At 39.4% G+C, this 144,179-nt stretch overlaps 1 protein-coding gene and 1 long non-coding RNA gene across 2 annotated transcripts; one reads left to right on the top strand and one right to left on the bottom strand.

The window, feature by feature from the left end:
• Nucleotides 1–24,018: 24,018 nt before the first annotated feature.
• Nucleotides 24,019–90,171, top strand: LOC128311111 (uncharacterized). Its single transcript, XR_008289083.1, has 3 exons — nt 24,019–24,491; nt 25,412–25,551; nt 89,897–90,171. It is a non-coding gene; the product is annotated as an uncharacterized LOC128311111 (long non-coding RNA).
• On the bottom strand, nt 34,491–49,359 carry NMUR2 (neuromedin U receptor 2). Its single transcript, XM_015063961.3, has 4 exons — nt 48,521–49,359; nt 42,336–42,420; nt 39,789–39,914; nt 34,491–36,728 (listed from the first exon to the last, which is right to left on the bottom strand). Exons 1-4 carry the CDS (start codon nt 49,235–49,237, stop codon nt 36,457–36,459), a joined length of 1,200 nt encoding a protein of 399 aa, XP_014919447.1. The 5' UTR covers nt 49,238–49,359; the 3' UTR covers nt 34,491–36,456.
• Nucleotides 90,172–144,179: the final 54,008 nt, after the last annotated feature.

Genomic DNA, 144,179 nt, shown 5'->3' with positions numbered 1-144,179 from the left:
AAAAGATTAATAGGCACAGTTATGGGTGTGTTAATTAGCTGGATGGCGTGACTCCTTTAATAATGTTTACTTATAGCAAATCATCACATTGTATACTTTAAATATGTTACAATTTTATTTGTCAATCGTACTTCAGTAAAGCTGGGGGGAAAAAGAGAAATATTTGCATAATTAAGATTGATTCAGATGGGAGTAATGTTGGGGCTTTAGTGGCCCCGGCTGGTAGGAAAGGATGTCCTAAGTCCTGTAGTAGTCTACTTTGTTACACCCAAAAGGAAGCTCCAGGCTGGAATAAGACCAGGGTTCGCCACTTAAGGGAATTCAACATAAGAATTTTTTTTTATTTGCAAAGAACTAAACTCATTCTTGCTAGTTCAAGTAAAGGAGAGTTTTGAAAATTTACAGGGACACTTCACAAAAATGAAAGACAACTGTGTACTTTGCTTCAGAAAGGCATAGGCTTTGTTGTAAAGGTCCTAAGGATGGAGTTTTCTCTTGTGTCTGTTTTTTACTCTCTAGCTGCATTAAAAAATGTTGATTGGTTTCTCTGAGTAATACCACTTTCTAAGATAATTGGTAAGTGTGTGGCTAAAAATGACCATCCTGTTCACGACTCTACATGACCTTTCAGTTTAAACATACATGTGCCTGATTATACATTTCCCCCCCTTTGTTAAAACTCTCAAGAGAGAGCACTGATTATTTCCTAGTCAATTAGTAGATTGACTTTTCTTGTGTTGCCTTTTTGTGTGTGTTAGGTGTGCAGTTGACTAGGTCACATGCTAAAATGCCCCTTAACAGGTGTTGGGAGCAAAGTTCTCTGAGAAGGGAATGTGGGCTTATTGGTATCCCACTGTATCCCAAATGTGAGTCCCAGAAGGGCCTCTTTTTTAAACAGTGATTATGCCCTGAATCACAGAGGTATCAAGTATCTGTCCCCTGTCATCTCTGTTAAGCAGAACTCAAACCAGTGGCCGCGAGTTTGGCTGACAGGATTCAGTTACCAGAACAGGGGGATTGGCATGCATGTGGCCAAGGCTCCAGCCTGGTATGCTTATGTTCAGAACAGAATCCCAATCCTAGAATGGGAGTAGGTATGAAAATCAGAAACCAAGGTACAGGCACTATCAAATGGATGGGACAACATGACGTGTTATGAGGAGGCTTATGGCTTCAAACAATGACTGCATAAGCTGCATGATGCGTTAGAATCAGCTGAGGAGCTTAATTTCAGGGCATCTGCCCAGATCTAGTGATCTGCTAAGAGAATTCTTTTGACAGTATCAGGTGCTGAATCTAGTAGACGGTTAGGTTTGGAAACCTGTGATGTGCTAGGCTTTCAGATGCCTGCACGTACCTGATTCTGAGCCAACCTGCAACAGCCTCAAGGGCCTAATTCCTCTTACTTCCAGACTAGGGCTCTTTCCTTTGTATTCTGCTGCTGCCTTTATAGTTGAAAGACATCACAACACTCTTCTGTACCTGAGAAACAGGGTTTGTCTTGCTGTGACTATTAGATTTTATGCCATATGATCAGGGTAGGTGTCAGATGGATATCATGAGAGAGAGAATTTTGAATATATGCGCCCACAACAATTGGGCTATATCAGAAAAAGTTAGATTTTAATAAATATTTTTTCAATGGCATACGATAACATATAAGATGTTACATATCTATGCTGGATCTTCCGGGGGTTCTCCTATGAGCTTTTCTAACTCCAGGAACTAGGCTAGTTGCTGAGGCAGATGGAAGGAGAACATGGCAAAGTATACCTTGACTTTTAAGCTTCTACCGCAAAGTGATATATAATAGTACAGTTCACATTTCATTGGCCAAATCACTCCCGTCACATAGGCAGGGAAGTGTAATCCTACTATAGCCCTGGAAGAAGAGACCTATTCATGATGTCTAGCACAGGGACTTTTGACTTGTCTACTACTACATGCTTAGCATTTAGAACAGTGTCTGGTATATGGTAGGTACTTAAAATATGCTTTGAATAAATATATGAAAGTAAAATAACAGTTCATATCACCTAGGATTAACCTTGGTTCCTGGACACAGTTCTGAAATTATCTTTGTTAGAACCTTTAAGGAAATAATGACAGAAAAAAAAACTATGTTTGGGAAATTGTCTTCAATGTAGATCATTCATGGCTGGGAAGCCTTGAGCTTGAGAAGCATCTAGGCTGCATGAGTCCCTAGTTGCATTTTATATTGGTATAGGAGTCATTTTTTCATGTTTTTTCAAAGGGTATTTGGCAGGTCAGTTTGAATAGTTGTCTGATTTTTAGGATATTAAAGTGTGGGATGTGGAATTGGAGTGTCATTCAGGGATTTCACTACAGAGCTGAGAGTGGAGCCACCATATTGACTTTGCAGAGGATGTCATGGGGGATCCCCTTTTCTCCAAAATTATGGTTCCTCTTGGGGTTAACATTGGCTCTTACATGAAATGGCTAGAAGACTGCACTTAAATGGCTATCCCGGGAGGCCTGGCTCCCAGATCTGCAGGCACATTAAGATTAATGGCCACTTCCATTTTCCTGCTTTGTCCTCAGCAAGCATGGGCTCTTAGAGCCACTTTATGCCAGAAGAACAAATGTTTGAAAATGCCCCTTCTGTTTCTGGGAAATCTAAAACCTGCCCATAATTTGGCTAATTTGTAGTTGATCATGGGGAAGATAATGAGTAGCGAAAATTGAGGGAGCAGGGGACAGAGTTGCTAGGAAACAGATTTACTTCTAACATCTAGACAAATAAACTAAAAAAAAAAAAAATGGTGTTAATGAGTCCGGTTACTGACAATCTCAGTTCCCAAGAAGCACAAATACGGAAATAGCGTTGCCATGAAAAAGCACCAGTCAGAGGCAGAGGCTCTGGGGAAGGGAGCAGACCATGGATATTCAGCATCTAATAGTACTTTCTCAGAGTCTTCATCTCATTTCACCTCCTCTTCATTGACTGCTGGAAGGGTCAATGAGGGAAGGTGTGTGTGAGCAATTTATAAACTTCAGGGAATTTTGTGTCTGCACAAATCCCAGTCATTTGAGCAGTTGTGAACTCTGATCTCTGTTTCCCCAACCCAGCAAAACTGCTGCTGTCTGCTTGATTCTAGTTTTCTGCATTGTGATTTGGAAAAAATGCCCTCACAAAGAAAGCTGGTGTGTAAATGGGAGGGTTTTACCTCATATGCTTCCCTTCTCTTGAGGCTCAAAGCTTTACCTTGGTTATTGTTCAATACCGCAAAACAATTGTTTTATATATTTCGTTCAGCTTTTCCAGCACAGGTTAAATCTGATAGCAGCTACTCTATAAAGGCTAGAACTAGAAATTATTGTAGCTTTCTTACAGCTTTTACTTTATTTTGCTGGGTCAGAAAACAAACAAAAATCCTTCAAGTAGATAAATTAATAAAATAATTATAAATTCTGTTAGAGTCTCTGAAGAAAAACAAATAAAGGCACTGAAATAGAAGTGAGAAATGGGCAGGATTTTGGATATGATGGTCAGTGGAGGCTGGTTTGAGGAGTCTGAAGTTGAGATAAAAAGGATGATTAGGACCTTACTTATGTGAAGCAGAGGTAGGAGGGGAGAACAAAAGAGAATTACAAATAAAAGTGTGGATTCTGAATAAGTGATGCTTGCTGGAATTTATGCCTCACAAACAAGATCTCGAGTATTGCATTTAACCTGAGTGCCATGTTTTGAAATAGATAATTTGTTGTAAGTGTTGCTAAGCTGGAGGGCTCCAGAGACCCTGAAAGGGGAAAAATAAAGAAGCCAAGGCTGTATCTAGGGATTGGATATGGGGCAGTGTTTGGGAGTATGGTACCATGAGCACTATCTTCAAATGCCCAAATTGCTGTCTTAAAGAGGATAAGTAACGCTCCAGTGCATAGGCTGGCAAACCACAGCCCAAGGGCCAAATCCAGCCACACAGCCTGCATACTAAGAATGGATTTTTACATTTTTAAATGATTACATTTTGGGGGTGCCTGGTTGGCTCAGTTAACTTTAGCTCTGGTCATGATCTCACGGTTTGTGAGTTCGGGCCCTGTATCAGGCTCTGTGCTGATAGCTCCGAGCCCAGAGCCTGCTTCATATTCTGTGTCTCCCTCTCCCTCTGCCCTTCGCCTGCTCAAGCCTCTGTCTCTGTCTCTCAAACATAAATAAACATTAAAACAATTAAAACAAATTAAGTGCTTACGTTTTAAATAGTCCTCTCAGTACCTATATACTTGCTTCCATTTTGTTGCTTGGCCCAACAAAACTTAAACTGTTTATCTGGCCCTTTAAGAAAAAGTTTGCTGACCCTTGCTCTAAAACAATTGCAGGAATTTAATTTGCTGTAGCAAAAGAAATGGGCAGCAGATTTGGAATACAAATCCTCTAAGGGAAAAGTATTTTTCTAGATGGGGTACTGGAGAGGTCTCCCTCATAGGCTTTCTCCTTACCCCTCATTTCACACTGGCTAGTTTTCCACATACTCAGCCCATGCATGAGAGGACATTACTTGGCTTCCTGAGAAGAGTGTGGAGGCGCTGGACCAAGTGGCTACGGATTTGATTCTGCGAAATTGGACGGTTTTCTATTTAGCTAAGACGATAGTTTGAGTTGAAAACACCCAATTAGTGACTGTAACTAATACATTCTTTCACTCACTTAAATTATTTTATCATCCAACTGGATATAAAGCATAAAGTCCTTCACAAGGATCAATGGGACAGAATAGAAAACCCAAAAAAGGACCCACAACTATTTCGTCCACTCATCTTTGACAACACAGGAAAGAGTATTCAATGGAAAAAAGACAGACTCTTCAACGAATGGTGCTGGGAGAACTGGAAGGCAAGATGCAGAAGAATGAAACTGGACCACTCTCTCACACCATACACAAAAATAAATTCAAAGTAGTTGAAAGACCTAAGTATGAGACAGGAAACCATCAAAATCCTAAAGGAGAACACAGGCAGTAACCTCTTTGACCTCGGCTGGAGCAACTTCTTACTAAACAGGTTGCCAGAGTCCAGGGAAACAAAAGCAAAAGTGAACTATTGGGACCTCATCAGGATAAAAAGCTCTGCACAGTGAAGGAAACAATCAACAAAACTAAAAGGAAGCCTATGGAATGGGAGACGATATTTGCAAGTGACATATCTGATAAAGGGTTAGTATCCAAATTTGACAAACTGAACACTCAAAATACAAATAATCCAGTAAAGAAATGGGCAGAGCACATGAATAAACATTTTTCCAAAGACAAGACAAATCAAAACCACCATGAGACACTACCTCACACCTGTCAGAATGGTTAAAATTAACAACACAAGAAACAATAGATATTGATGAGGATGTGGAGAAATGGGAACCCTCTTGCACTGCTGGTGGAAGGGCAAACTGGTGCAGCCACTCTGGAAAACAGTGTGGAGGTTCCTCAAAAAGTTAAAAACAGGACTACCCTGTGATCCAGCAATTTCACTACTAGGTGTTTACCCTACAAAATACTGATTTGAAGGGACACATGCACCCTGAGGTTTATAGCAGCATTATCAACAGCCAAATTATGGAAAGAACCCAGATGTCCATCGATGGATGAATGGATGAAGAAGATGTGGTATATATATACACAATGGAATATTACCCAGCTATCAAAAAGAATGAAATCTTGCCATTTGCAACAATGTGGATGGAGCTAAAATGTATTATGCTAAGTGAAATAAGTCAGAGAAAGACAAATACCAAATGATTACACTCATATGTGGAATTTAAGAAACAAAACAGATGAATGTACGGGAAGGGGAGAAAGAAAAAGAAAAAAAAAGAGAGAAAGAAACAAACCATAAAAGACTCTTAAAGGTAGAGAACAAACTGAGGGTTGGTGAAGGGAGGTGGGTGGGAGATGGGCTAGATGGGTGATAGGTACTAAGGAGGGTACTTTTTGTGATGGGCACTGGGTGTTGCATGTAAGTTATGAATCACTGAATTCTACTCCTGAAATCAGCATTGCACTGTGTGTTAACCAGAATCTAAATAAAAATTTGAAAAGAAAAAAAAAGAAAGACAGCTCATTAAAAAAAAAATAATAAATATAGCATAAAGTCCGTGAGTAACAGATTAATGTCTGAAATTAATCTGTCATAAATCACCAACAACCAAGGGAAGACTAGTTCATAGTATAGTAAACTAGGTGAATTCTCTGGAAACTAGGCTCTGGGCCCAGGTACTTCAAAAGGAAAATACTAATTTCAGAGCAGTCTTTCCTAGCAAAAACCAAACAGGTGATGGAAAACCCTGGAATATGGTGTACCTATTATTCCTTTACCTAAGGAGAACAGTCTGATGGGGAATAATAAATAATCAGATGTGTATAGGATATTCACTTAGTTTTTGTAGGTGTAGTGTAATACACAGTGCTATAAAATGTAGATCAGAAATGTATTTTGTCTTTGAAGGAGGTTAAAGACAGTTTTCTAGAGAAGATGACACCTAGATGAAAAATTTTCCCACAGTTTTATTGAGAAATAATTGACATACATCACTGTATAAGTTTAAGGAATATAGTATGATGGCTTGATTTGTGAAATGAATTATGTGAAATGAATACCACAATAAGTTCAGCTAACATCCATCTTCTCATATGGATAAAATAAAGAGAAGAGAAAAAAGAGTAAAGGGAAAAAAAATTCTCCTTGTGATGAGAACTCATGATTTACTCTCTTAACAACTTCCCTATATGTCATAGAGCAGTGTGACTAGAGTCACCACATTGTACATTATATCCTCAGTACTTACTTATCTGATGACTGAAGTTTGTATCCTTTGATGACTTTCCTCCAAGTCCCCCTCTCCCCACCTCATGCCAGTGGTAACCACAAGTCTGATTTCTTTTTCTATGAATTTTTTTTAGATTCCATATATAAGTGAGATCATATAGTGTTTGTCTTTCTCTGACTTATTTCACTTAGCATAATGCCTTCAAGAATCATATATAATGTAACCAATATTAGAATTTCCTCATTTTTTTAAATGGCTGAATAATAGTCCACTGGATATGTATACCACAGCTTCTTCATCCATTCATCCATCGATTGACATTTAAGTTGTTTCCGTGTCTTGGCTATTATAAATGATACTTCTATGAACATGGTGTGTAGATACCTTTTTGAGTTAGTGTTTTCATACTTTTGGATGTATCCCCAGAAGTGGAATTTCTGGATAATATGGTAGTTCTATTTTTCATTTTTTGAGGATCCTTTATACTGTTTTCCATAGTGGCTGTACAAATTTCATTCCCACCAACAGTGTACAGGATTCCCTGTTCTCCAAATCCATGCCAGCATGTGTTATCTCTTACCTTTTTTTTTTTTTTTTTTTTTTTTACAATGGGCATTCTAACAGGTATGGGAATCTCATTGTGGTTTTAATTTGCATCTCCCCAATGACTAGTGATGTTGAGCATCATTTTATATACCTGTTGGCCTTTTGTATATATTCTTTGGAGAAATATCTATTCCAGTTATTTGCTCATTTTAATTGGATTATTTATTTATATTTTGCTATTGAGTTGTATGAATTCTTTATATGTTTTGGAATAAACCCCTTAATCATATGTATAGTTTGCAAGTATTTTTTTTCCTATTCTGTAGGTTATCTTTTCACTTTGTTTATGGTTTCCTTTGTTGAGCAGACATTTTTAGTTTGACGTAGTCCCACTTCTTTATTTTTGATTTTGTTGGTTTGTGCTTTAGGGTCATATCTGAAAACTCATTACCAAGACCATGTCAAGAGGCTTTGTTCCTGTGTTTCCTTCTATGATTTTCATGGTTTCAGGTCTTATATTTACATCTTTAATCCATTTTAATTAATTTTTGTGAATGGAGTAAAGTAAGGATCCAGTTTCATTCCTTTATATGTGAATATCCAATTATTCCAACAGCATTTATTGTAGAGATTGTCTTTTACCCATTGAATATTCTTGGCATCTTTGTCAAATATTAGTTGATCATATATTCTTGGGTTTATTTCTAGGCTCGAGATTCTGTTTAATTGGTCTATTTGTTTCTGTGGCACTACCATACAATTTTTTTTGACCAAAAAAAAAAAAAAATGGCAGGGCCATTCTATACTGAGGAGTTTGAATTTCATCCTGAGGGCATGGGGAACTACTGAAAGCTATTAACAGTGATATGATTGTATTTAAATTTTAGAAAGATTGTTCTGGTAGCCCAATGGGGGAGTTGAGTGGAACAGAGGTAAGACCAGAGCTTGGGGAGTATGTTAAAATTTCTGTTGCAGTTACCCAAGTGATGAATGATAGTAATGCAAGCAGTAGTAGGGGCAATGGGAAGAGGGGGATGAAATACCAAGGAACTGAAATTATAGTATTAAGTATTTCTTGGATGTGTGTGGGGAGTGAGAGAAAAGAGGTCAAGAATACCATTCAGATATCTCTTGAATGAGATGACCACTACAGGAAAGATGCACGAAAAATTAAATGTGAAGGAAAGAATGATTAGAAGTATACAACAGTACTGAGACTATGAGAGTATTGAATTGAAAACTGGGGAAGTCTTCATGGAAGAAATGGTATTTGAGATGAGCCTTGAAATATGGGTAAGTTTTTATATGGAGTCAGTTGTTCTCCTTATGAGGAGGATGATGGTGTTTAAAAATGCTTGGTCTAGAGTGATGCGTCTAAGGGAGTCATTCTTTGCTTTCATAGATAGGTACGTGTTGGTAGTTCAGTGCTATTGCCATCCATCCCCTTATTTGACTGTGATGATGTTCTCAGGAGAAACACATGATAAGTAAAATGATCTCCTTTTCAGGGGGAAGATGCCAACTCTTGGGTAAAATGATGCTTCCAAGCTCCCCACTTTGTCAGGAGAAGAACCATGGCTTGAACCCACATGGCACTGAGTACAAGGCATCATGAAGCTGGATCCAAATGGAAAGTTAACCAGTTGCTGCTCACCTGTCAGGTAAGGATCTGAATTGAAATAGCTCTCTCAAATAAGAGACATTTTTGCAGTAGAATCAAGTCATGCTTGAACTGTATATCCTAGAGGCACAAACCCTGAAATCAGGATAGCTGAGTGGGAGTTGTAGAAGGATCTTCAAGGACACTGTGAACTAGACATAACTAAGGAAGGGCTTGAGTAACCTTCATTCTTTTGCTCTTGGGAAACAGTAGCTTGCATATGGCCATTTGGAAAGATGTACCATGAATCCAGGTATTAAAATTCTAATAATTGTTATAGTTATAGTGCAATAGAATTTTATTTTATTGCTCAAATTATTCAATCTTTGGCCATTGGGAACTTTTCCGATTCTCTTCTGTGTTCTTTTGACATACCTTCAGTATTGGGGGTATTTATTTATTTTTAGCACTTGCTTGCTTTCTGGCACTGTAAGATGTTTCAGGCTCATCTTAGAGATTTCCTGCCCTGTCCAAGAATCAGTCATTTTTACAAGGAGGTTTGGTTCCTCTTTGTTTGTTTATTTTTTGTTTTTTTTTTTTGGTTGTTTGTTTTTGGTTAATGATATTAGAAACCAAGATCTGGGTGCTAGATGCTAGAAGTGCTTTTTGCAGCTAGGGTGCCATAGCTTCCAGCTGATAGAGCAAGGAAATACATGTGTGCATCCTAATTGGTGTATGTATGTGTATACACACACACACACACACACACACACACACACACACACCTACCTATAAATACCAATATATCTAACCATCTGTGTCTATATTAAACTGAATAAAGGTTATACTGATGTCTCTAACTTGAATCCATTATACACAGGTTATTTTACCCTCCTGCCCTTGATTATCTGTAATTTTTTATTTCAACCAGGAAAAACCAGGATCCCACCATTTGTGACTCAGTTATTTAACTGTTCAATTCCAGTATATGTGCTTAATAGTTTCAGAGCTGACTTCCCATGGAAGAGAAAAAAACTATCGAGTAGAGGACAGTACATATGTATATAGTTCCTTTTGCCTCTGCTCTTACAGACTGCACTAATTGTTAGGTAGGTTTATCTCATCCTCATGACTGATGTTGCTTCATACATTTGTACCACAGTTAGATTCCTTGGCCACATTATGCCTTCCATCCTGAGATTCCCTGATTATCTAAATCATTTTTTAAAATTTGCATATGTTACTTTCAGTCTTTGTCCTATAAAATTTTATAGGTTTTGACAAATACATTATATATCCACCATTACAGTGTAATACAGAATAGTTTCACTGCCCTAAAAAAAAATTCATTGTTTTAACCCTCTACCTCAAACTTCAGGAAAGAAACAACTTATGTGTTTACCAACTCTATAATTTTGCCTTTCCATAATGTCATATATGTTGGGATCTCCTGGGCCATCCCCAAGTTTGATGATTCAGTAGGAGGACTCACAGGGCTTAGCGTATAGTACTTACAGCTAAGATTTATTACATAATACAAAAGAGAGACTACAAAGTAAAATTGGCAAAAGGAAAGGCATATGGGGCAAAGTCAGGATAAAGGCACAAACTCTAAGAGTTCTCTCCTAATGGAGTCACACAGGGTGTGCTTAATTCCCTCAGCAATGAGTATGACAACATGCATAAAATATTGTCTACCAGGGAAGCTCATTAATGACTCAGTGCCCAGGGTTTTTCAAAGAGATTGGTCACATAGGTATACTCTATAGCATGTACCAAAGACCTGGACTCATGCAAGGAAAGATGTCCAGCTTACAACACATTGTTTGCACAACAGTTTCACAGTGATTCACTTTTATGAATTTTTGGAATGGTGGGAAACCCCCTGAAATCCAAGTCCTGAAACACCAGCCAAGCAGCAACCTTGGAAACAGGCCTTTCTAAGGATAGCAATCTTAGGCCTTCTTTGTTAACACTTGTATGTACGTCATACAGATGAAGTCATATAGTATGTAGTCTTTTCAGACTGACTTTTTTCACTTAGCAGTGTGCATTTAAGATCCATTCATGTCTTTACATGATTCAATAGCTCAACCCTTTTTATCACTGCATAGTATTCCATGTTTGGACATATCACAGTTTGTTTATCCACTCGCTTATTAAAGGACATTTTGGTTGCTTCTGGTTTTTAGAGATTATTAACAAAGCTTCTCTAAACATTTGTTTACAAGCTTATATGGACATGATTTTTCTAATCAGTTGTGTACCTAGGAGTGTGATTGCTTGATTGTATGGTAAGATTATGTTTAGTGTTACAAAAAATGACCATACTGTTTTCTGAAGTATTTGTAGCATTTTGCTTTTTTATCAGCAATCAATGAGAGTTCTCATTGCTTTAAATCCTTGTTAGCAATTGGTATTATCTAATTTTTAATTTTCATTTCAGCCATTTTAATAGTGCATGGTAGTAGCTCCTTGTTTTAATTTGGATTTCCTTAATGACAAGTGATGTTAAAAATCTTTTCTTGACATTCTATATCTTCTTTGGTGAAGTGTACATTTACACATTTTGCTCATTTTTAAATTAGGTTGTTTGTTTTTCATATATGGGTTGTAAATTTTTGTATGTGTTTTGAATGCAAATCCTTTACAAATATACTCTCCTAGTCTGTGGCTTCTCTCTTCATTGCCTTAACAATGGCTTTCATGGATCAAAGGTTTTAATTTTAATAAAATCCAACTTATCAATTTTTCTCTTTTCTAGATCATACTCTTTGTATTGTATCTAAAAACTCATCACCAGACTCAAAGTACCTTATTTTTTCTTCTAGAAATTTTATAGTTTTTCTTTTACATTTCTATGATCCATTTTGAGTTAATTCTTGTGGGAGATATAAAGTTGTAAGGGCTCTGTGTTGGTTTATTTTTTTGCATATAGATGTCCAATTGTTCCAGCATCGTTTGTTGAAAAGACTATCCATTCTCCATTGAATTGCCTTTGTGTCTTTGTCATAAATCAGTGGAGAATGTTTGTTTGGGTTTATTTCTAAGAACCCTATTCTGTTGCATGCATCTGTGTTTCTCTTCTTTTACAAATAGCACACCATCTTGATTACTATAGTTTATAATGAGTCTTGAAATAAGGTATTGTGTCTTGAAGCTTTTCTTCTTTGGTATGGTATTATGTTGGTTACTCTAGGTCTATTGCCTGTCCGTGTAAACTTTAGAATTAGTTTCTTGATATCTACAAAATAGCTTAAATAAGTATATTTTTATTACAGGGATTTGCAGAACCATTAGTATATTAAAGTGCATTATGAATATCTAAGGAGAATATACACTTTGCAGCATTTCCCAAACTTATTTGACTTCAGTGTTCTCCCCCTGCCCTCCCACCACCCCCCCCCCGACCTATATTGCATGACCTCAGAGATAATTTCCTTCTTTTGACATAAGCAAAAACTGAAGCTCACAGAGGAGAAAGTATCTTGCTCTAGACTAGGTTAATAATTTTATTAGGATCAAGGCCTGGGCTAGAAACCTGCTTTTTGTTTTGTGGCTATAATTATATTTTGGTCATATACATACATGACATACATCTCTATCTTCAGATAATTTTGTAGTTAGGATAAAAACTCAGAGAAGCATAATATTAGATATTCTCTGTCTCGAAAGATTTCAGTGCTTCATGCTACATGAATGGATTTTCAGTCAACTTATTCTCTCAAATAATAGTGATTACATATATTACATAGAATAATTTTTTCTTATTCTGATTATTTAAAATTGTACAATTTAGTATTGGGGATAATAACATAAATCTTATTATCCCATGCTTTTAAAGTCTATTGGAAAAAAATAAAAAATAAAGTCTGTTGATACTCATTCAATAAACAAGGTGGGATGGGGGACATACTCGTTGAAAACTATGTCAATGTATTGAAAATACTAAAGTAGATCTGAAGCCCACCAACCTCATAGAGCCTTTATTAGCTTTAAAATTCATTCCCTGACTCTTCTCACTCTCCTCAGGCTCACGGGCTACGTTTTGTTCCTCTGTTTACTGAAACAGAGGTGTACTAATAAGTGAATCTGAAAGGCTTTCCCTAAGTGGGTTAAATTATTGGCCCCTCAGTTAAGTATTGATTCTCTTCAAAAGCTCCATCTGAAAGATCACTGACATGATCGTCAAGGTTCATGGGCTAGATGGTTTACAGAAATGACAAAGTGTGTGCCTCTTTAATACCCCAGCTCTCTGCTTGGTTTATGTCTTTTTACATTATGTTTTGGGAGCGACTTGGGGGCAGTACCAATGGTCGGTTCTGTTGGCAGACTTGTAGCTTTATTTATATAACTGGATTAACAGTACCTAATCATATTCTGAGTGAGAGAGTGTTCTATAGCAGTTGAATGGTAGCACTCAAAAAAGGTATGTCCAAATCTAAAGACTTGGTACCTATGAATGTGACATTACTTGGAAAAAGGGTCTTTGCAAATGTAATTAAGTTAAAGAGCTCAAGATGGGATCACCCTGGATTATCCATTGAATTATCCCTAAATTCAATGGGCCGTGTCTTATAAGAGATAGAAAAGGAGAAGGCACTGGGAAAAGAGGAGAAGGCCATGTGAAGATAAAGGCAGAGGTTAGAGTTTTATTGCCACAAGTCAATGAATGTCGGAGCCAACAGAAGCTGTAAGAGGCCAGGAAGGATTCTTTTGTAGAGGCTTAGGAGGGAGCCTGGCTCTGCTGACACCTTGACTTTGAACCCTTGCTTCTACGACTGTGAGAGAATAAATGTCTGTTGGTTTAGACCACCAAATTTGTACCGATTTTTGACAGCAGTCACAGGAAATGCACCTTATCTTCCAAGATTTCCAAGTTAAGTTTTGAAATATTCAGGGCATCTTTCTGGTAGCTTAAGGTTTATCTACCCACAAGGATCATAAGGTGGAAGAGCTCTGTGAGGGCAACAACATCTGCTTTAACTCATCATAGTGTCCACGTGCCTGGATAGCTCTTGGTGTCATCATAGGTGCAATACTGTAATTTTTAAGAAATACATATTTGGCCAGTGAGATGACCAGAATATATTTCTCATATATATTTGGTTTTTGTCCATCGTTCCTGGCTCACAGATCCTAAAACCCTTGGGATTTCCTATGATGAGAGCTGCGAGGTGTCTTTGTTAAGGTAATCAGGTGACTTTTGGAAAGCACTCAACTAACCTAAAAATGGGGGCCTGGCTGATGGGAGAGCCAGCCTCATGATTAGAGGGTTGGAACGTTCAGTCCCTTTGCCCCCCAGCTGTGGGAGGCTGGAAGGTCTGGGGATTGAGTTCATTTGCCAGTGGCCAATGACTTCATCAACCATGCCTATATAATGAAGCCTGCATAAAACCTAAAAAGGACAAGATGCTTTGGGGTTGGTAAATGCATGTAGGTGCTTGGAGAGTGGCATGCCTGGGGACAGCATGGAAGCTCCCTGCCCTTTTCTCACATCTTGCCCTATGAATCTCTTCCATCTTGATTTTTTCTGAGTTATACCCTTTTATAATAAACTGGTAATCTAGTAAGTAAGGTGTTTCTGCTGTAGCAAATTAATTGAACCTGAGAAGGAGGTCTTGGGAAACTGATCTATAGCCAGTCAGTCAGAAGTACAGGTAACAAGCTGGGCTTCTGACTGGCATCAAAAGTGTCTGTAGGAGGACAGTCTTATGGGATTCAACCTATGGGATCTGATAATATTTTTGGGTAAATTGAATTGAATTCTGACTTTGAGAACTGCTTGTTGGTGTGGGGAGACACCCTCTTCCAGAAAGCAGAAGTGACTTACCTATATGTTTTTAATTTATTTATTCATGTTGCCCAATTCTTGGGTTTATTTACTTGTTTTAACTTGATCATCTTGGCAATGGAGAGAAACCCATGGTTGATAAAATATCCATGTCTGTAAGTGGCTGATGACCGGTTTTACTTATAGATATGAAAGGTATATATTATTTTACATATTATTGCCATTTAAACTTCTCACTCTTAGCCCTTTGGAAAGAGACTTAAGAGTACACTGCTGATTTTAAGGCTCTCAGAGACTGTAAACAAACCCTAAAAACATAAAAAAATCTTGTGGTTTTGTAAACATGCCATTGAAATACAAAAATAGCATTAGGTTTTGTTCATTACTTTCTCTTCATTTTATTGTCATGATACAATTTCCTGCACTTTTGGAATAGCTAAGTAACTATCTACCTTTTTCTAGTTTAAACAATCTGTTCTACATATAAATAACTGAATCTTCATACGTCTCAGCTTTGATTATGTATTTCCCCCACTTAAATGCTTTATCTTGTCTACAAATGTCTACAGAGGGAGGCCCAAACCGCTTAACCTGGACCTAGCCAATCTTTTCAGCTTTATTCCTACCTCCTGCTTATTAAAAGTGCAGAGAGATCCTCCTGACCCATAGACAATGCTTTTCAAACTTTAATGCATGTATGGTTCACTTGGGGGATCTTGCTATAATGCAGATTCTGATTCAGTACATCTGGGGTGGGAACCTGGGTTCTTGCCTTTCTAACAAGTTCTCAGATGAAGCTGATAAAGCTAGTCCAAGAATGACACTTTGAGTAGCAAGACTCTGACAATATGCCCTTCTCCTATATGCAATCATCACATTTTATCGTTCTGTGTTTAGTAACTCTCTTTCCCTTACTGGTGATTGTGTCCCGGAGGACCATAGACCATATTGGACCTATTAGTTTCACTGTTAAATCCCTTAGCACCCATCAAAATGAATCTGAGATTCTTAATACTCTGCTTTGAACAGGGCCTAATTTCCCCCTTTTCTTTAAGCTTCAGGCAGTGAATTGAATCCAGAGAAGGAAAGTGACCTCTCCAGGATAACATTACAAATTTAGTGACAAAGCTGGGGCTAGTAACTGGTCTCTGAAATAAATACCTACTGTGGTACAAAACTTCAAGTAAAGTTCTTAGGACAAGTAGCACATTATTCAGAACTTGCCCCCCAGGTATTGGATACTTAACATAGAACTCCCACTGCAAGCCCTTTGGCAAATTGCAAATGTCTGAGAGAAGACAAGAAATACCTCTGAGGCATTTCTCAGAGTCCATGGAGGCTCCACAATTAGACTAACAGCTTATAGGATAACTAGAGTGTAGCCAATTGAGAAGGATTGACCTAATTCTTCCTTTTTAAGTACCTTAATTTTATGCATCAGGTAATTAATTGAATGACTTAGTGATTACAGATGCTTTTTCTATCTCCAGCCTGGAATGAACACAAGTTGCATCAGAAATGTAGGTGGGAGTGGGAGAGATCAGGGCACGGGCCACTTGATCAGAGCCTGCACATTATTATTACATGCTGTAATAATAATAAAAAAAAATTACTGTGGTCTTTATATTTATCTGAGTAATGTATTTATCTGCCTAGTAGGAGGAAAATACAGGTAATGCCCCAAAATAACTTCTAGGACTAGACCATGGTTTCTCAACTTTGGAAGTATGTATTGACAATTGGGGCCAGATGATTCTATATTTTAGAGAGCTATCCTGTCTGTAGGATGTTTAACATTTCTTGACTTCTACTCACTAGATTCCAGTAGCCATTCTTCCTCTCTCCACCCTCCCACCCCAAGTTATGACAATGAAAATGTCTCCAAGCATTGTCAATTGCCTCCTGGACAAAAAAGGGAAAAAAATCTCCCAGTTGAGAACAAGTGGACTAGACCATTGGTCAGACTAAGTATGTCTACAGGGCTGTTGCATACAGCTACACAAATTGTATAGTAACAATTCCACAGAGTGCCATGCTCATAGATTTCAATAATGTTTGGGGCAACTTTTTTCAGATTTTGATAATATCTGCAATCCAAGATTTTGTCATTTAATAAATATTTTTATAAAAAATATTTTAAATATTTATTTATTTTTGAGAGGGAGCACACATGAGTGAGGGAAGGGAAGAGAGAAGGGGGGACAGAGGATTTCAGGTGAGTTCTGTGCCCAATGTGGGGCTCGAACTCATGAACTGTGAGATCATGATCTGAGCCGAAGTCAGACGCTTAACCAACTGAGCCACCCAGGTGCCCCAGTAATGATCTTCATAGAATAAGAGCCTTCCACATTTAAATTCACTGGTATGAATTTGCAGAAGCTGTGTGCCTATCAGAATATCTGATGACTTTAATGTCTAAGAGGATAATCCATTGGTCACCTTGATCTCCACAACTGTTCTTATCTTCCAGCCCACCTCATCCTAGACCTTGTTATCATTAGTAATTGTATCACCTCTGAAATTGTCATTTCAAATATCTTTCTCTCTAATCACAAACCTTTGTGCTTCTGACTTGATTTCTCATCTAGTTCTCCTGACAGTATTTAGACACCACCTATGTCTCTAATACATTTGATGTCACCATTTTGCATCGCTGACAATGTCCCTCTTATGCTAGTTGTCTCTTTACCCACTTCACATTTACTTGTCCATCATGGTGATCATTCCCTTGTAAAAGCCCTCAATAACCTTGCCTTACCAACCTTGTAATGTGTTTGCCTGGCTAAACCCAATGCAGATTGAATCTAATTATTTACCTTATCTGTATCCGTATCTAAACAGATGAGCATCTGCACGTAAGTGGAAAAGACACATACAGTATAGTGATTAATCCACTGCAGTTTAAATTCAAGACCACAAACCTCAAAGGGGCACTCACGTTGCCTAGAATTCACATCCTGGTGACTTTGTTTTCTCCTCTCTGAGACAACTCTCTCAGATGTCTTTCACCCGCTCAGAAGTATTACCACACTTGTACCCTCACTCTTATCTGATAACTTTGCCTCAAAAACAGAAGCAGAAGGAACTCTCATATACACGTTATCAAATCCAGAATACATCTTTCTTTGGACTCCAATTCTCTATCTTGTATCTTTTCGCTCCCTCTATAAAGGGCCAAGTCTCTTGTCTCCCCGCTTCTGTAACTTCCTCAAGGATTTACCTTCGGTAGTTCTCCCATCCCCTGCATTACAATTTCTTCCTTTTAACGAAATCATTCCCATTGCATATAAATATACTCTAGTTTCTCACGTTTTACATTACCCTCTAACTGTGCAGCTTCTATTCTTCTATCATCATATTTCTCTCTTCTTCACCGTAAATTTTGAAAGATTGGTCTACTTTCATTCACTGGATCTGGGTCCTTATCTCCCACTGTGTCTTCATCCACTCCAGTCTGGCTTTTACCGTTGCTGCTTCTCACACCATTCCTGTCTATGGTCATCGTGTTGCCAAAACTAATGGACACTTCTCTGAACTTCTTATTCACCATTAATGGTAGCCAGTCTCTCCTTCATGAAACCCTTCTCCTGGTGTCTAGGATATCACCCTCTCACATTTCTTGAATCTTTATATATTTTTATTTATTTATTTATTTATTTATTTATTTATTTATTTATTTATTTATTTAGTTGTTGTAGTTGTTGTTGCTTTAATTGTTAGCGTTCTCCACTGGTTGGTCCTAGACCATGCTCTGCCTATACATTCTCCTACAATGATCTCATCTACCGCATGGCTTTAAGTATCAAATGGATGAAGGATTTCATCAAATCTTTATCCTGTATTCTTTTCTGTGTTTCAGATTTATATATTCATCTGACTCCTTACTATGTATAATTGAATGTAAGATGCCATTTTCAAAACAGAGTTTTGGGGGGCTCCTGGGTGGCTTAGTCAGTTAAATAAATGCCTGACTCTTGGTTTCAGCTCAGGTCATGATCTCTTATTTCGTGGGTTTGAGTCCTATGTTGGGCTCCCGGCTGATGGTGCAGAGCTTGGTACGGATTCTCTCTTCCTCTCTTTTCCCCTCCTCTGCTTGCTCTCTTTCTCTCTCAAAATGAATAAATAAACTTAAAAAAATTAAAACAGAAAAAAAATATTGAATTTTTCTTTCCTCTCCTTCCATGCCCCTCCAACTTTCTCATATCATTAAATGGCACCTTCACCCACCCCAGTCCGCTCAGAACCCACTCAAGACGAAACCCCAGGAGTCAACCTTGATATGTTCCTTACTTTCATTCCCGACTTAGAATCATGGTGTTTCATTCTGTTTCTGAAAAATATCTTCTTTCTCTGGTCAAAGAGCAACAGTACCAAAAACTTATTAAAGGTGACAAGACAGATTTTATTCAGGCTTTATTCAGCAGGGGATAGAAACTCTAGTATAAACTGAGCTCACCTCCAGTTAAGACAAAGGTAACTGAGATTTTTAAAGTGATTACAGGAAACAAGGAAGGACCATGGGGAAGTGAAAGGAGGGTGATAAAAAGGGACTGGGGGCTGTGGGAAGTGGAAAATTACAGAAAGGAATAAGTGGAGAATTACCAAAAATGATTTGGCAGTGTGAGTTGGAACAATGCACATTTTGTAGTTTGGCAGCATTGTGTTTTCTATGAGTAAAGACTCAGCAATGGAGCTAGGGTCACCTTTAGGGACATGGCCTAGTACAAGTAGAAGCCAGGCTCAAGTTTAGTCAAATCTCTTAGCATAGTGTTTGTGCAAATCCTTTGTGCCACAAAGGAGTCTATAGTTCATACCCTCTTCATTATTACCACCTGATCCCTCACTTATCCTCTGGACTGAGGAAGGAGCCTCTTCAATGGTCTCCTTGTATACATTCTTGCCCAGTGCCAGTTAAATCATGTGTTCATTGGCCATTAAAGACATACAAGTCAAAACCACAATGACATACCATCACATACCCATTCTAGCGTATGAAAAAGACAATAATGAGTGTCAGTGAGGGTGCAAAAAAAAATGTAGCCTTCTCAGTGCTGGTGGGAACATAAAATGGTACAGTCACTTTGGAAAATTTTGGCAGTTTCTTAAAATGTTAAACATTGAGTTACTACATGACTGGGCAATTCCATTTGGAGATACCCACCCAAGAGAAATGAAAACATATGTCTACACTAAAACTATACCTGAATGTTGTTACCTGTCCATTGTGGATCAGCATAGGGGCTCTGCTTCTTGCTGTCCATTTGAGAACATGGAATGATGAAGCAGCTACCATTCCTACCAACAATTGCTAGTTGTTGTTCCAGAGGAAAAACATAACTGTGGCAGATCTTACATCAGCAATTAAGTGATACATATTACTTCTGCTCTGAATTTAGAGGCTAGAATTAGTCACAAGTCCCCATCCAATAGAAGAACAAAGAAGGAAAATCCTTGGAGGTGGAGAACCAGAAATGGGCAGCAAGCGTACCAGTGACTCTGTTGTCTGTGCCCTGGGCTTGGTATGATTTCTCTTCAACTCTGTGCAGAGCTGGCTTCTCACACTTCTCACACTTTAGTTCCCAAGACTTCCCTGAGAGCACTTCTGTAACAAGTTCATCCCAAGCAGTGCCTCTCCCTCTTGTGCAATCCTTTTGAGTTCTATGTCTCCTCCTCCAATGTGTTATGACACTGCTTAATTTGTGTTTTGAAATTGTTTGGTAAATTTGTCTGTTTTACTATGGATTAACTCTTCCCACTACAATGTAAACTTTTTGAGGCTGTAATTTGTATTATCTGTTTTATTCACTACTGAATCCCCAGCTTTAAGAGCAATGCTTAACAAGCTCATAATAGAAAATCAATAAATATTAACTAAATGAAAGAATGGACATTTTTTTTACCTCCATCGCATTTTTTATGCTGTTCCTTCTTCCTCTTCTTTCAAACAAAATACTATACATTGTCTAATGTTCAGCTTAATTTCATCTTCATTATAAAGCCTTTGCCTAATTAGAGGTAATTTCTAACTTAACCATGCTCTCAAAATTTTTTATTTTTTTTAATAGAAAATACCCTTTTATCTTTGTAATTGTATGCATGACTCTCCATTATTTCCTATTCCATACTTTGAATTAGATTTAAGAACCCTATTAAAACTAAATATTAGGTCTCATAAGTATTTTATATCCCAGTGCTCAGCTCATTTAACAAATATTTACTGAACATCTGTGTTCTAGGCAATGTTCCAGGTGCTGAGGATAAAGTAGTAAACACACAGACAGAGTCCCTGCCCTCATGAGACTTATCTTTTACTGGGACAGACCACCCCACAAATAAATACATGAAATTATTAAGATGTGATAAGCATTTTGAAGAAAATTAGAGTAAGGGAGATACATAGCAAAGAGGGAGTGTTGGTCAGGGAAGGCTTTTCTGAAATGTGATATTTGAATAGAGAGCTGCTGAAATGAAGATGTAAGCCGTAAAACATCTGGGAAAAGTATGCTTTGGGCAGAGAGGACAGCAGGCACAAAGGCCATGAGATGGTAATGAACCAGAAGAAGACTATTATGTGGATGGGTGGAATTGGGACATTTCACGCAGGGCCTCTGTAGGCTGCATGGTAGTTTTACATTTTGTTAGTGCGCATTAATAGATTTTGAACAGATCAAGATTCTTTAAATCATCAAATCAGCTCTCACTCCATGTTCTGTGTAGAGAATAGCCTGTGGGGAAGGAATGTGGAACCAAAAAAAAACAGTTAAGAAGCTGTTTGATAGATCAGACAAGGGAGGATTAGCGTGATAGTGAAGAGGTGTTTCATAAGTGGCTGCAAGATCAGTGATGAGTGTAGCATCCAGGGAGCCAGGTGAAGAAAGCGTTTCTTTCTTTCTTTTTTCCTTTTTTCAAAAATTTTTATTTATCTTGAGAGAGAGAGGGAGAGAGAGAATCCCAGGTAGGCTCTTCACTGTCAGTGACCTAAGCTGGAATCAAGAGTCAGACGATTAACCAGCTAGGCCATCCAGGCACCTCAAGAAAGTGTTTCAATAAGGAGGAGGACCAAATAAATGAATGCTTTGGAGGAGTTGAGCAAACAGAGACCTGCTAGTCATTGGTGGGCTGAAAAAATATGGTTTCCCTGGAGTAGTACAGACAAAATCCTGACCAGAGAGATTCCAAGAAAAGATGGAAGATGAAAAGTGGGGGCAGAGAATATAGACTGTGATGGAATTTTACTATAAAAAAGGAGCAGATAAGTGGAGAAAGAAAGTATTATTTTGCATAAAAATGATTACTTAATGGATTGAAATTCAAAACCAACACTTCTAAGGAAAGATAGGAGGCAATGGATTTATTGGTAATTATTGGTCACTCACTCTAATCTTAAGTGGAAGCTTGAGGTCTTTCAGTTAAGAAGACCTCCTCTCTCCACTATCTTCTCTTTCTGCTTCTTTAATCTCTCTCTCTCTGCTGGGGGAGGAGAAAGAACTCACTATGGATCAGGGATGAAAGGGACTCTAAGGACCAGCCAGCCCATATTGCTAATAGTAAGTTCTAGAGGAAAGCAATAAAGGGAAAACCTGTAGATTTGTCCTAGGCGAAGTCTCTCTTGTCCCTTTTAGAATTGCTCCTTCTTATTCCCATCCTTTCTTGGCCATGATATTCTTTTTGGGTTTCTGCCCAGTGCTTTTGAATTTCACTTTCCAGAAAGCCGGTTGTCCTGGCCAGAACTCTTAATTAAAGATTGAAAAAAAAAAATAGAGAGAGGTGGGGGAGGGGAGAGGAGAAGAGAGGGGGGCAGTGAGAAGGGAGGAGAGAGAGAAAATTAAAACAATAAAAAACAAGGCAAAAAACCAACTCTAATTGATTCAGTTTAGAATGAGGAATCAATTCTTTTTGTATTTTTCCTTAGCAAAGAAATAAGATCTTAATTTTTTTTAATGTTTATTTATTTTTGAGGGACAGAGAGACAGAGTGAGAGTGGGGGAGGGGCAGAGAGAGAGGGAGACACAGAATCTGAAGCAGGCTCCGGGATCCGGGCTGTCAGCACAGAGGCTGACATGGGGCTTGAACCCACAAACTGTGAGATCGTGACCTGAGCCGAAGTCAGACGCTCAACCGACTGAGCCACCCAGGCACCCCAAAGAAATAAGATCTTAAAAATATATGTATATTATCAGGCTGTGGACAGAAGAAAATGTAAAAAAAAAAAAAGAAAGAAAGAAAAGAAGCAATCCTTTGACTGTTTTTAGTTTTTACTAATGTCCAGCAAACATTAACTTATGGGCCATGGGGCACCTGAGTGGCTCAGTCAGTTAAGCATCTGACTTCAGCTCAGTTTGTGGGTTTGAGCCCCGTGTTGGGCTCCACACTGTCAGTGTGGAGTCTATGTGGGATTCTTTTTCCCGCCCTCTCCCTCTCTCTCTGCCCCTTCCACGCTTGTGCTTTTTTTCTCTTTCTCTCTCAAAATAAACTTTAAAAACAAAGCAAAATAAACAAAAAACCAAGAACTTATGGGCCAAACCTGGCTTACTATCTATTAGTGTAAATAAAGTTTTATTGGACCATAGCCATGCTAATTTGTTTACATATTGTCAGTGGCTGCTTTAATTTTTTTTTTTCAACGTTTATTTATTTTTGGGACAGAGAGAGACAGAGCATGAACGGGGGAGGGGCAGAGAGAGAGGGAGACACAGAATCAGAAACAGGCTCCAGGCTCTGAGCCATCAGCCCAGAGCCTGATGCGGGGCTCGAACTCATGGACTGCGAGATCATGACCTGGCTGAAGTCGGACGCTTAACCAACTGCGCCACCCAGGTGCCCCTATCAGGGGCTGCTTTAATGCTGCAACAACAGTGTTGAGTAGTTGCAAAAAAGAATTAGTTTAAACTGTTTTTTAGTTCAAAATCCTAAAATGTTTAGTATCTGGCCATTTTCAGAAAAGTTTGCTCACCCCCTGGTCTGTACTAACATTTCCCCAAATTGCCTTCAGTGACATTACCTCAGTGGTAATGAACACACAGGCATGGAAACTCCAAATTAAACAAGATTAAGCTTATTTCCTCACTGTAGGACTTTACAGAGCCTTTAATATTTCACTATGGATGTGAGTCTCTAAAAGGGGATAAAATGTACCTTGTAGGTTTCAGAATAAAATCTTAGAGAATTAAGATGGTACAATGGTTTTGATTTCTAAAAATGCCTAAATTCTGGCCTGAAAGACACCTCTTCTTTCCATGAGGTCTCTGGACAAGTAATATCCACACAGAAAAATAGAGGGAGACCAAAATGCCACAGTATTAACAGCTGCTCAAGTGTCTAGTCCCTCACTGCAGAGCTCTCCTGCAAATGGTGACAGTGAAACACACAACTTATAATGTAAGTTACATAAAGTGCTTCCTACCCTCCCCCTGACTTAAATCTTGGGGTATTACCATCTCATGTTAGGCTCATGGATAAAGGGCTTCTAAGGGGATTGTTGGGGAGCAGTATGGCAGCTTTGCAGATCAGGTCCTAGCCTAAATTATGTGCTTGGGAAAGATGAGAGAATGATCAGAGTCATGCCTGCACAAAAGCACCAGTTTGTAAATGGAAGTGTAAGAGAGAGAATAGAATCTTGTTTATGCTTTCAAGGTGCAGTGTTTGTATCTGATACTAACAATGGTCCAGTCAGTATTCCGGAACTCTGAACAATTGGATATGTAATTCCTTCCCACATGCAATTCCTCCTTCTTTGCTGTTGGTGGAGACAATTAAAGAAGTGCCCTGGCATGGTGAGAGGATGCTGTAGTGTGCCTTTCTTTATAATTTGCTGATTTTCCCTAACTTTTCTGACTTCCATATTTTTTTGTTTTTTTATGGAATTCATCATGAGACCACCATGAATCTTCTAGGACACACCCTTAGAGAAAGTTGGCCTAAGCCAGTGGTCCTCAGACTTTAGTAGGTATAGGAATTCTTGGAGATACTTAATAATAATTCATATTCCTGTATTTGTATTCCACCTCAGAGGTTCCATTTAGCAGGTTCAAGAATCTGCCTTGTTTTAACAAACTCCCCAAGTAGTTCCAAATAAGGTAGTCCGTTGGTCATATTTTGAGGATCAACTGTCTTGACACTGGCTGGAGAAGCAAAAGAAGTCTTCTTTTAAACTATCATTTTTAAGTGGTTTTCCTAGAGTTTGCAATATATATTTACAAAAAAGCTAAGTCCACTTTCACTCTTCTTTATCGCTAATAACTTTCCTTACTTTGAAGTCTGTTATGTCTGAAATTAATATAGTTATTTTTGCTTTATTCCGATTGGTGTTATCATGGTATATTTGTTTCTGCCCATTTACTTTTAATTTATGTGTGTGTTTACATTTAGCATGGATTTCTTGTAGACAACCTACAGTTGGGTCATGTTTTTGGATCCACTCTGACAATCTCTGTCTTTTAATTGCATGTAGACCATTGACATTTAATGTGATCATTGGTACAAATGGATTAATATCTATGTGTCATATTCCTACTCTTTTCTGTTTCTTGCCCTTGCTCTTTGTTCCTGTTTTTGTCTTCCATTCTTTTTTTCTTTTGCCTTTTGTGATTTTGATTGAGTATTTTATATGATCCATTATGTGTGTGTGTGTGTGTGTGTGTGTGTGTGTGTGTGTATTAGCATATCAATTATATTTCTTTTCTACTTTATTTAGTGGGTACAAAAGGAGTCTTTAAGCTGACATGCAATCCTACCCAACTCAGCAGAGAGGGTTGGAATAGAACTCCAGGCTGGGGAACTAAGTTTGCATTTTACTCCAAAATCAAATATCTTCTTGGGAAACCTCTGACACAGGTAGGCAGATGTTCTAGACTTTTAGTTTTATATTTGAGCAAACTTAACTCTCAGAGGCATGATTAACAAATTGGACCTAGGCAAATTTGGAAGTCTTAAAGATTATAGGCATTCATTATATGTTATGAACAGTTGAGTCATTTTCATTAAAAAAAAAAAGTATTTGGAGGAGTCTTTTTTTTTTTAAGTTTGTTTGTTTATTTGTTTGTTTAAAGAGAATGAATCAGAGAGAGGCAGAGAGAGAGGGAGAGAGAATCCCAGGCAGGCTCCTCATGGTCAGTATAGAGCCAAAGGCAGGGCTCAAGCTCATGAACTGTGGCTCATATCATGATCTGAGCCAAAATCAAGAGTTGAACCCTCAACTGACTGAGCCACCCAGGTGTCCCAATATTTGGAGGAGCTTTTAGGGTAAGACCTCAGACAGCCTAAGATTCAGTTCTTTGGGTTATCTGAATATGCTTTCTGGGAAGTTATAACATCTCCTTTTCTGGAAATTATTTTTTCCAGAACATTATGAATATTAGATGACATGAGAGAGCTCAATGAGTTTGCAGACTGTTTATAAGAGAGATGAAGATTTACTAGAACAACTAAAATAGAGCTATCTGCAAAGAGAATGAGCTGCCTTGGCAGGCAGCAAACTTACATAACTAAAATTTACAAGTCTAAGATAGGTTGTGGAGGGAATTCAAATATCTCACCAGTTCTAGGGTTTTAAACTTTATTTTTATTTTTAATATAATTTATTGTCAAATTAGCTAACATAACAGTGTGCAAAGTGTGCTCTTAGTTTTGGGGGTAGATTCCCGTGGTTCATCACTTATATACAACACCCAGCGCTCATCCCAACAAGTGTCCTCCTCAGTGTCCATAACCCATTTTCTCCTCTCCCCTACCCCCACCCACCCTCATAAATTTTAAAGTCCTTACCAGTTCTGAAATCCTAAGTCTGATGTATAATCATTGCATGCCATGTTTTTGTTGTTGTTGGAAAACAATGGCAATTTTGTATTTTATTTCTGTAAAAATAACATATGTGTCCACTTGGGGGTAGTAAAGTATTTTTTCAGTATCTCTAGGGAGTCTTCTGTATTTCCTCTGCAAATACATTATATGTATAAGTGAAAACAATACCAACTAGATGTTATTTTATGTCTTTTATTTTGTACGTGACAGTTTGTTCTAGTGTATAAACAAACACAATAGGAATTATGAACAAACACAGATTTTATTTCCCTTTTTTCCCTGTAATACCCAGGAATTAAAAACATACAAATTAAAATTGTTTTATCAGCAACACATATGCCCAGAGGCTGAATGACATTAGTGTTAATTCTTTAATGGTAATTTCATTATGTTCAATGCAATTCAATTCAATTCAATTCAATTCAGTAAGATAGTCCCAAGATGGTTTGAAAATTCCTGTTTTATAAAGATACACTAACACTTGAATCATTCTCCTCTTAAACAATTTCAAGACTTTTACATTTTTATTATAATAACAGTAACATAACAATTTACTGCAAAACTTAGTGGGTTAAAATAATGCATCTTTGGGGCATGTGGGTGGCTCAGTCAGTTAAGCAGCTGACTCTTGGTTTTGGCTCATGGTTTTTAAGTTCAAGCCCTGCATCGGGCTCTGTGCTGACAGTGCAGACCCTGTTTGGGATTCTCTCTCTCTCTCTCTCTCTCTCTTTCTCTCTGCCCTTACCCTGATTATGGTCATACTCTCTTTCTCTCTCTCTCTCTCTCTCTCTCTCTCTCTGCCCTTACCCTGATTATGGTCATACTCTCTTTCTCAAAATAAATAAATAACCTTAAAATAATGCATCTTTCTTCCCTCATAGTTTCTATGGGTCAAGAATCTGGGTACAGCTCAGCTGATAACCCTGGCTCAGAATTTCTCTTGAGGCTGCAATAAGGGTGTCCACAGGCCTGCAGTCCCTTCAAGGCTTGACTGGGTTAGGATCTGCTTCCAAACTCACTGACAGCTAGCTTCTCCAGAGAATGCTATGTAAAGAGGGAGGAAGAGCCTGCTCAGTAGAGAAGGCAGAGTCTTTTCGTAACCTACTCTTGGAAGTGATGTCAGTCATTTCTCTCATATTCTATTTGTTAGAAGCAAGTCATTAAAGTCCAACCCACACTCAAGGGGAGGAGGATGCCTAGGACATGAGTACCAAAATATAGGTATCATTATAGGGGTCCGTTTAATAGGCTGCCTAACACAGATGCAGATTTCACATTTTAACTTATTTCTCTTTTGAAAAATTACTCAACAGCATTCAATAGTTAATGGGATTTTTATTTTATGGATGTGGTGACCAGAATCTGTCTTGTACTGGTGTCAGTAGACATGATTCTAGTCCTTCCTCTGTGTTGACCAGCTGCAACACCTCAGGCATTTAAATCCTGAATTGTAGTTTTCTTGTCAACAAAAAGAGGCAGTTGGATTATACTCTTTACTCTCCCTTGTAGCTTGGACATTCTTTCCCAACAAATGATCAAGTTCTGTGCTAAGGGGGTCCAACTCTTTTTCCTTTAGATAAGAGTTCCTCAGTCTCAGCACTATTGACATTTTGGGTCTGAGGATTCTTTTTGTTGGGTGAATGCTGTCTTGGACATTCGAGGATGTTGAAAATCACCCCCGGCCTCTACTCACTAGATGTCACGAATAGCTCCTCTCTTTGTGACAATAAAAAATGTCTCTGACTTGGAGGACCACAGATCTAAGCAAAGCTAACATACAAAAATTATTTGCTTTTCTGTAATATCTTGATTTTTTCCCTTAAGGAAAAAAAATATATATAAATTAATAAATATACAGATGTTAATAGTTTACAAGAATTTGTAATTTAAAAGAGAGGTGATCTTTTGAGGTAGAAATTTAAGACCTAGAGTTAAGGTGTTTCTGGTGACTATAGAAGGGTGGGTAGGGGGCAGGGGTAGCACCCTATTCATGCTAAGCATGAATCATACTTATCCTACAGAAAAAATTACTAGAGAATAATTTCCAGGAGCCACAGAAGTGATTGTGTGAAAGTACTCATGAGTCCTGTGATGGTTAATTTTACATGTCAACTTGACTGGGTCATGCAGTGCCCAAACATTTGGTCAAACATTATTCTGGGTGTATCCATGAGGGTGTTTCTTGGATGAGATTAACATTTGGATCCATTTGAATGAGCAGACTGAGTAAAGAAGATTGCCCTCTCTGATGTGGGTTGGTCTCATCCAATCAATTGAAGACCCGAATAGACCAAAAAGGTTGAGTAAGAGGGAAGTTTACCTGCTTGATTGCACTGGACCACTGGTCTTCCATCCTTGGACTGGAAATTATGCCATTGGCTTGTCCCTACTGGTTCTCAGGCCTTCAGACTCAGACTGGAACTCCACTGCTAGCTCTCTTGGGTCTCCAGCTTGGTTACCACAGATTCTTAGTCTTCTCAGTTTTCATAATAACATGAGCCAATTTCTTCTGTTAAGTGTGTGTGTGTGTGTGTGTGTGTGTGTGTGTGTCTCCATCTTACTGGCTCTATTTCTCTAGAGAATCCTGACTAATGCAAGCCCTGAGGGAATTTATAAATAAAAGAAAAGATGGTCATGGGAAGACTTCTGGGGAAAATAGTTGAGAAGAAAATAGTTGAAAAGAGGATGGATAGGAGAAGTTAAGAAAAGTCATAACTTTACTAAGAATCGTATTCCAGGCCTCAGCACTATGTAACACTTGGAAAGTCTCTCTCTTTGCCACAGGTTCCTCCTATTGCCATTCTCAACTCCTAGGCACTGTAGACAAGGAATCTCTCCTTGACCAAACTTTAGTCAGGCTCCTTTAAACCTTCTTTTTGATAAAGTTTCTTCTTGGCCCCCATCTTTGGGACTCTAAGTCCAGTTTTAGCAGTGGATCCTGCTAAGCCAGTTTATAGAGCATCCTTCTTCCCATTGACATCCGATCAAGTTCTTTAATTCTACCCTTTATCTAAAGAAGTTCTGCTTCCCCTCCCCCGCCCTTGATACTTAACCAAGTTCCTCTTAGTAATTTTGCATCCACTCCCTCACCCTGACCATTGGCCATAAATCCCCACTGGGTTCTGTTGTGTTTGAGTTGAGTTCAGTCTCTCTCCCCTATTGCAGTAGTCTATCCCTTATTACAGTTTTCTTACATAGAGTCTTCCTCACCATTTTTAACAAGTTCCTAGTGCAATTTTTGTTTTATTTTACACTACACTGCAATGAAAGCTCCAGTAAATAAAAATTACAGGGGGCAGATTAAGACTAGATTCTTAGATATTTCTTCAATTCATGTCAACGTGTGATTTCAATTTTTTTTCTACTCAGCATGAACCATGTAACAGTTACCTAGGCATGTCTTAAAGCTATGCCTTTCTGTCAAAAATCGGTCCATATGTAGGGAGTATAAGGTAATTTTATAGCTAATCAAGTAGATATAAACCTATTGATAAAATCTTCTTTAGTGAGACACAAAGACTAATATTATGTATGTAAGAATTATGCTATTTTTAGATTTTGCTTTGTTTTCTGAATTATCCAGATTATAGATTCTCCTCATTCATTCAAATGTGGTGAGATATGTGAACTGAAATTGGAGTCAGGAGAAATCAGTCCAAATATCAACCCTGCCACTCACTGTTTTATCTTGGACTAGTCATTTGTCTTTTTTTTTTTTTTTTTTTGCTTTAGATTGGTGGTATAGATTTGTAGCTAAGAGTCGGAGGTCTAAATTTAGAACAGAATTAAACCTCATCTTCAACATTTATTAGCTGTGTGACCTTGGGTAAGTTATTTAACTTCTCTGTTTCAGTGTATTTTTCTTCTATGGAATGGGGATTATAATAGTGCCCATTTCTTGTGACGTTCTTGGGAAGGTTAAATAAGATGATAAATGTAAAGCTCTTAGCACAGTAGCTGGAAAAGTCTCAATAAATGTTGATAGTTGAAAGGCACATTGGGCTAGATGATCTTGAAGGCTCCTTCATGTTCTAGTTATCTATAAATTTTCTAAGTTACATAGGCATTCAAAATAGGCTGCACGTCTCCATTTGGTTAGGGCCAGGGTTAAGAATAGATAATGAAAGAATGAATATAAATTTTCTTTTAGTGGGTAAATTTGAATCCCCATAGATTCAACAGATTGAGAATAAGGGTGTACTTGTTATTCATTGTGTTTTTAGGTCTAGATCAATGTCTGCCACTTGGTGTATATTTAGCATTTACTGGAAAGGGAAAGTGGATAAAATATAGCATGTAGAGCAATTAAGAACAGTTCCAGGTCAGACTTCCTGCCTTGACCACTAGTCCTCTCACTTCTTTGTATAAATGGCAACTCAGTTACCTCTTTAAGACTCAATTATCTCATTTGTCCAATGGGGATTGTTACAAGCTTTACTTGATAAAAATGTCAAGCACATGACCCACTGTGTGCTTCGTCTAAGTGATTAGTAAATAGCCATATATGATCCAAATCTGATATTGAGGTTCAGACACATTATACAGCTAAACATTCATTTCTACATGTGTTGGAGATAGTGTAATGGTGAGTACCCCTGAGGCTTATCTTCTTTTCATTCCTCTCTGAGCTTTGTGTCTATGCTAGAATGACCACATTACCTGGATCCTTAGCCTCCTAAGTCTTCTAATTCTGAGAGTCCAAAAGAAGACATTTAATTCCACAGATGAAGACATGCCAAAGGCCTTTTAAGACAATTAATATGCTTGGTCATCCTTAGCAGCCTGGGAGCCTTGTGGTTTTGCTGACTGCTCTATCATAATATTGATTAATCTTTTATGTAACAAAGAAACAATCTTTAATGCATATTTGTGCCTTCATTATTAATGAAATCCTAGCAGTTGGTGATATAATCTTGGGCAGTTTGTTTATCTGTTGGAAATGACTACAAAAAACACCTGACACATTTCCTGATATAGAGCTCATTTAAATCTTACATTTGAATGCTGCCAGTGAGAGTTACATTCTCTAAAAATTGTAAACAAAGTGAAATGGCATCAAAAAATATATCTTCATGAAGCAATAAATGCCTCCATTTCTATGGATCATTTTCTCACAAACACTTATAGCACTTCCTAGGTGTCCAGCACTGTCCTGGAATGTTACAAATCATATGTTGACTTATTTAATCTTCATGTAACCACAGTGATATAGATAGATACTGTCAGCATGTCTATTTTATAGATGGCAAAACTGAACTATGGAGAGATTAGGTAACCTGTCCAAGGTCACGCAGTTAATGATGTTAAAGCCAGGATTTGAACCCAGACATCTGGCTCTAGGGTCCATGTTCTTGACTGCTGTGTTTGCTCTCCAATCTTTGTGAATGATTTAGTGGGAAATAAGTGAAGAGGTAATATTGGGGATGGCATTAAACTGAAAGGCTTTTTTAGTGATGGCAATGAACTAGAGTCCCACGTAGAATCCATGTAGTAAAATGGGGGAAGCTCAGATTTTGAAGTCAGATAGTTGTGGGTTTAAACTCACTGCACCATTCGCTAGATGCATTCTTCAGTCTCAACACTTCACTACTTCTGGTGGTATTATACATCTCATCCTTGGTCAGGCCGTGGTCTCATGGTGAGTGGAGTATACTTCCAGGCCCCCCAACTCTGAGATTGGCCATGTGACTTGCTTAGCATGGGGAGCGCATGCAGTGGGTGGCCATTGTGTTCCTTGTGAATGCCCCAGCTTGGGTGGAGTAGAGTCACCCCAGCTAGGCTGCAGACAGATGAGTAAGATATAAATACTGTTGTGCGACTCACTCAGACTTTGTGCTTGCTTGTCTCTTTTCCCAAGTGTAAGGGAGGACAAGTCTTATTTTGTCAACTGTAAGCAGGGAGATGACAACATCCTCTTAGTGAAGCTGTGGGAACTTAATGAGATAATCGTGTACATGAATGTTATTGAAGTAAAACTAACAGTTTCTAAAACTCACAGTTCTACTTAAAGAATTGGTAATAAAGTTAGGATCAAAATCAAAATTTTTAACGTTTAAAAAAGGAAGCATGGAATTAGAACAAGATATTCCTTCTGTTGGTATAATATTCAAATAAATAATCCTTACCAAAGGCTGGTTAAGACCTATTTTCAAAATATCTATGTAGTCACAAATCATTCTTACCTATGCATTAATGTTGGCTTCTTAACATATGTTTTTTTGTTTTTAAAAATAATGAATTACTTTTCTTTTTAAATAGTATTTTGTTTGCCAGCTCAATCTAACCATCCTGCCTACTAAATGCACAGTATATATTTTTCACCCTGTGTATATTTCACTGGCAATAGCATCATTTAGGTATATGAAACAATTTCTATGTATAGATTAGTTAAAACTCCCAAACATTGACATTACCTAGAAAATGTTTCCAAAGTACAGCATATGCATATGTCTAATGTAGAGTTCAACTGTAATTTAATGATTTAGAAGGGATAAAAAAAGGGAAGAGATAGATTGTTTCGATTTGCTTGGCTTGCATAAGCTAATACAACCTCAAGCTTTCTTACAGTGTTTGTATAGTATACTTCTACATATTCAAAAAACGAGATCTCCAGCCAAGTAGAGAGAATGTGGAATCCTGCATCTTTTTACAATAAATCTTGTGGGATATTTAAAAACAGATGTATAGGGAAGATAACATGTAGAACTGTTACTATTTCCTGCACTGATATTAATGGACAAAATCCAAGGATAATTCTTCCATTCTGGGTTAATTATAAAATGCTGATGAGGCTTTCATGTCATAATTAGCATGCTTTAGCTTATTTTATCTCATACCTCTGGGTCAAAATCTGGTTCATTGACTTTTTTTTTTCAGTGAGTTAACCACAAATTTAAATGGTCTGTAATTATAATGGTGTTTGTTATTGGCCATCTAGTCTATAAACAAACCATGTGTCATACAGCAAGGTGGCAGATTGCCAGCATATCAGTGGTTAGTGATGTGCTGATAAGATGGCTCTCTGGGGGGAAAATAGCTCCAATGTAAAGTGTTTGCCAATGTCTGTGGTGTAAATATTCCCACTGTGGCTGATTTCAGGCTACCAATCATTTAATACCAAGTTCTCAAAATTCCTAAATATATAATAATAAATTTTTGCAAGACAGTCTGAGCCAGTACCAGCCAGTACATCACTGAACAGTTAATACTTACAGACACTGGATTCTTATGTTGGAATAGTGATACTTTTAAATTCTCCTGCGATGCCTTCATTCAACTATAACTCATCCACTAAGTGAGGCCATTAAGGGTGCCTTAATTCTAATAATTTAAGTCATAGACTACTTTGAGGAGCTAACCAGAGCTATAAACCTTCTTCACAAAAAAAAGTACACACTAAGAATTATGAATACAATTTCAGAGGCTTCTGGGACTTCTGACACTTGTTCATGGGTCTTTATGGGCTAGACAATTTGGCAAGCAACGTTCTGAAGGTCATTGCTTTAGTTCACTAAGTTTGTGAATTACTAGAGAGCTCAAAAGTCACTGTTGAATTACAAAAGAGTATAATTACCAGCATTTTATTAATCATGTTTGCTGTGTGGCCTCTTTCATTATTGCAAAATGCAGAGATCACGAGGAATTCACAAGGAGATGATGAAGTCAACTATTGAGTAGCATTGAACAATTTGGCTTTAGTTTTTCCCTTTGTTCTACTAACTGTGTGTGAACCATTATATGAGCTAACTCTAAGACTTGCGACATTTGAATTTTTGTTTTGAAATATAAATTTCCTTTATGTATATGGATGCATGTGTGCATGTATATGTATATAAACAAAATCTCAACACTCCCCCCCCCCTCCCATTTAATGCTAGGCTTAATTAAACCTATTGCTCCTGAAAACAAAAAAGAGATCAAAGCTGTAATCAAGCAACAAAATTACTAGCTTCAATTTTAGTGTTGTTTCTTTTTCTATCCATCTACCTACACCAGCAGCATATTTAGTCCTGGTCACTGGGAGTTGATGTTAAAGATGATGACTTTACTAGATCTTCATTTGAGAAGGTCTCTAAAAGATGAGAAGGAAATTCATTTCTCTTCCATTTCTGGAGTTTTGCTTTGCTGAGTCTTTTCAACTTAATCCCCAAATGACCCAAGGATTCTGCTCACCAACATAAACCATCACTGGAGAATTCTGATTCATTAAAGTTGGCTGTTAATTAGCAAAGAGATTTTTAAAAATATATATTGAATCACTTTGAAGATGATTGTTCAGTTAGGAAATAATGATGTCAGAGACCAATAACAGGATGGTTTATCAGTAGGATGGTTCATTCAATTTAGGGAAAATTCAGAGACTAAAAGCTGGAACTTGTATGTTTCAGCATCAGTAAGAATCTGGGGTTGGGAAGAACCTTCTGGTACTGTGGGCACAGCAAGGCATGGTGTTACAATCACAACTGGTTAAACAGTGAACTGAAAGATATCCCGGTCAGAAACAGAATTTTAGTCTTTGGCTCTTAATGTGGTTTCATCTGGAGCTGTTCTTTGGCTCAGCACACTGGAATGTGAGTTCAACTAACTCACCACATATTTATTGAACCTCTACCATTGTGACAGATATACTACCAGGATCCCAGCAACAGCAAAAATGAACACAAGATACTTCACGCTTTTGAAAAATTTACATTCTGACAAAACAAGGATATAAATCCCTGAAATATGAAGCAGAGTGAGGAAAAAGCTTAAGAGAGAGATTGACAAGTCAGATACCACATCTATTTGAATAAATCAAGCAGGGTTTTATGGAGGTGACACACTGAGATGGGCATTGAAGGATGGGTAGGACAGCAACAGATGGAAACTAGAGACAAAGAGGGAATTTTATAAGCAAATATGTGCAGCCAGAATAACCAGGGCATATTTTCATAAGAAAAGCAAGTATTCTATTTTGAATAGAATATACATTACATGTGATTATATAATAGAAGAGGAGTCTGGAAAGTTGATTTTTATTATATGTGCAAAGAGTGTTATATAGGTAATGAAGGGTTTAGTCAGCGAAAGTCATAGGATTGAGACTAGTAGTTACTATATGATTGTTTTTTTTTCCCTAGATAGTAGACCATACCTCTATGTATGAAGTAAGACTTCAGAAATCCATGTCTAGACAAAACTATGAAAACAACTAAGCCTGTGTTTGGTATAGTTTATATCTCTTTTGACCCTCCACCATGGCCTTCTCCATCTTCCCATTCTTTTCTAAGTAGAACTTATATCTGATCTGATTCCTGGTGAGGAATGACTGAGAATGATGTGCGGATTAGGAAAGTGGGAATAAATAGTTCTAAGGAGCATCCCCATATTATCAGGAGGATTCTTCAAGTAAGAGGCTTCAAAATTCTAATGTATCATATTAAAAAGGCCAAATATGAGGCAGTAGGATAAAAAGTTTGCTGTGGAAGAACACTGGTATGGTTCCTGTGAGTCATATAAAGTAACATACCATCTACATGTCTTCCTTTTATATCTCACAGGGGCCATTGGTTGTGAGAGTTAGAGCCTGACTCAGAGTATGGATGACTCAGGACAAACTGTTTCCAAAAGTGAAAATCACTCAAAGTATAGGTGTCATTCTTTACTGGTCATGATTTTTTTTTTCTTTCCATGAACTAGTGAAGGAGCATGAGGCAGTTAGGATGGTGGAAAGGAAGCTAAAACTCAGAAGGTTCTGGGTTTTAGATACAGATTTGGTAGCAATTTGTTTAAATACACACACACACACACACACACACACACACACATTTAGAAGTGGGTATATAAGTTGTAAGACTCATTTTACCTCCCTACTATCATGTAAGAAGGCATAAATTTTACAGGGTGTCCCTTCCTGTAGTATGGTGGCATAAAGGAATGTCAACTCTTTGAGTGTCCCTTTCATGGTGCCTGTCCACTACAGACGGCTGTAGGGGAGTGCGAGCTGCTGACGGTTAACTGACAAGGGAACTGGGGACCTGCATCTTCAGTCAGCTCCACAAGGTGGCATTCTGTCAGGAAGATGTTCCGCTGGGCAGGTGGCCCCTGTTGGTGGTGCTGAGAGTGCCCCTGTTTGCAGGGAGAGATCACATTCCAGAATGCTGCCCGGAAGCGGCGCGAGAGTAGGTTATAGATAATGGGGTTGACGGCTGAGCTCAGGTAGAAGAAGACACCTGGAACACAGGAGATTAAAAAAGAGACATGTTGAGGAGTGAGAGGCATGGTAGAATGAAGCATAGCTATTTAACAAAGGCCTAGCATACCTGTGATTGCCTCTTTTGGAAGTAATAACACATACAAGACTCTAATTGAGAATACAAAATGTTCTGAACAGATCTACCACCTGTGTGTTTAGGAATCAAACACAGAAAGATTAAAGAGTCTTGGAAAAATTTAGGCCGGCATGGGATCTCTCTGAGATGCTTGGCAAATTCCTTTGATCCCCACTTGTTTAATTAAAGAACATGCTCTGATAGCATTAACGAGAGAGATGCTTAAGTATCAGAGGAAAGAGAGATGTTTTTATCTCATTGGAGCTTTGCTTAAATCTATAATTTGAAACTGCAAGTAATGGAGGAATGGTAAATCAGTTAAGTCGTAGTCCCTGCTGAGATATCTTATAATGCTAACTATCTCTTCAAAGAAATATTCCCCAATGCACTTTTCCTACCTAGTCTTTTCCCTTGATGGCTCCTCCCACCTTACTTTTAACTTTATTAATTGTATTTTTACATTTATTTTTCTCCACCAAATGCCTTGCACACTGACACTTTCCTGTTTGGCACACATGTTTCTTTTATTTCTATGTCTATTTTATTCCCCAAGACCCAAGATGAGCCTAAGGTTGAGAATCAGAGAACTTTGTTTCTGATCTTACTTAGCCTTGCTCATTCTGTGACTTTAGACGGAAGTGGTACTTCTATTCTTTTCTCTGTAAAATGGGAATAGTAATACCACTCTAACCCACCTCCCTGAATTACTGTGAGGATAAAGTTGAGACGCTATCCACAGAGGGATTGAGAATGGCTAAGAATGTAAAAAAAGTGATAGGTACTGTCATTAACATGTTCGTTGTTGTCCTCATTTATATAGTTCAGGACACACAGAGTGCCATACACCCTATGCACAGAACTGGGCAGGGAGGAATATAGAAGGAGAATATTGCTATGGGCTGTTAATTCATTCAATAAGTAAATATGATTGAATCCTTATTCTCTGCCAGAAACTTTGAGGCACATTGGTAGGCAGTGGATTTAGACTTTGGTCTCCAAGGACATGGAATAGTATTATAGAGGCAAGACCTATGCCTAACTTCAACAGTAAACAAAAGAACTCTACCAAACTATATCTGTTTATATCTATATATCTATATATCTATATATCTATATATCTATGAGATATATCTATATCTATATCTATATCTATATATCTATATCTATATCTATATCTATATCTATATCTATATCTATATATATCTCATATATATATGACTGACAGTCATCCTATGGAAATTCACATAATGGCATAAACACAAGGACCATGATGATCATGAAGGATTTAATGGGGTGCTTAAATGTTGCCTACCCTGAAGTGGGCAGGAGATAACTGGGGAAGAGATAAGAGAGTACTTCAGGTAGAAGCTAAATGTGCAGAGGCAGGAATGGTTATATTGTGCAGGAATAATGCAGACATGCACAACCCTCTAATTAACCAGTTTGACAAGTATATGATTTATGAATGGAAATACATAACTTGAGGATCAAAAGGCAAGTTGGGGGCATTGTTTTGTAGCATTTAGAAGGTTTAGACTTCATCTGGTTGGCAATGTGGGGGAAGAGAGATGATTTTTAACTGGAAAATATTAATATAAATGTTGTAATTTGAAAATCTTAAAATGGTTGTCTTGATGCATCTGGAGATGTAGAGTCAACTAGTTGTCTCATGTGATCTTGTAGTGTTTTCCAATGTATTTAATCACTTTCTTTTTTCGCAGCTTAACCACAAAGATAAGCTAAGAGCTATAAATATTTTTGAGATTTCACCCAGAATTAGTAATTAATTAAACATGGAGGAATATACCCATGTCAAGGTATAAACCATAACACAAGGCTTCCTGAGTACAAAAGAAAGGATGATTGAATATAGATAACATACATGGCACTCAATATACCTAGGAACACTGTTGTTTTTGCTTTATGCACACCTGCAACTTAACGTGCACAAGTTGCTTTTATCTGTTTTTTTCTGGTGAGGTCTTTGATGATCTAATGTGCCCATAGAAGCAGCCAGTGACTAGCCAAGGTAGAGGGACAATGTGGTCTGCACGTAAGTCTAACAGTCACCTTTGCTGAGAAAGAGGGATACAGGTGACCATTCTCTGCTCCATTTTGGGAGAAAGAATCTTGAACTTGAAGTTGGACAACTTGGGCTGGAACACTGTTTTTACTATTTGCCAACCAAGTGACTTTGGGCAAGTCATTTCTTTCTTGTGGAACTGTTCTTTCAGCTGTAAAAGGTGATGATAATATCTACTTACTAAGCTTTTGTGATGACTATAGAAAGATATATAGCATTGTGCAGCTTAAAAAGGCTCTTTAATAGCTATTATTTCATTTACTTCTTACCAACGGCCCATGGTTTGTATAGGGCAGGCATTATTGCCATTTTCCAGTTGAGGAAACTATGGCATGAAGGAATCCACATTCTTCAGATCACACAGGATATTAATAATGGAAATGAGGTGCAAATCCAGGTCCTCTGACTTAATGATCTTTCCATTGCTATTTCCACCCTATTCCATGGTATCCTTAACAAGCAACATTAAAGTAGCCTAAAAACAGATCCTGATGCCTCACGAATGCCCTTTGGTTAGTTTTCATGAGGATTTAATACTTGCTGAAGACAATATGAGATTTTAGGGACATCGATATTTAATAAAAACCAATTCAGTTATGTGAGCTTTGGATGCAAAACAAAGGAATCACTTCTTAGACCATTTTCCTGCTGTAATCACCAGGCTTAGAGTTGAGGTCTTCAATAAAGTAGGCTCTACAATAGTGATTTGGTATATTTCTTTTGGATAAGTAACATGCCTAATCAATACATGAATAAAAAATCAAATGTGTTCTTTATTGTATGGTGGGGTCCGCATAATAATTAGTATATATAAATAGAACCTAAGTGAGATTAAAAAGTAGATACTTGTGATATAACCAAACCAGCCAAAATTTTACCTGACACCACATGGATGAGATTGAACACAGCAGCCAGGGATTCAGTCCACTCCTCCACAAAGCTGAAGAAAAGCCGATCAATGTGGAATGGGGCCCAACAGACAGCAAACACTAAGACCAAGACAACTGGAAAAGGATGATGAATGAAAGAGCAAAGGACAGTCAAGGCAAGGATAGGTATATAATGCCCACTCTGAATCCAGCCATTCCTTCTAGCATTTCCCCTCCACCATCTTTTTAATCATTTAATCATTTAATCATCTAGATCCTAAAGAACCTCTACATAGAACATTTACACATGAGAGTGAATTGTATAGGATTTAGGGTCAGTTTCCATATGATTGTATAAGATTTCTTGTACAATATGAGTTTACTTTAGAACGCTTAAAATAGTACTGACTTTGTTCAAAGCTGAAAACATTCTATTGTGGAAAATATGTTGCAAGAAGGTTGCTGGTACCACATAAATGGGTTATATGAATAAAATGATTGGGTTCAAGCAATTGGTGTTCTTTTAAGTCCTAGATTAATAACAAACTATTGATACAGTATATAGTATAAATGTTGTATGAATTTATCTTTTTACTCTAGAAATAATTAGAAACTTATGCAAATTCAGTCATTCTGTAAGGGGTGGGAGGGACATAAAGAAAGAAAAATCATGAGCGTTATATTGCTTTACAAGCATCTTTTGATTGAGGTGGAGATGTGTCTATTATAACTTTTCTATGGTACAGATTGCCTCACAATTTTTTTTTGTTTTTACTTTTTGTTTTTATAAAATTACAGATTCACAGAAATACACTATTGCCCAGGGTTGTTTTTGTTTTTGTTTTTGTTTTTTTAATTTTCAGCTCCTAAAACAGAGATTAGTGCTACCATATTTTCTCTTTGGGGCATTTAATCTTCACCAATATAAATATGTATGTTTTTTTGTCTTCTCTTCTGAAGTTGTAAAATACTTTTATTTCCCAAGACATGATGCTTGAGATTTCCCTCAGGAAAGTCTTGTAGGGACTAGCGGGGAGATAGGAATATAGATTAAACAAGATTAGTTGTGAGTTGGTAATATTTAAAGCTGGGTGATGGGTACACGGGTGATCATTTTACAATTCTCTGAATTTGTGAGTGCATTTGAAGTTGCCATGGTAAACGGTGTGGTATGCCTGTGTGGTGTAGTTTCAAGAATATCTGAATGTTTCTTTTGAGTTTACCAACCCCCCCCCCCACCACCCTTCTACCAGAAAAAGTCCCTAATCTGCTCACTACTGCCTACAAATCCCTTTAGTTAAAAATTTAATTACTGTTAACATGGAACACTCCAACCCCAAAGGCAAATACTTTACTGTATATTTTATCACAGTGACTTTAATGTGCATACACTTCAAATCTTTTTGCGAGAGCAGATTATGATCAAGGAGGAAGGGGAGAGAGAGATTATAAAGACATGAGATTTCTTAATAGGGAAAGTCAGGTGCCAACAGGGGCTAAGCGATTTCTAAGATGATGACTACTAGAATTGAAAAGACAGGCTTCAGTGACTTCACAGGATTTTTGCTCATAAACACCACATAGTTAGAGTAAGTGTTTTATATACCTATTAGCCTGAAGGATATGTTTCTTTCAAATCTTTGGTTTTGTCTTGGGAAGTTTATTATAAATCTCCTTTCCTCCTTTCTCATCAATATTTCTCATACGCTAGTGCAGGACTATATATATATCTTAGTATTTACTTATTTTTGAGAGTGCGGGAGGGGCAGAGAATAAGGGAGACAGATAATCCCAAGCAGGCTCCAGCCGTCAGTACTGAGCCTGAGCCCAACGACAGATCTCACGAACCCTGAGATCATGACCTGAGCAGAAACCAATAGTTGATGCTTAACTGACTGAACTGAGCCACCCAGGCACTCCAGGACCACATATTTTTATAGCACTCTTTTGGGAGAGTGTAGAGCAGTGCCCGGATTTTTAAAAACACCTTATCTATACAAAAGAGTGTATTGTTTTATATAAAATCATATGATGTTATAGGTGGTATGACCGCTTACAGTTACTCTTGGCCACATGTTCTTAATCTGGAATTAAAAGATCCTAGGGAGTCCAAGGATGGGTGTCAACAGGTTCGTGATCCCCTGAAAAGGATTATACAATGTTTGTGTATGTCTATTTGTACATTTTCTAAGGGGAGAGTTCACAGCTTTCATTGTATTTAAAAAAATTAAAAAAGCAACTCATAACACAAAATAGGTTAAAAATAACCTGCTCAGTTTAGAGACGAAAAGAAATGCTCAAAATCTCAGAGAGTGAGATTTGCCAAATACCTCAGAGAGTATTACAATGACACAATTCAGGGCATTGTTTGAGGGTTAAAAAGTGAAATAGAAACAAAACAGAAAGGTCCTAGGAGGCTGAGAAAACCAAGGAAGACCAGACCTCAACATCTTGTTTCAGAATTTTGATTCTGACCCCAGCAACGCTTTCTCAGTACCAAATGCAACTCCTTTGCTTTCACAAACAAACAAACCCCAAACAAAATGAAGGACTCACATAGCATCTTGGTGACTGATTTTCTGGCAGGTCTTTGAATATTTGCAGTCATTTCATCTGCCCCAAGCAGTTGGTCCTTCTTTAGCTGCAAGGAAAGTGGAAAAGTTGCTAAGGGAGGTAAACATTTTTTTCCTCCTGTTAAGATCTGAGAAATGTAGCTCTAACACTCATTTTGCAGACAAAAAACCGGGACACAAAGAAATGTAAGAATTTGTCAAATGTTTAACAATAAGTTGGAGGTGGAGTTGGATCCAAGTCACCTAAATCAACAGGATCGAGGGTTGTGGCCATGTTGCAATGCAACCATTTATCATACGCTATTCTGTAGAACCCTGGTTATATAGTATGTTAACGGGTATTCTATAAAAAATGTGAAATTCTAAAGTAAAAAAAAGTTAGGTAGGCAATTCATTCATTCATTCATTCATTCAATAATAATCAGATATCTTTGAGAATGGAATCCCTCTGCTATAGGGTAGGTAGGCAGTAAAAAACAAAAACAGATATTGTTTCTGCTTCATAAATTTTATAGTCTTTATTGTGAGTCTTCTCAGTGTCTTTAAGGTGCTGATGGACATTATGAACATTTTCCTGGGGGTTCATGTATCACCCTTCCCTCATCCCCACCTTCCACACCCCACATCTCCAACCCCAACCTCAAAGGAGATAGTGCTTCTTTGACTAAACAATTTCCCCCCACCCAACCCTTTTCAGTGGAATACTTACTATATCTTAAGAAGCGCAATCTGGGAAATTCTATGTTAATAATGTTACTGATAAGACTGCACATGTTTCTGAATTTAGATGTGGAATATACTCATCCTGTTGCAAGAGGTGGTGATCCTTGAAGTCTCTAAAAATGTCAAATATTAACACCACTGTACATGCAATTTTTCCCGCCCTGTTCAAGTCCCATCTACTTCTACAAGACTCTGGTGGTCCTGCAGCCCATTATCCTCTCCTTCCTCTCCACTCCCTTAGCACTGAAGATCTGCATCGTTTACCTAGTTGTGGAATTTTCTTCTTTTCAACTTACATATTTTTAGTTGGTGGGGTTATACAACTATAAAGAAACCATAAAGAAAGCTTTAAGGACTCATGACAAACTACTATCAAGTATCTACAAGATAGTACAGTATGTGTTTGTGCTTGACTCTCTAGCACTTATTCTCTTCTTTTCCTACCAATGGTACCATGATTTTCCTTTAGGAAATTAACGCTTTCTCCATTCCTAGGCATTCATTAATTTGGATGGCAATGATCCCATCTCCAGCTCCAGGTTCAGACCCTAAATAATTTAGCTCCTTTCCATCAGTCACAGTGATTAGATGATTGGAATCAATGGGGTTTCAGATTCTTGCTTGTACTTCTAGGAATTGAAGCTTTATTTCTCTCTTATTGGGACCCCTTCTTGTTCTCTGCATGGAATTCTGGAATACAACAGCTATTTTTTTTTTCCACCACAAGGAAAGCACTGGGAGCCACGAATGACCCGTTGTGTGTATTTTGAGGTTGAAATCAACCTTATGGAAAGAAGAGCAAAGAAATAGAAATAAAGCTAGGTCTTTGAGAATATTGTATGTTTTACAGAATTAAGCTTCATCAAAAGCCAGCTCCACCTCTTGATTTATCAGGTCTATACTGCCCTTCATATTTTGCCAGATTGAGTTGGGGTTCCCTCATTAGCAATGTAGAAAGTTCTGACACACTTATCAGGGCCATCAGGTGGAAGGAACATTCAACTTATTCTATATAGTCTTGGGTAGGTTAGGATCAGATTGTTGAATTATAAGAAAATGTATTCCAGTTCAAGATAAAAAAGAGTTTGGTGTGGGTATGTGCAACAGTAGAACAGACTGCTCTTAGAATCAGTGACCTTCCTGAGCTGGATGGCATTTTTATAGAACGCTTTAGAGAAGGTATTTAAATTAAATAAGAGTTGGGGGCACCGGGATGGCTCAGTCAGTTAAGCGTCCGACTTTGGCTCAGGTCATGATCTTGCCATCTGTGAGTTCAAGCCCTGAATTGCACTCTGTGATGATAGCTAAGAGCCTGGAGCCTGCTTTGGATTCTATGTCTCCCTCTCTTTGCCCCTGCCCCACTTGCGCGCTCTCTCTCTCTCAAAAAATAAATACACATTAAAAAATAATTTTAAATTAAACAAGACTTGGAAGAGAGGGCCATTAAAAGTTGCCTACAGAGTTAAACAAAGGAGTATCCTGTCTCTCTGACAAACATGTTAGCTCCTAGAAGTCAGGTAGCTCTCAGGACCACACCAGCCCTGAAGCATCACTTGGATAATTAACAAACCTGACCAATCTGTCTCTGAATATACTGGTGCTCTCTACGTACACCCGTGTCTTTACAAAGTAAGGGACTAAGGAGTCTGTGAGATTTAACCCTTCCAAGGTCATCTAGAACTTGGAAACAAGAAAGAAAAATATTATGCAGTTATTAGGAATGGACAGGAGGAAACTGACAATAATGTTATTAATGTAATAGTAAAACAAAATAATGCAGGTGTAGTGCTCATCTCAGTTCCTGGCACATGCTATTCAATAAGTATATATTGTCATTCTGGTTATTGTCCTCAGTTTACTCAAAAGACATAATAAAAACTGAATTTTGGTGAAACAGGGTTATTTATTCATATCTGTGGGGTCACTCATGTGGATTACTGAGTCCCTTCCAGAAATTCTCCCTCTCATGGTAACTGTCACCCACAAGCAGTACTTGTGTTGAGACAAAGAAGCAAACAGATGCACTGAGACAAAAACCTTATTGTTTAAGAGCAATAAATCAAACTGCACATCTTACTAACTCATCACTTAAATCTGCTAAAGGTTCTAATTATTTCCTACTATTTTAATCTTATTTTTAAAGTTTATTTATTTTTGAGAGAAAGAGTGAGAGCTCAAGGGCAGGGGAGGGGCAGAGAGAGAGGGAGAGAGATAGAGTCCCAAGTAGGCTCTGCACTGTCAGCACAGAGCCTGATGTGGGGCTTGAACCCACGAACCATGAGATCATGACCTGAACCAAAAGCAAGAGTCGGATGTCTAACCGACTGAGTCACCCAGGCACCCCCCATACCATTTTTTAAATTTTGTCATTATTACAAGAGAGTCATTCCATAATTTGATTTCAGTCCAAAATTAAGAACAAACAACAACTATTGAGATCTATTAGTCCCTTCTTTGGGTGGGTTTAAAAGTTCTCATTGGTAATTTCTCTACTTAAAGTAATAGTTTCCTTAAATCAAACATAAAGCAAACAGTTCATACAGTTCTTTTATGAACAGGCTTCCTGTACAGTGTAGTTTGCAACGAAAAGAAAATTATATTAATAATTTCTTACTTTTCAGTTTTCATAGGTTTTAGTGATACAACTAACCAACTAGGGGGAAGAGTGAAAACTGAATATTTATGCATCTTATACATTGTTTCAGTGGAATTTGAAGGAGGCGGTATAGTAGAATAGAATGCACACAATTTGTCTGGCCAATATTAACTACTGCTTTATGTTTGAATTATTTTATTTCCCTTCAGATGTTTAGCAAAGTAGCTATTCACCCCTTAAGTATTCTCCCCACCCCTGCACTTCTAAAAGTCAAGATACAAAAAGAGGAGTGAAAAATTGTGGTTACTCTACAGGAAGTTCAGAGGCCTTCCTCTCCACTCACTTTGGCTGTGTGAGATAAAAGGTGAAGGGGAGGGGCATGTGGGGGATTCAGGTTGATCCACCACATTTATATATATATATATATAATAATATATATATGTATAAATATATGTATATATAATATATAAATATATAATATATAATATATAATAATATATATATAATATATATAATTATATATATATATATATAAATTCCACCACGTTTATATAGTTTGTGGAGACTAAGCTCCAGAATACCAAGAGATACTCCTAGCTTTTGTGTAAATATTTCCACAATCTGAACAAGATCTGTTTATTAAAAAAAAAAAATAGTGCAACTCTGTTTGGCATGGCTGGATTCTGCTACAATTCATAATATATCCTCTTCAATTCAAGTGTTAATGTTGCCCGCAGGAGTATAAGTACCAGGTGAGAGACCCAAAAGAGCTTCCCTCCCAGATGGGAAGAAACTTGCCTTGGGGTTGTCTACTTTCCATCTCTAACAGGTTTGAGCCTTGGAGAGCAGCTCAGTGGGTACTTGTATCCTGGAATGATGCAGCAGCACACATATGGCTCCCCTCTTTCTTCCTTGGTCCTGGGATTCCATCAAAGGGAAATCACCAGGAACCATGACCACGTACACAGGGACCAGGTGCAGCTAGAGTCAGGGAGAGTTTTCCTGAGGAAGTGTGGGTGAAGTAGGATTTAAAATATGAGTTAGAATTAGCAAAGCAAAAGGGATTGTGATTGTCAACAGTAGCAACATTTTGGGCAATGATGCAGCAAAGGGTACAGCCTGTGCAAAGGCCCCGAACGCCATAGTCTAGGGCCTATTTCTCCTAACTCCGTCTATAGATCTTTAATTCCTCTAGAAGTGATATTCTAAGTTGAGAGTTTTTCTCTGGTGTCCTCTGGGTAACAGCTCATCCTTCCTGAGAATAGGAATGGTCGAAGTTTCACTATACACACAAAGCAAACTAGATAGTTTCTAAGCTGTCATCTGAACTGTCACTTAGCTCCTGATACAAGGTAGCCTTAAGTTCATTACAGCAAAACAAAATAAAACACAAAGTAATTGGTTGGGGTGAGGGATATGTGTTTCCTACTCAAAGTTAAATACTTCTCCCAAATTAACCCAAGATAAATGATTGGTGTTGGATGAGATGGTATTGATAAGTTTGGGGTAGAGATTTCTCACAGGGCTCATGATATGTGGAATGATACAGAAATCCTTTTCCCCCAGTGATACACACACATTCTAAACCTAGTCTGGGGTGACATGTATCTCTGGGAATAGAGGAGCCATCTATGATGTGAATGTGATGTTTGCTTTGTTTTCCCTTCATTATTAATTCTCGTTGTTCCTGCTCATGGATTTTTCTTTCTCATTTTTTTTTTTAGGTTATTACAGACTGCCAGAGCTATTGGGAGCCTTAGATATGATCTAATGTGACCTTTTCATTTTATAAATGTGAAAACTAACTCCAGGAGAGAGTTGTGTGGCTTGGCTAAAAGCATATTTTATATGAGCTTCAGATCTGGGAATCTAAGTAGTCCTAAGACTGTTTACAAAACACAAGCTGCCTCCTTAAATGGGCATAAAACCGTCACAGTTAGATTTCATCTCTATGAATTTGGATGCAGAATGTACCAGGAGAGGAATTATATAGACTCCCTACTACCCTTACCAAAAGTAGTTTCTCTCAGCTAATTTAGATTAGAAAAAAAAACAAACCCAACTCATGACTATCATATCACCATGAGTATAGGAAAGGAACCTTCTCTAATTATAAGATATGTTGGAAACAAAGTGATAGTGTTTTATTAATTCTGGCTATCACTTATCCCCACTTTCTTCTACTCTATCTTATGTGCTCTGTTCACTTCTTTGTCCCTCAGTTTCCATCTGATCAAGAGAAATCCAAGTTGGTCCCACTCAAGCCATATATATATATATATTGCATTTTAACCTGATATTTCAACCAAAGGGTCAAAGCAACCATAAGGAACAGTCTCACTTTAAAACTGTATATCTGTCCTGGAGTAGAAGATAGAGATAGTTTATGTTATACACAGACCAAATTGGTACAGAGGAAAATTTCAGTGCAGGTGGTAGATGGGGACAGGAGACAACAGGATGTGGAGCAGTTTCTCCTGTGGTAGCCACTTTGTGCTGTTTAAAATGAGGCTCCCCCTCAGGCCTACTGAATCAGGATTTCCCAGGGGGAAGGGCCTGCACTTTGATACCCATAGTAAAATTTCTAGGAACTCCTAGATTTGAAAGCCACAGGCATAGAGGGAAGAATAATGGTAGATGAGTTGAAGGAAATGGTTTATAGTTGTGGTTAGTATTTGCCTGATTTGGGGCCGGTCCTTTAACTTCTGTTTGCCCTCTGAGCTCATTCTGTTTTCCTCTCTGCTTCCTTCCAATTCTGGACTTCTCCAAGTCTAAGTTCTTTTCTCTGAACTTTGAGTCAATGAGAGAAGAAGAGATACCACCCTAAGCCAGCGAGCTCAGATACTCACTTTGAGCCCCATGAGGTAGTAGAGGACACTGATGACAGTCATGGGGAGGATGTAGAAGAGGAAAGAGGTAACCTGGATGACGAAATTGTAGATCCATATGGGCTTGATGACCGCACAGGTGGCGGAGCCCGGGACCAAGGACCCATTGGGGAAGTAGTGCAGCTTGATGCCGTGAACGCTGGTGTTGGGCAGAGAGGAGAGGGCAGAGAAGCCCCAGACGAGGCCAAGGATCCTGAGAGCCCGCCGCCGGGTGCTCCTCAGTTTGGCCCGGAACGGGTAGAGGACGGCCACGTAGCGTTCCACGCTGACCGTGGTGACGCTGAGGACGGAGGCAAAGCACACCGTCTCAAAGAGGGCCGTCTTGAAGTAGCAGCCCACCAGCCCAAACAGGAAGGGGTAGTTGCGCCACATCTCGTAGACTTCCAGGGGCATCCCAAGGAGCAGGACCAGGAGGTCGGAGACGGCCAAGCTGAACAGGTAGTAGTTGGTGGGCGTCTTCATAGCCTGGTGCCGAAGAATCACCAGGCACACCAGGAAATTGCCGACGACTCCCGCGACGAAAATCAGCGCGTACACTGCAGTCACTGGGAAGAAGAAGTGGCTGCGTGGAGGCCCGTAGAGGAAGGCCAGGTAGTCCTCGGTGCTGTTCAGGTATTTCTGGGATGGATCTGCCAGTTCCTGCTGGTGGATCCAGGAAACGTTCTTGTGTTTTTCCATTACTGGTTTTAAACTGCAAGACCTGAGCCTCCTCTGATAGAGGCTTCTGTCCCAGGCTGAGCCAGAAAAGAAAGAGAAAGCAGGCAGGAAAGCACAGACTCAGGGGGGGCGGGAAAGAGTCTGGGGAAGCGTGAGTACTTCAGAAAGGCTGGGCTGCTCAGACCCGGATCCCTTTGGAAGAGATAGAGGCCCCGCCCCTGCACGGGCTGTGGGCCAATGAGTGTGTGTCAGACGCTCAGCCAGAGGACCCCTGGGTTGGAGGGCTGGCTTTGAAGCAGGAGCTGGAGAGGAGCGGGAGACGTTTCTCTGGATTGGAAGGAGCTGGGAAAACAGCTAACACAGAGGGTGATACTCTCACTTAAGTAAGCCGTGGGTACTTTGAGCGTGCATTTTGCAGAGCTGTGGGCGTCTGGATGGAAATACAAAATAAAGTTGCAGGGTCATGGATAGGAGAGTACAAATTTCCATTGATCCTTGTCACCTGCACAGCGTGACAAAAATGGGAGATCAATAGATTTCTCAAGTTATCTTGTTCCGTTGGAAATCCAGGGCTCTCTGGGGAAAGCATGATCAATGTGCCTTTCTGGTTTGTTTGCATCCACAATAGAATCCAAAGCCTGGAAAAACCCTTGTGCGACATCTAGCCCTGCCGGCTGTCTCTCACTTCGGTCTCTTTTGGCAGTGGCTTGCTGTACTAAAAGGCAGTGGGGTTTAAAATGAGGCACACCCGTAGAAATCATGTAAAGGCATTGGGACTGTTGCTCAGACTCTCCCAGCCTCATTTCCTTATCTGTAAATTGAAGATTTATTCACTCTATTTTATTCAACCAATACTTCTTGAGGGTTCCCTGTGTTACCAGGCAATGTTCTAGGCTCTGTGGAAACATCAGCAGACAAGCAAAACAAAGATCTTTATCATGTGGAGCTTTTCTTACTGTAGGGAATTCTGAAAATATGCAAGCAAACAAATAATAATACAATTTCAGATAATAACTTGTGTTGTGAGGGGAAAGAAGGATATAGGACCATACATGCATAAGGCTGGGGGTGTTCTTTTATTAAGGATGGTCAAAGAAAAATTACATCAGGAAATGTCATTTGGGCTGAGGTCTGAATGATGAGAAGTCAGTCATAAAAGAGCAAAGGGTGAGGCGCCTGGTTGGCTCAGTTGGTTGAGCGTCCGACTTCAGCTCAGGTCATGATCTCACAGCTGGTGAGTTTGAGCCCCATGTCGGGCTCTGTGCTGACGGCTCAGAGCCTGGAGCCTGCTTTGGATTCTGTGTCTCCCTCTCTCTCTCTGTCCCTAACCCACTTGCATTCTGTCTCTGTCTCTCTCAAAAATAAATAAACATTAAAAAAATTTTTTAAAGAGCAAAGGGAAGTGCATTCCCAGCAAAAGTAATAGCGAGTGCAAAAGTCCTGAGGCAATAATGAGCTTGATGTGTTTCAGAAACATCAAGAAGACAAATGCAGGTGGGACTTAATGAGTGGACAGGAGAGTAGGAGTGATTAGCTTGAAGTGACTGGTGGGGACCAGATCATGTAAATTTTTCTAGGATTTGATATAGCATTTGGGTCTGATTCAGACTGCAGAGAGAAATCTTTGGAAAGTTTTGAGCAGGAGAATTAAGAAGGGTGAAGTATTAATAGGATGTAGGCAGGAGGCTGGTGCAGTATTCTAAGTAAGAAATAGTAATGGCTGGGTTTACTATGGCAGCAGTAGATTTGAGAGATATCTGAATTCAGAAATATTTTTTCAAGGGATGGTACCTTATGTGGTTGTTGAGAAGATTAAATGAGAGTACTTATCTTAAAGCATCTTATCCTTAAGAGATGCTCACCAAATGTTAATTATTTTTTCCTTTTTATTTGTTAAGTTGAATGATAAAACTGAGACGAAAGAGGTCAAGTGGCTTGTCCAAGAATAATATGTTGGTCACAATGGGGCAGTTTATGCTGCTGTAAGGAATGACATCTCAGTGGTTTAAAACAGGAACAATTTGTTTCTCACTACAAATTTGTCATTGGTCCCTAGGAGGGCCTGTCCCATGCTGTACTCACTCTGGGACCCAGGCTGATGGGATGATCACTATCTGGGACTTTGCTGATCATTGCAATAGAAAATGAGCTCTGGAAGGTCTCAGGTAATCATAAGTTCTAGTCCAGAAGTAAGTAATACATGCCACCTTTGCTCATGGCTCACAGCTCTTTGGCCAAGACTAATCATGTGCATCCACTCAAACACAATAGGGGCAGGAAGTGCTCTCCTACCGTGTGCACAGAAGATGGAGAACCGGGAAAATTTGTGGAACAGCCTTAACAGTGACTTAAATAGCAAGTCATGGCAGAGCCAGAACTTGAGCCCTCTCGTTCATGATGAGCTTTGTCGTTAAGATCACCATTAAGAAACTTTAATATATATTTCTGATAGAGTTTAAGTATCGGGATGCAGTATCTCATTGAGGGGCAGGGTCATTAAAATTATAAGGGTGAACAGGGGCGCGTGGGTGGCTCAGTCGGTTGAGCGGCTGACTTTGGCTCAGGTCATGATCTCCCGGTTTGTGAGTTTGAGCCCTGCAGTGGGCTCTGTGCTGACAGCTCAGAGCCTGGAACCTGCTTCAGATTCTGTGTCTCCCTCTTTCTCTGCCCCTCCCACACTCAAGCTCTGTCTCTGTCTCTCTCTCTCAATAATATAATAAACAAATATTTCAAAAAAATTTAAAAAAAATTGTAAGGATGACCAGTAGCAGATGTGAACTCTAGGCTGGGGAAGATACACACTATACAGGAAAACAAATTAAAGATTCAAAGGCATATCTCTGTTGTGAAAGGTAAATTTAATCAAACAGAATGATGTCTAATAAGGGATGCGATAACAGGCTTGATGCGGGGAGATGATATAGAAGTGATAAAGGCATAGACTCTAGTGTAGGCTTAGGGTTCAAATCCTAGGCATTCCTCTTACTAGCTGTGTGACCATAAGGAACTTCTTTAACCTCTGTGAGTCTCAATTATCCCATCAGCAAAATGAGTAAAATAGCAGTACTGCCTTTTAGGATTGCTGGTAGAGTGAAATAGTTCCTGATGAAATGCTCAATACATATTATTTAAAATAGTACAGCATTTTAAATAAGTATGTAATAATAAGACATGTGATAATAATTTAATAATAAAAATGTATTTATTTGGGGGAGATCAAAAAGACTTAAAGACTGGGAGATGTGGTTGGGAGTGTTACTGTGAAAAGGACTCCTCAGTTTTAATGAACTATCAGTACAGGAGAGCAAGTCAAAGTAGCCACTAAGAAAGTATATGCACATCAATTCCCCAGCTCACCTGAGTCTGGATCTGCACCTTCTAGCCATGTGAAGATGGTGAGATTGATGAGGGGCATAGTATCCTGAAGGCAATGTTTGACGCAGGTTGGGAATGTTTTGCCTGAAGAAGACGGAAGTGGGATATCGGGGTCACCTCCAAATATTTGACAACATATTTGGATGACACTTAAGGAAAGAGGGGAAGCTCATGTATAGAAAACCCAAGGTAGCCACCACTGGGAGTCAATTTCCACTGGAATTTCCTGATAAGTAAATAGAAAACCTCTCAAAATTGTTCACTTCAATGAAAAGGAGCTTAAGTTTTTATCCACCAATTTCTGTCCCCCATTGTTTGAGAGCAGTAAGTCCCTACATCTCTGAGAGGATGCTCATGGGTTGAACAAGCTTCCGTGTTGTCAGAGAAGGTTATGGGATAGAAATAAAGCATGAACTTATGGCACACCTCTATCAGCAGAGGTAAGTCTGAGCATGGACAGGGCTACTTTTTGTAGCTGTGGCTTGCATCAGGTGGGCCAGGGGGATGTGGCATGAAGGTACCGGTAGCATCTACTAAAATCTATAAAATTAAAAGAAAATACTAGCTGATGTTTGTTAAATAATTATTCTTCCCAGGCACTACTTTAAGCATCTTACATGTATTAACATGCGTAATCTTTACAATAATCCTGTGAGACAGGCTCTCTTTTCATCTTTGCATTACAGGTGAGGAAAAGGCCTGTTTTGTTTGGTGTGCACTTTGGAGGATTTATAAAAGAGAAAGGAGAAGAGATCCTTGATTTAGACAAATTTTCACAGATACCTCTCTGGATTCACAATTTCCCAGAAAGTCAGTGGGGATTTCTGTGACAGGAGATGTCACATATCTGGGAAGCAGATCATGGCAGCTGCTGATTTCTTTGGAAGCTCTTTGATAGAAATAAAATCAGTTTCCACTCTAGTCTCAATGACTGATATTGATTGGAAACAGAGAATAGCTAAGGGTGCTTAAACCACCAACAGATGGAGACTTTAGTAATTACATCTGTATGAAGGTAGATACCTGAGCGGCCTCCAGAATAGACAGTTTTCTCTGCAGATCAGAATGTGACTCCGTGAAAGTCAGCACGTGACAATATGGTATGTTTTAAAAGAAGATAAAAGTCCCCATTGGCTGAAAGTCCTGCCCCAATAATGTTGAAAATCTTATTCCTTTAAGCTTCACACCTCTCAAAGGGAAAAATATCATTACTAACAGCAGCAGCAGCAGCAGCAATGGCAATGCCAACCTCCATGATTGAGTGCTGTGTGCCAGGAGCTATGTAAGTGCTTGTCGGTTTGCAAACTGGTTCCCATACATAGAGAGAAAGGAGAGACTGAAGAACAAGACAGATCACTCTAGATTGGTAGGCGTAGGTTTAACAAGCAAGGGAACGTATGTACAAGGCTTGTCCTGGGTGGCCATTAAACAAGCAGATTTCTGCACCTGCCTGCTAGAATCTTAAAAGAGAGGCCTTAACTGGGTTCAATCACATGTACTGTCTGGATGGTCTCAGCAACACCTTACTCTCTCAAGGCTGTGTTCTTGGAATAGCTCTCAGGCAGGTTCTGTGGACAGAACATACATTTCAAGGACAGGAGAGGGTATGAGGAGTCCAGCTTATGGGTCAGCTGGTGGTCACATCCCCTTGATGACCTCCTCCAACAGTATTTTACTTGAATTCTTTAATACAATCCTTAAAAAAAAACCCATTGAGGAGATAGTTTTGTGATTCACATTTTACAGATGAGAAAATCTAGGATTTGTAAAGATTAGATGCCTCACAAATTCACATGGTTAATTATTATCAGTTACAGGATCCAAACAGGATCTGAACCCAAGCAGACTTGACCCTTTGTTATCTGACTGCGAGGCCTTTGCCACGAATCATGACTCAGGATTGCCGTGTAACAAATTCTATTTTATTCTCATATGAATTACTAAGTCTTGCATTTCAGGGATCGCTACCTTTAAGCAGTGTTCCTCTGGATACAACATATTCATCCAAAGGTCAGTTCAGAGCTGACATGTATGCACTCAGTTCTGGGAATCTTATTTTAAGGGACTTCTTATTTAAGTTAAAAAATAAAATTTTATGCACCCAAGTTAATAGAACCTGTCAAAATGCTTTTACACTGAAGCACATCCATATTGTTCTTGTATAAATTAGCCGACAGAATAAAGTAAGTGGCAATTTGCCACATTAGTGCTATTTATATAAAGAGTCCTTGTAGATGACACCATTCAGCGTGCCAGCTGCCGTAGAAGGTATTTTGACTAAATCTAGTCAGCGTTTTTTTGTGGGCCAGTCGGAGAGACAGACTAATTAATAATATAAATAATATAAAATTATAGCAGGGTTACACAAAAGAGGTACTTTATTAATAAAACTATAAGATGTGATCTAATTCTGAGATCTGAGAGGTGAGAAGAAACTACCATGAAGTTTTGGGTTGGAGGCCAGGAGAAGAATATTCCAGGCAAAGCAAAGAACATGTGCAAATGTCCTGTGGTGGTGGGGAGGGGGGGTCTAGTACCCATGAGGAATAGGTGTTGGGGGCATGTTGCAAGATGGGGACCATGGAGAGACCTGTAGGCCACACCAAGGTCTTTGTTTCTTCCTTTTGCTATTAAAAAAGCCAATGAAAATTACATTCTCTCTTTTTTTTTTAAATTTTTTTCTTAACGTTTATTTACTTTCGAGACAGAGAGAGACAGAGCATGAACGGGGGAGGGTCAGAGAGAGAGGGAGACACAGAATCTGAAACAGACTCCAGGTTCTGAGCTGTCAGCACAGAGCCCGATGCACGGCTCAAACTCACGGACCAGACTGCGAGATCATGACCTGAGCCGAAGTCAGACGTTCAACCGACTGAACCATCCAGGCGCCCCTGAAAATTACATTCTAAGCAGGAGAATGACATAATCCTCAGAAAGATCCTTTTTTTTTGCTACAGTGAAGAAATGGATGGAGATGAGGAAGATGAGGGGATATAGGGTATTTCAGTAATCCAAGTAAGAAGTGATGATCATTTGGGCTTAGACGTGGCAGTGGAGATGGTGGGAGGGGTTAGAGATAGGAAGTACAGATAATAGGACTACTGAGTGTCCAGATCTATCATATTCTGACTATGTGAGCTTGAGAAGATACTGGACCTCTCAGAGTCACTATTTCTACCACTGTAAAAATTGAAACAATTTCAGTATTTATTTCAAGGCTCTATGAGTTCATCTGTGTACCTGACATATGGTTAAGTTCTTAATAAGTGATAGTTATTATTAGTATTCCTAGTTGAAGAAGTCCCCATAGTAACAATAGTAGTGTTATCAAATTTAGGGTAAGGGAGAATTGATTGAGATGAAAATATTTCCAATAACTGGATTCATATAAGTAGAATTTCTGTGCCAAAAAATATAGGATTAAGAAGGATTAACCCTAAATATACTTTTTTGTAACTTTTTTGTAAGCCTGTGTTAGAGACTTAAAAAAAGTTAAGTTCAGGGGCGCCTCCGTGGCTCAATCAGTTGAGCATCTGAGTCTTGATTTCAGCTCAGGTCATGATCTCAAGTTGGTGGGATGGAGCCCTGTGTAGGGAGCCTGCTTGGGATTCTCTCTCTGCCCCTCTCTCCCAAAATAAATAAGTAAACATTAAAAAAAAAATGTTATATTCACCTTTCACTCTCTGGTTTTCTAAAAAGACTACTTAAATTTACAGTTCCTCTGTGAATTTGAATTTACATTCACATGCCCCCAAAGCCTTGCCAATACTACTTTTTGGGGTACGGTATTGTTTTCATTGGGTTAAACTTGACTGTTTTTTTTTTCTAAATGTTTAATGATCATTTTCTATTTTTTTCTTTGAAATGCCTTTTCACACAATTTCCCTAACATTAAGTAATAAATAAACGGCAAGCTAGACCTCGGCAAACATCACAGAAAAGGACACTAAAAGATGACATCCCAGTAAATTGTTGGAATTTTGATAAGAGTCAGATGAAGGCAGCCAAGATAGTAATGAGATTAGAAATCAGAAAAGTGATAGCACAGAGCCTGGGGAAAGATTTGGCCTCAGGGAATGAGCACTTCAGTAGGGTACAATGATTGAGCGGTTTGTCAATCTCTAAGAGATTGTCATGTGGAAGATGAATTCAGTATTTTCCATGTAGCTTCTTTGAGCCAAGTAAAGATGATACTAACAAGTGAGTATTGACTTAAATTAAGGATGAGATTTCGAATGATTCTCTGAATTCTCTGAATAAAAATAAAGGAAGCTCTGTGAGAGGCAGGGACCCCTTAGCAGGGAAGATATTTAGAGAGATTAGAGACCTTTCTGCTGGAAAGGATTATAAATCAGACAAAAATGAATAAGCTTCTCACTACTCAGTGTTGTCCACAGACCAACAGCATCAGTATCATGTGGGAGCTTATTAGAAATGCATGATTTGGGGCCCAGCCCAGACCTCCTGAATCAGTGTGCTTTGTAAGAGGACTTCCAGGAGATTTGTTTCTACATTAGAGTATGAAAATCCCTGGACCAGATGTCCTGTCCAGTTCTGTCTTAATCAGTATGATCCTGTGAGTCTAGAAGTGATTGCAAGTGGAAGGAACTGGGCATAGTATGAGGACTAGGTGAGATGCTGGATGAGTGGGCAAGGCTTTTAGGGTTGTTCCAACTCTTCTAGCCATTCTTGCATCAAGTTCACAGCAATACCTGGGGTAATACTGGAAGGAGTAGGCATTGCTTTATACAGAATGAATTTTGAGCTGTTGACTCTCTGAGCTAGAGGAAACCCAGGGATTATCTGATTGCAGTGACTTGTCCTAAGTTAAAATAAAAATTGGTAATCTCTTTATGCTTTAGTTTCTAATCATGTTTGTTCTTTCCCTAGCTGGTTATCTCTTTCCGTCTCTCTCCTCCTCCCCTTCCCACCTCTGATACACACATGCACACACATACACGCATACGCACAGGCATGCACTTCTTAATTTAAACAACCTGCTTTTAAAATTAGTATGGTAGCTGCCCTTAGGGCCAAACACCAAAATCAAGGAGAGAGGGGAAATGTATTATTATGGAAGGAGTCTTTTCCAGGAATAGCAAAGCGGGCTGTGAAGAGAAATATAAACAGCAGTTGAAGTTGAAAGGAATATAAACTAAGAATGCCAACACTCTTCAGAATGATATATGCTCTTCATTAGTTCTTCCTCAGACTCTCCAGCTGAGGTTTGCCATTGGTTATTTCAATGGAAAGGCTAGTGTCATGATGTAGGTCAGTGAAGAAAATGGGGACTAATAGAGTAACAGTGGATGGAATACCCTGTCTCATCAGTCAGAAAATGGGTACACCAGCCCCAGTTCTGGCATCTAAGAGGACTATGTTTGGTCTCATGGGTCCTTGGGCAAGTTATTTTATATGTACACACTTCAGTAGCCTTATGCATAAAAGCATGGATTATTCCCAATTCACTTACAGGTTGTTTTGAGTTCCAATAACACTTTGTAGTTTCCAAGAGATGTTTGTGGTTTCTTGTTTAAATCATCACTCTTAGGGCGTGTGTGTGGCTCATCTGGTTGAGCATCCAACCCTTGATTTCGGCTTAGGTCATGATCTCACTGTTTGTGGGTCTGAGCCTGTGTCAGGTTCTGTGCTGACAGTGCAGAGCCTGCTTGGGATTCTCTCTCTCCCTCTGTCTCTGCCCCTACACTGCTTGTGTTCCCTCTCTCTCACTCTCTTTCTCTCTCTCAAAATAAATAAATAAAATTTAAAAAATAAATCCTCACTCTTCCCAATGAGGATATTAAGATTAATGATGGCAGGGTGCTGTTTTACTTACTCACTGTTCCATTTCCAAGGCTAGCACAGTTCTGCTGCATACAAAGCAGAAGGAGTACTCAATCATGTTTTGCTAAACGGGTGGGTATTTACATGAAGGAAAGAAGAGGGGGGGATAGAAGGCCAGCACATTTGCTGCTTGTGTGACATTTGTCTTATTTGTGGTCATCAGGTTTCCCACAGTCTCTTTCGGGTCACCTCATCTGATGTTTCTCTCATAGGCTTTGCTGTTTCGTGATGGCACTAAACCGGGTTAATGGTGTAGTGGGAAGCACTAAGGCTCTGTGACAGGTAGCTGAAGTTTAGTTTGGCCACTTGAAACTGCATTTGGGCAAATGGCATGGCCTGTCTAAGCAGAGTTTTCTTAGTCAAGTGGGATTAGCAAATTCTAACTCATTGGGACGCCTGTGAGGATCACGTGGCAATATGGATGCAAACAGCACAGTGTTTTGAATACAGTAAGCATTCAATAAATGCTATTTTCTTGTACTAAGAATTCAAGGAGCTTGATCTAATAAAAAGATGTGATCACTGGCCAGTATGTTGGCACATGGTAGGCATTCAATAAATGATTTAAAGTAGGGTGCATAAATGTAATATCGATTTTTGTCTCCAATCACATTTTAGTTGAAAGTGATTTGTAAATCTGGTATTAATTTTTTACATGATTAAATGTAAGGGTTTTTTTAATCTTTCATTTTAAAGTGTTAATTATATAACTTCTGCCTTTTGAAAATTTTGAGATGTTTTTCTTTATTCTGACCTATAATTAAGTTTTATAAATGTTATATGAAAACTCGAAGATATATTTTTGATATGGGATAGAATCTTATCTGTTAATTTAATCTTCTGGACTACATCAGTTAATTTTCTTTGATGAAGAGCATTAATAATACGATAGAAGCAAACAAATAAATAAACACAACTTACTTAGTTGTGGCAAACTGGGTAATTCAAGAAGTTAAAGGATGAGGCAAACAACCTGGCTTCAAGCCAGGAAGGAACAGTGTTAGCTCTTGAAGGGCCAAGTAGGGGATACTCATGAGCAGCACCTTCAGGTCACTGTCATTTGATGCTTAATTCCCATTATTATCCCTCATTTTGGATCTCTGTTTAAGAGCCAGATTCCTCAAAGAAATAACGAGATTGGCTTAGCGTAGATTTCTTGGCTAATGCGAATTACAGAGGAGGTCCATTCCCAACTAGAGGAAGGGAGGAGGAAACCAGACAGATAATAACAGAGGTCCATGAGCTGAACTGTGAAGGCAACATTTTTATATCCTTATTTCACTGGTTCTCTTGGCTTTGCCAGAGTAGGCCATAGGTGTATTTAGGACTCAGAAAAAATGGAAACGTGATTAGCTATGTAAAAGAACATGGCTGGGCTTGGGTTCAAGGTACTCTCTTTCCCTAGATTTATTTGTCTACAGAAAAAGAGTTATGGCTCTATCCTTACTATTAATACCACTACCAGCATTTATTGAATACATTGTTCATTTGTTTATTCATTAATTAGTATTTAAACTGTTTATCGGATACTATGCTAGGTATAATTCTGCCCTCATAGAACTTAGAATCTAGTAGCAGGATAGTCATTTAATCAAATAAACACTTAAGTTGATATATGATTATGAATGGAGTAACTATAATGAAAGAGAAATACAGTGTGCTTAGAAAGTGTGTATGGAGACTTGTCCTTGTCTGCAAGGGCCAAGAAGTCTGAGTTAGTAGTGATATTGGAGGATGCATAGGAGTTAACCAAGTGATGGAGCTCAGGGATAGAGTTTTAGCAATGAGATGAATATGAAAGGAGTCCATGCCTAATGAAAGCATGATTTATCTGGGAAACCAAATGAAGGATGTCATGTGGCTGGAGTGCGGAGAGCAAATGGGCATTAGGTATGAAAAGAGCCTGGAGAGGGCAGTACAGCCACCCTTATGGACCTTATCGGTCATTTTGACTATTCTGGCACTCAGCTAACAGTGATATGAAGCTATTGAATCATAAGCAAGGGAGTATGATATGACTGGGTTTGCATTTTGCGACAGTATTCCAGCTGCTGTATGAACAGATTTGAGGGGTTAACAGTAGAAGTAAAGTATATCAGGAAATAATTGTAGGAGTCTATACGACAAATGAGGATGGTTTACACTGGGGTTATGGAGTAGAGATGAAGAGAACTGAATAGATTGGAGATCTATTTAAAGAAGTAAAACAAACGTGGTGTTTGATTGGATATAGAGAGTGTAGGAGAGGAATATGACAACCACGATTACTACTAAGTTTTAGCTGGTATAATTGAAAGGATTACCCATCCATGGAATCATTTATTGAATGGATGGTGATACATTCAGTTGTGCCAGTTAAAACCTAGGTCCATTCACATTAATTTAAGCATCAGTGTACGTCTGAGCTGGGGGGAAAAGTCATGAGTTTAATTTTAGATATGCTGAATTTGATATGCCTTTGTGATGGCTATGTGTAAAAACCCAGAGGAGGCTGGATATAGGTGTCTAGAACTCACAGGGAGACCTTGACTAGTGATAGAAAATGTGAGATTTTGCCTATAGAAGATAATTATAGCTGCTGGCATGGGTGAGGTTGACTAGGGAAAGAATACAGATGAGAAGGAGATTTAGATTGGAATCTTGAGAAACTCCAACTTTAGTATCAAGATAGAACCTCCCCCAAAGAGCCCAAGAAAAGAGGAGTAAAACCAATACAAGGTCAAGAAGTTGAATTCTTTTTTTTAATTTTTTAAAAAAATGTTTATTGTTGAGGCAGAGAGACAGAGACAGAAGGTGAGCAGGGGAGGGGCAGATAGAGAGGGAGACAGAAGCTGAAGCAGACTCCAGGCTCTGAGCTGTCAGCACAGAGCCTGACACGGGGCTCGAACCCACAAACCATGAGATCATGACCTGAGCTGAAGTTGGACGCTCAACTGACTGAGCCACACAGGTGCCCCAAAAAGTTGAATTCTTTAACAAGTCAAGACAAAATCATGGATGACTTTATGACAGGTATATAAACACAATGATGGGGCATGCAGATTTCACTAATTGGGGAGTTAGAAAGACGAGAGGAAATGAGGATTTATTAATAGGCAGCAATTGTAGACATTATTTTGAGAAGTTTGGCTGAGAAGGGGAAGAAGAGACATGCTGTGCAAGAAGGTAATTTTGAGTTGAGTGAAAAATTGTTTGTTTGTTTGTTTTTTTTTTAATGAAAGAAATTCATTTAAGAGCACAAAGCACCCCTCTGAAAGAGAAACAGGGAAGAAAGATGCTGCGGGAGGGAAAGAAAGGGGGAAGAGAGGAAGGACACGGGAATGAATGAGTACATATGACACAGCCAAGGGACATTTCGAGTGTAAGATTCCTGAGAATGTGGGAAAGGGAGCGTGCATCACAGCTGGTAGAGCTTGCCTTGGGAAAGAGGAAGAGATGTTTCCTTTATTGTGAGAAAAGGGAAGATGGTTTCTAGATTTTGTAGCAGGAAGTTGAGGGACTCTGGCCTTTGTCTGATGGCCTCCAGTTTCTTTGTAAAGTACAAGGCCAGGGTTTCTGCTGAGAGTCATCAAAGACGTGACAGGGAGAGGGAGTTGGGATGGAGGAAAGGTCAGAGTAGGGCTGGCAGTTTGAGGAGAGTAGAGATGACTGAAATAGGCTCATCAGCAAGTAGGAAACTGAATTAATAAAAAATTATAAGGTTACTGGACGTGATAAAGGCCCACTTGAAGCTGGTCAATAAGTCAGTCAACACACCTTTATTAAGCCAGGCATTGTTCTGGCATCCAAGGTGCAGTAGTGAATAAGAGGAGCCTACTTATTAGTGACAGTGGTGATGGATAATGTAAGTTTCCATCCAGGCACCAGTTCCTACCAAATGCAAGACTTTGTGCTTCACGCTGGGGATAGAAAAATGAAGTAAGACCAATGGTTTTCCCCAAGTGATACCATCGCTCCACAACACTGAAAAGTTCCAGCTCTTGGATTCCTTCTTAGTTACTGCAAATGAAGAAAAGATAGCCTTGGAACCTCCAGGAAAATAAATCTCCATGGTCAGAGGTCTGCAACCATCAAATGAGTTCCCACACACTGACACATTTGTCATGAGTGGGAAGTACACATTTGGATGATCAAGATGCAATTTATAGTAGTCACAGAGGCCAGGCCTGATGAGAATGTCACAGATTAGCAGCCAAAATGTCTGAAACATTGAACTCCAAGTCTTGACATAAGAATTGTGTATAATCCATTTCCCTCTCCCAGGGAAACTCTTCTGATAAGGACCAGGATGCAAGCCCTTGTAATCCTTCCCCTCTACCCTTTGGAGGCTCTGTCCTTGCTTAGGCCCAGCTCATTATACAGCAGTTGTCTTCATTACCATGTCATGTTTCACTGATGGGAAAATGTTGCCATGGTAATGCTGGAATATAGGCCTGAACACAGACCAGCATGAACGTTTCCCAAGTTAGAGGCAGTAGAGGAGTGAGGAGTCATAAGCCCATCTCCTTTCCTCCTCATGTATGTGCTTTGTCACTGAAGGGGTATTGGAGTTAATGGAGATGAGCCCTTGGCAGTAAATGGGATGGATGCAGGTCCTCACACAGGTATTTATTTTGTTGTAATTATATTGTTTTTCATAAACATATTCATGAAGGCTCCCAGGTTAGCAAAGACATTTCCCAGTTCCTTGAAGAACTGGCAGTCTTGTTTTTTCTTTGGATAGTCATAAACTGTCCAGTATATACACATGTACACATAGGCACCACTAGTAATAGATAAAACGGAGAACTACTTGGATGTCTTCCTATTAACCCTTTGTTGTCTCTAGAAAAGCTCAGATTCATGACCTGTTGAGAGTAATTTGGCGTTTGTATAAAAAATGATGGATTATTAGAGCTAAGGGGCCCTGAGAAATAATCTAAGCTAACTTTTCCGCTTAGAGATGAGCAAAAAAAAGGCCTAGGTGGGGGAGCCTCTTTAAGGTACCCAATAAGCAAGAGGCAGGTTGATTGAGCTGGAAGATGAAGCATCTTTTTTCCCCATCTCTTTGTCTGATACGTTCTTCCACTAAATTCTGCTTGCAAAGACTTTTAGAGAACAAACTTTATCTTCGTCAGCATGTGAATTGATGGAAATGGAAATAAATCCAGAAGACTCCCCACCCCAAATATTAAACTTTATTTAGTCATTTAAGGCCCCTGACCAGAACCTCCTAATAAAGCCTGGCTCACTTTGGAGGGTATTATGAATGGACCTGAAGCCTTGAGGAGATAAGTGAACAGTATCAGGGCTCAGAGCTGACTTGTTAGCACATGTCCAGTCTAGCTGTCAGCAGGACCTCTTACTCTTTTATCTTTGCTTTCTTGGTCTCCAAACCCATTAGTGTGAGGCATCATTTGATATATTTCTTTCTGTCCTTCCTAGAGCTCAAGTACTATTTACAGTGGGTCTTGGTGACTTCACATCATAGGATGATATCAGAGGATTATTGTGACACTGGGGTTAGTTGTAATTTAAACTAAGCCATGTGGATTCCCTGGAGACATTGGTGAATCTCAGCAGAAATGTATATATATTTTATTAAAAGAAAGGGTGGTTTGGAACTTTGTATTGATTTTTTACCCACTGTCACAGGCTGAAGATCTTAAGAGCTTCTTGTTGGGGAAGGGACTTAATAAAAAGTATAATTAATTAAGATTGGGGCCAGACACCAAGAGTCTTAGATTCTGACTTCCTGTTGATGGAAGAGTCATTTTAACTTCAGCTCATTTCTCTCATATATAAATCAGGCTTGGAATTATATATCCTGTTGGCATTGTTGTGAGGAAGAGAGGAGAAAATGCAAGAGAACTGGGTAAGAGCTGTCACCTTCTCCAGCCTTTACTGAGCACCCTGTGGATGCTGGGGTGCTTTGAAGAAAGAAGGAAGGTGCTTCTTTACTCTTGGGGTTAGTTTGGCTCTGGTTGCTTGGTCAAAGAGATTTTATATCCATCAACTCCCTTGGCATACCCACTGATGATGTGAGGTGACAATGGGAGAGAAAATTGACTTGTTCAAGATTACCATGCACAGAGTTGGGATTTCTGAGTGTTAGTCCTTGTTGGGTTTTAATGTAGCCCATGTGATCTTGACAAAGTGATCTTCATAAAATGCAAGAAGAATCATTTTGAAATCCTCCCAACTTGAAATCCTCCATTAACTTCCTCTTCTATTTGGATGAATTCCAACACCTTCACTATGTTCTGCAAGGTCCCACAGCATTTGGTCGGCTCTTACTTCTACTTCATCCTTTTTCATTCTCAGTCTTACCCCCTGCCTTTCAGGGACAGAAGAATTCTTTCAGTTCCTTGACATACCTTCCTTTCCTGCCTCAGGGTCTTTGCATGCGCTGCTACTTCAGCCTGAAATGTTCCTTCTCCTGGTGCACTGCAAAACTGCCTCTTCCTCATGGTTCAGTTCTCAGCTTCAATGTCACTTGCTCAGAGTCTTTTCCTGAACACCCCACCTAAAGCAAGCATACTCTTATTTTTTATTAGAGTCCGTAGTTTATTACCTTCCTGGCAATCTCAACTTGTAATGTGTTTGATGGTTCACTACTTTATCCTTACTTTATCCTTTTTATGCTTACTTGATTCATCTCGTGGTTTGTCTGCTCTTCTGCAATGTAAACTTCATGCAAGTAGGGACCATATCTATTTCACTTACGGCAGTGTTTCCAGCACTTGACACAATAGCCGGCACCCAGCAAACACTCAGTAGCATTTGCTACATGAGCAAATATATGAATAGATATGTCACTCTCTGAGTCTCCAGCTCATCATAAATGAAAATATGCTGTAACAGTGCCTATTTTACTTATTCTCTAAACTACAGACATGAAAGGATATGTGATTCTTCCCTTCTGTGGTAATCATTTCGTGGTCTCCATTAGACTTGCTTTTTCTCCTGTGTTTATTCTTTTATATATATTTTTTCTCTGCTTGCTTGAATTAGATGCAGAATTTACTAAACCAAAAGTGATAGTGGTGAGAACACTGGACTGAAAGTCAGGAGATCTGGGTTCTAGGTTTAGATGTGATTCTGTTCACAGTATGAACTTGGACAGGTTACATGCCTACATTTGGACTTTAATTTCTCCTTTGTTTATAATGAGGGGGTTGGAACAGATAAGCCAAAGAGATCTTTTCCACCTGGACTATTATCTAACTTACATTGTTTCTCTTTCATCAATTTACCTGGGCAGCTTCATAAGGCAACTGCTTTTAAAATAGCAGTGGTCATCTGGATTCATGGTTGGGTGTATTGGTTAAAAATAGAAGTCCATTAATTAACTTATATTCATACTTTAAAATTTCTAATCCCTGAAGAGAAACCAAGTCTCAAAACATCTTGCCAATAAACAAAATATTCTATGTCCTTGATGCATGCTGGCCACAGTATGCTGGGAGCCAAGAGTGCTGGCAAAATAGAAGAGAACAGTGTGATGTCCTCATGTTGTCCTTCATCTGCCATATTTTGTAGGTCTTCCAGAGTTTTCCCAGCATGAGTCCTCCAAATTCCCCATTTCATCCCAGCTTACACACATCTCAGCCCTGGCAGGGAGGTCCATATTTAGAGCCAGTTTTGGAAATAGTGGGAATGTTTGACATATCTGTGAAGTTTTTAGTATTCTGTAACCTGCATCCAACAGTGAAACAGGAAGATAGTCTTGTGATTTAGAGATTAAACTATGGAACAAGAAACCTGGATTTGAATTCAACATAACTTGCAATGGTGACTTAATCATTCTCAGAGAAGATTCCTTGTTTATAGGAGAAGTATAATAATAGTAACAAATTCATAAGTTGTTGACAGGGTTAAGTGAAATAGTAATGGCAAATGTGCACCACATCCCTGACTCATGGAAAGCACTTAATATACATTACTTGCTGTTTTACTTTCTGTTATTGCTTGACGAAAACTGGAGAATGCCAACCTAGATTGAGAGGTGCTATTTGTTGTACCTGTCCAATATGTTGACCTTTTGTGTCATCATCTGAAAAGGTGATATTTGGATTATGACTTTCAAAAACTTTTTTTAAATGTTTATTTTTGAGAGACAGAAAGAGACAGAGAGGAGGAGGGGCAGAGAGAGAGAGGGAGACACAGAATCTGAAGCAGTCTCCAGACTCAGAGCTGTCAGAACAGAGTCCAATGCAGGGCTCGAACCCACAAACTGTGATATGGTGAACTGAGCCATGAGATTGGCCGCTTAACCAACTGAGCCACCCAGGCATCCCTGGACTATGATTTTTAAGATCCCTTCCTGCTATGAAATACTAAAGTGAATAAATAGAATAAGGCAAATTTGACATTATGGAAGGATACACACTTGACATTTTAGTGTTTCTAAATTATCTAAGAGTTCTTGAGCATCAATCACCACATATTATATAAAAATGACCGTGAGTTTCTCAGTTACAACATAGAAGCCACAAAGTGGGTGCGTGATAAAACTGTACAGTGGGTGACATTTTGGGGAAATCCAAACCTTCCCAGTCTTCATCTTTGCTGAAATGTCTTTCCTGACATCCTAGCCTTTTTCTTATGCTTTTCTTTCCCTAATTTCCAGAATCTCTGAATTATATGTCTTATCTCTGACTGTAAAATGAAATTCCCTTGTTCCCCCCTATTAAGTAATTTCATGCTCTGAGAAGCAGGGAGGAGGCATATTTCAAGCAAGTTCTGTGATTGGACCATGCTTTCCCGGGCCCTGATATAATGCCAGATTGGTTGTTGCTATTTTCTCATGTTTGACAGATCAGAGAATTATGGTGCTTCCTCTTGCAGCAATGATATAAGCAGTTCCATAATCTTCATACATTACTGGTTCTGGCTTCAGTCATGACCAATAATACATCTCATTTTAAGGATACCTAGAGTTTCTCTCTCATACCTAATTAAACTCGTAGAATTTTTCTGACTCTAACCTTATCATTTTACTGATGAGAAATGAAGTCCCCAAGAGATGACAGGACTTGCTTTATGTCTCCAAAGGTAATAAATTATGAGACTTTCTGTCATAATTCCTGAAATACTGTTACATGATTGCATTCCTCAGAGTCTTGCTTCTTTATGATTTTTTTTTAATTAAAAAAATTTTTTTTACCATTTATTCATTTTTGAGAGTGAGAGAGACAGAGCATGAGCAGGGGAGGGGCAGAGAGAGAGGGAGACACAGAATCCGAAGTAGGCTCCAGGCTCCAAGCTGCCAACACAGGGCCGGATGAGGGGCTTGAGCTCACGGACTGCAAGATCATGACCTGAGCTGAAGTCGGACGCTCAACCGACTGAACCACCCAGGCGCCCCACGATTATTTGTTTTTGTTTTTAATAAGAGGCTGTTATTAAGTTTGGATCTCTCTAGGATAAGAGGATAAGAAGTATGTTAAATTGGAAGTAATTAATACTTCCCAGGTTAATTGAGAATTGGTTGTTAGTTGGAACAGGACCCAGCAAGATGCCTAGAGCACAAGAGGGACTGGAAAAAGAGGGGAGAATTTCAGAGTACAGACTGGAGTAGAAAACTAACCTTAGATTTGGCAAGATGGGATTTGTTAGAGACTGATAACTGGCTTCTGCATACTCGTGGGGGGAAAAAACCTGCCCAAAGTGGTTTAAAAAGAGAATAAAATATGAGGGAATGAATATATTCCTATTTCTAGGAATTTTTTTTCTGAAGGTGAGTAGATAAACAAAACAGCTGGCGAGAGACATGAGGCCACTGGAGGGATCTTTTAAAAAATAGATGAAATTGTAGCGTATTTGTAGGCTGTTGGGAATGATATAATATTTAGGGGGAAATTGACGAAGAGGAGAAAGAGATAATGGTCATAAGAGCGAAGTCTTTAGTTGGTGAGAGGGGATGTCATCTAGTGCACAGGTAGAGGGTTTGGTTTTATACAGATGTGAAAACAGCTGATGGGCAGAGAAGCAGGTGGGTTGAAAGATTTGGTGGTGGAAAGATGTGACAGTTCCCTTTTGGTTGCTATGATTTTCTCAGTGAAATACAAAGTGAGTCAAGCGCTGAGAGTGAGGAGAGGGAGAGAGCATTGAGGATTTTGGAGGAGATGAGAACGTGTGAACGTTCACCTTGGACAATGGAAGAGTGAATTAGTTGGGGGATATAGTGAAATTGCTGGGTAGTACGAGAGGCCCGCTTGGAGTTGGGTGGTCACAGATTTAAAGAGAGACAAGACCTGTAGTGAGTTTTTCTCCAACCCCTTTCAGATGCTTGAGTGCAGTTGTACAACAGGTGGAGGACTGAGTTAAACTACAGTTGGGTTTTTCCCAAACTGGACTAAAGGAGGGAAGAGGATCCAGGGTTTGGGTAATATATAAGGGAGTGAATATAGAGGTTGACCATGGCACCTAAAAGAATAAAGGAGGAACGGAGGGCATAAGATAGGCAATGGACAGTGAAAAGTGATGGGGCTGGTGTGTTGGAGGTCCTAATGGTAGTTAAAGAATTAGTACAGGATGGGGTGCCTGGGTGGCTCAGTAGGTTAAGTGTCCAAATTCAGCTCAGATCACGATCTCAAGATTCATGAATTCGAGCCCTGCATCCGGCTCTGTGCTGACAGCTCAGAGCCTGGAGCCTGCAGCTTGCTTCCAATTCTGTCTCCCTCTCTCTGCCCTTCCCTGCTCACGCTCTGTCTCTCTTCTCTCTCTCTCAAAAATAAATAAACGTTTAAAAAAAAAGAATTAAAGGGGTGCCTGGGTGGCTCAGTTGGTTGAGCACCGGACTTCAGTTTGAGTCATGATCTCATGGTTCGTGGGTTCGAGCCCCACATTGTCTGTGCTGACAGCTTGGAGCCTGGGACCTGCTTCAGATTCTGTGTCTCCCTCTCTCTTGCCTCTCCGCCATTCCTGCTGTGTGTGTCTCTCTCTCTCAAAAATAAATAAACATTAAAATAATTTAAAAAAAAAGAATTTGTACAGGAGGCTATGGGAGATTATAAAATTAACTTAGTTGCAGAAATAAGAGCAAATGTTTGAAACAAATATTTCACAAGCTATGTAGTTATTAGTAATAAGAAGGTCTAGTGTATGGCCATGGTAGTAGGGAGCTGAAATGAGGTGAAGGAGAAAATTGAGGTAGTAAAGTGCTGAGAGGCACAGGGATTGGATGGTGACCATGGCATTGGTGTGGAAGTGGTCCGGAATGCTGACGTAGCTGTTAGGAGAGGAGGTAAAGAGATAGTGGTATAGAAGGGGTGAAGAGTATGATGGTGATTTTGAGACTAAGTTTTCAGTGATTAAGGAAGCTAAGGACAATGGCAGGTGACCGCAACAAGGCATGATAACAGGTGGTAGAGCTTAATGGCATATGCTTCAAAAACAGCAGGATTTTGGAAGGGAGGAGGAAATGGTTTACTATAAGTGATTGTGAGGACAAAGGAGAGCACCTAGCTTCACTTGCAGGTTCTTTACAATGCAGGGGGTGTGGAAGGTAAAAACAGTTTTCGCTTGAGAAGCCTGCAAGAGAAGCAGGTTTCATAATAAGCACCCCACACATCATGTGGCGGAGAAGTTAAAGGAAGTTTGAAGATATAGAGGATTTTTCTGGTAGAGACCATAAGTTCTAGAACATCCAGTAGAAGAGCTGGGATGGGTGGTGGTGGTGAATGATGGCTGTGAAATCGTATTAGAGGATGCAGAGAACTTACCTGAGTAATGAAGGCGATCTAGAGTAGTCCTTCTGAAACTCTAATATGCATACAAGTCTCCTTGGGGTCTTGTGAAAATTTAGACTCAGTAGGTCTTGTGGGGAGTGGGAGCAGGGGGCTGAGATTCTGCGTTTCTAACATGCTCCGAGGAAATGCTGATACTGCTGATTTAAGGATCACACTTTGAGGGGCAAGTCTCTGTAGGCTTGGACTAGTGTCACAGTTGGACATGGAGAGGGGATGGCAAAGATACATTTGATGCAGAACATTTAGAACTGTGGAACCTCCTTCATTCCAGGAATATTTAATAGTGGCCACCATTTTGGGGACATCAATTTTATACCTTCAATCCTCCTCTTTTTTTCTCTGAATGTGAAACACATGTGTTTAATATATATATATATATTTGTTATATAAATTATTATATTTGTTATATATATACATATATGTGTGTGTATGTATATATACACACACACACATATATATGTGTGTGTGTGTATATATATGTATATATATACATATATATGTGTGTGTGTGTATATATATACACATATATATGTATTTGTATTTGTATTTGTATATGTATTTGTTCCACTAAGTGTATTGTCTTTGTTTCATAGATATGCATACATTATTCCAACAGGATCATTTGCTCCTTGAAGCCAGACACTGTGCGGAATGGTGGAACATTTTTGGATAATGAGTCGTAACTCCCAATTTTAATTCCCATTTCTACGATTAACTGGTTATGGAAAGCAGTGGAAAAAATCATTTACCTTTCTGATCATTTTTATATGTGAAGTGGGGATAATCATGCCTCGCTGCCAATGCTATGAAATTCAAATGAGATACTTGATATAAAAATGTCTTATAAATTCTAAAACAATACAATAGTATGATAACTCTTACTGTAGGGCTGGTATTTCCCTGGCAGATACCAGTGTGACACTCTGGCATTCTGACCAATTGTTCGTGCCATACTGGTGGTTAAATATTTTTAATATAAGCACTATTATGCCTTATTATAATTATTTATTGTGTACCTTTATACAATGGTAGCAGAAAAATAGACATGAAGTAGTTGTTGAATTAAACATCTGGTATAATGAAGTGGATAGAATATCTGAACATCTACCCCAGGGCATAGTGGGTGAAAAGTAAAAGTAATTTCCAAAGTCTGTGGAATGAATTCTTTCTAATGATGATTCTGTCACTTTTACCAGGAATCCTTAAGGTGTCAATTCTTGTTCCCTTAACAAATTTTAAAGTGGCCTCACCACAGTTTCTTACATCGTCTACCTTTCACATTGCTGTTGATTGATGGTTGATTCATGCTGGTGCCCTCAGCCAAGGGAAGAGTGTTAAGCAGCCAAGCTATGATTAACCTTACCCATGTATTTTGTTCTGGAACAGAACTCTCTGTTCCAAAATGTGTTATGGGACTCAGGTCAAACCTTCTTTAAAGACTTCTTAGGTGAGTTAACAAACACAATTTATTCTCTCACAGTAAAAATATTTCTATTTAAAAAAAAATTCTTGGAGAGTTTGCTCTATTTAGTGAGGACTGATTTTCCTAGGTCTCTTTGGCAATGACATAAAAACAATGGACTTTGCAGTTCATGTTCTGACTCCACCTCTTATTAGCAGTGTGATCTTAACCAAGTTACTTAATCTCTGTAAGCCTCAGGTTTCTTTTTTTTTTTTAATATTTTTTTTACATTTATTTATTTTTGAGAAACAGAGTGAGACAAAGTGTGAGCGGGGGAGGGGCAGAGAGAGAAGGAGACACAGAATCTGAAGCGGGCTCCAGGCTCTGAGCAAGAGGTCAGCACAGAGCCTGATGTGGGGCTCGAACCCACAAACTGTGAGATCATGACCTGAGCCGAAGTCGGACGCTCAACCGACTGAGCCACCCAGGCGCCCCAGCCTCAGGTTTCTTACTTGTAGGACTGGGATAATTATAATTAGATTGCTCATAGGACTGCTGTAAGCATTGAGACAATATGCGTAAAGTAAGCAGCACACTGTTAGCTCAAAGTAAGTGGTGGTGGTGGTTGTTGTTACTACAACTGTATAACAATTTGGATAAAGGGCTTGAATCTAGAATCAAGAACTCTAAATTCAACTGTAGAAAAAAGCCACAAACAACCCCATTAAAATGGGCAAAAGAAGAAGATACACACTTTATAAAGTAAGTGCGGAAACGTATGAAAAGATGTTCAACATCATTATTCATTAGGGAAATGCAAATTGAGACCACAAGGAAGTATCACTTTACACCTATCAGAATGGCTAAAACTGTAATACCAGTACAAATTCTAATGCCCATAGCAGTGTTGGTTAAGACTGTGGAACGATTGGAGTTCCATTACACTGCTGGTGGGGATGGAAATTTGTAAAACCACTTTAGAAAAGAATTTGACAGTTTCTTATAAAGCTAAAGACACCACTACCGCATGACCCAACCATGCTTCTCCTAGGTTTATTTCTCCAAGAGAAATACCATATAAAATTTATATTTGTAACATTCATAACATATAAAATGTTCATATGTTAATTTATAACAACAAAACACTGGAAACAACCCGAATTTCCATCAACAGTCACATGGATGAACAAATTGTGGTACCATTAAATATTACTCAACAATAAAAAAGGATTTAATTATTGATACCAATACGGATGCATCTCAACACAATTGTGCTGAATGCAAAAAACAGACCCACTGTATATTCCCCCCCAAAAAGCACTTACTGTATATTCCATTTATACAAAAATTGAGAAAATCCAAACTATAGTGACTGAAAGCAGATCAGTGATTGCCTGGGGACTGGTGGGAAGACAGTGGGGAAAGGCAGAAAAGAGGGATTAGGCAGAAAAGAGGGATTACAAAGGGACATGAGGACATTTTCAGGGGAATGTATATGTTCATTTTCTTGATTGTGTTGATCATACTGATGGTTTCACAGGTGTGCGCATTTGTCAAACTTATCAAATTGCACACATTAAACTGTAGAATTTATTATAGGTCACAAGTAAGCTGTTAACAGAAGAAGAACATATGTTGGCTCCCACCCCCACTGCTTTCCTTATGCTTCTAAGCCTAGGAGGCTTTTCATAATTTGACCGCATCTTATTGATTAGTCTCAACTATTACTGAACCTTCTCCATTGAGACCATTTTCTTCGTCCTCTCCCCTGTAAGGCCAGATGGTTCCTGCCTCCCTGTCTCTGTTCATAGTATTCCACCTATGTAGTGGCCTTCCCCTATCTTATCCTGATAATCATACCCCTTTCTAGGAACCACCCCAAAAACATTTCTTTCATTTGTTCATTAAACATGCATTTATTGGGCACTTGTTATGAGACAAACCTTAGGCTAGGAGTTCGGCCCCCTTCAGGGACCAAGACAGACCCAGTTTATGTTCTCATGAAGCTCACAATCTGCCTAGACACACAAACAAGTCAACTGATATACAGTCATGCATACAATTATGCTACTCAGCCTTTGAATACTCTTCATGTTATGGGGGAATTCTCCATGGGTGGTTGTTGTGGGAAACAGGACTTATTTCTTCCTAAAGGTCTTAGGATTGCTTGGTACTCCCTAAGTACAGACATACGACTTAGGTTTGTTAGCTTAATGGTCCTGATTACCACTTGGAAATTTTGAAAGAATAAAGCAGAGACACAAATACAATTTGGCAAGTGCCCAATGGGGTTTTTGACAGTGTCAGTGTCCCTAAGAGGCCATGCCTGTGGGGGGGCATTTAGGCTCTTGCACATTTTTAGATTCTTGTTCTCTAGGCTTCCTTTAGACACCTACTAAGTCTGTTTGGGCTGCTATAATAAAATGTCACAGATTGGGTTACTTATAAACAACAGAAATTTGTTTCTTACAGTTCTTGAGGCTGGAAGTCCAAAATTAAAGAATGATTAGTTTCTGATGAAGACTGTCTTCCAAGTTGCGTATAGCTGGTTAGGGAGCTCTGTGGGGTCTCTTTTATAAAAGCACCTATCCCAATCATAAGGCTTCTATCCTCATGACTTAAGCATCCACCTCTATCACTTGCTGGTCTACTCAACGTCTCTTAGTGTTAGCTTCCTGGGCAAAATAATAGTGTCTACCCCTTATGGTTGTTGTTAAGTTTCTATGGGATAATGCAAATTAAATCCTCTGCACAGGGCTTGAATATAAAGAGGTTCAGTAAATGTTAGCCGTTCCCATTACTCTGGCTTACTAAGGTGGTCAGATATAAAATCCACTCTAGCCAAATGTGGTCAACTCATGCTCACTGGAAAGCAGCACTGATCCAGAGCCTTTGAGGATCCTTAGATCACCAAGGACAATGTTCTTGCATGGATTACATAATCACACACCAAAAGAGACAGAAGTTCAGAGGACCAAGACAATGAGACAAAGATACACACAGTCTGGAACCCCAGGACAAGATGCAAATCAGGAATTTAGATAGTCAAAACTCACCCAGAGCACAGGTCAGTAAAGCAAGCTTTGGGACAATTAACCACGCTTATTTAGGTCATAACTATGCAGACAGAAAATCTGGACCACAAGCAACATCAATCTGAATGCTAAAATGTTGATTTAATTGAGATCTGCATTGGTCCCTACCAAATTTAGCTCTTAGCTGGGAAGAGGTGAATATTCTGAGACCCTGGTGGGTAGTATGAATATGGCTGCCATGGCTAAGAAGGACATGAGAGCTGTGTTGTCTGACAGACTGAAACACACAGAAGTACAACTTTGTATATTCATCTTTTTTTACTCTCTCTTTGTTAGCTCATTCTTACCTTAAAACTTAGGATCTGATAGAAATTTTGACACAGAAAAAAAAAAGTGACAAACAATAGTCATTCTCTGGAAACATATTAACTGTTAAACTGATCATTTAAATTAAATAAAATATGTAAAGGGCTTATACTCAGAGACATTACCCATAGTGCCGTGGTGATGCTTTTAAAGCCATCACTAAAACATTCAATGCTTAAGAAATTTAAGGATAATGGAAAATCACCGTACCTCTTAATGGGCATAGAGCCAGAAAAAACAGTGGCATATTATCTTCTTGGCGTGTGGACTGATTGGCAGTGTTATTATCCCTGCACACCTAATGGCACATGGAGTATCCATGTGCAGAGCCCTTTCAGTGTCAAAAGGATGAACAAGGGCAGTGAAGTGAAGGATGTAGAGTGTCCTATCTAGCAGGTTTTGACTTAAATTATAGACTTCCCTTATGTGCCATATCCCAACTAAAGTCCCCTGCATCAGAGTCTCCCCATCCCCAAACTTCTGGTGGGATGTTGGATAGCTGCAGACAACAGAAAAAAGTAGAAAAGAAATTGGCTGCAGACTGGTGGAGAGTGCTATCAGAGAAAATCATTAATGCTGAGGTTAGAATGAGATCTGGACCTTCCATGTGATTGGAGTTGGAGTCAGACCATGGAATCCTCTGTGGTAAGTTTTCTTCCTGCCTTTGCTTCTCCCTTCTTTATTCCCTAACTCATCCTTTCCTTCTTTCCTTCTCCCAACCTCTAGAACACTAAGCACCTGAGAGATTACAAGCTAAGACTCAACTCCCGCCACTAAGAAAAACTGCAGGAGTTAGAACAGCAATTCCTAATGATTCAGGTGACTTTGCACAAGTCTCTGTAGTTCTTCAACTTATTTAACAAATCAGGAATTAGAAATGGTATTTTAGGTTTTTCTAGCTCTCAAAGTTTACTAACTTTTAAATATTATCAGTTATTATGGACTAGGCATTCAGCTAAGAATGTGATTTCATTCCCATGAAAATGAAATAGACAAGAACAATTGTTATGTCTTCCATTTTACAGATGAGGAAACCAAGGCTTAACAAGGTTAAATAAACTGTAGAAGATAGCTCAGAAAGCTAATAGGTGGAAGACTTCCAATTTGAACCGGGATGTCTGACTCCACACATAGCTGCTATACTCTTTTGCCGTTTTTGAAGCCAGTGGGTTTGTTTTACAGCTGATGTGGCTGGAACTGGTAGAAATTGCTTAAGTGCCTGGACTCTGATGTCAGAATTGCCTGTGTTCAAATTAAAGCTCCATCACGTTCTAACTGAATGTCTTTGGACAAATTGCTTAATCCCTCCGTGCCTTGATTTCAGACCTTCAAAGCACTAATGACAAATTTGGGAATAGAAAGCATTGCTATACTAAGCTTTGCTTTGCAAATCGATAGCTGTTAATCTCCCGATCCTCAGAATACTTCTAACTCCCCTATTTCAGTGCCATAGTGCCTGAACTGTCACCATTATAATACAGGTTCCTTCAAGCAACACATGATCCTGTTAGCACAGTCCTCCTGTGAACAATAAAGATATTGACTAGGATTGAGGGATTGCACTCTGCCAGGCAAAATATGGACTCCTTTCCGTTCATCATCTCACATGCCTCACTACCACCATATGAGGTATGTCCACACAGCATGTGTACAATTATTATTCCCATGTGATACATGGGAATATGAGGCTCAGACCAATGGCCAGATCATACAACTTATAACTGGTGGGACTGGGATTCAGTCCAGATCTGATTCTAGAATTATGCTCTTTAACAATTCTGCCATTCTGGCACCATCAGATATGCCTAGAAGAATTAGAATTGAGTCATTATTACATAAACATGAATTTATTTGTTTCTCTTATCATTTTCCCCACAAGAGGAGCAACCAGACAGCATGAAGAGTACAGCCATATGGGAGGTGTGGTCAATTTAAAAAGAGAGAAAAGCCTTGAAAAACAACTTCCCTGGGCTGAGGAGCGCTGGTTATGGAGATTAATACCTTTCCTGGTTTGGCTTTGAGCTCATGCTGGGATTGCTGTTGGGAAACAAGGCGACCCTAATTCTAATTGGAATTACAGAGTCTCAGGGCTGGAAAGAATTTGGAGTGTAGCCTTCAACCCTTGTTCCAGGAAGGCACCATCTCTGTAACAACACAAGCTGTTGGGCTTTTTCCCCCGTTTGTCTGCTGTAACATCTTCTTGGACATGAAATCACAATGTACATCCTTCACGTTAGCTCTGTGTTTCAAAGCTTTTTCCTTATCTCAACTTTGACTTTCCTTGTTTTGTTCTTTTCTCTTAATCAACAAAAAGCAAATGTTCTCATCTTTTCATACTGTTATTGTATAATATTTTGGAAGCAGCAGTTATGAATCACATGCTCTGCGTCTCAGTCTTGCTGCCACCCATTAACCTGGTTTCCCCCACCCATTCTTCAGGTGTTGAGTCACACATCACTTTCCTAAAAAAACCTTTCCTCATGCCCAGACAAGATCAGGTTCTCCTGCTTTATGCATCCACAGCAACCTGAATTCTCGTTTGTAGCACTTCATATGCTTACACTTATATAATATATTGAATATTCACATTTCCACCATATATAAAATCTAGAATTTGGTGTTGTTCATATCTAATGAACAGATACATTGTGCTTCTTCATTCCATTCAAAGCTTTTATGGATTACCTCCTGGTTGCCAACCATTGTACTTGTGAACAAGACATTCAACACCTCACCTCACGGAACTTAGTCTAGTGGATTTTTCTTTCTTTTTTTTTTCAATCAACTTTTATCTCTGGTAGCAACTGGCAATAAAAACATTTTGCTTTGTGATTCCTCTGTGCAATATTTTTCTAAGTATATAGATTGGTTCAGAGTGGTCGTTCAGACGTGTGTTCCCTGTCTTGAATTAGTGTATGAACTACACTTGTCCTCACTTTGCACATTAAAAACTGTGGCCAGGCAGTTCAGCTGATAATTTGCACAGTTGGACTGCATCAGTGACTTCATTCATTCATTCATTCATTCATTCACCCATCTTTGCAATGCCAGTTTCCCTTTGCAATTCTGATTGCACTCATCTCAGCGTTTGGGATCTTGAAAATGTTGTCCACGGTGTAGGCATGGGGTTTGGTGTCAGAGTGGCTTGGGTTCTGTAGCATTCTGCCACTTACTAGCTGCGTGACCTTGGGCTAGTCAGTTAAACTTTCCAGTGCTCAGTTTTCTGGGAAATGCCAAGTCATACTTCATTTTTTTTTTTTAAAAGAGGACCAAATGAGAAACAAAGCAGCCACAGCATTGAACAATTATGTGATACTTATTATAAACCAAGAACTGTGCCAGAGACTTTACATATATAAACTCATTTAGTCCAACCTATGAGGAAGATGCTGATATTATTTCTGTTTTACAAACAAGGTAAAAGAGGCCCATAGAGGTTAGTGAACATGCCCTATGTCACCTAGCTGGTAGGTTCAGACCCAGAAAAATCTGAGTGTCTGCATCTACAGCCTACACTCAACAACCTGGCAGCAATTGCCTATGGATAATACATGCAGACCACTCAGCATGGTGCTCAATACGAGGTGTCTCTATATGGCTCATTCAGGTTTGTGACAACTCTGAATCGGTTTGCCCCACTTTCCCTAGGAGATTTCATCAGCTAAGAGAAGTATTGTGAATATGAAGCACTGCTTATCCATTTTGCTGCTCAGATGAGCCCTAAGCCCATGCTTATCCCAGCTCTAAGTGGCCAGACTGACAAAATGAAGGGAATAAATAGGTAAAAGATGGAGCAAGGCATGGAATCTAATGAGGGGAAATGAGGTTCTGATGTGAAAACTGTCTGCAAGATAATAGACTTGATTCCTAGGTCTTCCACACGAGTCCCTCGACTCTGAAAGCAGCAAAATTGGCCATCAGTGTCAGTGATTAAGCTATTCAGTGCCTTCGTGGTCCCAACCATACCAAGAGCTCTGAGAATTTTAATTCCCTTGAAAAGAGGACAAACCTTTTTTTTTTTTTTAAGTTTATTTATTCATGTTGAGAGAGAGACAGCACAAGTAGGGGAGGGCCAGAAAAGGGGAGGGGGATACAGAGAATCCCAAGCAGGCTCTACTCTGTCAGTATGGAGCCTGACGCAGGGCTTAAACTCACGAAACCCATGAGATCATGACCTGAGCCAAAACCAAGAGTCATTTGCTTACCCGCCTGAGCCAACCAGGCACACCAAAAAGAGGACAGACTTACCCTGTGTTTACAGGCTCCTACTGTGCATCTCAGTTGTCTTTTCAGATTAGAATAAGGAGGATTTTCTGTGCATTAAAACCTGGTCTGCTTTTTCTCTGTCTTGTAAAGAGGATGAACCTGCTTCCCATGTCATCTATGTAACATTGCCCCTCTCCCCTTCCAGTCTTTGTTCCAGCCTGCTGTGCTTTCCATTCAGGGCTGGCCAACTTCCAAGTCATATTTTCACTCATTTCATTCACTCTTATTTATTTCTTCAGCAAGTTTTACCTACTCTGTAATAGGCCCTGGGGGCAGATACAAGATAGAATGAAACAAACATGGACCCTGGCTTTTAGGTCACACGAAGGAATTTGGATTGCAGGTTCAAGGGGAAGACTTTATTTATTTATTTATTTATTTATTTATTTATTTATTTAAAGGACATAATTTATTTTTTTTATTTTTTTTTTATTTGAAATTTATTGTCAAATTGGTTTCCGTACAACACCCAGTGCTCATCCCAAAAGGTGCCCTCCTCAATACCCATCACCCACCCTCCCCTCCCTCCTACCCCCCATCAGCCCTCAGTTTGTTCTCAGTTTTTAAGAGTCTCTTATGCTTTGGCTCTCTCTGACTCTAACCTCTTTTTTTTGTTTTTTGTTTTCCTTCCTCTCCCCCAAGGGATTCTGTTAAGTTTCTCAGGATCCACATAAGAGTGAAAACATATGGTATCTGTCTTTCTCTGTATGGCTTATTTCACTCAGCATCACACTCTCCATCAAGGGGAAGACTTTAAAGTGTTTTATGTTGGAATGGTGATCAGATGTGCATTTTGAGATCACTCAGACTGTAGTGCACAGGTAGATTGGAAGGGACAAGAGTAGGTGATATTTTACTAACAGACAAGAGATGGTAGAAATACTCTGTCCCTTGGGTTCATATTACTTTCTTTCATGATTCCCTGTCACCTTAATATTCCTTCCCATAATTCAGTAAATTCCCTACCTATTGCATCCTGCCTGGGTAAGTGGTGAGCTCCGTGCTGAGGGTCCATGACTGATTATTATCATCCAAGTTCAGCACAGAGCCTTACACATACTCAGTGCTCACTCTAAAGGGTTTGGATCTCACTGTTTCAAAGTTGAAAGTGCCCTTAGAGGAACTCTGGTCTGACCACTTTATTGGGCAAAGCCCAGACAGGGTAAACAACTTGCCCATGATCACACATTAAGTTAGTAATAGAGATTAGATTTCATATTAGCATTCTGTCTGATTCCAATTTAGGAATGATTCAAAAAATTACTGAATAAAGACTTTTTTCTCTCTTATTTACAGTTAGAATCCTGTAGCGAAATAGAGAGAGGAGCCAGGAGTTTGAGAAGAAAACAATGGAAAGAAAAGGTATAAAGTTAAAAGTGAAGTAAATATCCTCATTTGCACTTGATACTGGATCAGTTTATATTCTGATGTCAGTGAGGAGATCCAGTATTTTTAGACCGGCCAGGTGACAGCCAGGAGGTCAGGGACAGAGACTGTGACTCCTGGGGAAAAGTCTGGAGAGGGACCACTAGACATTATGGTGATAAGGAAAAAACCTCCTTTTCATCCTTCTGTCTCACAAATGGCTTCTTTATCCTTTGGGTTTTACCCATACACACAGTTGCTTTCTCTAATACAGCAATGTTTACTTTCATTCTAGTGTTTTAATTCATGTACAATAAACTCAGCTTTTTTAATGTGAATGTCTTCAGATTTGGGATCAAACATGTGGTTTTTGAAATCTAGCTCTCACACGCCATGTAAGATATTAGGCAAATATCTATGTCTCTTTGAGGATTAGCTTCTTTATTTTTAGGATCTCTAAAATTATCTAAAGTGTGATCATTAGCTGACACAGCCATGGTCAGCCTTCTATAAGTCAGAGTTTTTCTAAGCTTGGTCTGTATACAACCTGCATCAGACTCTCCTGCAGGTGTTTGATAGAAATGCAGATTCCTGGGCCCTGCCCAAGATCTTTCTATTCAGAATCTCTGGCAGTGGGATATCAGAGTTGGTATGTTTCCAAGAGATTCTAATGTTCATTTAGTTTTGCGAACCACTAAATGATTTGGAAAAGTGCTTTATATAGTGTAAGGCATTGTATAAATACAATTTTAAGAAAAAAGTGTTTTTGTACCCAAGCTGTCCTGGTCTTTGCCTCTGTTTGCTCAAAAATGCCCTTAGAAAACCACCTCTACAGGGGCATCTGGATGGCTCAGTTGGCTAAGCATCTGACTTCGGCTCAGGTCATGATCTCACGGTTCATGAGTTCGAGTCCCACATTGGGCTCTGTGCTGACAGCTCAGAGCCCGGAGCCTGCTTCAGATTTTCTGTTTCCCTTTCTCTCTGCCCTTCCCCACTCATGCTCATTGGTGCACGTGCACACACTCTCTCTCTCTCTCTCTCTCTCTCTCTCAAAAACAAATAAACATTAAAAGAAAAAAGAAAAGAAAACCACCTTGACAAAGGTCTTCGGTAGCATCTAAATAGTTTAAGGACACATGGGTGAAGGCAGATTGCCATGTGACTGGAAATTTTGTAGTCTGCTTTAAGCTTGACTCACCAGGGTTTTAAGAAAATTCTGTAATGTTGAGTGTATGTAAATAATAACTGGAGGGAGATTCAGGCAGGAAGCTTTAGATACATTGCTAAGCAAAGGAAAAAAATCTTAGAAGCTGGAAAAAAAGCAAAATGAAGTTGAGCCCAGTGTTTCTTATAAATGGAAGACCTGTACTGTAAGATTTAAAACATCTGGTTTGCTCTTTCACAGAAAGTTAATATTAAATCTATACTTTGATCACATATTGACTAGATTTCTGTAATCCCTCAGTTACTGTCTAGTTGGATGACCTCTCTTGTATCTCTGTGTACCTCAAAATGGTAGAGCAGAACCCAAGTTAAATCATTTCCTTGCCCCCAGGAAGAGACTGTTGGCTTGGTGGGTGTGAGGTATGCCTTATGTGATGACAGTAAGCAAAATACCTGGGTTGGGGCCATCATCCCCTGATCCAGCACTGCCACCTTCTTTAGGGAAGTATGGACCTCAAGATTTGTCTGAGTTGTATGCTGCATGAAAACCTGGGGTACCTCCAGGCAGACTATCTGAAAGCCCAAGAGATATCCATATGGGTTTTTATCCATATAGATAAGATTGTCTTGATAGAAGTTCTGACTTTAAGATCTACTTTGCATTCTGTACTTTTTTTTTTAAATACAGTTTCACTAAAGAAATTGAATTTTTTTTTGAACAAGCACAAGAATAGAACAGGAAAAGCTATAAAATAGCCGGATTTATAGTCTAGCTCAGAGGTGATTTTTTTCAGCTCATCTAGGCTGAAATTACTGCAGTCTTCCCCTTAGAGCTTCTTTGGAATTTATTTTCAATTTGTACTGCATACCTGTAAAAATGGGATGCAGAATGATACTGCAGTTTCCAAAGAAGGGTCTGGAAACCTAGGCTCTGCCATGCTTATAAACAAACTTATACATCTTTGTGATAAAGCCTTACTTAGATTGAGAACCCAATTTTCTAACCATTTTACCCAAAGGCTGTATTATTAACCCTTTGTTCAGTGTATCGCACATCAGGTGTCTTAACAGACTCCCATGCAGCTTTTTAAGACACTATTAGGAGGCCTAAATGTGAAGTGTAAAAGAAGAGTAGTTATGAGGATACCTGACTTTTAGTTCTGATTTTGCCTTTCTGTGTATTTCATCATACTGAAGTCATGACCCCTTGGGTCTCAGCTTTCTCATCAATACAATGGGAGGAGGCTGAACTAAACCAGTGTTTCCCAGAACACAACTAAAACAAAACTAATTGCATGTATGAATCATTCCAGGATTAGTATTTAGAAAATCTGTAATATCCCAAGTCTTGGAATGGATGTATTCAAAAGGTTGTTATTTGGTTGCTAAACAAGGGACAAAGCAGGAAGGAGGAGACCTAGATTTGCAGAAAATCATTCCTTAACATTTTCAGTGTCATTTTAATTCATTTCCAGTCTCAGTTGTCTCATGTGTCATCTAGTATGGGAACATCTTGTGGCTCTCATAAAAGTCAAATGAGGTTTGTACACATGTGAGCTATCTTAGTGACATTATTTTGAGCTATGTACAAGGAGATTGCAAACAAATGTGACTTTAAGTAACTTTGGCTCTTATTGTGAAATATTATTGGGATAGTCAATTCAGGTTCAATCAAGGTAAGAAGAGGAAAGTGACAAGATTCACTTAACTGTCTTCTTGTCCTGAGCAGAGCCAGGTCTGGAGTGGCTGGTTGGTTTCATCTGTAGGACTGGTTCCAGTCAGTTGTCGTGGCTGTTCACTGTGAAGAAATCTAAGGGGCTAATTGTAAGAGCTCGGATCTCTTAGCTCTGCCTGGCATGCAACTGGGAGTGGGGAATAGCAGCTTGTGGCCCATATGCAGCCTGACTTGAACATGACATCCACCTGTGTAAGAGGATGCATGCACACCAGTGGGACTGGATACAGAGGTTATGATATTTTGTCTGTTGTTTGTGTGTTTGGGGCATTTGGAAGGTCTTTAGGCCCAAACTGTGAGAACGATGAGCCTAGTCAAAATTGGTATCCATGAGAAACATGCATACCATGACAGAATTAAACGTCTGGCTTGGAGCTTCATCTTTTTTTTATTCTAAGACTTCTTGTCTATTCTTATATTTTAAACCTTGTGTCTTGGGGTGCATGGGTGGCTCAGTTGGTTAAGTGTCCAACTCTTGATTTTGGTTCACATCATGATCTCACGGTTGTGAGATCGAGCCCCACATTGGGCTCCATGCTGGGCATAGAGCCTGCTTAAGATTCTCTCTCTCCCTCAGCCCCTTCCCTGCTCACTTGCTCATGTGCATGCCCCTTCCTCTCTAAAAATATATATTTTTTTAATTTTTGAATTCTTTTCTTGATCTCTCTGTCTTTTATGATCTAATTCATATCCCAGCCTTTCCATGAAGAGATCATAGTTACCTTTCCTTTATAGGTCCCATGACATCTCCCAGGGAAACATGCGTATAATAAATAACAATTGGATCAAACAATAGATGAATCACTAGCTATGGTATAGGAAATAAATAGTATATATGTGTATATATATATATATATATATATATATATATATATATTAAACATATACTATAGTCTGTAAAAGTGAAAAATAACCTTGCAAAGAGAAATGAATGAGGACTTTACTGAACCACATCAGGAAATGCTGATATCAAGAGTTTGCTTGTAAGCCAACATTCCATGTAGAGATCAGGGCAGGAATCTTTTAGCACAGAATTGTAGATGCCCAGAAAATTAAAGTTGTGTAATCAAATTAAAAAAAAAAAAAACTAGAGTCAGGAAAACAAAAATACTTCAAAGGGAAATGGGTCAAACAATAGATTTTGTTTTAAAACTCATTTTCTGATCTTACAAAGAATTGCTGCATTGACTCCGACTGGACCTCTGGGGGAATAATCAAACAATTCCACCTGGACCAGATGTACTACTGTTTCCTTCTACTGGGAGAATTTCATGTGGGCATTCTAATCTTGGCTTCTTCTGGTTTTCTTTGTGTTTATGTTCAGTTTTCCCCTCTAGAATATGAGGATAATAATAAGTACCACGTAGGATTGTTGAGGGGAATTAATGAGATGATGAATGTGGATGTACTTTGCAAACTAAGAATACAAAATACTATGCAACTACCCTATATTATTATAACTTTTCTCTCCTGAATGTGGATTAAATAGAATGTCTCCTGTTAGGAAAATACAGACAAGATAAGGGAAAGGTGTGGTTATAATGGATAACCTAGTTTAGTATGAATCAGGGCAGAAGAAAAGTTCAGCAGGTTTCTTTTTTAATGTATACAAAGTTGATTGGTTTTTACTGCAGAGTCCCATCTATTGGAATGTACCAGTAAAGAGAGGGAATATGGACTGGTCCTCTTTTTCTTTTTTCCCTGCCACAAACCTAGAGAGTCATTTAATACCTTTTTTGAGCACCTACTGTGTGCCAGGAAGTGTTTGGGTACTGGGTTACAGTGATGAATGAGACAGCTAAAACATCTGTACTCTTGTCAGTGGTATGAGGACAGGGAGGCAGTAGACACATTAATAGGATGTATCAAATATTGATAAGTGCTATGAAGAAATGAACAAAGGGAGGTGATAGAGCATGCTGTAGTGGGCATGTGGCCTCCATGAACATCTCCCACTACAGGAAATGGGAAATCATTGGTCAGTGGCCTAAGCTGTTGCACCCTGAATGCATTGCAGTATTGACGCTGAGATCACACTTAGCCAGTGCTACTCCCAGCCAGTGACTGAGCTTGGTGGGGATACTAAGGCCAGCTCATTGCTGTGGTATGCAGGACTCCTCCAGTGGTGACTCTGGCTTGAGGACTCTGTATCACCCTTAACAAAACTGTCAGAACCGCACCACAGTCTGAGATGCTTTTAAAAAAAAAATGAAGTTTATTTATTTATTTTGAAAGAGAGAAAAAGCGCACACAGGAGCACAAGTGGGTGGAGGGGCAGAGAGAGAGAGGAGTAAGAAGAGAGAGAATCCCAAGTGGGCGACACGTGCTGTCAGCACAGAGCCTGACATGGGGTTTGAACTCACAAACCATGAGATCATGACCTGAGCTGAAATCAAGAGTTGGACACTTAATCAACTGAGCCACCTAGGCACCCCTGAGATGCTTCTTATCCAACCCTCTTTCCTTTCCCTTTACAGGGGTCAGACTTAACACCCCAGTGTGACAGCTCCCCTAGCTCCCACAGGCATACCTCCTAGGACATCCCATGCATGCCTAATATCTCTTGGGACCTGCTTCGTGGACGACCAAGGAGCTAACTCAGGGGAGGAATGGGTGATTTCAGATTGTGCCAGACAATGCCAGTTCAAGGAGGAGAGAGCTGAACTGAGAGCTAGATGAAGAGCATTTCAGGAAGACAGAACTTCAAGTACAAGGGCTATAAGGCAGGAATATGCCTGGCATATTCAAGAAACAGGGAGAAGGACAATGAGCTAGCATGTGGTGAATGAGCCAAGGAGCTAATTTAAGAGAGGGACATAGGCACCAAAGCATATAGGGTCTTAGAGGCCATTCGAATTTGGGTTTTAGGTTAGTATGATAGGAAGCTATGGGAGCATTTTAAGCTAACAAGTGCAATGGTCTGAAAGACAAGATACTTTCTACAGCTGTTACTCTGCAAATTTGTCGTTCATTTGTTTTGTTTTTTAGATTCCACATATAAGTGAAATCAAATGGTAGTTTTTTTCTGCATGACTTATTTTTTATTTTATTTTTACATAAACATAATATTTAAGAAAAGATTTATAGAAAAATGGGGAAGATAATACAGAGAGTTCTGTCCATATATTTCCACACGTATCTTCTACTATAATCAACATTACTCTGGTAGATTTGTTACAATTAATGAGCCAAAATTAGTGGATTATTATTAACTAAAGTTCATACTCTCTTCACATGTTCTCTGGCTTTACCTAATGACTTTATTCTGCTCCAGAATTCCATCTAGGATGTCACATTGCATTTAGTTGTCATGTCTCCACAGGCTTCTCTTGGCTGTGAACATTTCTTAGCCTTCCCTCATTTTTTGTAGAATCTTGAGAGTTTTGAAGAGTACTGGTCAGGTATATTAAAGGATGCCCATCTATTGGAATTTGTCTGTTGCTTTTTTTCATGATTAGGCAAGGGTTATGGGGTTTTTGGAGGAAGGTCACAGACATAAAATGACATTTCTATCACATCATATTCAGGCTACATACTATCAACACTATTTATGACTGTTGATGTTGCCCCTGATCACCTGGCTGAGGCAGTATTTGTCATGTTTCCCCACTATAAAATAACTCCCCCCACCACACATATCCTCTTTTCTTTTTTTTACTGTGTCTTGGGAAGAAAGTCATTATATGCAGCTTATAGTTAAGGTGTGGGGAATTATGTTCCACCTCCTTGAGGACAGAATATTTACCTAAAGCACTTGAAATTTTTCTGTATGGGAAATTTATCTCTTCTCCCCACTTACTTATATATTCAAACATTTATTTATATCTGTATGGCCTCATGGATATTTATTTTCTATTTTGAGTTCTAATCCAGTAAAATTTTATTTTGATCCTCAAATTGTTTCAGCTTTGGCCATTGGTTGGCTGTTATGTTCCTTTAACATATCCCAATGACTGTGGATTTGTTTGTTTGTTTGTTTGTTTGTTTGTTTGTTTGTTTTAGGAGCTTCTTACTTTTTGGCAGTACGAGATGCTCCATACTTACCTTGTAGATTTCCTGCCTCAATCCTAGAATTCTTCACCTCTTCCGTGAGTCCTCATTCTTTTTATTGGAGAGTGGTATTAGAAAACAAGATCAGTATCAGTTTTTTTTTATCCATTCACTTATTAAAGAACATTTTGGTTGATTCCCTTTTTTTTTTTTTTGAGATTATGAATGAAGCTACTGGAAACACTCATATGCAGGTGTTTGTGTGGCTTTTAAGTGTTTGAAGCTTTTCTAAGTTAATTTTTCATTTTCATTTTCAAAACATCTGAGGGTAAATCAAATCATACCTGTGTTACATGTTGGAAAAGCCCCAGAAAAGGTGAATTTCTTGCCCCAGTTTGTATAATTGGCAAATGACAGAGCTGAGACTTTAAGATATGTATTCCAACCACAAATCTTGTGTTCCTCTATTCATAATTCATGTGTTATCTAACTCTCAGTAAATTACTTGAGGAAATAATTGAAAGCTCTCATATACTATCCAAATATTAGTTACTTTATTATACCCAAGCTTCTTGTTTTTCTTGATTGTCACTCCACTCATCCCCACACATAGAGCAAAGGTAATAAAAATGTAATCTTCCATAATATAAATGCTTTACTTAGAGAATGCTGCTAAGGCACCCCTTCTTTATGTTTTGTAATTCTCCTTTAACACCTTCTGCCATGTTTTCAATCATTTTGCATGATGTATAAAGTGTATTTAAAATTAATAATCATAATTATATATAGCAATTGAGTGTCTACCATATACACAAGGCTAAACAATTCACTTATTTCTAAATTTTTTTTTCAACGTTTATTTATTTTTGGGACAGAGAGAGACACAGCATGAACGGGGGAGGGGCAGAGAGAGAGGGAGACACAGAATCTGAAACAGGCTCCAGGCTCTGAGCCATCAGCCCAGAGCCTGACGCGGGGCTCGAACTCACGCACTGCGAGATCGTGACCTGGCTGAAGTCGGACGCTTAACCGACTGCGCCACCCAGGCGCCCCGCTTATTTCATTATTCTTCATAGCCCTCAGAGTTAGCATCTACTATTATCCCCATTTTACAGATGAGGAAACTGAGGTTCAGGGCAAATTACATAACTTGCCCAGGGACCCACAGTTAGTAATTGATAGGAATAGGGCTCAGGACCTCTTGAAGTACTCTCTTTTCCCTACGATTAGGGAACGATTATGAACGATTTCCAGAGATGCATTGCCTTCAGAATCAAAGTTGTTAATTTAGAGATACAAACTTGATATCAAGGGTTTGGGAGAAAGAATGCTAAAGAGAGGGTATGACTATGGCACCCGACGTAGAGTAGCAAGCCAGACAAGTGTGTCACAGTTAGTGAACAAAAGAAGTTGAACCTTGGGAAAGAGAAAGCAGTATTTCCCCCTGGTGACAGGATCTAATAAGAACAGCAGCTGCTCTGGGGCACTGGCCCATTATGTTGAAGAGATAATAGTGCAATTAGCTCTTTCTTCATTTTCCCATGTTAACCCAGGGGTAAAATGGCACACTGAGCAAATATACTAAATCACATTAAACTTAGGGCTCAATTTGAAACTCTTAGCTGCTGGCTGCAGAGAGATTAGCGGCTCTAGCGAATTTCTGCTTTTACTCCACCTTCGCCCTAATGAAACACCTCAGCCATAGCGCTGATGGTTTTATCAGATGCAGCATAACTTTCTGCGGCAACTCCATGTTGGTTCTATGAGGTTTCCAGAGAGAACCCTTGGCATGAGTTAGCAGAGTGAATTTCATGCAGTCACCAATAAATGTATCTCGGAAAAAATATTTGCATAGTGCTGGCCGTGAGGATGATGGCCATCTATACCAAAAGGATGTTTGCTTCTCAGATCCTGATCTAGTCAGCATCACTGGCATTATGAAGATAGTGCTGGTCAGGAAGATGTAAGAGAGATTCCAGTACTTTGGTACCCTAAAACTTGCAGAAGTTCAGCTGGCCTTTAGGTAAATGGTGATCAGCGAGCCCCAGAATTTGCCAAGTGTTTTTCACATGGGGCTCGCTGATAAAGCCAATTTGGCTAGACTGAGGTCTTGGGGCTACTAAGGATATACTTATATATTGGACAATTTTTTACTAATGACTTGCTGTTTGTCAAGCACCATGCTAGGTTCTGGGTTCATGAAGAGAAATTCCCTTGTCTCAATTCCTTTTCTTTGTCTCCTTTATAATAATAGAGGCTGGGTGCCTTATTATACCTCTATCTGTCCATAATCTGTGCCTCCTTGCAGCTACCAGTTGCTAGTAAGGCAGTTCTTGCTCTTTGGTTATTTATACATCTCTCTTCACTTTTATTTCTGCCTGGAACATGGACATGCTGATGTAGACGCTGGATTAAGGTTCAGCCATTTTAAGGCCATGAAGAAAGAAGATAGAAGAAACGTGGTTCCCTTATGGCATTGTTGTACCGTTAGAGAAGCCCTGGACAACTGCAACTTATTCCCATTCTTTTCTTGCATGAGATGAATGATATCTTATATGTAAGCTACTATTGTCATATATTCTCTTGCTCATGGTCAAACACAATCCCAACATATTGCCATAGTATATATCAGGTACTCTGAGACCTTAGGGGATTGAAGAAAGATGACTGGAAATTCAGTAAGATAACTATTTGTATTTAATTAATAATGTTTAGCCCTTAGAAATTGAAAAGTAGTCTGTTAAGGCCTTCTGTAGATACAAAGATGACTTAAAAGTCCCTTCTGCCATAAAGAAGCTTATGATTTAAGACAGTTAATCAAGGGTATCTTCAAAAGATCTCTGGACTTGGAGTTGAGATCTGGGTTCAAAACATGCCTTTTAATTAGCTCTGTAACACACCTTATTTGTTCATTTATTCCTACTGTTTATTAATGAATTATTTATATGTCAGTCTCTAGCTGAGATCTGCACACAATACACTTGATCTTCAAAACTATAAGAAGTAGGAGTGCCTGGGTGACTCAGTCAATTAAACGTCTGATTTCAGCTCAGGTCATGATCTTGCAGTTTGTGATTTTGAGCCCCACATCTGTGCTGACAGCTCAGACCCTGGAGCCTGGTTAGGATTCTGTGTTTCCTTCTCTCTCTGCCTCTCTCTCTCTCTCTTTCTCAAAAATAAATAAACATTAAAAAAAATTTTTTTTTAAACTGTAAGAAGCAAGACAACATTATTCCCCATTTTACAGGAAACGGAGGCTCAGAGCAAAAAAATGAGCTTCCAAGTCCACACAATTCACAGCAGAGCTAGAATTCAAATCCAGGCCTGTCCAACTCCAACCTTTTCAAGTCTCAGTGTCCTCATCTGTGGAGTGACTGTTGCCGTGTCAGTCCTTCCTGCTTCAGAGAATTTTTGTCAGGGCTGAAAAAGGATAAACTTAGGGGTTGGGATTACTTTTTTTAAGCCATGACATGCTGTAGGATTATAAGATATTACTTCCATACCATCACATAGAATATATTAACAAATGCTCTCAAATGAATAGTGAGAATAAACAGATCTGCATGTGACCAACCAGCTCCAAATCAATGTAGACTATGATGAAACAAAATAAAGAGAAAAAGAGGAAGAAGGGGATCTGGGGAGAGTTTATGGAGGTGATGACAACTTAATCACCTCTTCAAAGATGGTTAAGAGCATCTGTGAGGACCATTAAGTGGGTCTCAAGTATTCAGGTGAATTTCCTCATCTCCAGTGACACCAGAGTCCTCAATGACAAGACATATCTTGTTCCGCTTTTCAGTGCTCACGGTACACAGCACAGGCCTTGGTCGTAGTGTGTGGTGATGGTGTTTTAGTTGTATCATTTTGATCAGGGATGCTTTTGTTTGGCAAGATTTCTTATTTTCATAAGGATAAATTGCCAATAGTTTACTTTCTAATTTCTTACCTAGAAACTCCTTAAGTGCTTCTCCTAGAATGTTAAGAATCAAATTCCAATTCCTCAAATACTACCAAGACTTAAGAGACATTTTATCAAGTGGTGTGTTTACCCCAAAGCAAAATGTTATTAAAAATTTTGAAAATAAAGGTCAAGTTTAGACTGTTACATTATATCTATGTTAATTCTAGAACATTTGTTTCAAGGGCATACATGGAGAGAATGGAAAAATCCATAGAACTCAATGAATCAGTTCATTCATCCATGCATCTTGCAAAAATTATTGACTGCCTTCTTTGTGTCATTCACTGTTATAGGCAGTAGAGATACAGCAGTAAAGAGAGCAAAATCTTAATGGTTCGGTGTATTATTCCCAAATACCTGGATATTTTTTCTTATTCCTGCTTCCTCACCCCTTCCTCACAAAGGCTTGTTGAAAAATCACACTTAGTGCTTCTATACAATTAGCTTCTTTTGAGAGTAAGAACCATGGTTCTTTTTTTTTTAAATGTTTTTATTTATTTTTGAGACAGAGAGAGACAGAGTATGAGCAGGGGAGGGGCAGAGAGAGAGGGAGACACAGAATCCGAAGCAGGCTCCAGGCTCTGAGCTGTCAGCACAGCGCCTGAGGCAGGGCTCAAACCCATGGACTGTGAGATCATGACCTGAGCCGAAGTTGGATCCATAACTGACTGAGCCACCCAGGCATCCCAAGAACCATGGTTCTTTACATCTGATTATCACAACATACCTAGCACAGAGTATTGCTGTGTGTGTGTGTGTGTGTGTGTGTGTATGTGTGTGAGTGTGTGTGTGTGTGTGTGTGTGTGTGTGTGTGTGTAAGGCAGAGGCAGTAGGGAAGAAACATGGAGAGGTGAAAAGAAAATGGGCTCTGGAATCAGATTCAGAAGAATCAGTCATTCTTCATTTAATGACATTCACTTGACAGTTTTTACTGGGTGGCTACAATATGCCAGGCACTGTGTTAGGTATGGGAGTTGTAATAGTGACTTCTATAAAACAGACTGGGTGGGCCCTTTTCTCATATGGCTCAGACTCCATTGAGCAGAGATAGAGAATTACATGAGGATGTTAGTTCTGGTCCTCTGAGAAACAGACAGCAGGAGACTTATTGGAGAACATGCCTATAAAAGAAAATGGAGAGGGAGCTAGGTGAGGTTGGGAGAGCACGACAGAACCATTAGAACACAATGCATGTCTGACCCTGTGGAGGAGAGAAGGAAGCAAGAAATATATGTAGGACAAATCTGTGCTATTCTCATAAAGTTTTGGCACCACTGATGAGAGTTTGTAGCCAAGTCAGCAATCAGAGGAATCACATCTTCCAGGAATGGACCTGCTTTAGTATTCCTCTAAGCTCAGTCATGGGCTGGAAGCTGCTGGAGGTAAGTATGGCTTCCATGCTGGAGTCATTGAATTATATACCCCTCAGTCAGATCTGGGAGGTGAATTCTTGTGGCCACCACAACAAAGTGTGTTGAGCGTCATGATAGGGAAAGCACAGGGTGCTATGGGAGTGTAAAGTGTGAGGGACTACAGGCCTCCCTGAGGATGTGATGCCTTGGGACAGTAAGTCAAACTTATCCAAGCAGGGAGAGCATTTTGGGCGGAGAGAAAGACATGAGAGAGAACATGGAATTGCTGAAAGAAATAAAAGGAATTCACTCTGACTTGAACACAAGGTGAAAGGACAGTAGAGGTGAGCGGAAAGGGAGGAGGACATTGGGGAAAATGAAGCTGGAAAACTAGGGAGGGGTTGTATCTTAGCATTGTAAGACAAAGCAGTTTAAGTTTTGTTATCAAGGACAATGGAGGGGAAGGAGAGTGGGATTTGATAACAGTTGCATTTAAATTGATAACAGTTGCATTTAAAAAATATCACTCCAGTGGCTATGTGAAGAGTAGATTGAGTGACAGCAAAACTGGAAGCCTGAAGACAAGGTAGGAGGTGCCTTGAGTAAGCCAGATGCCATCTGTCAAGTGGCTTGGATGGTGCCATTTATGGTCATTTGAGCCATAATTGGGTATAAAATGGCAGATTTCTAATTTAACGAATGTAATAGATAAATAAGGTAAAGAGAAAAAAGGAAGTATACAGATTTCACTCTTATTTGCTATGTGATATGAAGGATTACTAAACTCTTTGAGCTTTGGTTTCTTGATCCAAAAAAGTAGGCAATGACACCTACTTCATAGGGTTGTTTTGAGGTTAAATTAGATCATGCAAATAAAGTGTCTAACACAGGGCTGAGCTTATACATGGGGATGCTTTCCTGACTTCCCTTGTATGCAAAGACTTAAGGTGCATTACTATTAGATAATCATGTTAACTCTAGAGAAAGTTAGGTTTTCTCTGTTCCTTTTTGATTTACCTTTCCACTCACCTCCCCCCATCTCTTTTCGATTATTGCATTGCATATGAATACACGCAATTTTAACTCAAGGATCTTACAGCAGTAAATCATTTTATTAATCCTCTGGTAGGGGATGAACATACTCTTAGAATGAAAGATCCCAAATAATTATGACGAATTTATAACCAATACCTAGCTAGACAAACCCTTTTCTCTGGAATGTGTGTGTGTGTGTGTGTGTGTCCCTCTCTCTGCTTCTGGCTCTCTTTTTGAGTCTTAAGCTGAGTGACCTAAGGGGGAGGATTAAATATTGGGAATGTATTCATTCTAGGAGACTCTTCCTTACTGACCCTTGCTGTAGGAAGCTCTTGGAGCTGCCTTTCCATCTCCTTCTTGAGCTTGCTTCTGTGGGCCCTGCTGAAGCCTTCTTTCCCCTTAGAATGCCCATATCTGCTTCCAGTAGCCAGAGTCCATTTCTTTGGTCTGTCCTAGAATCGTGGAGTGCCCCTCTCCCTTGGGAGGGATTTCTCTCCAGCCATGTCAAAATAAAGAGTCTTCCCTTGGGACAGGGGATCAAACACTTATCACTGCCGTGAGGTGTCCCTTACCACAGCTGTGGGCTGTGTTCAGGATTCCCAGGGGATTCCATGCCGCTCTCAGAATATCTGAAACCCTGGGTCCTGGACCTGAAGTTACTAAAACAAGACCACAGTTATGTCACATTTTATTGTGCATAAGAAGTGCTTTAGAAACTTGTCGGAATACAGTTGCCTGAGCCCCAGCCAGGCATTCTGAATAAGCATTTTCTGGGTTGGGTGCGTGGAATCTACATTTGAAGAAAGCACTCCAATCTAGATTTTTGCTTCTCAGGTGGGCAACATTGGCATCCCCTGGAAGGTGTTAAAAATGCAAAATCTCAGGCCCCACCCCAGACTTCCTGAATCAATCTGAATTTTTAACAAGGTCCCCAAGTGATTTCTTACATGTGAAACGTTCTAGAAGCACTGTTCTAGATCATGGTTCCTAACTGGGGGACATTTTATTCCCCATCCGTCTCCTCCTTACACCCAGGGCAATATCTGAAGATATTTTTAGTTGTCAGAGCTGGGAATGTGCTACTGGCACCTGCATAGGTAGAGGCCAGGAATGCTGCCGAGCATCATACCCTACAATGCACATCCTACCTCCCGCCCCCAACAAAGGACTGTCAGAACCAAAATGTCAATAGTGCTGATATTGAGAAACCCTGGGCCAGGGGACTCTAATGAAGCTGGTAGACTAGATGGAGAAGTCAGGCATCTTCAAAGGCTTAGAAGAAGCAGATACTAGTTTGGGAGTGAATCTGAAGGCTCCGAGCAGGCTTTATATCTTCAAGTTAAACAGAGTGGACTCTGGGGTCCAAATGCCTGGTTTGAATCCCAGCTCTGTTTCTCAGATGCTACGTAATCTCGAGCAACTGTAGGAGAAAAAAAAAAAAAAGACCAACCAAGAGAACAAGTAAAGGCTATTTATTCTGAACTTGCTATGTAGCAAGGGAGTCAGTCACCATCGCTTATGTCTTCACAGAGACTGAAAGGCAGGCAGAGGAGTGGGAAAGCTGTGTGGACAGAGGGAAGGCTCCAGGTGTTCCTCGACTGGAGCCTGTTGAACTAACTGAAGCATCTATGTGACTGGTTAGAAGAGCCTATTTGGATTTCTCTGGTTGGTCCTAAGTTGGAAGTGGGGACAAAATTTAGGGAAATTGTCAGTTATTAGTCAAGCCCTGGCCATTTGGGCCAGATTGTTATAGAAGTCATTGTTTCACTTCCTGTATTGTTACTGAATATAGCAACCAGACCTCTGAAAAGTCTGACTCACAGCAGGCTGGCTTCCTGGGCTGTTGGTCACAGATAAGGGGATTGGTTTCCTGGGAAGATGGCTGCAGGTCAGAGTTCTGTTTTTATATGTGGTTCTGCCCTTGTCCGTTTATATATTCAGTCTCTCACAACTTTTAAATGTCTTCAGGCCCTAGTGTTTCCTGATTTACATAGTGGCAGTAATAGAGTTGTTATCAAGATGAAATAAGTTAGCCCATGCAGAGCTTAGAATCTCATAAGAAATGAGGGCTGAGTAGGTATTTTCAACCAACATCCTCTACAGCTGTCTCCAGGGGCTGTGATCCCATGCAGTTACACTGAAGGGGAGTAGTGGGCTCTGGGGACACGGATAAGCATAGTTAAGTGGCTGATTCAGTATTTTCAGTGACACAGAGGGATGTTACTAAGGTGTAAGGGTTACTGTTAAGAGAGATCAGGGACTTGAGTCAGACTAATTTCAGTCCATTCTAGTTTTTATTACTTACAGTTATGTGGCACATAACAGCCAATCTAGGCCTCTTTTATACAATGAGGATATTAGCATGTATTGTGGAAGATTAAATAATACCTATAGAGCACCTGCACAGTGCCTGGCAGAGAGCAATCATGCTGTAAAAGTTAACGTTATTATTGTTATTAGCATTGACTCAGCCAGGAGCCAAAGCTACTCTTCCCCTGAGAACAGAATCCTTTCCTCTCATAGGAAGTTCTCTCCTCTGGGGTTAATTGTAGTTTTAGACCTGCTTCTTTGGCTTTGGCAATTCATATGCACTAGGGATGCCCATTGTTTATCATTGAATATCATTTCTGTGACTGAATCCTGGAAATAGACATTTTTCACTGTTCCCAGGTGATTTTATACACACTAGGGTTTGGAAGACTAGCCCTACAATTTCCTGTTGGTCCTCTCTGGGTGCCCAGTGTTTCTCTGAAGCAATTATCAGTCCTCCTCACACCTGCTGTGAATTACCAGGACATTTACAGCACCCTTTCCCTATATAATCAGGACGGGGCAGTTGGGAGATCCCAGCCAAGAACTTCTGAGCTGGAGATGGCTGTTTCTTCTCTTGGTCTGGGGTAAGTAATGACCCACCCTGTTCTGGGCTCTCTGATACAGAGGTCTTACAAAGATAGCTCACTCACCTTTGGGCAGTCCACTGAAAGAAATACAGAAGGTCTTTGGGAACAGACTGGAGTTTTAGTAAGATGGCTTTCTAACTGAACAGAATTTCGGAAATTTCTTATATCTGTGTGCCCTTCAGATTTGGAGGCCTAGTCGGGGCTGTGGTAGAAGGTCCACTGCTACCAATGAGGACAGAGGTAGTTGCAGCCAGTGGAATGCCTTGGGCTCGACTGAGAAAGTGAGGTACTCAGCGATATGTTTGAGTCTGACCTCCCTGGACTTAGGTCAAATTTGCTCTGTGGGAACAGGCAGCTCGCGTGAACCTGGATGCAGGGGAGCAGGTATCTAGAGCATAGCATTAGCTCAGGCCTATTTCTATGGATTTCTGGCAGCTGAAGGTTTTAACAAGGGTCTGCTGAGTCTTTCATGCCTGTTTGAGTATTCAGGAGCCTACTGGGGGTTAGAATCATCTTGCCTTGTGCAGACAGCATGCCAAAGTTTTGGTTGATTGGGGACCTATGCTATCAGTTTGGGAAGATTGGGAAGAGCCAGGTAAGCTTGGATGATCTAAGGGCTTAACTCTGTGTTCCTAATGGTGCCCTCTTTTCCTTGAGGTATATGTTTGAAACCTTATCAGCGGAGTATTGAAAACCCAGCTGTTTCTCTAGGTCATTCAGGCAGAGCATGGTATGTTGTCCTAGGTCCCCCTTGGTCCCCCTGACAAGAGGACTGCACATTCCATCAGAGCTTGGACTCAGATTAAGGTTTAAGGTCCACAGAGGAATGAGAAGGAGGGAGGGAAAAACTGGGGGTAGGTACAGATTGCTGCCTTTCAACTGTGAATAGAAGCTGAGGGCAAACAAAAGTGCAACAATGTATAGCATCCAACTCTGTGACTATGTTCCTTTGTTCTTGGAGGTGAGTTCTTATGTAATTCCACTATATATTGTAAGCCCTTGAGTTTATAAAATTCCCATTCATTTTGACTGTGATAGAGGGAAAATATTGCCTAAGAGCTTGGCCTGGGATTGCGAAGTGAAAAGGTGCCCTGTGTTCAGCCTCAGAGGAAAGGGGCTCATCCAGCTTGATTACATGAAGGAAATGCAGTGCTTGTTGTCTCCGTGGGAAATTACTTTCATGTTTGACCCAATAAGTTGAAGCAAATGAACTGCTCTTTTGCACCTGCAGAAGGCCTGGCCATCTCTGTGGTATAGCCTGAAGGAGATAGAGACCAAAGCTTCAGAGAAGGTTCAAGGGGGACCCTAGTGAGAGGAGCAGAGAGAGAGGCTTAACACTATAGCCAACAGTTTCTAAAAGACAAAGACCCTAAGGAGGATGAAAAAGAACTAGGCAAGGAAGAGTTGAACAGGGTCTGAGAAGGAAGGACACAGCAAGAGAAGGGAATATCCTGAGGACGGTACTTGGGAGGTAACAATTCATATACTGACAGAGAAGATGATTCACAAAACTACAAAATAAGTTGATTGAGGGGGCAAGCCTGTGACCTGAATGCACAATGAAACATGAATTGGAAATACTCTCCCAAATCTGTATGATCCTGTGAATACATGAAAGTATGCGAGACAAAATTGCTGTGTCTGTATTCCAAGAAGGACACCACTATGGCCCACAAATGAGAACAAATAAATCTTTGGTGGCTCACTCTCCTGTTTATTTCCTTGTGAAGAAGGGAAAGAGCAGAACATCTTTCTACCCACTCTGGTTCGAGGAGAAAGCAGGGGTCTGGCTCTCTTGAACCTATCTGTGAGAGAGAGTGGTGTTGAATAAATAAAAAGACGAATTTGCTGCTATAAATCTCACTACTGGCAAACCACCCCCTGAGGAGATGTATGCGTGTTGGGCTGTTGCCCCAAAGCTGTTGGCAAAATTGGGTGAAGGAGGACAAGTTGGTGATTACAATACTGTGGGAGAAATTTTAGAAGCAGTCTTACCAGATCTTGTCCAGATCGTATTTCCAAAAAGATTTTTTTTTCCTGTGGGAATCACAGCCTTATTAGCTATAATGTCTCTTCAAGAAAACTTTCCCAGAGTCCTCTCGAGTCCAATCTTTTCAGCCTATGAGTAGTCAAAGGATTGCTTTGCTTGGGCACTAAGTGACTGAGGTAATCACTGCCTCTGGGGAGTGGGAATCCATAGTGTGGCAGAATGCAGCAGAAGGCAGTTAATTTTTTTAATGCTCTTGTTTCTGGTACTGTTGGACTTTTAGGCTATGCACCTGTATCATTAGATGAAAATGTTGCTAGTTTTTGTGCTGAGCTAATAAGAACAAAAAAGATAAAGCCGCCTAAGAATCCAGTTTGGGGAATAACTGTGGATATGTCTGCTCCCTGAGCCCTGGAAAGATTTCTTTAACTGATTACTCATTAAATGAGAAAGCCAAAGACACATGGAGATCTACTGTACATTAATAACAACTAAATTAAGCCAGGGAACATTGACCTGGTGGGTAGGTCACCCATTAGTCAAGTGGTTTCCTTTTTTAATTTTTTGTTCCTCAGGAGAGGAGGAAATAAGACTCAAAGGTCGTTTACAAAGATCAAGATGCAAAATAAGAGAAGCTTTCGTTTGCAACTAAACTCCCTTTATGAGTGTGCTGGATAGAGCAAATGACCAATTTAGCTTAATGTTTCACAGGTGAGGAGGACAGCAGAGGTCATGATCTTTTCTTCTGATGCACCAGGAACAAGCAAGCAGTCTGCCTCTCAGAAATTTATTCCTCTCAGAAATAAAACTAAAGCTAGAGATAGTGCACTGCATTAAAGACTTCAGGCTCTGGAGTTAAAATCAGGGTTGTTCTATTTAACCTCAGAGATAAATCTAAGGGTTAAGAAGAGATTGAATGAGGCTGAAAGGCGGGTATCAACTTTTGACTCTTTGGTTTAAAATTGGCTTCAACTAGTAATTTCCGTCCCGCTTACACGACGCACATGGGGATTGGATCAAAATGCCTTAAAATAGTACACATAATTTTTAATCAAAAGTCTTCTAAAACGCCCCAACTAGGTAGCTTTTGCTGTTTTTCCTGTATCTCTGCATGAACAGGTGTAGCATGCAAAGCTTGCACATTGACTGGTTTCTAATGAGCGCTCCTCCAAATTGCAGGTACAGAGTCTATGAGAAACAGCCCCGTCTGGAAGGGCCATGGTTTCTAAACAGATCTTTATTAGGTGGTGGCAGAGAGTGACATTATTTCTCATTTTGGTATTAATGTCTTCTAAGCAGGGTGCAAGATTTAAATGTTGACGGTAAGGCTGCTTTCAGGTTAGTGAAATATTTCCATCCAAGGGTTTCCTGATCTACTTAGAAATCCAATAGTAGAGACAGTATGGAGAGAAGGTGAAAGTTGGAACTGTTGGGTCTGGGTTCCAGATTTGCCATTTAGTTACTATTGTTCATGGAAAAAAATCAGTCCTTGGTGTAAGCTCTGTGTGTCTTTCTTTTCACCCGTAGTAGTGTAGCAGGATTCTTGCACGGAGAGACGGGACCCTGAGGCTTTCTTTGTCAAGGAAACCACTTTATTGGTTGTGCCAGCATGGGCTCAGTGGGTTCGTACTTGAAAAATTGAGCCCTGAGTGCTGCGAGCTGTAGCCTTTTATGCCATTTCTACTTACGTGGTAACACATAAGTCTGGACACAGTCCAAGTTAGAGAGTTAGGTCAGAGCTATGAAGATGTGGATAGGAGTTGATTGGGCCATGTTACCTTCCTTTGTTGTGAGGAGGCCTCCACCACATTCCTTAGGGAGGGGCTCTACCTCTATGACAGTAGTCACACAAAGATTGTCTCAAATGAGCAAACTTTCTCACTCACCCCCTTCTGTGCTGCCCTAAAATTCGTTATCACCCATCAGTTTGATACTCCAAGTGTATTCTGAGAACCATTACCACCCAACCTATCTAAGGTTTTTATTAATATACTTCTTGTGGGGCGCCCGGGTGGCTCAGTTGGTTGGGTGTCTGACTTCAGCTCAGGTCATGATCTCACACTCCGTGAGTTTGAGCCCTGCGTCGGGCTCTGTGCTGACAGCTCAGAGCCTGGAGCCTGCTTTGGATTCTGTGTCTCCCCCTTCTCTCTGTCCCTCCCCTGCTCATGCTCTGTCTCTGTCTCAAAAATAAATTTTAAAAAACATATAAAAAATAAAAAAAATATATATACTTCTTGCTGGGGCTCACCCTTCTCCTCCAGGAAACAATTTTACAAGGAGCAGAAGGGTCTGTGTAGGAACCATGGGATTTGCATTTTTATTTTAATTTTTAAAATTTTTTAAAATGTTTATTTTTGAGAGAGCGAGACCACGTGAGCTGGGGAGGGGCAGAGCAAGAGGGAGACACAGAATCCAAAGCAGGCTCCAGGCTCTAAGCTGTCAGCACAGAGCCTGATGCGGGGCTCAAACTCATGAACCATGAGATCATGACCTGAGCTGAAGTCAGACACTTAATGGGCTGAGCCACCCAGGTGCCCCACGGGATTTGCAGTTTTAATAAGCTATCTACGTCATATGCCAGAGAATTCTTTCGGAGTCTTAGCAGTAGGACTACAGTTATCAATATGTATTTTTTTAAAAAACTTGCTTGGTGATTTCAAGGTATAACTGAGATCTACTACCTTTGGGAATTTGACAAATAAGGTTCTCCATGTATGCTTGTTAAATGGATGTCCTCTGTGGTTTTCCAGAAATATCATGAATGTGTAGTATTCCGTTTTGAAGCACCAGTTCACATTCTGTGACTCTTGTGTTGAATTGAAAGGTGGGAATGATGGAATTTTCTGTGATTGAAGGGTACCATGTAAATTTTGAAAGGAGATGGGAGAGTGTGGAAGAACTGGACATTCGAAGGAAGAAGGATGGCTTGAGGGTAAATGATCAGTGCAGCCAAGGATTTCTGTGTTGAGGACACATGAAGAACAAAGATGTCAGAGCTTTATGGAGGATTTTCACCTCTGGTTAGGAATTACCTAACCAGAATCGCTTGATTACCTGAATCGCTTGATTCAGGGCTGTGTTCTTGCCCAGATCAACTTGCTAATGGAAAAGGGCTATTTGACCAGGAGACTTGAGATGCTTGCCCTCAGGAACTACCTGAGGATTGGAACTACCAATTGGTTTTCAAACAAAGTTCTGTCCTGTCAACCACTTAAAGACCTGTATTCTTGGCAATAAAGTTCACATTTTGCATAAGACTGATCAGAAATAGTGTGGTGGGGTGCCTGGGTGGTTCAGTCAGTTAGGTGTCCGACTCCTGATTTCAGCTCAGGTTATGCCCTTGTGGTTGTAAGATCAAGTCCCGCATTGGGCTCTGCACTGAGCATGGAGCCTGCTTGGGATTTTCTCTCTCTCTCTCTCTCTCTCTCTCTCTCTCTCTGCACTCTTGTGTGTGTGCTCTCTCTCTCTCTCAAATAAACACTTAAAGAAATATATGGTAACCTGGAAATTCCACTTCGCTGATCTCTTACATCAAAATCCACATATTTTATTTCTAGGAAAATACTCCAAACCCCTCTTTTTTAGTTATATATCCCATACCAGTAAAATGTGTTTCTTTCATATAACTTCTAAACTATGAGAATATGCAAAAAAAAAAAATGTTGGTACAGTCAGTGTTGAGTCTATACCATGCCAAAAATAGATAGCATCTAGGATTTAAAACCACAAAAACAAACTTTGAGAATGGTTTTCCTTTCTTCTATGCCTATCCAAATGGACTTTATTAGGGTGTGTATAATTCTGAGCTTGGGAATAACTGCCTTGGCGAGTTGGTGTTAATGAGTATGTTGTGTCTGGTAGTTAGACTAGGGCAGGGCATACCAATACTCCCTGTGGTCCACAGAAAGATGGCTCTGCGAGAGGTCTACCTCCTAATTTTCAGAACCTGTGAATATTGCCTTACGTGTGCAGATGTGCTTAAGGACCTTGAGATGGGAGAACGATCTTGGGTTGTCTAGGTGAGCCAATCTAATCACATTAGTCTTTAAAAGTGGAAAACCTTTCCTGACTGGTCAGGGGGAGATAGGACTATGGAGGAGAGAACAGGACAGATGGGAACATGAAAAGGGCTCACCCCAACTCCACTGGCTGTGAATCAAGATGGACAAGGGGGCCACACACCAAGAAATGCAGGTAGTCCCCAGAAGCTATAAAAGGCAAGAGCCTTCAGAAAGGAATCCAGCCTTGTGAGACCCACGTCAAACTTAACGACCTCCAGAACTGTGAGCTAACAAACTGGTGGTGTTTTTAGGCCGCTGAATGTGTCGTAACTTGTAGCAGAAGTGGACACAAATACACCCACTGTCATACATGAAGGGTCAGGGGTCTGAACCCTGGTGTTCATCATGTGGGAAGCAGGACTACAGGGCCTTTTCCACTCCAGGTACTAGTGTTTGTTTCTCCGATAAATGAAGGTGCTGTTGCAGATGAATGGTTTCCAAACACTGTTACCCGTAGAAATGTTCCTCACAAGAACTATTAACACAGAAGACGGAGCTGCTCTGTTGATGCAGTGGGGGGAGGTCTGGAGCCAGGCAGGTGGAAACGGGGCAGGCTGCCAGAAGGGCTCAGGGCAGCAGCTCCTGCTGGGGGAAGGCATTGGGCATTGTAAATCTAGGGTCTGTACTTAAAAGCAATGGGCTTCTTGAATGATATGCATGGGAAAATTTTAACGAAAACATCTATGGGAGTGTTAATCAGAGCAAGCATTCTGAAAACAGTATTGTCAGAAAACTGAAAATAGTGCATCCCTGGTTTTTTTTTTTTTTATGTTTATTCTTGAGAGAGAATGTGCACGTGTGTGGTGGAGAGGCATAGAGAGAGGGAGACACAGAATTGCTGGCATGCTCCAGGCTCTACGCTGTCAGTCAGCACAGAGCCCAATGTGGGGCTCAAACCAGTGGACCATGAGATCATGACCTGAGCTGAAGTTGGAGACTTAACTGACTGAGCCAACCACGCATCCCTAGTGCATCCCTCTTGTAATTAGGCATTGATTTTTCTTGACAACGTGCATTCTGTATTTCCTCAGCAAACCAGCTTGAAATCAGAGGAAATCTACAACTATAACGTAAAATATTATTTTACTAATCGAGTTCTTAAAAGTTCAGGAAAACCACATTCAGGTGTTTTCAATGATGCCAAAATTGGGGCACCTGGGGGGCTCAGTCAGTTAAGTGGCTGACTTGAGCTCAGGTCCTATTCTTGCGGTTTGTGAGTTCGAGCCTCTTTCTGAGTTTGAGCCCTGCATCGGGCTCTGTGCTGACAGCTCAGAGCCTGGACCTGCTTCAGATTCTGTGTCTCCCTCGCTCTCTGCCCCTCCCACTTCTCAAAAATAAACATTAGAAAAAAATTTTTTTACTTAGCTTTTTTCTTTTAATTTTCTTTGTTTTTTTAAAATTTACATCCAAATTAGTTAGCATATAGTGCAACAGTGATTTCAGGAGTAGATTCCCTAGTGCCCCTTACCCATTTAGCTCATCCCCCCTCCCCCAACCCCTCCTGTAACCCTCAGTTTATTCTCCGTATTTATGAGTCTCTTATGTTTTTCTCCCTCCCTATTTTTATATTTTTATTTCCCATCCCTTATGTTCATCTGTTGTGTCTCTTAAAGTCCTCATGAGTGAAGTCATAGGATTTTTGTCTTTCTCTAATTTCACTTAGCACCATAGCCTCCAGTTCCATCCACATAGTCGCAAATGGCAAGATTTCATTCTTCTTGATTGCCGAGTAATACTCCATTGTGTATATATACCACATCTTCTTTATCCATTCATCCATCGAGGGACATTTGGGCTCTTTCCATACTTTGACTATTGTTGAGAGGGCTGCTATAAACATGGAGGGGTGCATGTGTCCCTTCGAAACAGCACACCTGTATCCCTTGTAGTAAATGCCTAGTAGTGCAATTGCTGGGTCATTGGGTAGTACTATTTATAGTTTTTTGAGGAACCTCCATACTGTTTCCCAGAGTGGCTACACCAGCTTGCATTCCCACCAACAATGCAAAAGAGATCCTCTTTCTCCGCATCCTTGCCAACATCTGTTGTTGCCTGAGTTGTTAATGTTAGCCATTCTGACAGGTGTAAGGTGGTATCTCATTATGGTTTTGATTTGTATTTCCCTGATGATGAGAGATGTTGAATGTTTTTTCATGTGTCAGTTGACCATCTGGATGTCTTCCTTGGAGAAGTGTCTATTCATGTCTTTTGCCCATTTCTTCACTGGATTATTTGTTTTTTGGGTGTTGAGTTTGATAAGTTCTTTACAGATTTTGGATACTAACCCTTTATCTGATATGTCATTTGCAGATATCTTCTCCCATTCTGTCGGTTGCCTTTTAGTTTTGCTGATTGTTTCCTTCACTGTGCAGAAGCTTTTTATTTTGATGAGGTCCCAGTAGTTCATTTTTGCTTTTGTTTCTCTTGCCTCTGGAGACGTGTTGAGTAAGACGTTGCTGGGGCCAAGATGAAAGAGGTTTTTGCCTGCTTTCTCATGAGGATTTTGATGGCTTCCTGTCTTACATTGCGGTCTTTCATCCATTTTGAGTTTATTTTTGTTTATGGTGTAAGAAAGTGGTCCAGATTCATTTTTCTGCATGTTGCTGTCCAGTTTTCCCAGCACCACTTGCTAAAGAGACTGTCTTTATTCCATTGGATATTCTTTCCTGCTTTGTCAAAGATTATTTGGCCATACGTTTGTGGGTCCATTTCTGGGTTCTCTATTCTGTTCCATTGATCTGAGTGCCAGTACCATACTGTCTTGATGATTACAGCTTTGTAGTATAGCTTGAAGTCTGGGATTGTGATGCCTCCTGCTTTGGTTTTCTTTTTCAAGATCGATTTGGCTATTCGGGGTCTTTTCTGGTTCCATACAAATTTTAGAATTATTCTAGCTCTGAAGAATGCTGGTGTTATTTTGATAGGGATTGCATTGAATGTGTAGATTGCTTTGAGTAGTATAGACATTTTAACAATATTCTTCCTATCCAGGAGCATGGAATCTTTTTCCATTTTTTTTGTGTCTTCTTCAATTTCTTTCATAAGCTTTCTATAGTTTTCAGAGTATAGATTTTTCACCTCTTTGGTTAGATTTATTCCTAGGCATTTTATTTATTTTTTTGCACAACTGTAAATGGGATCGATTCCTTGATTTCTCTTTCTGTCACGTCATTGTTGGTGTATAGGAATGCAACCGATTTCTGTGCATTGACTTTATATCCTGCAACTTTGCTGAATTCATGAATCAATTATAGCAGTTTTTTGGTGGGATCTTTTGGGTTTTCCACACAGAGTATCATGTCATCTGTGAAGAGTGAAAGTTTGTCCTCCTCCTGGCCGATTTGGATGCCTTTTATTTCTTTGTGTTGTCTGATTGCAGAGGCTAAGACTTCCAATACTATGTTGAATAACAGTGGTGAGAGTGGACATCCCTGTCTTGTTTCTGACCTTAGTAGGAAAGCTCTCAGTTTTTCCCCATTGAGGATGATATTAGTGTTGGGTCATTCATATATGGCTTTTATGATCTTGAGGTATGCTCCTTCTATCCCTACTTTCTTGAGGGTGTTTATCAAGAAAGTATGCTGTATTTTGTCAAATGCTTTCTCTGCATCTGGTGAGAGGATCATATGGTTCTTGTCTGTTCATTTATTGATGTGATGAATCACATTAATTATTTTGCAGATATTGAACCAGCCCTGCATCCCAGATATAAATCCCACTTGGTCGTGGTGAATAATTTTTTTAATGTATTGTTGGAGCCGGTTGGCTAATATCTTGTTGAGGATTTTTGCATCCATGTTCATCAGGGAAATTGGTCTATAGTTCTCCTTTTTGTGGGGTCTCTGTCTAGTTTTGGCATCAAGGTAATGGTGGCTTCATGGAAAGAGTTTGGAGGTTTTCCTTCCATTTCTATTTTTTGGAACAGCTTCAAGAGAGGGTGTTAACTCTTCCTTAACTGTTAGGTAGAATTCCCCTGGAAAGCCATCTGGCCCTGGACTCTTGTTTTTTGGCAGATTTTTGATTACTAATTCAATTTCCTTACTGGTTATGGGTCTGTTCAAATTTTCTATTTCATCCTGTTTCAGTTTTGGTAGTGTATATGTTTCTAGGAATTTGTCCATTTCTTCCAGATTGCCCATTTTATTGGCATATAATTGCTCATAATATTCTCCTAGTATTTTTATTTCTGCTGTGTTGGTTGTGATTTCTCCTCTTTCATTCTTGATTTTATTTATTTGCATCCTTTCCTTTTTCTTTTTGATCCAACTGGCTAGTGGTTTATCAATTTTGTTAATTCTTTCAAAGAATCAGCTTCTGGTTTCATTGATCTATTCTGTTTTTTTTTGGTTTCAATAGCATTAATTTCTGCTCTAATCTTTATTTCCTGTCTTCTGCTGTTTGGGGTTTTATTTGCTGTTGTTTTTCCAGCTCCTTAAGGCGTAAGGTTAGGTTGTGTATCTGAGATCTTTCTTCCTTCTTTAGGAAGGACTGGATTGCTATATACTTAGCTCTTATGACTGCCTTTGCTGTGTCCCAGAGATTTTGGGTTGTGGGGTTATCATTTTCATTGTGTTCCATATACTTTTAAATTTCCTCTTTAACTGCTTGGTTAGCCCATTCATTCTTTAGTAGGATGTTCTTCAGTTTCCAAGTATCTGTTACCTTTCCAAATTTTTTCTTATGGTTAATTTCGAGTTTCATAACGTTGTGGTCTGAAAATATGCACGGTATGATATCGATCTTTTTGTATTACTTAGGGCTGATTTGTGTCCCAGTATGTGGTCTATTCTCGAGAACAGTCCACATGTACTGGAGAAGAATGTATATTCTGCTGCTTTAGGATGAAATGTTTTGAATATATCTGTTAAGTCCATCTGGTCCAGTGTGTCATTCAAAGCCATTGTTTCCTTGTTGATTTTTGGATTAGATGATCTGTCCATTGCTGTGAATGGGGTGCTGAAGTTTCCTACTATTATGGTATTACTATTGATCAGTTTCTTTGTGTTTGTAATTAATTGATTTATATATTTGGGTTCTTTCATATTTGATGCATAAATGTTTACAATTGTTAGGTCATCTTGGTGGATAGACCCCTTGATTATGATATAATGCCCTTCTGCATCTCTTTAATTTTTTTTTAATGTTTTATTTATTTTTGAGACAGAGAGAGACAGAACATGAACGGGGGAGGGGCAGAGAGAGAGAGGGAGACACAGAATCTGAAGCAGGCTCCAGGCTCCGAGCTGTCAGCCCAGAGCCCGACGCGGGGCTCGAACTCACGAACCGCGAGATCGTGACCTGAGCTGAAGTCGGCCGCTTAACCGACTGAGCCACCCAGGCGCCCCGCCCTTCTGCATCTCTTGATACAGCCTTTATTTTAAAGTCTAGATTGTCTGATATAAGTATGGCTACTGTGGCTTTCTTTTGTTGACCATTAGCATGATAGATGGTTCTCCATCCCCTTATTTTCAATCTGAAGGTATGTTTAGGTCTAAAGTGGGTCTCTTGTAAACAGCATATAGATGGATCTTGTTTTACTATCCATTCTGTTATCCTGTGCCTTTTGATTGGAGCATTGAGTTCGTTGACGTTTAGAGTGAGTACTGAAAGATATAAATTTATTGCCGTTATGATGCTTGTAGAGTTGGAGTTTCTGGTGGTGTTCTCTGGTCCTTTCTAATCTTTGTTGCTTTTGGTATTCATTCATTCATTCACTTGTATTTTCATCTCTTCTCCTCTCAGAGTCCCCCTTAAAATTTCTTGCAGGGTTGGTTTAGTGGTCACAAACTCCTTTAATTTTTGTCTGGGAAACTTTTTCTCTCTGCTATTTTGGATGACAGCCTTGCTGGATAAAGAATTCTTGGCTGCATATTTTTCTGATTCAGCACACTGAATATATCCTGTCACTCCTTTCTGGCCTGCCAAATTTCTGTGGATAGGTCTGCTGCAAAATTGATCTTTCTTCCTTGCAGGTTAGGGACTTTTTTCCCTTGCCGATTCTCTCCCTGCCTGAGTGTTTTGTGAATTTGACTATGATATGCCTTGCTCATGGTCAGTTTTTGTTGAATCTAATGGGGGTCCTCTGTGCTTCCTGGATTTTGATGTCTGTGTCTTTCCCCAGGTTAGGAAAGTTTTCTGCTATGATCTGCTCACATAACCCTTCTACCCCTATTTCTCTCTCTTCCTCTTCTGGGACCCCTGTGATTCTGATGTTGTTCCTTTTTAATGAGTCACTGATTTCTCTAATTCTTAAATCGTGCTTTTTTGCCTTCATCTCCCTTTTTTTTCTGCTTCATTATTCTCCATAAGTTTGTCCTCTATATCGCTGATTCTCTGTTCTGCCTCATCTATCCTTGCCACCACTGCATCCATTGTGATTGCAGTTCAGTTATAGTATTTTTAATTTCATTCTAGCTACTTTTTTACTTCTTTTATCTCTGCAGAAAGGGATTCTAATCTGTTTTCAACTCCAGCTAGTATTCTTATTGTGATTCTAAATTCTGGTTCAGATATCATGCTTGTATCTGTGTTGGTTAAATCCCTGGCTGTCGTTTCTTCATGCTCCTTCTTTTGGAGTGAATTCCTGCTGAATTCTGTGGCTCAGGTTGTGCAGATTGTTGTGTTAATCCTCCAATCAGTTTTCTAGGTGTGTAGGATGGTTTAGTGTTCATCTGGTTGTATTTCATGGATGCGAGACACACAAAAAGCTTCCATACTGTTCCGCCATCTTGGCTCATCCCGAAAAGAAAAAAAAAAAAATTAAAAAAATAAATGATGCCCAAATGATTTGACCATGTTTAGGAGCTAGCTTCTCATTCACATGTGAGTGTGTGTGTGTGTGTGTGTGTGTGTGTGTGTGTGTGTTCAGCCTGTGTTGGTAAGCCTTCATATTCTTGTGCTGCTTGTTTTTGTTGATTATTTCCTATATAAAAATATTATTTTTGAACTCAGTGCTAGCATTTTGAGGCAAATGGGGAATAATAGGAAGAACTTTGATATTCAGAAGGAATAGCCTTCTCCCCAGAAAAGACGGGGTGATCTGGACAACACTTCTATGGATGTGCTGGTAAAAGACTTAGCAGAGGTTTTGAAAAGTAATAAAATGATGGTGCCAGCCATAACCATGATACGACATGTATACACGTGTGTATGCAAACATGCACAGACACATGTACATGCCTTTACAAAGGCATACTCAGTATTAAAAGTAACATTTAAATTTATAAGAAAGTATCTAAATTATTGGTAATCTCACCACCCAGTGATATAACAATGCTTTTGTGAATCTTCAGGCCTTTATTCTTTGCACCCAAATTCCTCCCATGTTCATTCTTGGTCACTGAAAGACAATTTGATATTCTGGTCAAGATGGTGGTTTTTAAAGTTAGCCCTCTGTAAAATCAAGGATCTTTTGGGTTAGAAGAGACCAGTTGCTTCACTTTTCTAAGATTTCCTCAACTGTACGAGGAAGTTGCTACAAATACTTACAACATTGTCCTGAGAATAAAAGCTAACACCATGATTTTCAGTCTTCACTGTGCATTACAGTCACCCAAGAGCTTTTCAAATTCTGCATGGGTCCTGTTTCCCCGGAGAGCCTGACTTAACTGTGCTGGTTTGGATGGTTTTGTGTGTGCCTGTGCACGTGTGTTCTCCAGCTGATTTTGATGCAGCCAGAGCTAAAAAGCTCTGCAAAATGTGTACAAAGCTTTTGATGCTGAAAGCTCAAAGGCATTAGCATTTTTTTTTGTGGCATTTAATAAAATGGATTAATAAAATGCTATCTATCACCTATGGGTTTTGTTGTTGTTGTTGTTGTTTACTTCGAGGTGCAGCTTTCAGTGTAAAATCTGTGTAGTTACCTTCTTTTCCATGGCTGCATGGTACTCAGTGGTATCATTATCCTCCAGTATAATGCTTGATTAGCTGCCTGCTAGAAATTCATTTTAGGTTTTCTATTCTAAAAAATACTGTGAGGCTTATGCTTATAAATCTTGATAGCTGTTCACCTATTTCCTTAGGATAAATTCCTAGAAGAGGAACTGCTGGATCAGAGGGTACATACATTTTTAAGGCTTTTGAACATTGCCAAATCGCCCTGCTTAATGGAATGATCAATATCATTTAGGATGCATTAGGGCTACAAATAGGGAAAAAAAGTTCAAATTGACTTAAACAATAAAGGATATGTATTGGCTCAAATAACTGGCAAATCAAGAGATTAAGTGAATTTCAAGGCTAGTTTGGTTCAACCTTTCAATGATACCATCAAGTACCCATCTGCATCACTCTCCCCTTAGCACTCGGCCTTAACCAGCTTTTTCCTGTGGTGAAAATAGGGCTGCCAACAATTCCTGGGGCAACAGCCTTCTTCATCCAGCTACAGTGAGAGAAGGAGTCTCTTCAAGAAGCCTTCTCTAGAAGAACAAGGAAGCTTCTTCCCTTAAAGTTCCAGCAAAATCGTGCCTCCCTTCTTAGTGGTCTGATTTTGATTGGTCAGAGATGGCAATATGCTGATTGGATTATGCCTGAGTCACATGCCCTACCTTTGAAAGGAGGTAGGCTTCTTCCAAAACATGTAGATTGCAGGGAGAGGTCCAGATGGCTTTAAAAAAAGGGGCATATGAGAAGGGAGAATACACCTTGAGAAGACAACCACAAGGCCCAAGATACACAAAATTTGAAAGAGCAAATCAGTCTGATGCAGCACACAAAGTTGAAAAAGGGGGAGAAAGTGAGCTCACAAGAAATGAGACTTGGCATTAGGTTGAGGGAATCTATCAGAATCTACCATTGACAATGTCATGTCCTTTGCACAGCTGTAGAGGAGAGCAGTAGGCACACCCACTGCCTCAGAGGGGAACCCATTCAGGATGTGGTGTCACGTGTTAGGCTCACACACATCCGGTGAATTTCAGAGTAGTAGGTGGTCCTAAGGGATTAGGGTTAATATGCAGCCAGAGTGAGCAAATCCAATTTCCTACAACATTTTATGGTTCAAGTAAATAAGATTGGAATGCATGTTTAGAAAAATTAAGTACTTAAACCATTGTATTTATGTCTTATTTCTTATTCACTGCTAATTAACATACGGATTGGTTTTAGAACAAAGACCCTGGCCATGGTTGAATTACAAACGCCTTTCCTCCACCTAGCTATTTGTTGAGAGTATTTTTATGTATTTATGTATTTCACCAGGCTTCTTTAATGAAACTACAACTTTAGTTGTGTAGATAATATCTATCTGGGAAATTTGTTTCTAGAGGGAGGCAGCATTTTTTAGGCAAGGGATTTACTTTCAGACAATAAAAGTATGATGGGCAGGACCAAGAGAAAAAGGTGAACTCATTAATACCAAGTGGACTTAAGTCAACCTTTTATGACATTTTTTTTAATGGCTCTGAAACCCTTGTTCCCCTGCAATACCATAGCTCCGTGGCTCTCAAACCTGTGCGTGCTTCAGAATCTTCTGGAGTGCTTGCCAAACCACTCTCAGTGTTTCTAATTTAGCAGGACGGCTGGGAATAGAGGATTTGCATCTGTAACTAGTTTCCATGTGAATCTGATGTTGCCTGTCCTGGGATTGTCCTTTGAGAAATATGGCCACAGTACATGGATGGTGCAGGGGAGCTCTGGATTTGGAGGGTCCTGGGTTTGAGTCTGTTCGTTTATCAGCACTGAGACCTTGGGAATTCCTTAATCTCTAAGCCTCGGTTTCTCTAGCAATGAAATGGCTACTTAGCATTGTTACCTTACCTCATATGTCACTTAGGAAAGCTTTCCTGACCTCTGTCATCAAGTCAGTTTCTTACATGTGCAAATATAAGCTATCTTTTCCTTTAAGGTCACTCCTCCCAGTTCTTTTGTGCATTCATTAGTAGGGTTTTTTGATGTCTGTCTTCCTAACCAAAGTGTAAGAACAGGATAAGTCTTTGACTTTTTTTTTTTTTTAAGCTAATTACTGTATCCTTAGTGCCTCTCAGCACTGTACAGGGTACCAGCTTTGCATGTATTGTTTAATGAAATTTCACCTGTAAAGAAAACAATTCCTGGAGCACCTGGGTGGCTCAGTCGGTTAAGCATCCAACTTTGGCTCAGGTCATGATTTGTGATTTGTGGTTCAAGGTTGGTAGGTTCAAGCCCTGTGTTGGGCCATGCTGACAATGCAGAGTCTGCTTAGGATTCTTTATCCCCCACTCTCTTTCTCCTCTCTCTCTCTCTCTCTCTCTCTCTCTCTCTCCCCCCCCCCCCCCCCCCGCCTCTCCTTTATTCATGCTTTCTCTCTCCAACATAACATAATTAAAAAAAAATCCTGGAATACAGCAAGTATTTAACTTAGGTTTAAAGTATAAAATGAGTTGCAGATTTTCACTTAATAATTTTAAGGGTTGGGGCACCTGGGTGGCGCAGTCGGTTAAGCCTCCGACTTCAGCCAGGTCACGATCTCGCGGTCCGTGAGTTCGAGCCCCGCGTCAGGCTCTGGGCTGATGGCTTGGAGCCTGGAGCCTGGAGCCTGTTTCCGATTCTGTGTCTCCCTGTCTCTCTGCCCCTTCCCCGTTCATGCTCTGTCTCTCTCTGTCCCAAAAATAAATAAACGTTGAAAAAAAAATTTTTTTTTTTAATAAAAAAAAATAATAATTTTAAGGGTATTAGTGTGTTCTCACTCTCCCAACCACCATCTAAACTATACATTTCTTGAGGTATGGAAATAAAACCTGTGGGTGTATGTATGTGGTGTTATGTGTGGGTGGGGAGAGAGAGCAAGAGGCTGTTTTGTCAATAGTGAAGTGCTCTAAAAATACCGTGTGTGGTTGGTTATGAAAACCTTCTAGTGACTGTTACAGGGTTAAGTATGTCCTTGGCTCCTCTTCCATGCCAGTGGATGGACAGAGTCACTCATTAAGAGACACACAAATGAGGAATATTCTGTTTAAGCAGCTCCTAGGTGGTAACTCTCCTCACCTTCTGCTGGAGTCTTCAGTATAGGTGTCAGGAAAGGTCATGCATTGATTTACTTGAAGGGCATTACCTGTGTGGCCAGGTTCTAATTGGATTTCATCCTATCGTGAAGGAGATCTTACAATGTTTCCTCAGGTGCTGTTGGTCTAGCAGTAGCAATTCCCCCTGATAACATTCTGCCTTGCTTCCCTTCTTTCAAACCCAGACCCAGAGGGGTCTGGAATGTGGAAGTATTAACATTTAGATTAATTTTTCATGGCAGTTGGGTTATTGGATTTCTCTCTCTTGCCAACTCTCCTTAAACTGGTGTAACTATCACAGTCTCCAGTGGACCTCTTAAATAGAAAGCACTGGTGGAATAATGTCTACTAAAAAGGATTGTACCATTTCAGAGTGTATCCTCAGCATTTGGGGGTGGGGGCAGGGAACCAACCTCACCATGTTCAGCTGCACTGAAATACATTTATAAAGGTGTCCATATTTGTATTCCAGGGACCTTTAAAGATCATTCAGTCCCTCTAGGTCTCTAAGTGGAACGATTTGTTGGCTAGGTCAGAAATGTAATTGTCATGACATATGAGACAAATTGTCCTCATTTCTGCTTGAAACCTTTCTGTTGAAATCAAATATGTATTTAATTGATCAAATAAAACTTGTTAGAAGATTTGAAGAAAGTTGGGAATTTACAGTTTTGTTATTGAATTATTCCCTAATGCGTACTTGAAACTCATTTATGTGTGACAAGTCTGAATTTTGTTTCACATATCCATATATTAAAAAAAAACACATCAATTCATTTCTCTATATCAAATTGAATTCACCTCTGAGGCCCAACTTTCCAGCTGCTGAGTTTTGGGGTAACTTCCTCCTCTCTACTTCTACTCAAGGATTAGGACATCCTGTGTATGTCTAGAGCATCACTAAACAGCATCCATGAAGTTCAGTTTACCATAGTCACATCAAGGGCTATCTGTCAAACTTGACGGGCCATTGGGAGAAAGGTGAATGTGTCACTGTACCGAGTGGGGAGCTGCTGATCATTTATGAATCTCCCTGAGCAATGATGGAAGAGTCCGTAAAATGGTAACAAAAAAACTAGAGTTGACCCTTAGGCACTTGTGATAGTATTGTTTCTCAAATTTTTTTAATGTTTATTTTTGGGAGAGAGAGAGTGCACACACAAGAGACAGTGCAAGTGGGGGAGGGGCAGAGAGGGAGACACAGAATCTGAAACAGGCTCCAGGCTTTGAGCTGTCCACACAGAGCCTGATGCAGGGCTCAAACTCACGTGCTGCGAGGTCACGACCTGAGCTGAAGTCCAACGCTTAAAGAACTGAGCTAACCAGGTGCCCTGCTTCTCAATTTAGAAGACTCCTAACTTGAGTTATGGAGTGTAGACACATAACTTGACCATGGAATGATAACCAGATGCTAAAGCACAGTTAGAGTTAAAGCACTGGAAGAGTTCAGAGGGTGAGAAAGTGGGCAAGGAAAGCCACATCTTGAAAGTCTTTGTTCTTCCACCAAATCAACAGGATCGGTCTTACCTGCCAAGTTAGAACCTAGCTACCTAAGCTATTCCTCTTCTCCAGTCTACCCTCACCTTTCACTGGGCATTTAGTGAAAGACCTGTTATATCAGAATGTTCAAGTCACTATAGAGGCATACAGCTCTCCACTTACAGAGTTGTAATCCTCAAAAGAACACCCCAAGCCTATTTTATTCTCTCATTAGAAGAATAATCTAATTTTGCTTAGATTAGACATTTGGAAATAGTTCCCTAGGGAACACTCACCCCACTGGCAACATCTCCTGATTCCTACTTGGAGATCCATGTTATTCCAGGGAACTTGACCCAATCCCTTGAAAGGTCCTACCAACTGAGTAGTGTAGACAGATTTTGCTTGTTACTTGCGATGTGCACAAGGGTTTTTCTCTTGCAGCCTCTGTCTTAGGCAGCCCCTGTGTACCTCTCAGGGGTGGGGCTGTTGCTCCCTCCAAGGTTTCCGAGCTCTGCCGTTTATCAGAGGGGCTTGTCTGAGAGCAAGTTTCCTGCCATCCTCCAATGGTGGTAGTGTAGAACCCTTGACTTGAGTTTCTTGGCCCTCCATAAGTGAAGACGGTTTGGGCCTGAAACCAGGGGAGAAGGGAGGTGGATTCCATACTCCTTGCTAGTGGAGACAGCTCTTTCTTGTTTCCGTAAGAGTCTTTAATTTATCATGTTAGAAAAAAAGTGTAAGTGTTTAACAAGATAGTTTTTTTGTCTGCTTCTTTTGGTGAGAATATGCCAAAACAGTCCTTTTCTCACATTGCTGGACCGAGTGCCAAAAGGTCCAACCCCCATGAATGAGGAATTTGGTAATCTACTATAAAATTACATATTTTTAATAATCCCAATCTTAGGAATCTTCCCCCAATATGCTAGAATAGATATGAAACCTGTGTGTAAGATTTTTTTTACAGCACCATATTTATAAAACAAAACAAAATAAAACCATTAATAGAAATCTGATTGAATAAATGATATACAATGGGAAGTTACACTGCCATCCAAAAAATAAAGGGAGAAAAATCTACACAAATAGGCAGTCCTACCCAAGTTACATTGTCAAAGGAAAAAATAAGAACAGTAGGTAGGTAGGTTGGTAAATGTGATAGTTAATTTATGTGATTTTAATTTTATCTGCTATGTGAGGCAATAGGAAAAGATAGAGGGAAAGTAAAAATGAGACCTAGAAGTACACCTAATATACTTAAACTTGTTTTCTACTGAAATACAAATTTTTACGCCTGATTTTGGAATCAGGTAAAGTTTCATTTCTTGAGGAATTTCATGTTCTTTTTAAAAAATATCATTGCATAATTACATATAGCAAGTAATATAGTAGCTAGTTTCACAAATTTTTGACTTTAATAAAAATGGACCCATACTGGATTGTTTTGCAACCTTCTTTTTTCCTCTAAAGTGTCTTTTCCTGATATCCATTCATGTTGACACCTGTTTATTCCTTTCTATTTTATAGTATTGCATTGTATAAATACATCACAACTTTTCAATTCTCCCATTGATTACATGATAAAATTTTATAAACAGAGAAAAGATTTTTGAGCTGATACTATTACACAATGGCAAGAGTTTCTCTGAGGTATTTAGGGAGCAGAATTGCAGGATTGCTTGGGGATAGAAGGGTGTGAGCCTTTTCCATTTATGACGTAATGCTGACTTTTGCTTTCAATGGTTGTACCAATTTGCACTCCTAGCTAGGAGTATATGAGTTCCCATTGCTCTACATCCTTACCAAACTCATTTTTAATAGCTTTTTTTAATTTTTGCCAACCATGGTGGTTAAATCTGTTGAATTTTAAGTTTCAGTAATTTTATTTATCTGTAGGCATCCCTTTAGTTACCCATTAAAAATCTAGTTCTCTCAGTTTCTTGTTACTTTCTATTTCTTAATGGTTGGTTTTTTAAAATTAAAGAAAATAACTTTTTTAATGTTTATTTTTGAGAGCCAGCACGTGTGGGGGAGGAGCAGAGAGAGAGGGAGACACAGAATCCAAGGCAAGCTCCAGGCTCTGAGCTGTCAGCACAGAGTCCGACACAGGGCTGGAACTCACAGACCGTGAGATCATGACCTGAGCTGAAGTCAGACCCTTGACCCACTGAGCCACCCAGGTGCCCCAGTGGTTGGTTTTTTAAAATGGTCTTAGAGTTAGTTTACATTCTTTTTAGATTGCCTATTCTTTAAAGTTCTTGGGGTTTTAGCCATCTTGCTATGTTTATTTTTTTTAAGTTTTATTTATTTTGAGAAAGCTTGATCACAAACAGGAGAGGGTCAGAGAGAGAAGGGGAGAGAGCAGAAAGAGAAGGCTCGCAAGCAGGCTCTGTGCTGACAGTGTGGAGCCCGACTTGGAGCTCAGACCCACAAACTGTGAGTTGATGACCTCGCTGAAATCAAAAGTCAATGCTTAACTGACTGAGCCACCCAGGTTGCCCCTTGTTATGCCTATTACCTCTCACTAATGTTGTAGGGTTTCCTTGTGTGTTTTTAATTTTTCTTCATTGGCATTTTATCTGATAGGATCTTAGCCAGTAGAGGGTGTTATTTTCTTCTAGACTGTTTTACATTGGCTTCTGATGAGCCCTCCAAGGACAGGCTCTGCAGCAGCTTGGAACCATTGGGTTGGGAGCTTCAGAATCACTTGTGAGGCTTAAGTTTCAACCTGAAATCCGAAGCTTTGATGCTAAAGCTGTTCTAAGGTTGTAGAAAAAGAAAAAAAATGTTCATTGAAGATGTGTTATTAACCTAGAACTGCCCTGGGTCTATTCTGAGAGGAAGTCCTAGAAGAGTTTTGATCCCAATTAAACGAAAAAATAGTGGGTTTTGTAATCTGTTTCTTTAAAATGTATTAAAAAGCCAGAGTTCTATAAAACTTCAAAATAATTAATTTGTACTGATTTGATTTCATGTTCCCTTTATATGTCCTATGAGTATTTTCTAAATGTTGTAGACAGGAAATACATAGTGAAAATGCCTGCTACCTCACTAATTTTATTTTATCAAAGCATATAATGATTGAATAAATCATTTTCATTTTATTTTCAATGACTGAAGAAATTTGGACAGTGATGTCAAAATTATAATCGATAACTCATGTAATGACTGATATATGAAATCTGAATTGAATTGAAGCCAAAAACAATAATAAAAATGTGACTATTTTTCCAAACTCAAATGTATGAGGTGCATGTTGTAGTCAAGGCGACTTTGTCCTGTTTCTATTCATTCCTTTTTGCTGTGTTTCTATTCTTTTTTGTCCTATTCTTGGTGAAAATTACCACTCTGGCCATGTGAATGTTCCTCATAAGTTCTCTTTAAAAGCAAAATTCTACCTTTGGTGATAAGATTCTTATAAGGCTTTTTTTATTTGTATTAGTGTACACATTAAGTTCATAGTATTTCCAGTAAGCATGACTATAGAACATTCTACTAAAGTTAATGTGTAAGGAATATTTTTTTAAGGAAAGTGTGACACTGAAATTTTTTTAACATAAAGTACCTTTTAATAATGGTGTTGAAGTGCTTTTCTCAGTCTCTCCACCTATTATTCTAAGAAGAAGGAAAATGTAATAACTCACAGTATTTGGGGATCAATCATCTGAAGTATGGTGAAAATGCAAACCTAAAAAAAAAAGAAAAAAACAAAAAACAGAAGTTGTCACATAGCCAGAAATATGCTTTCTCTTTACAAATTTCTTTTTGTAGAAAAAGAAAATTAAGTTTTAAGAAAATTAGTCATTTGATTTCATTACTCATAGCAAATTAAATGTGGCAAATTGTGACTAGGGTTAGACACGCTCCCACTCACAAGAGATGGCTGGTGAGTGAAGGTCAATGAAAGGAGGGGTAGAACAGACAAGAACAATTTGGGTCATCTAAAGAATGGGCAAACAGTCATCTATATAGTGATTGCTACTACTACCTTATCGGCAAGTCCATGGCATTCTTTTCATTGTGGTTTACCCAGTCTCTAATAGTGTTTATTACAATATATGTGTCAAAAGCATAAAAGAATCATCACTGATGTTCCTCATCCTGACCCTGAATCAGTAAGATTTCAATTAAACTAAGGACATGGTAGAACTAAAAGGTCACTCATAGAAAAGTTGGTCTATCCACTCATATACATGAATGAGGAAATTGAAGGGCATAAAATGAAAATGACTCACCCCAAAGAAGTGGTTAATGATAGACCTAAGTGAGAACAAATATCTTCTAAATCTTATTTCAGGCTATTTTCATGACCCTATATAGTTGCAATGAATTAAATCCTTATGGTAAATGAAGCATTTTGCTAAACAATTGACATAGGATATCTCGTTTGGTCCCCAAAACAGCCTGACATTGTTTTTGCAGGTATCACCCATATTGTGTGGACCAAAGAATGAGGTTTATAGAAGTTGGGAAACTTGACAGAACATGGAAGCAGAGTGTCCACCTCCAACTCCAAAACCCTGACCTTTCACCCACCTCCTACTCTCCCCCCAACTTAGGACCCTTCCCTTAGATTCAGCTGCCTGTTTATAAAAGCAGGAATGTGTGTAAGCCCACTGGTTTGACTGTTTCAATGGTTACTGGTTCATAAATCTACAAGCCAATGGGGCGCCTGGGTGGCTCAGTCAGTTGAGCGTCTGACTTTGGCTCAGGTCATGATCTCACAGCTCTGTGCGTTCGAGCCCCACGCTGGGCTTTGTGTTGATGGCTCAGAGCCTAAAGCCTGCTTCGGATTCTGTGTCTCCCTCTCTCTCTGCCCCTAACCCACTCACATTCTCTCTCTCTCTCAAAACTAAATATTAAAAAAAATTAAAAAAAAATCTACAAGCCAAAATTTCCAAACAAATTGGGATTTAATTGCAAGTAAGAAGAAGAAAGAACATTGACATAAGGAGAGGATTACCTCAATGGTTGTAATTAACTGAAAAAATGACTTTATGGCACATACATACTTGGAGTAACAGGTAACCTAATCTATCAATATGAAGAAATATAGGGTATTAGTCCATTGAATTCAGTCGAGGAAAATTGTGCATGGAAGATTATTCATCTCACATATATAAAATATTTCCAAATATTTGGGGCCTACTTAAAAGTATTAATGTCATGCTGATGACACTTTGAATATAGTGAGACTTGTTTACATTTTTGTTAGCAGTTTGTGCAAAGAAGGAGCAAGTCCTCAGATAGTCAGGTATGGAGGGTACAGGGTTCTTAGAGTATGGTCTGGTGGCTGTTTGGCTTGTGCTTGGTTAGTAAGTGGCAGGCAGTCAAAGGGAATAGGTGACCTTACCATCTACAGACAGGAAACCTATCCTGAGACCTTTGAAATGAATATGGAAATGGCTAGCCCTTACCTCCTTCTATGTATACTCCACAAGTGGTATTGACCCTACTTAGAATGGCATTTCACTTCTTCTGAAATAATGTTTTAAACAGTCTAGAAATTATGGGAATGGGGGGTGGAGTGAAGAAGGAAGTTGGGGGCACAAATATGGAGTTGTTTACAGTCTTGGTCCCTCTAGGAGTTCTACTAATTCTTGGTATACCAGAAGGTAGTCAAGAAAGTGGGAAAAGCACCTTTTCTAAGTGAGGTTATTAGTGTAATATTCAAAGGACAGTAAGAGCTAGTTCTTTTTGAGGGCTTATCATGTATGCATGGCTTCACTTATTCCTGATTAGTTTGTGAAGTGGATACCTTGGTTATCTCCATTTTAGCATTAAGGAGACCCGGAAAATTAAAGTAATGTGTCTAAGATTACACACCTGGTCATTTTATTTCTAGAATCTATTTTAGCTGTAACCCGTTTTTATGATGTACCAAAAATATTTCCCTTTTTCATCAAGGGAAAGCAGGAATCTTCAGCTAAGAGGAAAAAGATCAATGAAGGAAAAAATCATTTAGAAAGAAAAGTGGGGGTTCACTATGTGAAAGACAACAACTTAGGAAAGAGTGGCAGGCAGGGGATGTAGGAGGAGACTGCATTATGACCAGTCTAGATTCTGAAATATAACGTGTGTGTGTGTGTGTGTGTGTGTGTGTGTATGGTCTTTAAAGTTATATCAGGATGAGTGAGGTGATACGCTGCAGTGTTGATGAACTCTGTCATTTACTGGACTCATGAGAGAGCATGTGTGGACTTTTGATGATCTCCCCAAAGATTTTGTAAGTTCTCGTAATGTTTGCTCTATCCAAGTCACTGGAGCCTATGATAAGCCTTCAACTCTTGATTTCAGTTCAGGTCATGATGTCATGGTTCGTGAGACTGAGCCCTCTGTGGGGTTCTGCGCTGACAGCACAGAGCCTGCTTGGGATTCTCTCTTTGCATCACTCTTTCTGCCCCTTCCCTGCTGTCTCTTTCTCTCTCAACATGAATAAACATTAAACAATTGATTAAAAAATGGATAAAATGTCTAATTTTCACTAAAAGCATAGCAGTTTTTTACCCCCAAATTACAACAGTTTCTTTTTTAGACATTTCAAAAAAAATTTTTTTAACATTTATTTTTGAGACAGAGAGAGAGAGCATGAACAGGACAGGGTCAGAGAGAGAGGGAGACACAGAATCTGAAACAGGCTCCAGGCTCTGAGCTGTCATCACAGAGCCCGACACGGGGTGTGAACTCACAGACTGAGAGATCATGACCTGAGCCGAAGTTGGACGCTTAACCGACTGAGCCACCCAGGCACCCCTAAACATTTTTGATTTTTATCTAATGGAGTTGTATCTAATGGAGTCCTATCTCTAGTATTTCCTTATGGGAACAAGGTCTGTGTTAGTGAAGGGGGAATATGGAAGAAACGTTGCCCTATGTAACCCAGGAAGCAAAGTAGCTGAGGATTGATGCGTTCAGTGACACACATCCCATCGTTCCTATTCTGTTGCTCTGTTTCACAATCAAGATTCTGCTTCTTAAATCCATTCTCAGTTTTCTGAGGATCTCTTTAATTGTGCTGGATTCCTGGTTCTCCTTAGAAGTATAGCTCATTTATTTGGTTCTTTTCTAGTACTCAAGCATACTAATAAGGCTTTTGTAAAATGTCAGCAGTCACAGACCATCTCTTTTGTCTCCTCCTGTGATTAGAGAGTTTGCTGGCAGCCTTCATTGTTCTGTTTTGAGAAAAATTAAATGTTACAGTAACTGTAGTGGTATTTGTAGCTATGGACCAGGAATTAAGGTTATCGATTACTATGTTGGATTTAGAAACTTCTATGTGAATTTATGCATGTTTCTTAATGTATTTCTTTCCTATGGTATAAAATAATTTAAAAAATCCATATCTACTAATTTCCTTCATAGGAAAAAAAATGACAAAAAGGAAAGTGCTTATTGATATAGAGGTTTTTTGTTTTTTGTGTTTTTTTTTTTCCTAGTCAGAGCCATCTGAACTAAGAGGTATTGAAAATCTTCTATAAGACAATTACTAGGGAAATAGCCAGATGAGACCCTGTCTCTGCCATCAGGAGCTAGTCTAGTAGGAACGACAAATGTTTAAACCAATATTAGAATATGGTATATGGATAAAGAAAATAGGTAGTAAAGATAGGGTTATAACTACCTTTAACTTAGAGGTGGCAGAATGAAAAGACATCTTTTCAAGCATACACAAAACTTTTGACACACGAGGGAGTTCTGCATAGCATAGTAGAGAAAAGGCACAGATGGTCTTTGGCAGGTGTATTAGTTTTCTAATTCTGTGTGCCAAGTTACCACAAACTTGGCAGCTTACATGCCTGATTTCAATCACAGTTGGGTAGCAGTGGAGACCTGGCTTATCTGGCTTCTTTGCCCAGATTCTCATAACCCGGAATGCCAGGTCATCCAGCCTCTGCTCCCTCATCTAGAGCTTGGGTCATCTGCCAAGCTCATGTGGTTGCTGGTGGAATTCAGTTACCTGTTACTCTAAGACTGAGCTTTGCAATTTCGTGCTGACGGTCAGCCAATGGCTCTTCTCAGCTCCTAGAGGTCCCCACAGTTCCTTGACCTGTGGCTTTGTCCGTAGGCAGTTCATATCATCACTGTTTGATTGTTTCGGGGACCAAAAGGATCTCTATGCTTGGAATTCCTGGCCCTTTTGAAAGGACCCCACCTGATGGTCTTCGTTTTGATGAAGTTGTAGTCAACCGTTTGGGACTTGAATTTCAACTGCAAAATCTCTTCAGTTTACCATGTAATATAACATAATCACAGAAGTGGCGTCTTACTACTTTTGCCATATTCTGTGGTTAGAAGAAAGTTAAGTTCCTTCCCACACTCAAGGGGAGAAGATTATAAAGGAATGGGTTACTGTGGGTCATCTTAGACTTCTGCCTATCCGTGTAAGTGGACTTGAGGAGTAACCGGTTTGAATCATAAGAGATCTTGTTCAAAATGATAAGAGGCATGGATCCTATACAACAGGTAATGTTGAGTTATTGTTGGATTTTCATCCGAGGAGGCGTGAAATTTAACAGAATAAAAGATTATTTCTTTGGCTGTTGGAAGAATAGTTTGACAGTGAAGTTGGATGGGAGGCAATTAGTAATTAACTCAGGATGGCCTCAAGAGTACGGTGTCCACAGTGGCCACAGAGACTGGTAGGAGAGACAAATACTAGAAATATTGAGAAGGGAGAATGGGACCGTAATTAATGAGTGATACGATGGCCAACACCGCAACTGCATTTACCTGCTGTTTCTCAAAATCAAGATTTTATTCTAAGGAGGCAAGTGGGTATGAAATCCAGTCTAGAAAGGATATTGATGTATCTTAGGATATAATATTATTAGATTTTAATTAAAAAATTAGTGTTAGTTTAATCAGATTATACTTACGTAGTGTTCTGTAGTCCCAAAGCATTATTTGACAAGGGTAAATAAAATGCATATTGTTAAGCTGTAAATAGGTTTTTTGTAACCTTTAGATCAATAAAATTTCAAATTACATAAGAGTTACAAGAACAGTTCAAGAAACTCTTGCACACTCCTTATCTACATTTGGCAGTCTGCATTTTTCCCCATTTGCTTCATCATTATCCTATCTACGTGGAGATAGAGAGGTGTATTTATTTTTTAACCATTCGAGAGTAATTTGTAGACCTCATGCTTATTCACCCTAAATACTTTAGTGTCAAATTCATAAACATAGGGTTTCAATTTGTTAATATTTTGTGATGGATATTTTCATCTATATTCATAAAAGATTAATTGGTAGTAGTTTTTTTCCTCAATGACTTAGGCATTTTTGTATCGAGGTATACTGAGTTGGAAAGGGTTCTCTTGTATAAACAAATTTGTGTACAATAGGTATCATTTTGTCCTTAATTGTTTGATAGTATTCACTAGTTACACAATTTGGGCTTAGAATTTTCTTTTGGAAAAAGTTTTTAATAATGAATTTTATTTCTTTATCAGTCAAAGCGTCTTCAGATAATTAGTTTCTTTTGGGTGTGTTTTATAGGTTATGATTTTTCAAGGAATCGGTCTATTGCTTTTTTGTTGAATTTGCATAATTTTTTCCTATGTTCCTTAGCTGGCCTTTAACTTTTTAAAATTAGAAATGGAAGACACAAAAATAATGCAAATAACATCTGCACACCGTTCAGTCAGATTCCTCAAATGTTAACTTTATTAATATATTTTTTCTCTTTTATACACATGTATACATATAAAATATAATGTAAATATTATATAACATAAATATAAATATTTTCCTGAACTCAATACTGTGTACTCAGTTATAGATATGATTGCCCATTGATCCCTATACATCAATGTGTATTTCCTAAAAACAAGCATCTTTCATAATGACAATGGAATTTTCAAAATCAGGAAATGAATGTTGATACAATGCTATTATCCAATATATAGACCTTAATCAAATTTCATCAATTGTTTCACTATTCACTAAGAGACAAAAACAGAAACAAAAAAACCCTAAGCCACTGAAACCTCAAAAGTTCTATTTCAAAATCACACATTTAATTTAGTTGTCAAATCTCTAAACTCTCCTTTAATCTGGAATAGTTGCTTAGTCTTTAACTGTCTCTCATGACCTGGACATTTTTATAGAATGACTCCCAATTTCTGTCTTCAAAACAATATTTTTCTTGTTGCTAGATTTCAGTTATAAGTTTTTGTCAGGAATGTCTCAGATGATATGTGTCCTTTTCAGTAAATCAAATCAATAGGCATGTGATTGATATCTATTAGAATCATTCATGGTGTTGCCAACTTTGATGACTTGGTTTTGTGGGTGTCTGCGAATTTTCTCTACCAAAAAATTACTGCTTTTCCTTTTGTAATTACCAAATATAAATAATATGTTGAGACTCTGAAAACATCCTGCTTTTTGTTAAGCATTCACCTTTTAGTTTTAGCACCAATGATTCTAGCCTTAAACTGTTACTACAAAGGCAATTACCCAATGGTGGTTTTGGTTTCATCGTTCCTGCTACATTTTACTTGGCATTGTACTGTAAGAAGAGTTTTTGCATCACCCCTGTTAATTTTTGCATTTATATATGTGTGTACAGTCTCTTGGATTCTAATATGTTAGGTAAAATCCAGTACTATAACTTACTGGTTTTGCTAACATTTTCTCAGATTTGGCTAGAGAAAGTCCCTTTCAACTAGTTTTTGTGTCTTTGATGTATACTAATTTTTCTTTAACGCTACTTAACTTTGGAAAGTTCCAGGTTCATATTACATTTTGCCTCTGAAGCCCTAAAGTCAGCCCTTTCTTCAAGGTCTTATAGTTAAGAATGGTCTCTAGAAACTATCATGTAGACATGACCTGTTCTTTGCTACTGGATGTCATTGCTTGTAAATCTCTTAAGGAGATATATATACGTATGTGTAGGTATGTACATATGCAGATGTAGCCACATCTGTATCTGAGACTGAGTTTATATGGATACTTCCAATTCCACTGGATTCACTCTAGGATGAAGCCCCTTCCATATTCCTATTTCTCTTCTTTGATACTGAGAAACATGACTCTCATTATCCAAAATATGTTTACTTATTTCCTCAATCCTACAATATATGTAATTTGAATATCGCTAACTATTAGTATTAGTATTTAGTAATGGTAAATTACTAAATTTTGCAAATTTAGTGTTGCTAAACTGAAAAATACATCAATTGCCTAGAGTTTAATATTTGTTTACTGTTCTTGTTTTTAGCTTGAGGCTATAGACTGAAAGTAATATATTCAAAAGTTCATTAGAACCGTTCATTTTTCTTCAGTGTGACTATGTTATTCATTTGAATAACAGTTATGTTCTTTTATTTCTGTTTTTATTTCACTTTATTCTCACCCCCACCACCTTTGTTGATTTTGTTTATAAGCATATTAAAATAATAGGATTCTAAAAGCCAGGACTATACAAAAAATTACACTTAGAATGTATCACTTTTGCAACCTCTGCCATCCCTTCTATCCAGTTACCATCCCCCCAACCCTTCCATCCTGGACATACACTGTAGGTGACCAATCTGTCTCATTTATGATTCATCTTTTCTACTTTGCTTTTTGTGCACACGAGATTTCTGTAAGTTTTATTTCCCCTTCTTTCCTACAGAAAGGAAGCCTACTGTAGCTTCTCTGCCCTCCTTTTTTTTTTTTTCTAAGTAACAGTGTATTTGTCCTATCCTTTCTAGTAGCTACAGGGTTTTTAGTGATGTTTTCTCTTTCGCTCCTCAGGTTGGTAATTGTGGCTTTCCTGTTTTTTTTTTTTAATTATTTTGTGAGAAGTTAATCAATTTTATTAATCGTTTCAAAGAACTTGCTTTGGGCTTTAACTTTTTGTATTTGTTTACCTGTAGCATTTTATTTCTTGTACCTGTGTTGGATTTTATTTACCTAGCTTTTTAGGTTGGAAACAGATTGTTGATTAAAATGCATTCCCCTTTCTAATATAAGCATTTGAGGTCACACCTTTCTCCCTAACCACTGTTTTAGGTACATTCAACAAATTTTGATGTCATTTTGAAATACTTTTTATTTTATTTTATTTTTTTTTATTTTAAAAAAAAAATTTTTTTTCAACGTTTATTTATTTTTGGGACAGAGAGAGACAGAGCATGAACGGGGGAGGGGCAGAGAGAGAGGGAGACACAAAATCGGAAACAGGCTCCGAGCCATCAGCCCAGAGCCCGACGCGGGGCTCGAACTCACAGACCGCGAGATCGTGACCTGGCTGAAGTCGGACGCTTAACCGACTGCGCCACCCAGGCGCCCCTTGAAATACTTTTTAATTTCCCCATAACTTCTTTCACTCATGGATTATTATTTCTATGTGTACTGTTTACTTCATATATATATATATATATGTATATATATATATATATATATATGTATATATATGGCTTTTATAGATATCTTACTTTTATTGATTTCTCATTTAATTCCATTGTAGCCAGAATCTTATAAAACTTTGAGAATTTTTTCTTTTATGGCCCAACATCTGCTTTTTGGAACATTCTATGTACACTTGAAAAGAATGGGTAGTTTGAAGTTACTAAATTTAGTGCTCTATAATGTTATCTAGGTCAAAGTGATTAAGAAGTTCATATTTTCTATGTGCTTTCTGATTTATTTGATGATTTATTACTTTTTTTTTTTTGGTTTGATTACTCTGTAAGTTACACAGAGAGGAATGTTAAAGTTGCTACTGACTATTGTGGATTTGTCTATTTTCCCCTTTAGGTCTTTAAATTTTGCTTGATGTTTTTTGAAGATCTTTTATTAGGCACATATATTTATGATTATGGTCATTTATGATTATTGTCTTTCTGAAAAACTACCAGTTTTATTACTATGAAATAGTCTTCTTTATCTCTTGTAATACTCCTTGCCTTAAATTCTATTTTGTCCACTATTAATACAGTCAGTCCAGCTTTATTATGTTTATTTGCATGGTAAGTCATTTTTCATTCTTCTAGTTTTAAATTAATTTAAATGGCATTCTTTGTAGGCAGCATATAGTTCTTTTTATATCCAGTCAATCCTTTTTCATTCTTAATTGGAGTATTCAATCCATTTTTGTTTAATGTAATTATTGATTAGGTAGATTTAAGTGTATCATTTCTGTTTGTTTCCATTAATTCAGACTACCTCATTTATATATTATTGTTTCCCTATTCTTTCCTGATTATTTTTAGTCTAATCAAATAGTTTTAGTAGTCCATTTTATTGGATTTTTAGCTATATGTTTCAGCTCTGTTTTTGATGGTTCCCTAGAGATAACAATATGCATTTTTAATCTATTACAGTGCACTTAGAGTTAGTTCTATCTTACAAATCCATGTAAAACTTGCAACACCTTTGGCCTATTTGACCATTCATCCATGGGGATGTTGACCCTATATGTTACACCTATGTATGCACTATGATACACACCTATGAAACAGCACGATATGTAGTGTTGAAAGTTAAAATTATTCATGTAAGCAGTCACATGTCTTTTATTTATTTTTTTAAGTTTGTTTTTGAGAGAGAGCGTGCACGTGGGTATATGTCACAGAAGGAGAGAGATTGAATCTCAAGCAGGCTGCACACTGTCAGCAGAGAAACTGACACAGGGCTGGAACTCATCAACCATGTGATCATGACCTGAGCCAAAATCAAAAGCTGGATGCTCAGCTGATTGAGCCACCCAGGTGCCTCCACAGGTCTTTTAAATAAAAAAAAAATATATAGACTTTTTAATATTAAAACATACATTTATGATTTCTGGTGATCTACATTAGTTTCTATAATGCTAAATTTTAATCTATCATCATTTTCCCTACATTTGAACAATAGGATTTACTATTCCTTGAAGTGCAGATCTTCTGTAATAAATTCTTATAGTTCCAATTTATCTGAAATATCTTTATTTTGCCCTCATTTTGACAGTGATTTTTACTGGGCATAGGATTCCAGGTAAAATAAGTTTTCTTTTAACAGTTTAAACTTTGTTCCCTTGTCTTCTAGCCTCCTTTTGTGGAGATACCAGCTGTAATTCTTATGATGGGGACTATAACGTACCCTGTATGTAAGTTATCTTTTTCCTCTGGCTACTTTCAGGATATCTGCTTACCTTTGGTTTTCAGAAGCTGGGTTATAATAAGTCTAGGTTGGTTTTCTTTGTAATTATCCTAACTGGGATTTGATGAATTTCTTGGATCTGCAAATTTGTGTTTTTCCCAACTTTGGGAAATATTTGACCAGTTTTCCCCTCATTTTTTTTTTCTGCCATGTTTTTCTTTTCCCTACTCTAGAACTCTCCTCCCCACACCCCTCCCCATGTATATATGGTAAACTAAATATATGTAAACTAAAAATTTTATTGTCTTCATAATTAAAGATAAGGCTTAGTCCTGGGTCATTTGGCCCTTCATTTTCTTTTCTCTTCCCAGCTCAAATGCTTGAATCTTTGAATAGCCAACATTCTCTGAGATCTACAGTTGGCTCAACATATTCAAACCTTAGCACAATCTTCTTTGTAGTTTGTCTTTTTCCAGAAAATCACTCTACTTCCTGTCATAATATCACTTTCCCTAGGCATACAGAGAATTCTTGGACTTCTTATATGTGTCATTTTGTGGGATTGGTACTTGCCATCCTTCTTAACAGAAAGTCCAGTAGGTTTTAGGAATGTTCACAATATTTGCAGGCATGTTATTAGGAAGGATGCCCTTGCATACATTTTACACCATTTAATATTGTCCCACGAGCCTCTAAGGTTATGTTATTGTTTAATCTTGATTCTCTTTAATCTTTTTTACAAATGTTTATTTATTTATTTTTATTTTGAGAGAGCACAAGCAGGGGAGGGGCAGAAAGAGAGGAGAGAGAGATAATTCCAAGTAGACTCTGCACTGTCAGTGTGGAGTCTAACACAGGGCTCAAACTCACAAACCCTGAGATCATGACCTGAGCCAAAATCAAGCATTGGATGTTTAGCAGACTGAGCCACCCAGGGTCCCCTCCAGTTTGCTTTTTCAGACCTTTCAAGTAAAACATCAAGTAAAAATATCATTTCAGATATTTTGCTTTTCAGGTTTAGAATTTTCATTTTATTCTTATAAGAATAAGTTTAAGTTTACATTTTTTCTGCCTAATTTCCCTGTCTCTTTATTGGGGCATATTTTCCTTTACATTTGAAAATCTAGATTTACTAAGTCCTTTCAAGCCTTGTCTGCTAATTCCAGCTTGATGTGGTTTGAAGTGTTGGGGTTCAGAGCCCAAGGCCAAGAAAGAACTCTTGAGACATCTTGGTGCAAAACTGTAGTTTTATTGAAGCCCAGGAACAGGACCCACCTGGAATTGTGAGGAATGACTGTATACTTGGGAGTTGGGGGAAGGTAAAGTCGTGGGGAAGTTTTAAAAGGGATTTTCATATGCTAAAGAAGACTCAGTTGATATGGGCCTAGCTATTGTCAAGCTAAGGTTATTTTTTCCCTCTAGCAAAGCATTGACAATAAGACAGTAGGGAGTTCTGGAGAAATGTTTATACTCTGCCTGCCGCAACTATCTGTCAATGGGCTGTAGGTTATAAGGAAATTTAATTTTATTTACCATTTCCTTCTGCCTTTGTTTCCCACATCACAATATCTTGAACATTTTAGGTTCAGGAGCTATTGACTTCTTTTTCTTGTCAGTATGGATTACATTTTCCTGTCTCTTTGAGTCTAATTTTATTGTGGTAGAGCCTCTCCCTAAGGAATGTGGTGAAAACCTCAAGACCTGGGAAGGCCCCCTGGCTATGTGTGAGTGCACAACATTCCTCAGGACTCTGTAACATAGACCACCCATTCAGACTATATGTTACCATATACAGGAGGCAAAGAAGCAAAACTTGTACAAAGGCAGCCCTCCCCACTCCCTGCTGTGCTCAGGGCTCAGCTTTTTGGGGTCTTAGCCTGCTGAGCCTGCGCTGGTATGATAAAGCTGCTTCCTGGGAAGAACAGCCTTGTTGTCCAATTCTCTGTGTGTGACTCACCATTACATCATACTACATGTCCCTAACGAAACATTATAGGGACTCTGATTCTCTTTTCCCCTAAAGAGTGTTCATTTTTGTTGTAGTAGGCAGTGCACTTAAGCACCAGTCTCCCTTGCAGGGGGTAGAAGTTGAGATCTGTGTTGAATTCCTTTTAGTTTTGTAGCTGTTGTTTTATGCTGTAAATCTTGGCATATCCCAGGTACTTACTCATGGAGGAACCAAGGATTTGAGTGGTATTCATATACAGATTTAGGGGCTTCCCTCTATCCTCCCTTTCCTAGATTTTCCTTTCATTTTCTAGCTGCTGTGGCACCTCTCTAAACTCCATTCTCTGACTTCTCAATTCATTATGACTATGACTTCTTGCATGAATTCTCTCCACCCAATTCCCTGAAGATTAGGGAATGCCCACAGTTGCAGAGTTTAATAAATGTGTACCTTTTCCAGGAAAGTTCTTTCTTTCAAGGGCTAACTTTCTTCTAATTCCTTCCCACATTTTTTTGTTTGTTTTTTGAGAGAGAGAGAGAGAGAGAGAGCGCACACACACTCACATGAGGGGGAGAGGGGCAGAGGGAGAAAGGGGAAGGGAGAGAGGGAGGCAGGGAGAGGGAAGGAGGGAGAGGGAGAGAGGGAGAGAGAATCTTAAGAGGCTCCACACCCATTGCAGGGCTTGACATAGGGCTTGATCCCATGACCCTGGGATCATGACCTGAGTGGAAATCAAGATTTTTACACAACTGATTGAGCCACCCAGGCATTCCCCTTCCTGCTTTTGATTGCTCTCTAGACTTTCTTAAAAAAAAATATGTGTTTATTTTTTTTCTGTTTTGCCAGTGTAAAAATGTAAGCCCAACTGCATTATAGGAAGTAGAACTAAAGTAAGTAGATATTTCTAGATTGCTAGATCAGTACTGTTCAATAGAAAAATAAACTATATACATAATAAAAATTTTCTAGTAGTTACATTAAAGTAAAAAATAGGGAAACACTATTATGATACATTTTATTTAACACAACATTACAAAAACATTACTGTTTCAGCAAATAACCACCATAAAATGATTAGAAAATATGTCCCATTATTTTTAAGTCTTTGGAATCTGGTGTATTAGACTTTACAGTTCTATTTGGATGCTAAATTTTCGACAGTTAAAGAGGAATGTAGTATTACTGAAATCATAAAGTTATGCTTAATGGAAAAGTATCTTATATTGCTTCAGTTTCAAAATTTAAATAAATAAAAATAATGCTAATAATCAAATTTCTCAGTTTTACCAGCCACATGTTAAGTGCCTAGTAGCTGCATGTGGCTGATGGCTACCATACTGAACAGCATATATAGGTTGATAAGGGAGCATATGGTAAGCTGACAGGCCAACCTCCCCCTCCCCGCCCCTACCCCGGGATACGTGTGATATTCCTCAGGCACTCCTGGCTGCCCAAGAACAAAGGAAAGGGGTGAACAAATGGTTAACTGATAGAGATCATAGTTCTGCAGGACACTGGTCCCCATCACCCCTCCATAGTGCTGGGGAAACAAAGGCAGAAGGAAATGGCAGCTAGAACTAACTTTCCTTATAACCTGCAGCCCATTGACACATACTTGAGGCTGGCAGAGTAAAACGTTTTTCTAGAACTCCCCCACTGTCTTAATGCTAATGCTTTGCTAGAGGGAAAACCACTTTAGCTTAAAGATAGCTAGGTGTCTCCACTACCTTGGGAGTCTTCTTTAGCATATGAAAATCCCACTGGAAACTTCCCCTGGACTTTACCTTCCCCAAGCCTGTAGTATATAACACGGTCTCTCCTCATGGTCCAGGGGCAGTATCTTTCCTGCCCATGGGTCCTGTCCCCGTGCTTCAATAAAATCACCTTTTTGCACCAAAGACGTCTTCAAGAATTCTTTCTTGGTCATCGGTTCCAGACCCCACAAACCCCACTGTCACACCCCCCCCCCCAAAAAAAAAACCTCATCATAGGTCTAGCTAATAATAAAGGATTTCTGTATTTTCACTAAGGGGAGTGGCCTGGTAAGGTAGAAGTACAATTTTATATGAATTTAAAATAATTCATATACAATTACCCCTATTTTGGAAAAATAAAAAAAAAATAGACTTTGTCTGTCAATAATTATAGAGCTATGAAAAGAAAAATTCCTAAACTTTTTGCAAAAGGAGTTTGGTAATAGGAAAGCCAAATTGGTTTGCATAAAGCACATCGTTTATGTGCAGACTTTGTCAACAAATTACTATTTTTTAATAGAACACATTGTTCATTCTTCTATGAATGTATCCTTCTGGGATTCATATTTAATAATACCCTGGCTATAAAAACCTGCTACTTTTAAAGCATTCCTTTTTGTTGGCTAAGTAATTATAATAATGATGTTGATTATTTAAAAAGTAGTCTTTTGGTATTATTGTTATAATTGCCTTGATTCCCAAGGCATAAGTATGTCTAAATTGGCTTATGTAAAATTCCAGCTGTGTAAACTAGCATAAAAATCTCATAAATGGTGATTGACTTGGTAGAAAATACATCTACAAATGGAGTGTTCTTAGTACCCTATTTGGGGGTGGTGGTGCAGTGAGAGCCTATGTTATAATTCTAATGACTCGTCAAATTACTCATAGGTTTTATTACCACATCTAGTTGATTCCACCTGTGCTGAATTCCATCAGTGTCCAAATAAAATGAAGAATTGACTTAATACCACCAAATCAAAGCCCTAACATTTCAGGATTATAATGCAGGAAACTTGGAATATGACTAAGAACAGGTCGTTTTGCACCATCTGAATTTGGGCCCAATGGTCATACACATGCAATAAATATGGCTAAACTACATAAAGGCAGATGTAGAAGAAAAGGGGGATGGTAAGAATAGTGATGCTACCTCTTTTGATCTACTGGTCAAAGAGGGATCAGGCAATTAGAGAAGAGGGTCAGAAGGCTTCATCATTGTAGCAGCTCAGTTGAACTTTGGGCACGTGGAATCCTTTATCTGAAAGTTTCTTGAGCACTTGTTATGTACCATGAAAGGACTAACTTCTGGGAATACTGTCCAATAGGATAATCATAGTCCCTACCCTTAAACAGGTAAGAAGAATTCAGTGGATAAATTGGTATTCAAAGTGCTAAGAATTTTACAATCATTGCCTCATTTGCCATTAAAAACAAAACAAAAACAATTGGGTGGACCTTTTTAGGGAAAGAAAGTGAGGCCTAGAAAATGACTTCAAGATCAACAAAAATGGGTTGGGCAGGGCTTGGATTTAAACTCAGGTTCCATCGCATATTCTTAACCACCATCCATATTACCCAATAGAGACAAATCATCTCTGCACTGGCATCTTTTGGTTCTTTGTGAACAAGCTCCTAGGCTATAACTCTTCTGAAATTTAAAGGTCCTGATGTCCCTACTCATGGCTATACTGCTCATGTGAGAAGGGATTATGTCTCTCTGCTCACAAAACTTTATTATTTATGTGAAGTGACTGTGTGATATATCCTGGATTCCCCAGGTTATTGTTGTAGATCCTATATGCTGGGCTTCTGTAGTTTTTGAACTTGTAGGAGTGATCTAGACTTCTAAGAAGTGGCTCATTTTATTTTTTTGAATTAAAATAATAGGTTTCTGAACATGGAAAGACACTTAGATTCCCTAACCCCCTTGTATTTTAGACTTGGATACCAATTCTAAAGCTGTGGAAACTTGTTCAAGATCTGAAAGTTCATGTCAGTCAGTCATTAGACCCAAACGTAGTTCTCTTGATGCTCCAATATCATTTCATACGTAATGTTATGTCCAAAATTCGTGATCCCCAAAGACCACCAGGGAGCCGAGTCCGATGCAAGAGCAAAGAGCCTTTATTCGAGCTAGCTGGAACTCAATCCCCTACCTGCACCGACTCAGCGGTGAGATGCCAGAGAGAGAGAGTGGGTTTCAAAAGCACAAAGGTTTTATAGGGATCTAGGGGTGGTTGGCGGGGTAATGGTCGTGGCATTAGCTGATTGGGTCAGAGTCCTTTGCACAGGTCGCCAGGCATGGTTTGAATGGGAAGTTGGAAGGGTGAGCGGGAAGTTACTCAAGGGGAGGAGGCGTGGCCTGAGGTTTGAGCGGGAATCTCTTTCTGTGGCCATGTCGGGGACATAGTCACTCAAGATGGAGGATACAGAACAAGATGGAGTCGGCCGGCCTAGGTCTGCTCTTTCAGTATCACAGAAAACACTTGCCTTTTAGAATTACTTTCTCCAAAGTTTGGACCAAATAGGATTCTAAATTAGAAAACAGTCTTGGAAGAGCCTCTGGGGTGTATAATTCTTCCATACAACAAAGATGCTCAAGGTTTCTGAGCAGTCCTATGGGTGTGGGCTTGGAGGTGGGAGTGAGTGAGGGTCACTCAACTTAATTGTCACTGAAACATGGGTATTCACAAAGGGAGGAATGATTTGCTTACTTTGTTAGCCAGGCTTTTTCATGAAGCATTCTACATGCTGAAAGGGAAATAAATATTTTACAATCACAGATTCATAGGATTGTTGATCAGGACCAACATTTCCCCATCTAATGATTAAACCCTACTTTATTATTTATTTATTTATTTTTCACTTTTTAATGTTTATTTTTGAGAGAGAGAGAGAGAGAGAGCGAGCAAGCACGAACAGGGGAGGGGCAGAGAGAGAGGGAGTCACAGAATTTGAAGCAGGCTCCAGGCTCTGAGCTGTCAGCACAGAACCCAACACACTGCTTGAACTCATGAACAGTGAGATCGTGACCTGACCTGAAGTCGGATGCTTAACCAACTGAGCCACCCAGGCACCCCTAAACCCTACTTCAATATCCCCAGCAAACAGGATGACCTACCATCTCCACTGGAAAGTGTTCTATGTGTATTTTCTCTTTTGTTATTTACAACTCCGTTAGATAAAATCAACCCCATTTTATAAATGATGGCTTGGTTCATATATTAAGAAATAACATTTGCTTATTGTCAGAGCAAGATTTAGGACTCAGCTAAGTAAGAATCCTGCACTTGTATTCCCCATTCTTTCACATGAAAGTTTGCTTGCATACCTCCAGTGACAGAGGACTCCTTGGTACCTAGTGCATTCCTGCAGATCTTTGGGTTGTTGTGATTATGAGAAGGCTTATCCTTTAATGAGGCTGAAATTTGTTCTATTGGGATTCTGCAAATTAATCACTTTCTTTGATATAGTAGGGCACAAGTGCGGTTATTTTCTCATATGTGATGATTCTTAAAGAACATGAAGAGAACTCCTTCTGGTACCTCTTTTTCTTAAAGTTATACATTCCCATGTCTTTCTAATGGTCTCTTCTGGGACATGATTTCTAGCTACATTGCTTTACAGTTCCTCTCCTCAGAACTTATTTTACTTCAAATGAGCCTTGGAATGAGGCTCCTGATTGACTAAAATTGGGGCCAGGTGGAGTTGATTGGGTAGGGGGCAAAGAGATGATCCAATACAGTCACTTAGGTAATATGGAAGGTTTCTTCTGTTGCACATAAACGTTCAGAGGTGAGTGGTCTGAGGTTAGCAGCTTTGCTCAATGATCTTCAACCCAGGCTTCCAGGGTTTGAATAATCTTCCTTTCCCAGCCAGCAGTATGGGGGACAAAGAACATGCAAAGACAGCAGCTCCGTCTTTAAGGACATGGTTGGAGGTTTTGCACTGCTTCCAAACTTGTTTGGGTAGCTACAACTGGCTGTTGAGGTTACAACCTCAACCCTGGCAGCCATATTCCTGGGTAAAACTCAAGAGTCTGTTACTAAAAGAGAAAATGAACATTGGAGGCAATTACAGATTCTGCCACCTAAAGTAAGGCGTAAATAAAAAAGAAAGGGTAAGGGGATGTATCTTGTTGACCAGAGCATGGAAATAGGCATCAGGAAGTTTCAGTAATTCTGTTTACCTGACCTTTATCCAGTCACAACTTACTAACTTTACCTTTAATTCTAAAAGAATGTTCATTGCATTCTTTTTTTTTTCTATTTCACAAAGATATTGTGCTGTAGTTATAAAAGTGATATTATTGAATTAAAAGACTTTACAGTGGAATTGTAGCCAACGTGATTATTTCTTAAGTGATGTGTTTGGATGAACAGATCATTAGGACCCAGAAAGGTAGAATCACAGAAGATAGAAGATTCTCCAATTCAGGAAACAATAGGTTATTGAGAAAAATATTTCTATATGTTAAGTCTCTTCAGCAATTCTTGTTGTTGAGGAGGTTTTATGCAACTTCTAGGAAAGAGAAACAGTTTGGTGTTAAAATCTTTGTTTTATATTGTTCAGCAGATTTGATGTGGTTATTTCCCCCCACCCCCCCTGAGATTTTTGGAAGATACAAGCTGGTTCTGATAATTCTTCAATAGAGATATCATTGATATGGTAATTGGTTCTGAGCTTTTAGAGGTTGCATGGTAAGTAAACCATAAGCTCTGCCAAACCCTGGGCATTTTTGTTAAGGTTTAATATTGTAACTTGTACTCACAGCCTAGAGCATGTGACTAGAGGGGGAGAAAATGCGGCTTCCACAGGAGGGATTCAGGATCAAAAAATGCATGCCCGCTCTCTATCCACCAGGGTTTCTAGAGATGCGGGTATGTGAATGCATGAAAAGGTCCCAGACTGCCCCTGCCTGGGTTCAAATTTATGACTGCTTTACTTATGCTAGGCATATCTACTCTTTGCCCCATGCTTCTTGATCATTTGACTCTGGTAAGGTGGTCTATAAGAAACTGAGAAGATTTGGATCCCGTTTCCAAGCCTCATAATCATAGTTGGGGTCTGTTGCAGTGACTGCTAAAATTTGTTTTTCCTTCTTCCTTTCTAACGGACTTTGTTATTGGGAATGCCAATATACCCAACTCAAAGTCTACTTTTTCTGGTGTCTCTACAGGTTGGGGGCGGTGGGAGGGGTGCTCAGTGTGAACAAAAGGCTTAGTGCCTTTTGCATAGTGCCTCCCTGAAGGCTTTTAAGCAGAACTAAGCATATTGAGGTGTATTCTTTAAGTTTTTATTTATTTTGAGAGGGAGAACATGTGCACACGAATGGGGGAGGAGCAGACAGAATCCCAAACAGACTCTGCACTATCAGCGCAGAGCCCATTGTGGGACAAGAACCCACGAACCATGAGATCATGACCTGAGCTGAAGTCAAGAGTTGGATGCTCAACTGACTAAGCCACTCAGCTGCCCCATGTGAGGTGTATTCTTAATCATTTATTCCTTCCTCCTTTCCTCATCCTGAAATGTGGATGTGATGGCAACATGGTGGCAGCAGCTATGAACTAAGAATGAACAGTGGAAAGGACAAGAAGAGCTTGGGTTTCTGATGCCTTGCACCTACCATACCAGCCTGAGTGTGCCTAGTCCCTGGTTTCTTCCACATGAGAGTCAAACAAGACCCACAGCTAGTTTTTATCCTGTGTTAGAATGAGCTGTGTAGAAACAGCCTCAGGCAGGGATTCAGGGACAAACACGAGAGAGGGATATATGATAAGGAAAGGGGAAGCAGGAGAGCGAGAATGTGGTCTTGGGCAAAGTCTAATCATGGTCTCATCTATAGGGACCTGGGAGATCTCTGGAACATAAGTTGTCCTGCAGAGCTGTCCCACTCTGAGGCAAAAAGGCTTGCCTCTTAGAGGACATAAAAGGTAGCCATTGGCTGTGGACTACCCCCAGATGGGGGTATATACATAGTTTTCTGGGTAAGACTCCTTTTGTCAACTGAGAAGAGTTCTCCAGAGAAGAGTGACAGAGTGAGCAATCAGCCAATGCCTCATAGTCTGGGGTCTGTGTGTGCCAGCCCAGTAAATTGATCTAGACAGGGCATTGCATTGTCTCTTAACAGCCCACCTCTTGCATTGTTCACAGCCATGTCTCACATTACGTAAATTCTATCCAGCCAGATTCTCCAGGATTCTGGGTTCAAGATTCCTGGGGAAATTTTCAGGAGGAGAATGAGTGGAATAACTCCAGAGCTGCTCCTGAGGCTATGACTGATATTCCTTATTTCCCTTCTCTACCATTTCAGTCTAGAGGATTCTTCCTCACCTCCAGGACTTCTGAGGTTTAGATGGCTTGCCTTAGCATGATTCATACCCTCTTCCCTAAGAGACTCCTTGTTATCGTGCCCTTGTCGGGCCATGATTGCTTTACTTTCCATTTGAAGTGGGCATGGGAGTAACAAGAGATGACCCAGCAGATAATCTACATATCAAATGTATGCCTTTCTGCCTCTTGGTGATAGCAGTCCTTCCTCATAACTGTCAGGGCTAATTGACAAGTATGAAAACTCTGTTCTGAGGCTGCTGGTGTATTGACACAGGATATTAAACAAGTGACACATTAGCTTTAAATTTAGTGGTTCTTTTACTGTGTCTGTTGCCAGAAGCATCCCCCCCCCTCCAGGAACCAGCACCCCTAGAATCACAGAACCTAAAGTTGTGGATGTAGGAAGCACATGTTCTCCAGCTGGTCACTGAGGGTGATGGTGAGAAGCTTATTGCTTCTTTCACTCCTTAGTTTCTAGAATGCTCATTGCATACTTTTTTTTTTTCCATTTGAAAGAAACACTGTGATTCAGAATAATGATATAAAAGTACTTTTTCACCAGCTGAACAGAATGGTGTTTTAATGTTAATTTAGCCAATGTTGTTATTCCTTATGTGATCAGTTTGAAAGAAACCTATGTAAAGTGTCTGTTGGTTTAAGACTGGAGTGAATCTTGAAAGATGGCCCACCACCCTCACAGGTGTCATCTCTAAGTGGCACATTAGCTCTGTGTTTAATAAGCCATTTCATCATTCTACTGGAGAGCAGCTTCTGTAAGTATGTGGTTGCATTCGTGGAACCCAGGGCCATAAACTACACGACCTTCCTAATAAATATGGGGAAGAATTCATTCACCACTTACCACATATACAAGGCTGTGCTTATATGTTTTAGTAAAGATCCTACATTCAGCACAGAAGCCCCAGTTGGGGCTTCTTGGTTAAATTTGCTGTTGGGGCACCTGGGTGGCTCAGTTGGTTAGGTGACCGACTTTGGCTCAGGTCATGATCTTGCAGTCTGTGAGTTCGAGCCCCATGTTGGGCTCTGTGTTGATTCTGGTTTTTATTTACCATCTTAGGTAGGCATGGAGAGTAGATCTTTTGGCTGCTACTTGGTCTTTCCTATTGTGATAGTTCTTACCCTGTAGGTAAAGAAATCAATGTGAAGCTTCTACCAACTTCTGGTTATATCCATTCTAATGATACATTTGGGATCTGGGGAAATGATCACCAGTTGTTTTGCAGACCCGGGGGGAGGCCCTTTGAAAGAGACCTGGTCTAGAACTCCATAGGACCATACTGGCAACTTTGATTCTTTGGATATCACCATTAATTACCTTGGACCCTATATCCACAGCCCTTGAAAGAACTGGATAGTCTGTCTTTCCCAGCACGCAATTACCCAGGAAAATGGCTATAGGTCTTTCTGGGGAGGGACTGGTGGAAATCACTTGCCATGGTGCTTCATGGTCTGTTGATCCTAGGGACCTGGCCTCTTCTTCAGTTAGTGGGTCGTGGGCCTGAGAAAGCATCAGTCTGGAAACTGGGGTGCCCAATTATATTGCTCCCAGGAACACCATGTTTTATTAGCCATTTCCATAAAACCCTGAGGGTCAGGCGATGCCCCACCTTGTGGCTGCCAGTTTTAGCTTGAGGCTGATTACTGTCATTATACCCACACTGTTTTTGCTGCCTCAGTGCTGCCACCTGGCAATGATAGCCTGGTATTCTACCATCTCCCGTTGCTACTAGAAAGCCCAGTTCTGCCCCAGTATTTCCTCCTGTCAGTGTCACCGTACAGAAGTCAATCATCAGTGAGCAATGGGTGGTAAATCATTGTTAAATCATGTTAGAGAGTATTTCCCCATACCAAGACATCCTCTCTTACCTGACTTTATAGTCTACCCCTCCCATCCTGATCTAGCCCTAGGTTCACTCCCAAGCATAGTGTCTAGATACCTGCAGCTTATGTAAACCAGCTTTATAGCTCCATTGGCTTAGAATGCCTCTTCTCTTTTAGCACATCCACAACTTTGCCAGTTGTATCAAAATAAGATGTAACTTTAGTTTTTGGTCTGGTGCCCAGAAAGTGGGTGAGAACAGATTCCGAGAAAGGCCAGAATTGTCTTACAAGGCACCTGCCTCATTTAGGATTTCTTCAAAGTCATCTAGCAAGGGAATACTTGCTATTTCTGCAAGCCCAGAGAGTACAGGGTTAACTGGTGGTTCAAAGTATTGAAGAACATCTATGTAAATCTCCCTATCCCAAGTGGGGATAGCTTTCCTTATCAGGGACCTAACTTTGGCATAAGAGACCTAAAATAAGAATTCAGTTTTTTTCCCCTGAAATTCTGCCACATTTACAATCAATCCCTGTGTCTAATCTTCAGTTTTGTCTACTTTTCAGCTACAGGGTGTAGGGCTCTTTTTCTAATATGTAATATTATTAAGGCATAGTTTACTTATGTAATTCACCCATTTTAGTTCACAACATTTACACAATAAAATGATTTTTAAGTAAATTTATCAACTTGTAAATTCCTATCATCATAAATCAGAACATTATCATCACCCCAATAAGATCCCACATGTCCACCTACTGTTAGTGGACTTTAAAACATTCTGGGTCTGTTGTGGCACTTTGGAGACCAAATGTCTTTCCACTTGAATGTAATTCTAGAACCAGAATGGGGTGTATGGAACAGTAAAGGAGTCTATGAATAGGACAAGTACAGGAGTATGTTTTTGACCAAAACAGCCTCAAATGGGTAATGTGAGAATAATCCAGGTCATTGCTCTCATTGGAGCGACAAAATCCTAGCAGTGATCCGTAAACACAGAGCTGTGCAGCTAGTGGTTCCTAAATTGGGAGAACATCAGAATCGCCAAGAAAATGTATCATGCATGCATAATTTTGGGCCCTGCTGCCAGAGATTGCAAGTCACCAGGTCAGGGGATACAGATTTACATGATTGGCACAATACCTCGATGACTGTCCTAAGCCACCAGATTTGGGAGCTGTTATTTGGGGTTTGCTTTTTTAGTAGTAGTTCTAGATTTTTTCTAGGAAACGTATTTGTGGTATTGGATCAGAAAGTATTGGCTATGTATTGTTTCTTAATCCATGGTTACCTGGATAGAAGGACAACCCAGCACATTGGTTATTTCATACTCTTATGTGTAGAACAGAGATGTCGATCTTTTTTTCTGAAATGGAAAAACTGTTGCCTTTGCTTTCAAGGAATTAGACCTATAACACTTAAGTTTGTTCAATTAATGACCATAAATATAAGACCAGCAAGGGTGAACTGTGAACATGATGTGACCCAGAGGTAAAGAAGCTGACGTTTGTCGCATATTGGAAACCTGGAATGGGAGGCAATGGGATTTCCAGAAAAGTTGTCACTTCTATAGAATTTCCACAAATAAGTCCAGACCATCTTGTGTCAGCATCTCACAACTCTGATTAAGTGATAGGATTATTTGGAATGGAAGGGGATATTAGATCATAAAATAGGTCAAGTATTAACCGCTTCTCCCTAGATTTCTGGAAATGAGTCCTGGGTCACTGAAGGGAAATCTAACTCTTTGCAGCCCACATCAGATTTCTTAGCAAATCCTCCTCTCTCTACCTTTAAATTATTTCCAGAATTGGACCATTTTGGACTGCATTTCCATTATTTCTTCTGAATTACCACAATAACCTCTAATTGGGCTCTCTCTAACCCTTGCCACCTACTAAACACGCTCACACACATTCTGTTTGCATTACAACAAATTGATTCTGTGAAAATCCAGTCTCTACTAGAAATCTTCCAGTAGCTGTGCATCTCCTTCAGAGTAAAAGCCAATGTCTTTATCATGACTGCAAGGTCCCCCCCCCCCCCCCCATTACCCTATCTAGCTCACCCTCACTGCTTTTTTCCCTTGCTCATTGTGCTTTAGTCACAGTGGTGAGCACTCTGTTGGCTGAGCATACCGGGCAAGTTCCTCCCTCAAGACAATGATTCCTGCTGTTTCCTCCATCTGGGGTGCTCTTCCCCAGACTTCTGCATGGCCCACTCTCTCTGTCCTTTCAGATCTTAGCACAGCCATCATTGTCTTACTGAAGCCTACCTCAACCATCCTATTAAAACTTTAATCTTGCCCAGGACACTTCTTAATCCATCTCCATGCTCTATTTTGTATCCTCAGCACCTAACATTATCTATTTATTATGTCTTTACTTATGTACCTTACTGTCTGTCTCCTCAACCAGGGTAAGATAAGCTCTGTCAAAACAGAATAGTGCCTGGTTCTAGGTGCTCAGTAATTACTGGCATTAGTGAAAAAAGATCTATTCTAGGGGTATTGGGTGGCTAAGTCGGTTGGGTGTTCGACTTTGGCTCAGGTCATGATCTTGCGGTCTGTGGGTTTGAGCCCTGCATTGGGCTCTGTGGTGACAGCTGAGAGCCTGGAGCCTGCTTCAGATTCTCTTTCCCTCCCCCCTCCCCTCTCCCCTTCTCCAACTCACACTTAGTATCTCTCTCTTTCTCTCTGTCTCGGAGATAAATAAACATTTAAAAAATCTATAATTCTTGGCTAATTCTCCATTTTAGCCTAGGAATTTCTTCATTTATGTTGTGACTATGATGAAGTGTAGCTTTGTTCCTTGGAGCTTAAACAGGTTGAGTGGATCATTGAGAAGGTAGAGAACATTGGATATTATAATCAAGCCCATTTGTGTCCTAAACCTCTGACTTTAGCAATCAGGATATGAAGGCTTCAGTGGGTCTCGAGTATTACTTAGTCCAGTTTTGTATTTCAGAAATAAGGA

The sequence above is a fragment of the Acinonyx jubatus genome, chromosome A1, assembly GCF_027475565.1.
Source record: "Acinonyx jubatus isolate Ajub_Pintada_27869175 chromosome A1, VMU_Ajub_asm_v1.0, whole genome shotgun sequence".
In the NCBI taxonomy this organism is placed as follows: domain Eukaryota; kingdom Metazoa; phylum Chordata; class Mammalia; order Carnivora; family Felidae; genus Acinonyx; species Acinonyx jubatus.
This window is presented reverse-complemented; position numbering and strand designations above follow the sequence as displayed.

Bases quoted from the DNA above. Each gene is read 5' to 3' on its own strand.
- NMUR2 (XM_015063961.3), bottom strand. From the start codon at position 49,237: ATGGAAAAACACAAGAACGTTTCCTGGATCCACCAGCAGGAACTGGCA. The intron at 39,915-42,335 runs GTGAGTCCTTCA...ATCCTTTTCCAG, and splicing joins ATCAGTCACCAAGATGCTAT to TTGTCTTGGTCTTAGTGTTT. The intron at 36,729-39,788 runs GTAAAATTTTGG...CCTGTGTTCCAG, and splicing joins TCTCATCCATGTGGTGTCAG to GTGTCTTCTTCTACCTGAGC.